Genomic DNA, 121,896 nt, shown 5'->3' with positions numbered 1-121,896 from the left:
GATATTATAATACTGCTACATATTTTAATATTCGAACTCCACTGCTATTTATTAATTTGGCCTATATTTTCTAACATGAAATTATGGTAAGCGTTGCGGTATAAAAATTTGCAGCTAAAATTAAACCTTCATACCGATACAGACTGCAGACATACACTATTAAAAAAGCTCTAGTATGTATTTTAAATTTAATAAAATATTAAGCATTGTACCTACCATTTCCATAAAATGTAATACAAAATAAAATACCTTCTATACAATAATTATTAAGTAACGAAAAATCCGTAGTTACGCGTATTTCTAAAATACTTGTTTAACGAACTATGGCATACTGGAGCTATTAATTAGCATTAGGTACTTGTAGCAGTTATACAGACGTTGTATTGAGTAACATAGATTACTCTAAAAATAATTAATTAGTTAGAAGTCCGAATCGACTTACAAATTGAAGATTTGTACCTAGGCGTGTCTCATACGCCCCCACTCGAAATCTTTGCGTCTTTTTTATATGATTTAAAAATTATATTTTTTATTATTGTAAATTATTTCAGCAGTCGATATTTAGACAGTAGGTGTTTGTTTTTCCATAAGATGGTAACTGTAACAGAATATTGTGTTGGTAGTGTAAGTACTGTTTGTATAAATTGGTTGCTATTATGACTTTCATCTGTACTATTATGTTATATCTTCTCCTTTTCATCCCTGCGTTGCTTCAATCTTGTGTAAGTTTTCTGTATCCTTTTCATGCTTGTATAATAATTTACCACATAGTCGAACAAAAACTCAGTAATATGTAACACAATTTATACCAAACAGTCATAAGAGAGTAATTAAAAATTATTGTATTTTAATTTTAAACTTATATTCTTGTCAAAACTTGTAATCGGAGGTGCTTTTTTATGTGAAGTATTTGATGGTAATGACATGGTGCGTTATTTTTATGTTTTTTTTTTTGTTTGTACGCGTAGATTACGTAGTACGTATGTATATGTAGGCAAATTCAGGCAGTGATAATTTCATTTAATTTTACATAATTATAAATATTCGGTGTAATTTAATGTAGGGTTTAGTGTGTGTATCTAGTATAAAACCTAAGCTGTAAGCACTTTATTTATACAACGATTATAAAGCTAACGCACATTTTCATTAATGTACCTATTTGTATATAATTTTGCTAGTTTTTGGTGCCGTGTATGGCATAGATCAGTGCTATCTCGTTTTTTAAGTTTTTGCCGAAATATTTAATCGGAATCCGAAGTTATTCTGAGTGCTTTTATTGCAAAGCTATTGAACAATATTGTTCAAGGAATTGTACATTTTGAAAAGAGAAGTCAGTTGACAAACTGAAGAAGCTTAGTCCGGAATGTATACGGAACGTGCACTATGTAGGTATAAATGATAGATAAGCTAACTGTCGTACAGCCTAATTAACTTTTTTTTTAAGTACAAGCTCATATTTAATCAGAATTGGAGCCGGTGCCTAGGCCCTTAAGTTTTGCTTTATGAACTCAATGAATAAAGTACCTACCTAGGTACCAGACATTGTAAATTAACTGCAGCACAAAACTAAAAAATATTATTATCTATTATAAAAATTAAACAATGAAATGTTAAAAATTAAATAAGTCTTATATCGATGTTTTAGTGTACCTAGTACGCGAATTACAAATATTTTATTCACTCTCTAACAGGGCTTAATAACTATGTAATTAGCAAATTATCACTGCTTGTATTAATCAGAGCTATTATATGTTGTTGGCATTTTATTTAAACTATTATTCCAATTTGTAAAACAGAGCTAAAGTAATCGCATGAAGGTAGAGGAAAAGGTTTTATCGTCCGATAAAAAATATATGTTGTGTTTTATTGTATATTATCAATAAAATGTGATACCGACTGTGTAATCGTTTTTATCTTTGCCAATTCAAGTTTGCTGAGTTCAACGTTAGACCCCAAAAACCACTCTCCAAATGACTACAGTTTGAAAAAAAGCCCAGTGTTATTAACAATGCAACTACTAGGAAGGTTCAATTCCTGATAATTAAGTATTTGTAGCTTGCGATAAAGTTGGTAAACCAGTAGGAAAACTTGGACCGAGTTAAAATTAACGATCGCAGCTCATTAAAGGGCGGTTCATTTCCTGTTGTTCATTGTTCCAAATATGTACTACTAGTGTACCTATTATGTCTGGTATACATTTTACTTTTCCAAGAGCTCATAACGCCTTGAATTTTTTTTTAAATCCAACTGCTTGACTTCTCCTTTGAAAAATAATAAATTAAATTCTTGACCGTTATTTGAAGCTTACTAGTTTGAGATAGGCACCTACGTGTTTTCCGCTTTTATCTCCGTCCTTTTCTACCCCACATCTTGCATCTCTCTCGCACATCGACCAGTTTCACTCCCCACCAGGCAGGAGGCGACGAGTGTTCTCGGCGGCCACAGTTCGTCATTGGCGTCTTGTTTTCCGCCCGAGAAGGTTGGTCTAACCAACCGCTGTAGTATTTCGTTGAAAAATAAACTCAGTGCTCTCGCAGAACACAGGTGAGTTTATAATATTTTATACAATTTGTTAACGGTTTTACCGTTCGATATTCGATTTTGCGAAATCAAGTGTTAATATTTTGTACATCTACCCCTTTTTTGTCACGAGTTTCTTCCGTGTACTTTTTTTTTCAGTAATTTGATTTCAGAATGAGTGACGTATAAAGCAAATACAGATGCGGTAAATAATAAAGCTACCACAGCCCGTGCACGTGACTATGGAAAAGAAAGCAAGCCCGAAGTTCCTAAGGCACCTGTGGCCCTAGTTCAATCCTGCAAGGCGTTCAACGGTTTGACAAAAAAGAATGGTGTGAGGTGCGGTCCAACCAGCATCTCCTTAGTTCGGACTGATCACTACCGCACTTGAAGAGGGCTGATGGTGTCAAGAAAGCTTTTCGGCCTTGAAAGACTTGGTACGCTCCCCTCGGACTACCAGTAAGTCTGTTAGCCACCCCCCATGGGGGTCGGCTCATTATCACGGCGTGTGATGGTTTTCGGCCTTGAAAGACTTGGTACGCTCCCCTCGGACTGCCAGTAAGTCTGTTAGCCACCCCCCGTAGGGGTCGGCTCATTATCTCGGCGTGTGATGCTTTTCGGCCTTGAAAGACTTGGTACGCTCCGCCTAGGACTGCCAGTAAGTATGTTAGCCACCCCCCGCAGGGGTTGGCTCATTTTCACGGACCCGCGCAGGGTACCAATCTTGCATGTTGCGAGACGCAGCATCATTACAAAGCAGGGACCAGTAAGTATACTAGCCACCCCCCGCAGGGGTCGGCTCATTATCACGGACCCTCGCAGGGTACCAATCATGCATGTTGCGGGTCGTACCATCATTGCAATCTACCCTCGCAGGGTGGCTATTTGGATCGACTTTCGAAGAGTCGCCATTATAACCTTCCCTCGAAGGGAAATGGTAATCACACTCACGCTGAATGGCGTGTGACGCAAAACTCTAAAGGCTCCCTTGGGACATCGTAAAGTAAATTACAATAGGAACCATGTCCAACAGACGAAACAAAGCGTCCAGGACCGCAGGCGGACTTTGATGCGTCCAACAAGGCACGTAAGTTATGACTTTCGAGGCGGGTTGCCTAACATTATATCAAGACCAATGGAAAGAAATGGGAGCTCCGCCTTTCTTGTCAAAAACAATAACTGGGTATCGGATACCATTGGCCAAAAGCCACCTTTGATAGATAATGCCAGATTTGACCAGAGAGTCCAAAGAGATGGATGTCGTCATATCCCAAATGATAAAACAAAAAGTTCTATTGATAGCTGCAAATTCTGCCAGCTTTCTTTCCAATATGTTTCTTGTGCCCGAAAGGCGACGGAAAGAACCGTCCAATACTCAATCGCAAGGTTCTCAACAAGTTCATAATTACGGAACCCTTCAGTTTAATAAATGTTTTTCGGGTGCTAGAGTTTCTTCAGAAAGACGAATGGCTGTGCAAGTGGATCTCGCCCAGGCTTACTTCTACCTTCCGTTAGCCGAAGGTCACAGACATGTTCTTCGACTAGTATACAGAAGAAGACTGCTTCAGATTACGTGCCTACCATTTGGCTTAAGCACGGCACCCAAGACCTTCGCCACAGTGACCAATTGGGTGGCTCAAACTTTGAAAACTCAAGGGTTACTTATAATTGTGTATCTCGATTTTCTGGTGGCTCACCAAGATATATTCACCTACTTTGGGATCATTTGCACCACGTTTTGGATGGCAAGTGAATAAATCGCAAGCATTATCAACAAGATAATGACAAAACGCACTACGTGACAAACAGCACGACAAACTTAGAAGACCTGAATAGCTTGATAGGACTTTTAAGCTTCGCAAGTTTTCGTTGTCCCATACGGCAGTCTGCATTACCGGGCTCTCCTCACTTTCCTCAATGCAGTATTGAACAGCAATCTATACCTACCCTATTCATGGAACCGTGAGCCAAACGGTGAACAAACCATAAAAAGGGTTCTTATAAGTCACGATTGAAGTAATGATCATATTTTATAAAAATAACTACGAAAGTAATATACTGACAACATTAGAAATTATATTTTAGAACGATGTCTGTGGAACTTATGCAATCTTTTCAAACTTATTTGAAATCAAATATAATAAATGCCGTAAATTGTTTTCTTAATTTTAATTAAATATGTAGTAAATCGTTTACATGTAAAAGGAACCTAGAAGTCTTGACTGTCATACATAGAACCCAACTTAATTGAAGACCACAGATACTAAGAACATTTTACATAAAAATGTGACGTTTTTGTCATCGGTCGGGTTATACCCACCATTTTGAAAAGTGTCATTCTTTGGTTACATTGTGGGCTCACGGCTCGGTGAATGGAGTATAGCAATGTTGAACCTACCAGCAGATGCCTTAGCAGATCTAAAGTGGTGGCTGGTCAGCTGCCATCAAACCTTGGATATTCATACGCCACTTCCCTGTCACCTTATAACCACGGACGCCTCCGATGTAGGATGGGGGCACAACTGAACGGAACGCCCGTAATGGGTTCATGGAACAAGAGAGAAAAAGGCTTTCACTGCGATCTGAAAGAGATGCTTGCAGTATTAACTGGATAATCACGGCGAGTTGCTAAGGAGATCAACAGCCATTTTTCAATGCAAAAATGGGACTGTAGTGTCATATCTAAGAAATCAAGGTGGCACCCGATCAAGGAGCCTACGGAACTTGACGTACAAAGTATTCAGTTATCTCGAGCTGTATCAAATCTATCACGTCGTGAATCATATACCAGCCCTATTCAACAGTCATGCAGACCATCTCTCCCGACACAAACCTCCACCGGAGGGGCATCTTGTATCAGCAGTGGACTTATTTGCCTCGAAGCGAGCCCAGGGATACATAGTTGTGTACTACGTGCCCCTAGATCTGAAGGACCCGAAAGCGGGGTTCCACGATGCCCTTTTTCTCAAGTTTGGACTTACCCGCTAGCATGGGTATTACCGCCACCTTACCTTATACCGTAGGTCCTCAGTCATCTCAATTCAGGAACGGGAGTTAATCTCATAGTAGTTCATTCGGTGGCACCAGGTATTTTGGCGAGCAGATTTGAAGTCCCGATCATTAGCAGTACCCTACACACTGATGAACCTCGAGCAGAAACCGATAGACACAGCAACGGGGATACCCCCTGCCAAGGTCAAGGAAACGGGGAGGGGGGGGGAGGGACAAGGAGTCTCTCCGACTGAAGTCTTCTTCAATCCACACGCAAGACTTATCAATCAGCTTGGAGTCGATGGTTAAATTGGGGCGAAAAGTATGAAATTGGATCCTATGAATCCTTGAATCCCTATTTGGACCTATACTTACCCAATTTTTTTTGCGGACTTACACATAGTAAATAAACTAGCATACAATACTATTTTATTACACAAGTCAGTTATAGCTACACTATGCAATGCAGAAACCACTGGAGAGCTAGGTTCACACGTTCTAGTCGGACACATTTTAAAATCAATAGCGCTGAGCAAACCTGTTCCCGGGAAGCCGTCCATCTGGAATATTGACCAATTGGTAACCTACTTAAGTGCAGTAAACGTAGACAAGAATAATCCTTTTGCAACTTCCAGGCACACTGCTGCTCTTTCTTTGCTAGCTTGTTTCGGAAAGGCGAGTCCATGATCTTTCCTTGCTTGCAATAGACCCAGAACATTTCAAAACAACAAAGATAATTTAATCTTATGGCCAGTCTTTGGCTCTAAGACCGACAGTTCTAGTCATAGGCAGTCGGGTTGTTGTTTGATGGATAATCAGGAAAATATAAATCTAAGTCCAGTGTATTGGGTCAGAAAGACTAAAGCCTTGTTAGAAGATAGACGGACATCGGCTAATTCCTTAAATTTATTTATATCCGTTAGAGGCCAACCAAAGGCAGGCACCCGAACGATGATTGCGGGTGGATTAAGACATTGTTAAAAGAGGCAGGAATAACTACAACCCCAGGAAGCTTCCACTCGGCGGTAGCGTCAAAATCTGTGTTCACAATATACCTTTGGACGATATATTAGCCAAGGGTAATTGGCGATCAGGCAATACATTTGCCCATTTTTACAGAAGAGAAAGATACCCACTAAATAGAAGTAGCAAGTTATCTCGATTATTTAATTAATCCAGCTGATTAATGTCTATATTTTTGTTACTATTGTTATTAAGAAGTATCGCAATATTTTTGTTAATTACTATTAGAAAATGAAATCAATTTTGCTTCTCTCTTTTAATTTTTATTACTCATCCTCCGAGCCCCTTTCCCAACTATGTTGGGGTCGGCTTCCAGTCTAACAGGATGTAGCTGAGTACCAGTACCAGTTAACTTTTATTACATTAGTATTCCAGGACGCAATACACATACTTACATGTGATTACTCGTGTACCTAAGTACCTATTTACATACACAATTTCATTGTGCTTTTGCTCACATTGGCGTCCACTTCCACCAGGCGATAACAAACACGTCTCAAACTAGTAAGCTTCAAATAACGGTCAAGAATTTAATAGCAGCGTTTTACCTGAAATAAAACGCATATTAAATACTTACCTTATTTGAAGCTTACACTTGAATTTCTGCCTGGTGTTTTCGACTCAATGACGAACTGTGGCCGCCGAGAACACTCGTCGCCTCCTGCCTGGTGGGGAGTGAAACTGGTCGATGTGCGAGAGAGATGCAAGATGTGGGGTAGAAAAGGACGGAGATAAAAGCGGAAAACACGTAGGTGCCTATCTCAAACTAGTAAGCTTCAAATAAGGTAAGTATTTAATATGCGTTTTATTTCAGGTAAAACGCTGCTATTATTGAAGACGCGACTGTGACACGCCATCTAGTTCAGGCTACTTTAAGGCATTATAAAAAAAAATCTTAAAATGATAGCTCTGGATTCAAGCCCGAGACCGGAAACAGTCGCATGCGAATAGCAACCACTGCATCAGTCTCCTTCATTGATACAGGGTTACAATAAGATGGAATTAATAAATATAGAAATTGTAGTGGGATCCTAAACCTATGATACAAAATGTACACTACCATGCTCTTTCGGTAACGAAACATTGAAAGATGATAACTGGCTTGAACACATCTACATCACTCAAGATACTCCACAATATTCATATATTCAGTAATATTTTATGCATGCGAGCATTGAGTGGAGACATGACGTTAAAGAACTGCGCCGTTCAGATGTAAACGTTTGACCCTTGAAACGGAAATGTCGGACACAAATAAACCCTCTAAAACCTCATATCTGCGCCTAGGCATTCTACAAAGCTGCTCTTTGATATCTAAACTATTCAATGTATTTTTTTCTAATGAGCAGTTATGTTAAGTGAGTAACACAAGTTTTTTTGAGTTCTAGTTAGTTTTATTCTTATTTTTCCCTATAGTAACTATGCTATCAAACAATATTTTTCTTCTTTTATCATAATGTTGTGTGTGAAAAGTAATTTACTGCATTTTGTAATGATTAGTTTCACCAAACTATCCTAAAAAAGGGTATTGTCTTTTTGTGTCGTGATTTTTCTTAGATACTTAGGTCAGGTAATTAAAAATCAATTATATTTTGGTTAGCTTTTATTAGTCTTAATTAAAACAAGAGAAGAAAGCGTGAGAGATAAAAAAATATGATTTAAGATTTACTTTCTATCTTGAGTAATAATTTATAAATAAAAATACAGTTTTCTTGCAAACACTTCTACAATAAACTGTTAGATTTGGTATTTAAAGTCATAAATTAAATTAAGGAGTTAAGTGAAACTAGTCATCGTTGTTAACTTGGATTTCTTCAATGCCATCACTCTCAGTCACAAGAGCCCTTTCAAGAATTACACGCCCCTCCTTATATCTGGAAAATAAAACAGCCATGAAAAAAGTAAGTAAGAGTCAACTATAACAGCACTGTATAGCAAAGCAGCAAGGTTTACTTCAACTGCCAAATAAATATCAACCATATAGGCATTCAAATAAGGTTTAAAATTAGTTCATACCTCTGGTTCTCCTCAGTAGCAAATTCATATACCCAGCCAAGTTTAGTGCCACAGTTCTTACAAGATACGTCGCGCACCATGTGACGCCCTGTCAACATGACACGGTCCTGCACCTCGGAGTACACTAGGTTCACTACTTTGTGGAATAAAAATGCTCGACCTGAAATAAGTAGATATAATATTTCATTATTTTCACTTTAAAATAGTAATTTTACTTATTTTTATCTAAAATTGCGTATGTTGGGTATACAGTATTGTTAAGTACGTGGAAGGTAACTGCTTTCACCTAAATCTTACTCTTAGTAGGTCTTGTTTGTGCAGACCACAATTGCACATTCACCGTTCATATAAAAAATAACAAACACATTCCGTATTTGTAAATATCATCGCACAAATAATAATGATTGCGTAAATAAACAACACAAAGACGACTTTTGAAAGTCACAGATTGAAGACCAGAACTTACCTGTGGCTCCAGTAAACCGTGTGCTAATCAATTCCGATCGATTCGTCAAATTCACGTCGCAAGATGCACATGAGAATAAGCGAGTGCCACCAATGTGGTCAAGAAATATTTTCCCCATTTTTCCAATAATACAATCACGCAAGAAGTTCTTTGTTGTCAAAACAATCAATAAACGTCACGTCAGCTAGCAAGACAGCTGACTGCTGACAAATGTTTTGATAGCTGACAACTCGTTCAGAAACTGTGCAAAACAGAATTTTCATTATTTTACACCAGAACGACATTACATCCAGGCATTTCACGTACTTTTCATATTATTCTGAATCTAAAACATATGATGGAGTATGTACAGATAAGCTGAATAATAAATTCAACTATATTATTCATTTTTCTACTTCTAAACGTATTTACTATCCCGTCGTCTAGTGTTCAGTGGCTTGCACCCGACGCGGGAAAGTTTAATTTTGAAAAAATCAATAAATGTTTATCTATTATATAAAAATAAGTCGGGTTTTCCTCCCTGACGTTATAACCTTAGAATGCACGAACCGATTTCCACGGTTTTGCATTCGTTGGAAAGGTCTTGGGCTCCGTGAGGTTTATAGCAAAAAAAATTCTGGAAACTCGATGTCCGAACTCTACGCGTGCGAAGCCGCGGGCGGAAGCTAGTTTGATATAAAAAAATATATAAATCCTGCTCTGGAATATTGATGAAAAATAGTTTTTCCTATTCCCCACAGCTTCTGACACATTAGGTACTATTATTTGCCAGTTGCCACGGTAACAGTGTCTTTATATTTTAATATGAACTATGAATTTTATAAAAAAAAGTAAACACAGTTACGTCTGTTATTTTATTTTTACAAATTTAAAATAGATATAATTCATGAATAGTAATTATGGAAGGTATAAAAGAAGAAGCCATACACCACACAGCATTAAAACTAGCCGAAGAAATAAAAAATCTCTCAATATACAAATCATTTTATAGTGATGTACAGGTATTTAATAGAACAGCCTTATTTAAGTATTTATCTCGAAATCGTACTTTGATAATTTTTCTGCTTAATAGGCCTTCCGACCGCTGCAAATTTTTCGTGTCCATATAAATGTTACGTTAATCATGCCTCTGCTTAGGTTAGCGATCCCTAATTAGCAATGAACAAACAATTCCTCAGATTGAATGTCCATTATCATATTTTTAAAGTACGTAGGTACAGAAATTATTTTTATATCGTGCGTCAGTAATCGTAACGAGTGCTCGTGAATCTTACACATTAGGGGCTTGGTACTTAATCACGAGCACTCGTTACGATTACTGACGCACGATATAAAAATAATTTCTTTTCATCACGCAACTTTCATAGGCTGTAACGATGCATAATTTTTTATTGTTATTTTTTTTCAGAAATTAGTATCGTCACCAAATGTTAAAAAAGAAGATTTTAAACAAACATTGCAGCAAGCTATGAAAGAGAAGGGTTTGGACACTAAACTTAGGAATACAGTTTTTCATTGGGTCAGAACACAAAGTAAACAAAATGTAAGCTCACTCTGTCTATTATATCACAATATCACTACACATTACATAGCAGTGGAAAATCCTTGGTCCTCAGAAAAGGTTGTGGGTACATTAAAATTAGGTACCTACATGATGGCAGCCCATAAAGAAGTAAATAGGCTTTGATAAGGGAGTACATGAGGGTAGTACATAAGGAAGTAAATAAGGGCTTTGATTAGGGATTACATGGGGGTAGTTCATTAGGCAGTACTTAGGGGTATGGTATCACATTAGGAGGAGTACATAAACGGACGAAATAAGTTTGTCAAAAGTAAATTTTTGGTGTGGGCATGCAAGTCCAAGGCAAGTTGTTTTTTTTTTCAGAAATTGGATCCACTTACATCACTATTAAAAGCAAGTGCTCAATGGGAGAAGAGAATACACAAATCGTTAAATTCAATGTGCACAGATCTGGAGACGTCACTAGCTAAAATTAGACCTCAAAGTGAACAAGAGGAGTTATCTGAAAAATGGAATGAACTTAGTACTTATACTTTAGGTAATCTATCCATTTAAATACTAATCGGCCTATCATACTTTAAACTTTTGGATTGCTTTTGATAGAAGTCTACATAATCCTCTGTAAGCCGGCCTATAAAAAGGGAAATAATGCTATGACCTATGGTAATACCTTTCAGATCTTTCGAAATACCGACCAGTTTATGCGCCAAAAGACTTCTTGGAAGTACTAATAACTTTATCCGGTTACGTTCCTTACACAAGAGAGTGAGTAATTTGAGATTGAACGAGACAAATCTAGCGTGTGTAAAAGTAAAATTCATACTGATGTTTTCTTACAGAGATGAACCAAAATGGGAGTTTGCTCATTTACCTATTCAAGTGAAAACACTAGACCAATTAGTAAGTAAAATAATTCTGATTTACCTAGCTCCGAGACATTTTTACACATCGCCTTAGCCAAAATTCCAATCCAAGTTACGGAGTTCCACAGGGTCACATACTTGGGCCGATGCCAATTTTGTCTGAAATCTATCAAATCAATTCATCATCATCTCAGCCATAGGACGTCCACTGCTGAACATAGGCCTCCCCCTTTGATCTCCACAGTTACCTGTCAAATCAATTAATCGTGTTCAAATGAGACTTGATGTGCTTTAGAGACTACGTCTTTAGCCAGATTCTCAACCTAACCTTTCTTTGCAGCGAAAAGTTTTCCCCGAATGGTCAAACGGGGAGCCTCTTCTAGGCGTCAACCCTAACATGCCAAGTACAGTACCAGGGTTTGCAACACTAGAAGCTGAACGCATCAGTTTGGGGGAAAGAGTAGCAGCCCTCGGTTACGCGCCAGTAGTACAAGAGTATTTGAAAAAAGGAAGTCCTCAATGCCTAAGGGCGAAGTTGTGGTCCCAAGTTTTGGGGTCCGATGTTAAGATTCCGGTAATCGATATATCTTAATTACTGACATAATTTTTTCGTACAGAAGATAGATGTGTGTTATTGTGTCACGCAGATGTATTCTGGGTCTGGGTCTGTAACCGACTTCTAAAAAATAAAGTAAATAAGCTATTTTATGATTTGCAGCAAATGACATACTTCGCCCAACTAAAGAAGAATGTTCTGGAAGTAGATTTGATGATAGACAAGCTTATTTTCAAAGATGTGCAGTTGACAGCATCTAACGATGACCAGTATTTTGTATTTGAAGATTTGCTGTATCAGGTGAGAACATTTTATATTATTTGGGCAGATATTATTCATAAGCATATAGGAGCGATTTATTTCGGTGGGAGGTGCTGCGCTTTAATTATTGCTTTCAACAGTTTCGGGTACTTTATCTTCAACAACTCGTCATAGGTATATAAGTTTGTTTTTTAATGTTGGGTGATATTTTACCCTACCATACCAATATTGAGTCGTCTATATATACTTTCGTTACAGGTGATGTTATGTTTCTCCCGTGACATCGAAGTGATGCAGCACTTGAAGGGCAGTATCGGCAACCCGCCCACCGTCACTATCAAAGGCAAACAGACTTCGCTCGAAAGCGTCACTGTATTTCCACCGAGCGGGATTATTCCCTTCCATGGGTTCACTATGTATGGTAAGATTTTCTGTTAGTTGTTTCACCCACGTCTCAAGGGATAAATGGGCTCTCAAACACTGTAAAAGTGATTTCAAATCAATCCAGATTTTCTGAGATTAAAAAAACTCTTGAGATCTTTGGTAACAAGAATACCAGGTCATTTGGATGTGTAAAAGTACATACTCGTATATTATGAGGTGTTTATTTTCCAAGCGAATAAACATCTCTATTGGTTATTCTTCATTCTTATTGTATTTTCCAGCAACACCTTTCTGCTATCTGTACGACGATCCAGTTCAGTTGTACTACACGTTTCGTGCATTCTACATACGATATTGGCATCGGCTGCACTATATTTCAACTCATCCACAGGTTAATTGCAATCTTATTTTTGGCTCATATAAGTAAAAAATAAGGGTTCTTTTGTACAAAATATCTTTTTCACATTACAGGGTATAGTATCATTGTGCCTTTTATACGAGAGGCTTTTAGAAGCGAACGAACCATTATTATGGATACATTTTAGAAATATTAATATTAATCCGTAAGTACCAAGTTTTTTTTTTTATCTTAGGTAACAACAATCAACAGATTTTTTTTTACTTACTTTTTTGTTTCTTTTTTAGAATCAGAGTGGTGTTCAAATGGTTGATGCGAGCATTCAGCGGTCATCTACCACCGGATCAATTACTTCTACTCTGGGATGCCATACTCGGCTACGATTGTTTAGAAATCCTACCATTATTGGCGCTGGCAATACTTAGTTTTAGAAAAGAGAATATATTCCAAGTGAATACTTTGCAGAACGTTGATGCCGTGTTGGCGGACTTGTCTACCATATCTGTTATACCGTTGTTGCAATTAGCGTTAATGAAGGCCTGATGCGATGTTCTGCGCATATGTGATAGAGAAATCTTGGGCTAGGTTTAGAGAGCATCTATTTGCGAGGCAAAAGCTGAGTAAATTGGTACTTACGTATTTAATAATGAGGTATTTTTTTATTCGAGTCATTTACGTGATTCTATGGTTAAAACTTAATGTTAGTGATATTGTTGAAAGAACACAAAGTTCTTGTACTCTGATTGAGTGGGAACTCGTCATAACTATAGAAGCTTGGGAGAATCATATTCAGCCATTATAATATCTATTCGAATTGTCTAGTTAAAAAAAATGATAATTTTGTAAAGATTTTGTGTATTTTAAAAAGAAGAATTCCAAATTATGTTGTGTATTAACAAAAGCTATTGTTGTCATTTAGTTTTATATAAAACAAAAAAGAGACGAAAATAGATCCGAGTTGTCAAGTAAGGTTACTTATCTAAAAGCTGAAGTTTAGCTTTCATAATTGTTTCGGTCTATTTGTAAGAAAGACTGCAATATTAATAATGAAGTTTGAATTGAGAACAAAATAATCTGATCCAATTATGATATGCTCAAATGAAAATATTTTTTATGTTTTAATAATTTTCAGAGCAGTAATTAAATAAACGGCGGTTATAAATTTTGCTTTGACTTCAGTTTTTCATATGCGCAGGACACACATTGTTGTTAAACTTTGTTTTATATAGTGTTTTTATTAGTCGTTTTTTTTTGTAATTTTGTAGACGGATAATTTTTTAAATTAAAAAAAGAAAGTACAAAGTGTTACCTCAGTAAATTTATTTTTTCTTACATACAACACACCAGTTACCCTCTTCATAAAAACTTTTTTCGATTGTGAAATCGGCCTCTTTGCATAGTTCATCTAGTTCATTTTCTTCGAAGACATGGTAATATCTCAGTAAGGTGTTCGCTGGTGTATTTTCTAGTTTATTTTCAGTGACTTTTCTTAGTTTCCAAGGCACTAATAAGTCTTGATGTTTGAATTGTGTTCTGTTTTCATGTACTGGGAGGTTCACTCCTCCTACCGTTACTTGCGTTTCGGCCATATTATTATCAAGTTGTTCTTGTTTGTTTTTGCAGAGGTAGTTAGACTTAGTTTGGTCTTTAGCCCAAACAGTGATTAGGGCGCGGCCATCTTTGCGCAGAAGACGGTGTATTGTTGATATAGCTTGGAGTCTTCTAGCCTGTGGATATATTAGTACTTGTTTACTCTACCTATTTTAAGCCAGTGCTGCGGTGTTGCCATATCGAAGGTTAATACTGAGACAATTTTAATGTGCCAATGTGAAATAGAATAAAAACTGGTTTTACAATAAGGTGAATAAGAACAAAACACGTCTTATATATTAGAAAATATGTACTTTTTCTCACCTTGCTGCTAAAATGATGAATAACAGCAATACAGATAACAATATCAGCTGTGCCTTCCCTCAGCATAGGGTTCAATAGATCCAAACGTACGCAATCAGCTTTATGGATATCACGTAAATGCTCCTTGCATTCTGATAGCAAGCCTGAACTGCGCTCACCGGCAATCTGCAATGTGGAACATTTTATTAAGAGGCTACGAAAAACAGTTGATGATGCTATAAAAAAAGATATTAAGCAGGTATGACGGTAATTTGTTTGGACAGTATGATAACATACTGCTTAATTCAGCTGCAATAGATAAGGAATCAATATAATCGTCTTGTCACATGGACAGCCTGAATAAAAAAGAGTTTGTTATAATGGAACATTGCACGAGTTGTTGCACAGACACCATTTTTAAGTATCAGCAGGTGACAGGGGTGAAATTATTATTTTTCTGACACGAAACTTTTGTATAGCTCATATTTCAAACTTGTAATCAATCTGGAAGATATGTAATTAACTAACAAACCTGCATAATATCATCTCGCCTCAGTATATTCTTGCCGTTACCACAACCTAGATCCATGACTACACTGCCCGTAGGAACATCTTCCATGAACTGAACTACTTTCGGCCACGGCTTGTGCCGCGTCGTACTGAAGTGACCCGCTATTTGTTCGTAAACCTGAAAATAAACATACATAGGCTATTTTGTCCGGATGCGGGCCGTGGTTTCCACGGGACGCGCGTGAAACCGCGAGGAAACAGCTAATAACAAATATGGGAGAAGATAACTAGGATTTCAATTAATAAATAAAAGAAGAACAAATGTAGCCATAAAGACGCCATTATACAAACCTGATGCACATGCAAATCTTCCAAATTCGAAGCCAGGTCATCTTTCAAGTTATCTGGAGACACCTTCTCTGCACTATCACAAAGAGTCATGTACCTACACTCACATGGACCGTTCCTAGTCCAACGGAAGGTAAGAGAAATTCTCGTATTCCTTTGTACAGTGTCACTAGTAATTACTTTGATGTTCTGTCCGTTTTCTACGCGATTTTCGATGACGGGATCCCACGTTCGGGGTTGTATGCCATGCTGCCAGTCATATCTGATGATTGAATTACACATAATTGAGCGGATGTTTTTGTTTTGCAAAAATTAGAGCAATAATTTAGTAAAAATGTACATAGTATGAATGATATAGTCAGTGTTTTGAATCAATAAAATTAGTTGAAATAAGATGGAAGACTATAAAAGCATGACGCGGATGATGGGTAACATGAGTGTTAAAGGCAAGTTCCTCAAATGAATAGTTCTGAAATGGAACTAGCATTTAGAAAAATTGACATGGTAAATAAGTTCATAAATAGACAAAACATTCAAAGTGTGAAAGTCTCTTTTCTTTACCACTACAAATACAATATTCTTTTAAATGAATTCCTCAAAATCATTTGGCAAAGCCACAAACATTGTTTAACAAGATTGTCACCTCAATGGATGGAGAGCTTGAGGCTCAGGTAATTTAATATGGTAGCTAAAATTTCATATAAACAAACGAAATTTTTTTATTAAGTAAACATTTATGAAAGTATGAAAGCTATCCAAATGATATGAAACTGAAAATGGCCATAGCTTTATATCATCTATTCACTCACCTGGCCTCATCTTGCATAACAAGTAGAGATCTTGCCTGAACTAGAGTCGGCACATATTTTCCACTGTGATGCTTCCAATCCATTACTACACCTGAACCAAGAGAGAGAGACAGGATTGTGTCTCCAAATGGACTGTGTTTGTCCACATGAGATGGTATTCCTGGGAATGGGAAATTGGGAGAAGTTAATTTCAGTGGTAAATATACATATTAACCCTCATTTACTTGTTATGTTACACTTATCTATTATTTTTATGTACTCCCCTATATACTCATTTGTACACTTCCCTTATATACTCCTTTGTACAGTTCCCCTATGTGTTCATTTATATACTACCTTTATACACTCCCCTATACATACACTGTAACCCCCATCTTTACACTTATCTATTTTATTTTTTACTACCCATATAAACTCTTTTATTCATTACCCTATGTGCTCTCTTTTTTCTACCTTATTTTAAGAAACAAAAAAAAAGTTTTATCGCAATAAATTGGAGATACAACAATGGAATCAAAATGAATCATACATTACCTTGTCCAGGACTGTATTTATTAACCGTCAGCTGATCCGGTACACCTAAGTCAAATCCTTGTTCCTTCAATCTCTCCCACAATACATCACATTCTTCAGGTATTTTCTCAATCAAAGGATTATTTAAATCCACATCATTACTACCATACCTAAACTCATACCCATAATGTCTTACTTGACGGTTTTTCAAATTAGACTCAGAGTTCCAATCAAATAATTTTATGAATAGTTTTTCTTCATCTTTACTGATAAAATTGTTCAGTAAAGACAATCCTTTAGGATTTTCATGTGGACATATTATTTCTGTATTGGGCACTGGAAAAATAAATAATATTAAGTTTACCCTAAGATGATTCACTGACCAAAGATTGTCTTCAAGAAAAAAACTGGTCATGTTTTCTGGTTATATTTACCTTTTTCTACATAATTCATATAGAGTGGGGTTCCATTTTCGTCAGCTTTAGCTTTACCATTATTTTTGTCATAAAACAATTGAGCATCAACAGTCGTTGCGAAAACCAGAAAGGAATAAGTTTCCCCTTTCTCAGCTATAAACTTATGTTTACTCAGTCCACACTCTTTAACTAATAGATTTACAGCTTCTTTCTCCAAACCAGTTGCTTGACCAGCATTGCATATAACTATATTCTGAAATGGGAAGGTTTGTATGATAAATACATAAAGATGTTAACAATTCATCGTGATAATAGCAATCACGACTTACCGGTCCAGGCACATCGGTACAGGTTATTCCTTTAGAACTTTTCAACCGAGCGGCAAATCTTTTAGTCTTACGATCAGTTTTTTTGTTCTCGTCCATTTTTTCATTCAAACGTCTCTTAGGAGGTTTACTTTTTAATTAAAATAGCGAAATAAACAAAACACACAACGATACGCGTACATAATAGTACATATGAATTTGACATTGACAATTGAATTCAACTGGTAAACCATAGATAGAATAAAATAGCAGCTGATGACCAATAACACAACTTACTAAACTTTTTATTAATGAAAGAAGACAATGAAAGAAACTCACGAAAAGTTCAGTACACACCATGGGCTCATGAGCGTTTTTACAACATGCTGTGTCAATCACATGCATGGGAAAAAGTTTTCCGCAATTTTTACGTGGGTCTTTGACTTTCTCCGATAATTTACATTTTTTATACTGTCCAAACGTCATACATTTTTGTGTCATTTTCATGACAATGTTACTGTCAACTCTGATAAACTCTGATTATTATTTAATTAGCGATGGGCTGAGTGATGATTTTTCTGTATCAATGACTGCGTGACAATGACAAAAAAATATCGATGACAGGAACAATGACAAAATCATCAATGATTTTTGTTTGAGCACATCACGGGCCACGGCACTTCAATTATGAGTAATGATTTAATGAATGAGTAGATGAAATGAAATGATCGCGGAACGGTGTAAAGGCTTAGTGACTTTATCATTTGTTATTTAGTAGTAGGCGTAAAAACTTGGTTGCGTAAATACCAACGCACCTTTCCTACAAGTAATATTCCAATCTTACCTTCATGCTTTGTCCAGGCTTAGGACTGGCAAAGACTAGCAAAATAATACTGGTACCTAATAAAAATATAATATCATTTTGCTTTTCTTTGGCGCATTTAAAAGATTGGTATATTTACAATGATTAAATTGAGGTACTTACTTCTTGGTACCTATTTGTTTTTTTTTTGCTTTTTGTTTTTTTTTTGTTTTTTTTTTTTTTTTATGTGTATATCTACAAATATTTACATTTTCTTGCCTGTTGTGCCTATTCATTGGCTACAATTGACGTTTAAAAACATAAGCTGTTTTACTTTTGAAACTCCTAGGCGAGTGCGTCTTTCGGATACCATGGTACCAGCTCGTGAAAATACCCTTTCACAAGGCACTGATGTTGCCAGCACACAGCACTTAGTAAAAACTAATTTCGTCAAATTTGGGTAAACATGTTCGTGGTTTTTCCACCACTGAAGTGGAGTGTCGTGTTCCGATCCCATTAGAAGGATGTCATCGTCTAGGTACCTTTGAACTTCCGCTATCGCTCTTGATAACGGGGTTCCTTTAGGCTCTATTTTCGCAATTGCTGTCCTATATAAATTCCATATGGATGGTTCAGTATTACTTCCCGAGTTTTGTGTCGTAGCTAGGGTTGGAGTAGTTAATTGTTTAGTTTTTGCAATTGACGCAGCTACCAATTCGATGACAACTTTTTTCGTTTCTTCAGCCAGATGTTGTGGAAACATGAAAATTTTAAACCTCGGATCTAAAAAAGTTGATAGTGCAAGTGTTCTGCTAAATTCCAAATTGCGAAACCTTTCCGAAGTTTCCTTTTTTAGCTTTTTTAAAACCAATTTCACAACATCATGCAACTCTCTCAACTCTAGAGTTTCTAATGTTTGCAAAAGACACTGTGTGATTGGAATCACTTCTCCACCCGTCAAATATTTTTCTCCACTCATACGCGTAGACACTTCATCGAAGGGTTTAAGCACGCACTGCAAATCTTGAATAATTTTCCAATCATTGTCTTCAAGATATGTACCTTTGAAGTTGCTGAGTGGAAGTGTTGCAGTTACAGCCTCTCTAAGTTCAAGAAACCTTTGCAGCATATGAAAGTCAGAGTTCCATCGAGTTTCCACAGACTGAGTGAGTTTTTGCTGTTTTGCCTCCGATTGTTGGACCTGATATTTTACAAACTTTTCTGTGGCCAAAGGGCTACGTTTGTAAAAAGATACAATGTTCTTCACTTTGGTGATTGTCTGTTGCAAATTTTCAACGCTTAATCCACTCTTGACAATTAAATTTAAACTGTGTGCATAACACCCAAAATGGCGCCAATTCAGCTCAGTCGTGATAGCGGAGACTATGTTACTCGCGTTGTCAGACACAACTATGGTAATTTTGTCTGTAATGTTCCAAGTCGATGCACATTTTCTTAATTGAGCTGCTAAGTTTATGGCGGTATGATGTCCAGGGAGGACTTCACACTGCAGGAGAAGCGACTTCAAAATATAGTTTTGATCGATGTAATGAGCTGTTATGGCCATATATGACTCATTTGCTTTTGATGTCCAGCAGTCTGTGGTAAGGCATACACTTTTTGCTTCTTCAGTCATTTTTGTTTTTGTTTCATTAAAAACTTGCTGGTACATTGATGGCAGTAAAGTGTTTGAAAGGTACTTACGACTAGGTAGTTGGTAAATGGGATTTAGACCATGAACAAATGCAACAAAGCCCTCGTCTTCCACAATACTGAATGGTTGAAAATCTAACATGAACAATTTCATAAGTAGTCTATTCAACCTTTCCTGTTCAGATGGTGTAATTTTTTTTCTCTGTGTAAATTGAGCTATTGTAGGTTGTCGAACTAAAGACTGCTGGATAATGTGTGGTTGTGGCAACGGATTACCCTCGGCTGAGTGACTAGCAGAAGAAGCAACAACAGACTGTTGAGTCAGATTTTGGGATCCTGCTTGATTAGAAGGGCCAGCTTCCTGTTCCAAACGTTGTTCTGAACTGTTTTGGTGCATACCCATGTTCCTACGTTCATCTTGAATTTCAACCGTAGGATGTTTTCTTAAAATATGTTTTTTTAAATTTGTTGAGGAAGTTTTATAGGATAATTTTACCCTGCACAGTTTACACACTGCTGTCTTTTCACCAACGGATTCAATGTCAAAATGTACCCAGACGTTGGATGTTTTTCTTAAAGTTGATGCCATTTTTTATTAATAGGTATTTAGGTAAACTGTAACCACTCATTAAATAAGAACGTTAAGTACCTACCATACGTTTTTAATATTTTAGGCACAAACTGCAAATACTAACTTGGTTTTAAAATTTGTAATACACTTCAATATTTACTACGGCATAAGTCAATTAACAAATTACACTACGTACTTCGTAAGTTCGTACGCGTAAAATAAAATTAGGTAAGGATGCTCGTCCTTTCCTAATCAAAAGTTCAATCCAAAACAATGATTCACAAAAAAACAACCTTTCGAGTCAAGTTCGCGCGCAAACTTAAACAACGAAGTGAAAGAATTGTTGCCGTTCCGTGCGCCCAGTCATACGATCGGGCAAGCCTCGCAACAGTCACACATAAGTGTCGCAACGTTGCGATTCGAACCGCCCGCCGCCGGGCCGCCGCTGCGCATTGCGATTGCGACCGAGCACACCCGAGCGGGGCCGAGCGAAACGGCCGAAAATCACCGAAGTTGGCATTCAATTCATTCATTGTCATTCGATTCGAGTAATGATTTAAAAGCATTGATGATTTTGTCGTTGTCATTGCATGATGAAATGATTTTAAAATATCGATGATTTTAACATGTGACATGATATCGGACTCATCTCTATATTTAATGTTGTGAAAGGATTTGCCTGATGAGGAGCGATTTTTGAATTAAAAGTAATAAATTGAGTGTCACTATCTTATATTGTACACCAGTATCTTTTTACAATGGCGCTGCAAAGAAAGGTACTTTAGTTTTATTGCACTTATGCCGTAAATGTGAATATACGTCTATTCATTATCATGAATTATCATATTTTTACGATAACCTATTTTTTGCAGGAAATCCGTAAAAGGAACAAGAAGCATATTATCTGCATGGCTTCAGACTTCTTCTATCCTAATACGGGTGGAGTGGAAGAGCATATTTATAATTTATCTCAATGTTTAATAAAGCGAGGGCATAAGGTAGTTATAATAACACATTCGTACGGTCAGCGAGTTGGAATTCGTTATTTAACGTGTGGACTCAAAGTATATTACTTACCTGTCAGGGTATTTTACGCACAGTGTGTCTTACCAACTATGATAAGCAATATAGCACTAATAAGATACATATTGATAAGAGAAAGAATAGAAATTGTTCATGGGCATTCTGCATTCAGTGTCCTATGCCATGAAGTGTCAATTATAGGTAAATTAATGGGACTTAAAACAGTTTTTACTGATCACAGCCTATTTGGTTTTGCTGACACATCTGCTGTCCTCACTAACAAGTATCTGCAGATGTGTCTGTGTGAGTGTGATCATTGTATATGTGTATCACACACTGGAAAAGAAAATACAGTGCTCAGAGCAAAAGTGAAGGCATATAAGGTTTCGGTAATTCCGAATGCTGTTGATGCTTACAGTTTTACTCCAGACCCAAGCAAGAGAGAGCCAAATGTGATAACTATAGTGATTGTATCCCGCCTGGTCTACAGAAAAGGTGTTGATCTGATGGCTGCCGTAATAGCTGACATGTGCCCCAGATATCCAAACATAAGATTTATAGTTGGTGGAGATGGTCCCAAAATGTGGCTCTTACAAGAAGTGAGGGAACAAAAGGGCTTCCAGCATTGTGTGACCCTCTTAGGAAGTCTCAAACATTCAGAAGTCAGGAATGTTTTAGTGAAAGGGGATATATTTTTAAATACTTCTCTAACAGAAGCTTATTGTATGGCAATAGTTGAAGCTGCGTCTTGTGGGTTAAAAGTGGTTTCCACTAGAGTTGGTGGCATCCCTGAAGTATTACCTGAAAGTATGATTTACCTAACAGAACCAAATATTAGTAGTCTAGTTGAAGGAATTGAAAAGGCAATGGATGACATAGACAAAGGGAATATATTATGTCCATTTGAATGCAATAAGAGAATAAGGAAAATGTACAATTGGATGGACATAACAAAGAGGACAGAAATAGTTTACAATAAAATATCATTGAATAAAGAACGGCCTTTAGGATTACAATTACGAAACTACCTCACATGTGGTGTATGGCCATTTCTTTTAGTCATAAGTTTAATGTATTTGTTATTAAAATTGACTGAAAAAATATATAAAAAGAAACACATTGATATTGCGAAGGATTATAAGTTATAGCCATGGATATTGTGTTCAAATAATTTATTTGGGATTGTGATTACATCTCTTTGTTTACTCTTATTTTACATGTTTAGTCACAAATATTGTTATACTTTGTCCAGCCATTTATATTGCTTTTTGCATATTTAAAAGCAATATTTTTTTTAAATACTCTGAAATAATGTTAATTGACTGTATACTTAATGTGTAAGAGTATCTGTTTTTACTTAACTAGCAAGATTTATTATAATGTTCAAGATGCAGTTTATCTGTTTGTTAGAGAAAGTCATGAGTATCAGTGCAAGAGTCTGACTCTCACTCAACTTATTTCAATGATCAATCTGCTAAAAGTAAAATAATGGTTGGATGATATAGGTATTTAAAACTTTAATATGCAAACTTTTATGTACAAAAATTGTGACTTATTTTAGATGAATTGGGATAGGATAATGATACCAAAGAAATTGAAACAATTATAATTTTATTTTGGAATGATATTTATTAACATTATGAAAAAAAAGTGGCTTAACTAGTCCTAATAATAGTTCGCCTTTATGATTTATACATCATTTAATACAATATAAAATGAAATAAATAACACTATTATGGTTGTTATTACATTCCAGTATTATTAAACAGCAGTGGAACAACTTTTATATTAGTAAATTTCTCCTAAATTATTATAATTAAGTGTGATTTTTATATAGGTACCGAGACTGATGATTAGGTACAATTTTTGCAATAATGTAACTTTTACATTTTGCTGACACTTCAGGCTCTGTGAACAAAAACATTTTATTATAATTGTGTATTATTTTATGGTATTACAAATAGAATATATTTTTTAGACAGTTACCTTTAATTCTTATAAAATAATTACAAACTATTCAGGTATTTATCTCTATTTTCATTAAAAAAATACTCATAAATCAGTATGACTTTTATTCTGTGATGCACAAATGCAACAAATGTTGGTCATTGTAAGGAAACTTACACTTTAGTAGTGCGCGGTGGGTGCTTAGGTCTGACTCCAGACTGTTTCAACTGGAGCACGATGGACCTGAGCCGAGCGACGTCACGGCCGCGCCTCGGCCCAAAGTCACACAGCTCGGCAACGCGCTCCCACTCATTACCATCCTCCACGGTACCTTCCGATCCACGTGCCAAGGCCTTTTCGGCATTCCTATTTCAAAAATACAAAATTTAATTTAAGAACACATATTTTTTTATTAGTGAATTCCCACCTGTGAAGTTTATTTATGGCATGTAAAGTTGTATGTTAGACCTTTTTTTTATTATAATGAAATGTATTTAAATGGTATGTTTACAAAAATGTTCTATAGGTCATCTTTGTTGATGTGTATAAAGACAATGAAGTGCTCATTTTATTTTTAAACAAATATAAATGAAATTGAAATACATTTTATTACAACATCATCCCTGTATTAGTACCAGCACCTATCACTGATCACACATTCATGGAATGTCCAAAGTCTTTGGACATTTAAACAAGAATTTTATCACCTGGAACCATCACCCAGGAATACCAGATTAGTTCCTCTTTTAGTTTATATCTCAGTTATACTTACTTAGCCGACTCCCTGGTTGCATTGAAAAGAAAAGGTTCCTATTAGTTTATGGTTTATCTATCATGCAGAGGAACAAAAATTTTTAATAGATATGCAGTCAAATATTAAAACAGGTCCATACTGGCTAACAACATTTCTGTTAATTAGGTAAGCCTCAATATTTAATTTTAGTAAAACCCAATAAAATATGCAATAAATCAAAGCTGGCCAAATATACAGCTGTTTATAGATATAACAAGAATATAGCTGCAGTAAAATACATAAAAATATGAAAAGCTCTAGAAGATACCAACTGTGATCCAAACTTGTTTTGAATTAGTCCAATTTCACATTTGTGATTTTTTATAAATCCATTACTGTACCTGCTTAAAATGCTCAGTCATTAGTGAGATAAATTATAAAATTGGTCAATATTTACCTGTTAGCTGCCTTAGTTTTGGCGATCTGCTCCTCATGAGTTTTGTACCAATCCTCCAACTCCTTTTTGGCTATTTTCAGCATCTCTTCTTTCTTGTTTTCTTCCTCAGCATCTGTATTTAAAATGAAAGTCATCAATGTAGGTGGACTATTTCACACATCATATGACACTTTAGTAAAAGAGTACATGTACTTTGCTTTTGTACTCCACCCCCTATAAAACGAGTATTTGTGTGCCAAGTGATCAATAACCACTAAGAGAGGGTAGTTATATAACGTATGAAGATTCACATTATTCATTTGAGGGGTGGTACAACAATTAATTAATGTTTTTCATACCACATAAAATATTGGTACATACTACTGTTTTTATAGTGTTTATAATTTGACAAGATGTTTCATATTAATATTAGTCAAACTTGGTCAGTGTAAGACAATTAATGGGATTCTCGCCACAGAGTGTTTTTGGTTAGCACGTGTGTCTAGAATTTTTGTTTATTTTCAGTGAATTACTGGCTTTTTGTGACTTGTTTTTGGTGTGGTGTGTTGTCCTTGTGTGTGTTCTCGTGTGTGTACGTTTTTTCGTCTAGCTAAGTAAGTTTTAATAACAATTATGGATCGAAACAAACCACCGGACCCAGATCCGCCCGATATCTCTTATGCACCATTATCCCCTAACTTCCCTCTTTCCCAATTCGCTGAGGTTGCTTGCAGCGTCGCGGAGTCCCAAAATCCATCTCATCCCGAATCCCAGAACCCTCCCAATCCGAACGGTAGGAAGCGTACTGCAGATGCTGAAAATAGTCGGATACCACCAAAACAGCAGAGAAACCAAGTAGGTCGCAGCAGATACTCTGCAACAGATAAAGCTCCCTTTATAGTACATGTGTCGCGTTTGGAGCCTCAACCTAATACTGGTACTACACTGCACCCGGTAACCTTTGGCATGTTTTTGCTCAAAAACAACATTGCAAACGTTGTTCGTGATGGTGTAAAGAAAGTTGGCCGCAATAGAGTTTCTGTCGAGTTTTCATCCCCTCAGGATGCAAACTCATTTATAATCAATGGAATTCTATCCAAAAACAGTTATATTGCAGCAATCCCTACCTTTAATGTAACTCGCATGGGCGTTGTCACTGGCGTCCCCAGCGATTTAAGTGAAGAGGAAGCAAAGACATACCTCACAGTGCCCTCAGGATGTGGGCAGATTCTTAAAGTTCGTCGCATCAGTAGAAAAGTCTTCAACGATGGTATCACAGAATTCAAACCAACAGAGACCTGTGTTATCACCTTTGATGGCCAGGTTTTACCAAATAGAGTCTATTGTTGTTACACCTCCCTACCTGTTGTGCAATATGTATACCCCACCATCCAGTGACGCAAGTGCTGCAGGTTCGGGCATGTGGAGTCCGTATGTAGGTCAAAACCACGCTGTTGTAAATGTGGCCACGATCACCCCGGTGATGGTTGCAACATTTCAGAAGATGAGGCCTTTTGTGTGTTATGCTCTGGTAATCACTTTGCCAACAGCAGGTCATGCCCGGAGCATGGCAGACAGAAAGCCATTAAAACCATTATGGCTGAGAAGTCCTTATCTTATGCTGAGGTCAGCAAAACAGTTCCACCTGCTTCCCGCAGTTATGCGAATGCTGTTACATCAACTCCAAATCAATCTCAGTCATATCGCAAAACAGTATTTTTAAAGCCAAAGACCCATGCTCCCCTCCCGTCTTCTTATGACAAAGCTGCTCATCAGCGTATTGTTAACTCTCCCGCACTTTCACAGCCTGATGGCTGCGCTCTTAATAACCCTTACGCTTCTAACAATACATCCTCTTTAATAGAAATCCTTATTAAAGTTCTGACAACAATAATGTCTAACAATTCTCAAATACCGTCCAACGTCGCCCATAAACTTGTAACTATGTTGCTTAATATTAAAAATGGCGCCTCGCCAGGTGTTCCTACAATGGAATGTGAGGAGCGTGTTTCATAAGAAGCACGACCTCATATTCCTACTCAACAAATACAAGCCCTTGGCTTGTTCTATTGCTGAGACTTGGCTTACCCCAAGTCTTAGTTTTCGCATGCCACATTTTAATATTTTAAGATGTGATAGGTCTGATGGATATGGAGGGTCGGCTCTTCTTCTTAATAATAGAGTCCCATTCTCGACCCTGTCTCTTCCTGCTCTGGATGGTGATATTAATATAGTTGCTGCAAAATTCGAAGGTATTACCGTATTATCTGTTTATATATCTCACCCACATCAAAACTTTTTAGGTCCTCTTAGAAACGTTTTTACTAACATAGATGGGCCTATGTTAGTTATGGGTGATTTTAATTGTCACCATTTTAGATGGGGCTCCAACCGTTGTGATGCGTTTGGGGAAGGTTTAGTAGCAATCCTCGATGACCTCAACCTTTGCATCTTAAATGATGGTTGTCCTACTCGTAGATCCCTCCCAGGACAGCAGAAGAGTTGTGTAGATCTCACATTTTGTTCTGTAGAGTTGGCGGCATCATTTCATTGGCAATGTACTCCTCTGACCCATGGCAGTGATCATTATCCTATTGTTGTTACCTTATTAAATAAAACATATTTAGAGAAAACTTCTCCTCCACTTCGGAAGTATAACTTGTCGAAACCGGATTGGTCAAGATTTGCTTCATTATTGGAGGAGAAAATTAGTATTCTTCCAAATTTAACTTCTACTTTTCCGCCCACTTCTGATCATTGCCATGCCAAAAGTTGTTATGACGGCTTTGTCTCAGCCATTACTCTTAGCGCTGATTCCTCATTTCCTCTGCGCAATTGTGCTAAGAATAAAATCCCCTCACCTCCTTGGTGGGACCAAGATTGCACGTCAGTGGTACGGGATAGAAAGGAAGCCGAAAGACAGTATAATGAAGCGATGAACAACGACAACCTACTACAGTACAGACGAGTGTTCGCCCAATCCCAACGGCTTCTTCGCAAGAAGAAACGTCGTGGTTGGGTAAAGTTCTGCACCTCTCTCTCTCCCTCAACCCCAGTTTCAGCAGTATGGAAGAGTATAAACCGCTTCAGACGTGGGTGCTCTCCATCTGTCTCGTCCCCTATAACTAGAGAGACGGCTGAAATATTCTTTGACAAAATTGCTCCAGCCTATGTTCCTTCACTTTCAGAATTCGTTCACTCGCCTGTGGGTTCAACGGGCGACCCTTTGGATGATCCATTTACTATGGAAGAACTGAATGCGGTATTACGTCATGTTCGGGACTCTGCCCCGGGCATTGATGGCATACCGTATTCATTTATTACTCATGCCAGCAGTAACGCGAAGAGCTACTTCCTTAGTATTGTTAATTATTGTTATTCCTTTGGTTGGGTTCCTGATCAATGGAAACTTCAGATTATTATCCCTCTATTGAAACCAGGCAAAAATGCTGATGATCCGAATGGCCTTAGACCAATTGCCCTGTCCTCCGTTTTGGCTAAACTAATAGAACACCTCATTAAAAATAGGCTTGACTGGTTGGTCGAATCTAAGGGCTTGCTGCCGAGCCATCAATTTGGGTTCAGAAAGGGTCTTGGCACTATGGATAGTGTGGCAACATTGGTAACTGATGTTCGCACAGCCTTTTCTAAAAATGAATCTGCTGTAGCCGCCTTCCTAGATGTTTCCTCCGCATATGACAGCGTCCTCCTTCCCATTCTCAGGCAGAAACTGCAACAGCTGAGTCTCCCGGTAAGGATGATTCAGTTCATATGTGGATTACTTACGTCTCGATCCTTGGTGCTGAGAGTGCAGGGTGAGGTATTTGAGGAAAGAACTACATGGAAGGGCCTTCCCCAAGGCTCTGTTCTTAGCCCGTTGCTCTACAACTTATACACTTTCGACATTGGTTCCTGCTTAAATAACGACTGCCGCATTCTGCAATATGCCGACGATCTGGCACTTTATGTAACCAATGCCTCGATTGTTGATGCATCTAAATCCCTCTGCCTTTCTCTGGACTCTCTGCACCAGTGGCTTCTTGACCACGGCCTTTCTCTGTCTGCTCCTAAAAGCTCGGTAGTAATTTTTTCGCGGAAATGTTCAATCCCTCAGGTAGCTATTAAAATTCAGGGCCAAGGGATACCTGTTGTTAAAAAGGCAAAATTTTTAGGGGTCTATCTGGACGCAAAATTAACTGGAGTTGAGCATTTTTGCTATTTAGTCAAAAGGTGCGAAAGAGTGATTTCGATCCTAAAAGTCCTTTCTGGTGTATGGTGGGGGGCTCATCCTTACACCATGAAACTGGTTTACAACGCCCTCGTTCGTAGCATATTAGATTATGGTTCATTTGTTTTGATTCCTTGCAACAGGGGTGCCTTGGCAGAATTAGATAGGCTTCAGTCTCAATGCCTTCGGATCATCTCAGGTTGCATGAAGTCCTCTCCCATCAACGCTTTACAGGTTGAATGTGCCGAACCTCCTTTGGCCTTGAGGAGGCAGTATCTAGCTTCCCGCTTCATTTCAAGGGTTATTCCTAAGACTTCTCACCCCCTCATTCCTAAACTTGTTGATTTAGACGCTTTATGTAGAACCACAAAGTACTGGGAACATAAAGAAATCCCTCTCATCCTAAAAGCTTACCGTTTTATCCTAAATTTAAATTGTCCTATTGCCCAGTATCCTAGATTACCTCTTTACAACTTTCCTTATGAAGTTCTATGCTTTATTCCACAAATATTTTATGATATTGGTATCTCCAAGAAGTCCCCCTCGGCAAATTCGGCCTTTAATGCGGTGGTGGGAGAACGATGGAATGGATTTCATAGATTTTTCACGGATGCTTCCAAATTTTCCTCAAGCAGTAACACTGGTGCTGCTGTATATTACCAGAACTCGAAAATTATTTTAAAATTAAAATGTCCAAGGGAGTCCTCCGTATTTACAGGCGAGTGTGTGGCATTATTGGAAGCTTGTCTTTTCATAGAGTCCCATGAAATCAGTCTTAGTGTCATCTTTACAGATTCCTTAAGCTGTCTCCAAGCCCTATCCCAAAATCCCTTTAAAAGCAAACTCCACAGTCCTATAATTCTAAATATCAAAAAGTCCCTTTTATCTTGTGCACAGAAGCAAAAAGTAGTTCATCTCGTGTGGATACCTAGTCATTGCGGTATCAAGGGGAATGAATGCGCGGACGCAAATGCCAAAGATGCTTGCACGTCAGCCTCAGCCGATCCTGCCCACTTCTCCCTTCAAGGGTATGATCTGCTAAACCTTCCAAAAGCGCATCTAGAGACTTCATGGCAGGAATGTTGGAATTTGTCCAGTAAGAAAAAGGGTAGTTCCTATTATTCTATCCAACCCCTCATACAAACTAAACCCTGGTTTTTCCGTTACAAAAAGTTTCCAAAATTTGTAATATCAGTCCTTTGCAGAATTCGTTTAGGCCACTGCTGTACTCCTGTTTTTCTGCGTAAAATTCATGTACAGGACTCATCCCTCTGTGAGTGCGGATTGGATGAAGGTAGCCTGGAGCACATATTTTTCAACTGCCCCATCAACACCTCATCCTACGACCTTTATAGCCGTCTCCCAAAATTAAAGATTCCTGTACCAATTAACTTTCCTGCCCTCTTAACATATCCCTGTCCAGAACTACTCCAAGCCCTCATGATATCTATCCTTCGAAATAATATTAAATTATAGACTGTGGCCTACTGTTGGCCACCGTTTAGGTGAATGTGGTGTTTTAATGTTTTACTTTTTTTTTAATCTATATATTACATATTATATATCAATGTTCTAACCTTCTTGTATTTATTATTTATATATGTATATTTTTGTTTCAGTGCCGTCCTACTAACCCAACAAGCTCTACAATCAGTTATGTAAAACCCTTGTTCTTCTTCCAAAGTTGCTTGTTTGGCAACACTACGTGCTTCTCTTTTCACTCGTCAGTGGCAGAATCGTCGACATAGGCATCGACAATTTGCCATAAAGAAAAATAGAATAGAATAGACAATTAATGGATAGCACAATAAATATAATGCTTGTGACTAGACTAGATTACAAGATAACAAATGAGTAATATACAAAGGAGTTTCCTTACCTTTCTCCTCCAATCTCTGTTTCTGTTCCTCGCGCCAGGCTTTGATCTTCTCAGGCTCTTCTCTCTCCTGTTTGAACACGGATGTCTGGATGGGCTCGTCATCTAGAAGCCCGTTCGAGTCGAATGCTGACGCACTTGGCACTTCTATAGGAAAACAGAATCACTGGTGAATACTACAAGAACTTTTTATCCATAGTTAATTTAAATTTTCTCCAGTCTTACTAGCTATAGTATAAAATGTTCTGGCTAGACTAATGACTAGGCATGTACTGCATAAGGTTTCTGAAATTTGATTCTGATGTGATCAGAAACCAAACAGTTGTTTGGTAACATTATTGATTTTTATCATAACTTTTCCTTATGTAAGCATTTTCAGTGCTGAACTATCAGATATCTAACTGGGAAATAACATGTTTCTTACCCACGAAATCGTCCACCAGGCCGTTTGAGGAGGAAATAATGGGGGGCGGAGCACTGGTCTCCAACTCATCTTCTAGCCCTGCCAACTGGTTCTGTTCGCGAGCTAAGAACTCCGCCGCGGGGTCTACTTCGGGTTGAACAAAATTATCACCGAAATCATCCATTATTTTAAGATTTACAGGACACTAAATAAAATAACAAACCAAGAAATGAGAGCTTCAATTAAATTATCAGGCACAGACAAGACAAAGCAAAGAGAGCGAGATAGTAGGGAAATACTATTTCATTCTTCATTCATTGACACGATGACAATTCTGAAAATTTTAATGTAATTTAGATATTTACTACTCTGAGTTAAAGTCTAAAATGCAATGCTTACAAGATTCCAATTGGTGACTCATTCACATTCTAATGGCAACCCTGTTTTAATTCTTTTGTCAATGATCAACCAGTGACAATATAGAGGTTATAAATCCGTGAAGAATCTGTGGTGAAGAATGCAAATGTCAAAAATCAAAAACATAACCTAACTTTTGAGACAGTAAAGGAAATTAACCAAAACTTGAAAAACAAGAACATAATTTAAAATGAGTCTGTGTATACGATCTAAGTTGTTACGGCCGAACTTTATCGGCTCTCTGTTTCGTTACTCCACTTCGCCAGTGGAAGCTCTAGAACAGAGTGAGGCAGTCGTAGACGTCGATGAAGATGCATTGGCGAGGGAAGCCGAAATAGAACGCAAGAGGAACATTTCTAGGCTGAACCCACCTCATCAAAACCTCATAAATGGAACTAGACCTTATGAGGAACCGAAATCTTTGGCACATCTGACTGTTAAATATAATAGAAAGATGTATGGAAAATACGGCAGTGCCAGTGGTGTTAATCCCAGTAAGTTCCTGAGTTATGCACTTATTTGGTTACACTGTATATAAATAGATGTTATAGTGATCCAGTCATATTGAGCTCCAAAGATCATATAAAATGTTTGATTCTTAACTAATATCACTTCCTATTTTCTTATACCAATTTCTAATTCATATCACCTTCACCATCTCCAGGCATATGCTTTCCATCAAGACAAGACATAGAGGAGAAAATTGAATATGAATCGGTGGCATATCCATATACCATAAAGCAGATGATGGAGACCGCTGCACGGAACAGGAAGGAGCAACAAGAGAAAATAGAGCAAAGAGATAGAGAGGTTGCAGCCAGGTTTGCCAAGTTAGGTCAATGGACCAAAGAACTTAATGATAAGATTGCTAAGAAAACTGCTGAGGCTAATGCTGCCAAGGTAAACAATTATTAGTTTTGTTCTTTATCATTTGAAAGAAAGTCTGTGTACTCTAAGTTAGAGGGATGTTGTTTTGAATAGTTTAACTCCTTGTATTCTCTGGTGCGCAGATATACGCGAGACAATGGATTTGCTATTGTTCTCTAATTAGCGGCAAACAAGAGGTTAATCTCTGAGACCAGGCAAAGGAATAAATTATTTTGGGTAGATTTCACCATAATTTTCCAAGCAACTCTGTTATAAAAAATAATTACTAATACATAAATATTTATTATTTTACAGCAAAAGAAGGAGAGGTTAGTGGAAGAAGTAAGAAGACACTTCGGCTTCAAACTAGATCCTCGTGATGAGAGATTCCAAGAGATGCTGGCTAAACGAGAAAAGGAACAGAAGAAATTAGAGAAGCAAGCCAGGAAGGAAGCTAAGGAGAAAGTCATGATCGCCAAACTTCAGCAGCAGAACGCGAAAATAAGTGATGCTAAGAAGTGAATAGGTTAGATATTGTAGTTATTTTATAATTAGAGTAATAAAATCGTTATTGTAAATTGAAACGTTGTTTCTATTAGACATTTTGAAAATGCATGAAGTATTTTAGTTTATGTAAAGTAGTTACTGCATGCTTATAGGATGTCTTTCTTGAGGATAACAATTTATTTCTGTGTAGTGTCCAAGATGTAGGGATCCATTGGGATCTTAAGATACTGCATTATGAAATAGCTGTTATAAATTATTTTACAACTACTGGTTCTAAGGATAACCCCTAAAATGAAGCGCGGTTTGCAGCGTGGAATACATAGCAAAACTGAGCGTATACGCGCGCTAAATCCACCAGTGTGAAACCGCTCTTTTTTCTGACAATCTTTATGAAACCTCGCTGAAGAAACGACAGGCAAAACCTATCATGGGGATAAATGAAACCAAACATAAACCAACCAATTTTTTAATCGTAGGTACATAAAACATGATATTCATAAATTGATAAATATATAAAAAACGTCGTCACGAGCTGTCCTCGTCCGAGGACGAATAGAGTGCCTCCCGTGGGTTGATGACGATCGCCGGTTGTATGGAACGTTGCGTCATCTGCGGCGAACAGATCAGCGTGTCCGAGTCGCTCACTACACTACTGCAGGGGCTACTCTGCCCGAAGTTCTGAAAATACAAAAATATATTTAAATACATGCGTATAGAGTTTAGTAAGATTTATGGACTGAATTTGAACATTAGACAGAGCTGCGTTGGTTTCTTTACCATAAAATCTACGGCAAAAAGCTAACTTCAGTCTCTCAAAAAATTGTACTTTATATTGATTTTGTGTGCTTTCACAGCCCGCCAAGAGACTCTAAAAACCAGCACAAAATTACTCAACAGACTTACTTTCTTGTTAGGCTTCGCTTGCACCGATATCATATCCTCCAACATATTTGTTTCCTCGCAGTGCGCGTTTCTCGAGTCACCCATTTGTCTTTCAATCATCTCTGGCTTCTGTAAAGAAATGAACATAAAAAGACATTAATATCTCCCCTAACTCATTGCCTTTGATATGCTAAACAGGGTCCTTTAAATAAAATAGAATTATAAAATATCCTTTCTTCACAATTCTGACGCTTATGTGAATTGTCCCCGCAAGATTGCCACTTTCTACAAACTTGTTTTTTTTTTTATATATTTCTTCATAAGTCTGATTAGTAAAAACCACTTCTTACCATTTCGACGCCTTCTCTTCTCTGCGAGTCTCCCAAAAGATGCGCGGATTTAGTGGTCTTGTTGACCTTCATTTTATCTTTGATCTTTTGGTGTGAGCTCTGCGCCCTCTTCGGCACCATGTTGACGCGTAACTCTCCGTTGTATTGAGATTCTTCTACTTCTGCCACTTCTTCAATCGGCTGTGGTTCTGGTGGATTTTCTTTCGATACTTCGTGAACACATTGGCTGTGGATTCATTTGGAATTATCAATAAGAAAATGGATGCTTTCTAGGATCATGACGGTCGATGCAATACCGAATGGATAAATTTATCGAACAGCAATGGCTTTAGAAGATAGGAGCTACCAAAAAGAGAATGGGACTTTTTATTCAGTCTAGTAGCAACAAAAATCCCTAATATCTTTAAAGTTTCAAATACATAACACCCATCAAAAATCTTCCTTTTTTGCCTTTCCATAAGGAGACTATACCCGTCATAGTAGTCACTGAACTGTGAGAATCCTCTTTGCAGACCAGAAAAAAACTCACCAGTTTGGCACTTACCCGTAACATTGGTTGTTTTTGATGAAAGCGTATATATCCTTGAAGGCCTGCTGTATGTAGGAGAGCGTTGTCTGGTCGATGGGCACAGAACTCGACGACCCAGAACTGCTGGACAGATCGCCCGATCTCGCACTAGCCTCGAACGAATGTTCTGAACCTGGAAAATATAATAAGAAAATAGTCAAGTAGATCCTTAGTTTTGGGTTCTAAATATTCTTGATCTTGGTAAAATAACGTGGTACCTAAGAAATAATTCAGGAGAAGCTAAACACTTCGTGCTAATTATGTTGGAGCAGACGCTTTGTCCAGAATGGCAATATACAAAGAGAGTAATTGCTTGGTCCCTATGTCATAGTGAAACCGCCAAATGTTTGTCAGATTAACTTAAAAACAAATAATCTAGGCAGTTCTACCTGAAGATGCAGTACAATTGGCCCATAGTCGTATCTGCTGCTGTTTCAACTGCTTCATCTGATCGATCAACTGTAGATTCAGCTCTTCAAGTTGCTGTCTGTGCGAGATCTCCTCTTGTAGCTGTTCCTCTAATACTTCTGCGTAGTCTCTGCAAAGTGGACAACGATATTTTAATTTAGAGAAGGTAGAAGTCAACCCAAGTTTATAGGTTCCCGAATCTTTGGGCTGCTAAGGCAAATGGGGGAAAAAAGTGTATCCTGGAATATGAACTCTGGTGACTGGTAAAAGCATATTTGTAACGATGTCATAGAAATAGCTTTTAGCAATATGTAGATGTTGCCTCATATCTGTACAAATTACGGACTTACTTGTCTTTCTTCACTGCACTAGTTTTGCTAACATATTTCGTGGGCGTGCTTCTTACGTTAGATACTGCCCGATCTCTTGTTATTCCATTTCTATGAACACATAAGATCAATTATTTCCATTACAATTAGGATATCAATAAACATAAAAATAATATAATCATCATCACATCATACTCACTTGGATGGATTTGATCTCAGTCTCTCACTCGAAGTCCCACTAACGCTAGCCAGCCATGAAAACTGGAACAAACAAAATTATGTTCCGACCGATATTGACCATGGTATTTGCAACTAGTAGAAGGAACAATTCCAAGGGCCGTTGGAAAGGACGATACTTAATGTCCAAAAGTAACCATTTTATCAAACAATCGCTTAAGATCTACTTTTACCTAACTCGAATTCATAAGAATCAGTGGATATACATTGTACCTTTCCTTCCATTCCTCTTTCATTATCCCTGAGCGCGGACCGCACTTTGGACAGCGACTCGCTGGTTATATCAATGTTGTTCCTTATGTCTAGTATTACGAGAGTCTTGTTCGATAGCATCATCTGATGGATCATCATCGATGTGTCCTCCGTTATACCACAATTCTGGATGTCCAGGGCTGAGGACAATGGAGAAATTTATGTAAGAAGTAATTAAATAAATATAAAATAATCTGAAGATAACAGATCATTATTGTATTGAACAATAGGTAGCTAATTAGCTATCAATCTGGTTAAACCTCAGATCACCTTTAAAGATAAGAGAGCGTATGTATCAATGATAGTACATATCAAACAGGATCTACACCGTTGAGGGGACTACGTTGTATTTTACCTACTTGATAAAGCCGAAGTATCGTCATACTCCTAATATAGGTTTCTTTCTCCAGGATGTACAATCTGAATCAGGATATAGGCACACTAAACGTTGTCGTACCCTTTTGCTCAACACAGCTATAGTTTTCTTAAAAGAACTTGGAGAACTTGCCTTATTAATCAGCCTTTCGCTCAACTCAGCTATAGTTTCTATAGTCTTTTGCTGAGCCCCGCTAAAGCTTTCTCCGCTTTTTGCCCAACTCAGTTATAGCTTTTAGCCAGAAGCCAGCCAGCATGAGTTTCTGAGCTTTTCGCACAAACTAACATCCTTTGAACTGACCTTTGATCCACAAATCATCAGAGAGCACATCGAGAAGCTTGGCGACTCCTGCGTCCCCTAACTGTGGGTTGGCACACAACGTGATGCGGCGCAGACCGGCCATCGCGTCTAGCTCGGGCAATCGGTACCGAAGTGTATGTGTCCAGTTCTCGCTGTATCTGTGTATCTTCTGGTACTAGAATATAGATTTATGTCAGACTTTATAGCATGAGAACTCTGTGGAGTGAACTCTGCAGTTCCAAATTTGCGATTAACGGCCAGTTTCTTCATCTAAAGTTAAAGTAATGTCTAAAGTAAAAGTAACGGTCAAATTCGTTTTTTCAAGGCTAAAGTGACAGCAAAACTAATAGAAAAATTGAATTTGACCGTTACTTTAACTTTAGACATTACTTTGACTTTTACTTTGGCTTTAACTTTTGATGAAGAAACTGGCTGTAAGTGTACTAAATATGGTACCTACTGGACGATTGTATTGTATATATGCATCGCAGAGTAAAACATAATATACGCTGCTATCATGTAAGAGAAATGTCATGTACTATGGACATACCTACCTTTTACAAAGTCTAACTCCCGAAAAAATACTGGAGATACCAAAATTTGCTAAATAGGTAGGTAATGCGTCGTCAGCGTAATTGGGCACACAAGCAAACAACGAAGCAAAGAAATAGTACTCCGAAAGACCATTACCTTGACCAATTCAGCGATATACCCAGCTCCTACCGGCGTCAGCTCGCATCCTGACAGGTCCAGTGTCAGGATATTGGGCAGACACCTGATAGACTTGCAGATGGCCAAGCAGCCCGCGTCCCCGATCAGACATCGTGGCAAGTGTAAGTGTTGTAGAGAACTGTTCGCTAATAAAGCCTACAATACAAGGAAATCTAGAAAGAGTTTTGGAAATGTGATTCGGAGGTCTTTAGTAGAGAAAGAGCTTGGTGGTTTTAATTAAGAGACTATAAGAGCGCAAAAGGTGCCGGTTAGACTGGAAGCCCACTACACCAACACCAACTATGTTGGGGTCAACATAGTTGGGGAAAAGGCTCGGAGGATGGATGAAGAGCGCAAAAGGTGCAACTCGCGCTGCGTGCAGGAGCATAATGAGTAAAGATCTCGTTAATAAGGCACAAAAGTGGAAGGGATAGAGTATATTCCGACTTTCTCATACCTCGCACAAAGGATTTAAATACGGTATCCTCAAGGGTAGTCCTTCTAACAGTAAGCTCGTCAACAGCGTTGTATTAGAGAGTAACTGTGCCGTCGCCTCCACTAAGTTACTCAGCATGAAGTTCGTCAGTATCACACATCGCTTGTTCACCGTTTTGGCCAGTCTCTCGCAGTCTATGTGTTCTAATACTGAAGTTAGAAGAATTCAACAATCGTTAGGCGGTTTGAGATACACTTCAAAAGTTGCGAAGACCTTTTTTTTATTTCTAGAAGACCACAGGCTCTCATAGCACTGATCAATAATCTAGAGACTTTGAAAAGTATGAAGAAAGCCACATCATCACAGAATTAAAGGAGTTTTCCGTAGTCGCTGATAAAAATGCAGTAAATAGCATTGACCTTCAGTTCAAGTCATGCGATGCCACGTAATTACAAGGAACCATGTGTATGGTTCCAATATAGCTCTAAACGTGATTCGATGATCTAATGAACAAAGTCCGGTAGCAGTACAAAGATTATTCTAGACCCTATCAGTGATTATTAAAGTCTATAAATAAGATTAGCTGGGTTATCGACACATTGACCTATGGATAGCTGATACTAAGTTAGTGATCCGAGCTGGTCACTTGAGGATCTGGTTTCGAGCATCAAAACAGTAATACGGCTGGGTTCTGGGTACTGGGTTGGGGAGATCAGATAGGGCAGTCGCTCCTTGTAAAGCACTAATACTCAGCTACATCCGGTTAGATTGGAAGCCGACCCCAACATAGTTGGGAAAAAGGCTCCGAGGATGATGGATGGCTGCGTTCAGAATAAAGGGATGTTGAGTTTTTCGAATTTAGGCACCTGACTAAACTACCAGTCACATAATTTTGAAGACTTAATTGTAAATTCACTCTTTCTGTCAATAAAGTCACGAAAGCCAGCTTGTAATCTGAGTTGTATCAACATTACCCGTTTTGACTTGCTGTCGACACTTTATAGAAACTGAATGCAGGCTCAAATCACAGCTGAGTGCATTTAAAATAGGTGGCCAGTCCGCATATTTGATCCTATCCACGCAGAAATCCAACACCTTGCCGTTGCCTGAAGGTATGACATTGGTCAGAGGCGTGAGGTTCTGCAACTTGCAACACTTCAAATAACATTGATGAAATATTCGGCTACTTTTCGACTCGCCCCCTTTGCCGACCATATTCAAAAAACAAGTAAAAAAAACATTCAAATCACAAATAATACCGTGCAAAACAGCGCGGTTGTTTGCTCGTAATATCGTTAAAATTTTTCTGCAAATAAATATGTTTTTTGGTGAATAATTGCTAAAAAATATAGTAAGAGGACAGTTTGAAATTAGAATATGAGTGACATTGACAAGAGTTTATTTTTTTCCATATCATAGTTTGGCTGCGACCGGTACGTTCAAACGTCACGTGTAAAATGTTTATTTACAAAATCACCTCCATATCACCTCATTCAAATGTTGGAGACTGGTGTGTTTCATATCATTGCCAAGTTGATGCGTGTATTGAGCGTATGCTCTCTGCATGGGGTGGCCAATTACATACAAATATTTCTAATGTTTCGATCAGGGATCATGCATTACTACAGTATACCTCCAACACAAACACCCACTCGATTCCGCAATTATGTCAAATCGCCCTTATTTGTGGCTTCAAACTTTATCAGATCTGTTTATAAAACAAGGCAGTTTTATCAAATACCAGAAGTCTAGAAATGAAACAAAGAAAATTTAATTTTATAGTTTTATTAAAAATATTTGTGACAGTCGTTTACAAACTTTACTCTGACAACACAATCACCAAGAACCAAGTATCTGATTTTAACAATTTTCAAAAATTAATACTATTCAGACAAAATTTAAAGGACCTTCTCACAATTGACCTTAGGTATTCCCAATATTTAGGCGCGAAAGTTATACAAAAAGCCTGAGATCGCCTGTGAGAGTTGATATTAAACCAGATATTTGATCAATGGTGAGACCACCTAGAAACGTCTAACCAAACTATTTTATGCCTCGTTTTTCTTAATCGTCATATAGAAAAAAATATATATGTAGGTATATATTGGCACATCACGCGATTGAAATTTAAAAAAAAGAACAGATATACTTACAAAGTAATTTAGACAGTGACTATTTAAATGTAGTATATTAATTTACTAGGGAAGATTGAATGCTTTATATATAACGATTAAGAAAAACTGAGTACAAGTATGTATAAAATCTAATTAGGTACTAGGCGATAACATGTATGTATAATAACAATCAATACTTATAAAACCTCTTTTCCACATCAGGGTTGAAGTATGGAATTTATTTCAGTTTGATTTAAGCGTTTGTCGTTTTTAAGTTTTTACATTTTCTATAAATGAAACATCGTAAGTACACCCCTGATATGAAAGTACACAAGAGACAATATTTTAGGGTAACACGTGGTAACATTAAGGCACTCTTAGGGTCGTACCATATCTTATCGAAGCTACTTCTTTGCATTCGCGTACTATACTCGGTCAGATGTCAATGTACTAATCCGACCGGTCCAAAGTCGATCTAATATGGCAACGACCCTTATTCTAAACTACACTTATCAACAAAAAAGTTTTAACAAAGGTCAATGAGGGTTTTCTCTAATTTTTCTGCCACAGGGTGGCGCCACGTATGCGTCTGGTCCAAACAGCTGTCAAATAGTATGGAATTGTAGGGTCCGAACTAATTGTTTATTGAAATTCTGTTATATTGGAAGTGTTATTGATTTTATTATGGACTACGGTTGGAATAAGTTTTCCGAACTAAAAATTGAGCTTAGAAAGAGGGGTGCAAAAGTCACTGGTACTAAGGAAAAGCTCGTTGAACGGCAGATAACGCAACGTACTAGAATTTGTTTACACAATATGATTTAGTTTTTTTATCTACTCAACTGTAATTGTAAAACACTAATGCAGTGCTTTAATCCTACTTATAATATAAACGTGAAAGTTTGTGAGAATGTATGGATGTATGTTTGTTATTCTTTCACGCTAAAACGGCTGGACCGATTTGGTTGAAATTTGATATGTAGATCGGTGATACCCTGGATTAACACATAGGCTACTTTTTATCAACACACCACGCGGGCGAAGCTGCGAGCGGAAGCTAGTTATACAATAAAAATCACTAAAATCGTAAGCACTTTGACGGGTACTTGGACCTGACGCCTCGGTGCTGCCACCTCGTGGACGCCATTTTAGAAAACCCTCATTACCCAACTACCTATCTTTAAGGATCATTATGTCAACTTTATTAAGTTTTAAGAGAGCGCGAACATTGTGTAGTGAGGACCCTATAACTTATTCCGCAGTTATCGACTAATAACAATTTATATTTAACATATTAAACTAGTTCTTATAAGAAGATAATAACTTTCAATAATAATGATATCACATTAGAGTTACATACGATGTGATGAATTGAAAATTATAACGATAGTCACACTTGGTACCGAAGCACTGACTAAATATTAATTAAGAAGTTGCAAAATTGTATTTACTCGGATTTTATCAAAGAAAAATACTACTGGAGTTTAACGCTTATATTGGTGATCGAAGGCGTTAGCTTAATTTAGGCTGGGCGGAATATTTTCTCAGTTCACCACATCAAATATTGTATAATAAATTAAACTAAAATAATTGCACTGTCACCGATAATGCGATAATATCCTTTGTAGTCATACAAACTGAATTGTACATGTTACTTACATATTTACATAAAAAGAAATAAATCAGAACGCGTTCTAATTGTACTGGGAGAAGAATAAATATGAGTAAACAACAAATGGTTTTATATAGTATACCAACTCAAGTTTCAAAGAAAGAAAATTAAAATTTGTAACTAATTTCGAAAAAAATTTGACTCCTTACATACAAATGCTACTCTATGAAGACTCGATTTCATATGAGCTAAATAAATATTTGTTAAATGCATTTAAATCGAGAAAAATGTATGACCATTTTGAGATAATATCTCTGTAGTATTTCATAGCCTTTTTGACATAATACCTAGAGTATAGTAAATACCTTTTAAATATGTACATATTTTTTGTATTTTTTTTCTTTTTTGCATTGTAACGAGATCAATACTGTTTTCAGCATATACGCCACTATGATTTAAATTTTGATATGATGAAGCCTTGGGATTTTAATATTATACACACGTGTCTGTAATGATAGACTAGTAGGGTAAGTTAGAAGATTTTAGAAATATTGTTAGTAAATCATGTGACCCAAATTATAAGGTTAGTGTAAGGTAACAGTTAGTAAGGATAAAACAGTTACATTACAAATAATTTGAAGTAAAAAATTGTGTCTTGGATTGGGAAAATGGATAGGAGAAGTAGAAAAGTAAATATTGTTTTAGTAGAGAAAGATGTTTTAGTAACAGAATTAGTACACATGTAAATAAGATCCAAGACACGCGCAAAAATATTAAATCCTGGTTTTTTGGTAAATTGTTTTCGATGGTATGTTTAAATCATCACTAGCATTTGCTACGACAGTATGTAGAAACGTGATCATACACAATTACCACGACGCATTCTAAAGAAAAAAGGACTTTATCTGTTAGAATTTGGACTTTTAGTTTATCTACTTTTGGGACATACCTGTCTGTTTGATTTAGTAAGTAAGTATACGATATATGTAAATTAAAATTATCAAAATAATAATAAATGAATGACCGAGAACACGAACAATAACCGTGGATCTAATAACTTTTTATCTTATACAGATAAACAGAAAGTTACATGTCTGATTATTTTATTATCGTGTCGTCAAGAGAAAGAAAGACCAAAATTATTTATTTGTTTGTTACAAATCAATACAATTTGCATATTATCTACCTTTAGTCGCGAAGCGGATTATGATCACGTTTCTTTTACAATTACTTAGTTCTAATGAATTTAATGAATAATCTGTATATCAGTATATTACATCTAACAGTTAGCTAAATATAGAATTAATTGATTAACCTTTTGATCTCCAGACCTGCGTGTAAGTACCTACCTCACTTTTCTGTACCTATTCGAAACATCAACAATTTTTAAAAAATCTTCCAACATTTTTCATTTTTTTTGTTCTAGCAACACTGATCTGAAAGTCAAAAGGTTACGCAAGTAACTAAGCTAGCTCGATGTAAGGCCCTCTCCGGTCAGATTCGGGTTGGTCGCCGTCGCTATCGGACGCGGATATTGACCGTCGCATGTTCCATTCGCTTTCCGGGTCAGAGAATATGTTCCTGTCGGCTAGAGCGTCGTCGTCCATTGCTTCCATGTCTAGGTCGTCTGTGGACAAAAAACATTACTTTCAAATTTTTGTTACCAAGGCTTACTTGACACACACGAGTGTGAGAATTGAGGAATATGAAATGGATATCACCTATCCGAATGCCATCATTTGTACCAGCGTTCTATCTATTTCTAAACCTTTCATATTCTACTTAAATAGAAAATAGATAAAGTACTTCACTAGACCAGTTTTAAATGTAATAACTAGATCAAAGGGTCAGCGAAAATAGGCAATAAATTAATGGTTAAATGGAATTAAAAACCAATTAGTAGTACATCATACGATTCACACCGATAATGCTGATTATTTTACATACCGGCTAATGATTTTATGATGGCCAACACTTTAGAAAAGTTTTCGGAAAAAAATCTGTCGTTCAGCTCTTATTCAGCAGTTTTCAAGATACAACCAAACACACATGCGGAAACTAACTTCTGAGAAGTGATGAAATGGCGAATGCTATGAGGATCTGAGGATGAAAGATGTATGGGTGATGAATGAGGCGTTAGACAATGATGACGAGAAAGTTGTAGGTACACGGCTCACGAACTGAAGTTATTTAACCGTCTTTACAGGTATTCAGAAGCCCAAAATTTCAATAGCCAGTTTTCTAAAGTGGTAAATGCTAAATGGTTTGGATGAATTATTAGTATGTAGACATTGTAGACCGTGCATCTATAACACTGATCCTCAGCAGCCGCAAGCGATCCTACATTAGACCGTATACAGACAGAAAGCTGGTAGCCAGCGTCCATCTAGCCGCTAGATTCGATCCGATAAGCGCTAGATTCTAGCGCTTATCACCGCTGGTCCATCCACAAGTTCACATTGCTTCAATATGCTTGCTTTATAAACTTTTTTTCCTGTATACGGCCTTATGTGAAAAATTTGTGTTTCCAATATAACTAACCGTTGTCAGCAATGAATTCAGCGCTCCAGTCGTTGTCGAACTCGAGCTGTTTGTTGACGTCGCGCTCCATGGGCGACTGTACCGCGTCAGTGTCTGCGTCCGTCACGTCGTATATTTCCGTCATTTTCATCTGAAATTATATTGTTTTTGTAGAAAAGCTTGATATTAAAATTAGGGGCTTTGAGCTAAGCCGTGGGTAGATGCATAGACATGTCAAAAGTTTAGGGGTTCTCTTTTTGCCGAATTGTTCGAAAGAGTTACCTACAGCATCCTCGAACATGAAGAGCTTCAGAAAAACACTTCCTTCTGCTCCTCTAAAAGTGGGTACCTACTTTGAATAGGTACCCATATACTTCTTGAGGACGAAAACGAAAATAATAATGAGATGATTTTAATGGACCATATGTTCAGCTCAACATAACTATGGCTACTATGGGGTAGTAAAATAAAAGATGTAGCTTAGAAAATCTATGAACTTGTTTAAGTATTTAAATTGTTTACAAAACAGAACACAAACTGAAATCAATCAACAATAGAATGTGAACTAATTGTAGTACAATTGAGGCCAATCTAGGACGTACAAACAATTCTTACGTACATTGCGATAAAATGTCAATTTATTATGTACTTATAATATGTTATGTACCAACTACACTTCGTCCGGCGTGATAATGACACATCTACATCAAATTGTTTGTTCGCATTTATATACCTACATTTAAAAAATACCAAGATTGAGTATCTCGGCTAGGGTATCCAACAAAAAGGAAAAGTTTTTGGGACTATTTTATTTCATTTTACAGTTCAAAGACTTATTTTCAACTTTCAATATATAGGTAAAGCTAAGCTATCAGGCAAGGATTTAACATGATCGGTTATAATTCGTAAGCTATAAGATCATCAACATAGATATGAATTTATAAAAAAATAGCGGCCAAAGTTATCATATCCGATCGAACTTATCAGTAAGTTATTCCACGCGGGGCTAAAAGGTATATTAAAATTGTCCCAATAAAACCGTGCATGTGGTCACTATCACAGCATCGCAAATAAACAAAGAAGCCGCTTGCTATCGTATTTACAGTCGAAGTAAATTATACCAACTTATTACTCTCATGGATGGGTCGAAGTTCGGTGTGTTTCTGTAAGTAAACATTAGGTACCTATGATATACCTAGTCTAATAACTATTTGTATGTTTATCTAGAAAACTACATTTTCCTATTTTATTTTTTTCGCTTTCGTTAGGCTTACAGGCTCCTGAAATATGCTATATTTTTCGGAAAATAGGATAATGGGTCCTTAGAGCTTCCTTCTGAAGTGTCTAATCTTTTTGAAGTTAATACTGCAAGCAACAAGATTAGAAAATACTTGACCGGGAAGTTACTCGAGCGTACAATCCAATGCACCTAAGTCATAATAACCCAGTGCGAATACATTAGTAATATTTTTTCTCGATCGTGATAACGCAAAACAGTGAGAGATAACCCTATGCGTGCGGTCTCCTTATGTCGTACGATGCTCGCGTCATTCAGTCAGGCCGCGCTCGCCATTGGCCGTTGATAGCGGGGGTCAAGTATGCTAATTAGAATCACTCGGGATATTTGCGAGAGGAAATATGGTAGCACGTTTTGCTAGGGGATGGAATACGTAATAAGTAATGTGACGATGATGGTAAATACGGAAGTTTCGACTGTTTGAATATGCATTCGCGTATGCATTATATTCGCGTATATTATTCCTGGCAGCCTTGACAGCAGATTTCCTTTTCTTTTGTTTAAATTATTTTGTACAAAAAAAGTAAATACTTCCCTAAAATATCATACACTCTTTAAAGCTTGTTTGTCTTCTCGACAAGCCTCCATCGGTCATTTCGATCGCAACCAAACCTTTGCGATTATTATACCGCGCACAATGAGGGCTCACGCACGTCTTGGACTTTTGGTATTTTCCATTTTATTTTAACCAAAAAATCAAAATAATTACCTTATTTTCGCCATCGAGGTAGTAATAAGCGAGCAGTGCTTCATTATGTGACGTCACGTTCAGAATGTGCTCGAACGTGTCCACATCATCGTGTGTCGTTCGCATGTCGCCGTATGTGATGCGGAACTCGCTTGCACGCCTGGCAACACAAAGAAAACACGCGTTTTAGTCATTTAGAAGACCTTTGTTTGCTGCCTAAGTGGATAAGTGATGAAAAAAAAAAACAAATGAATAAGTTTAGTCTAGCAGCAGATATGCAGGATGTAGGAAAGAAACTCCGACAAAACTTAATGACCAATACGTATAATTCCACTTGAAAACATCACGATACAAATAATAAATTTAGAACAACCGTTCGTCTCATGGTTCGTATCCGAAAAAAAAAATTGCCACGCTCCGATGACATCTGTCAAAGACAATGCCTTAAATCTAAACATAACAAAATAGTTTGACAATAGTAAATATTTTTAGAAACACATTTAAAAAATATCTCTAAATAATAAATACATACTGGCTTGCAATAACAACTCTGCTTGCTTTTGATAATTAACTTTCTATTTTAATTAGTACAATGTCATAGACAATTTACAATAGTTTATGTAGGTAGGCTGTACAATAATTGTTAAAATGACAACTAAGCTTACAGCTCGGCCTTCCTGCTAGCGCGAGTCCCTTCGCGAATTGTTTTAACATATTGTAAATGATCAGATTACCTACCTAATAAGTTTAAAGTTAAATTATGAATGAAATGAAATAAATGTAAGATTTCCTTAGATCCGAAATAAAATGTAGCAACAATATAATTCCTTCAAACGTAAAATAAAGTAAGTATTAAATACAATAAGTGTTAATTAATCTTATCATAATGTACACGCCATACAATTCTCGAATTCGCTAAGTCTAACGTTATTTTCACAAACCAGCACATTGTATCGGTTTATAATACGATATAATACTACATAATTGTTAAGTGACAATAAATTATCTAAATAACTGTTTTGTGACTCACTGAACATTACCTAGTTTCTAGTTAATCATTTTCTGAATTGTCTTCTTCACCACTGCTAAAATCTCTATTAAAATTTAACCAAGGCTGCATTTTATCGACCGCTACTACAGCTTCGAAACGACGATTATTTTTGCGTGAAAGTGGAGTGTCTTCAATGATGTACCTGTCATTGGGCAGTACTTTTAATACTCTGTAGGGACCCTGGTACTTGACTACTAACTTTTTGCCTGATTGCCCATCGCTGGGTACCTGCCTCTCAACCCTTAGGTACTAAATCACCTTCGGAATAACTTTTTGCGGTTTTCCTACGGCTATTAAATCTGTCCCGATCGTCGTTTTGCTTTTCTTTGATTTTATCACACGCGTCCTGTCTCACATCGACTAATGCCTCCGGAGAGGTTATGTTAACCGTTTCTTCTAAGGGTGCGTCCACATCTGGCGAATGTGCCGCGAATGTGCAGCACGCGAGCCGATTGCGAGCTGTCTGCGAGCTGCGCGCGTGCAGTCACTGCAATAGTTTGGTGTGCCTCTTTAGCGCAACTCATGCAAGGCTCGTATAGAGCGCGCGAGCGGCGCGCGATCTGCGCGCAATCAGTTCTCGCCCTTACAGTTCCGTATATTGGCTCAGTACTATCTAAAGGCGCGTACGCACGTACGAACACGAACAAAGCGAACACAAACACCAGACCCGAACATTTGGTTCGTACGTATGGACGGCATATTCGAACACGAACGGAAACATAGTTCGAGTCGAGTTCGCGAACAACAGTCGTGAACTCTATCTTAGTAGCCATGACGGCGCCGTTGGAAGTGGTCGATTGTGAAGTTATTAAAGCGCTTCGAACACCGTCCATACAGAACACACTACAAGGATCGCCGCGAACATGTTTGACGAACAGAGTGTTCGATGTTCGATAGTGGTACGCACGTGCGAACCAAGTTGTTGCATATCATGTAACGCAACAAATTTGTTCGTACGTGCGTACGCGGCTTAAGATGTCAGACGTCGCGCGCCGCCTGCGCGCCGCTCGCGTGCGGCGCTTAGGTCGCGCGCGAACTGCGCGCGGGCGGCGCAGAAGCGGCGCACGAACAAAAATGCACGCGCGCAGCTCGCGGGCAGGTCGCAAACGGCTCGCGAGCTGCACATTCGCGGCACATTCGCCAGATGTGGACGCACCCTAAGACCTCGCTCAAAATACCTTCGCTCCTGCATTTAATGTTAAACCCAAACAGGAGTTCCGATGGTGATTTTTGAGTAGTTTTGTGTGTCGTTGTATTTAAACCTAATTGAATGTCTGGGATTTGTTCGTCCCAAGTTTTATCGTCTTTACCGTACGTGGACGTTGAAAGCGCATCTAAGATTGTCCTATTAAATCGTTCGACCTGGCCGTTTGCCCTAGGTGTTGATACCGCATTCATAATGTGTTTTATCCCGGTCTGCACAACAAATTCTTTAAAAGTTGAGCTAGAGAAACTTGTGCCTCTGTCAGTAACGAGATGCGTAGGTACTCCGAAGTAACTAATGTGATCCTTCAATACCTTTAATGTAGTTGCCGTTTTTGTATCCCTAACTGGCCTAGGACATATTTTGTGAAACCGTCTACCAACACAAGTAAATAACAGTTACCCTTTTTACTTTTTATGAAAGGACCTAAGTGGTCTGCATGAATCGTATGGAACGGTACGCTAGGTTTATCAATAGGGTGTAATTCTCCCTCGCGTCTACCACCAGGGGTTTTGTGATGCAAACATTCGAGACACGAAGCTACGTATTTTTTTTACGAATTTTCGCATCTTATTAAACCAGTAATTTTTACGGATACGTTGCAGAGTTTTATCATAGCCACAATGACCTACGTCGTCGTGGTTCATTTTTAAAATCTGCCAACGAACGCCTTTAGGTACGAGCCATTTAATTTCATCGCCCACTATCCTATATACCCTGTTATTTTTCAATTTATAATTACGATGAATGTCTAAGAGTTGTTCAGAGTTAGGGTCTGATAGTATTTCTTTAATTTTCTTGATTTCCTCATCGGCAGACTGCACAGTGGAAATCCAGTCCTGTTCGCCCTTTTCGACAGCAAGAACGTCTAAGCGTGTCGAACAATCGCTTTCTACTGTATCTACGGGATTGGGACTCAATGCGTCGACATGCGACATCCGTAACCCAGGTCGATATTCAATGGTACAATCATACTCTTGTAATTGCACCCACCAACGGGCGATGCGTGGGATTAAATTACGCTTCACTAATGTCGATCGCAATGCGTTGCAGTCCGTAAATATTTTAAAAGGAATACCTATTAGATAAACGCGGAAACGGTTCAGTGATGCTATTACCGCCAATGTCTCGAGGTCATACGAGTGAAATTTCTGCTCTTCTGCATTTGTCTTTCGACTAAAATACGAAACAGATACCAGCTAACCCATCTTTGCTAGCATCCGTGTGTAGTTGGGTTTCCGCAGTATAATTATAAAGTGCCAAAAACCGGTCTATCGACCAACAAAGATTTGATTTTTCCGAAAGCTCTCTCTTGGTTTTCGCCCCATGACCATTTTACATCCTTTTTAAGTAAGTCTGTCAGTGGAGCTGCTGTTAACGCGTTGTTTGCGATAAACCTTCTAAAGTACCCTGAAAGGCCTAGAAATTGTCTCAATTCATGTAGGCTCCTAGGTTTTGGAAATCTTGACACCGCATCAGTTTTCCGTTGTCCAGGTCTAATACCGTCAGAGCTAACCTCAAATCCCAGAAAATCTATAGAGTCAAGGAAAAAATGTCATTTACTTAATTTGAGTGTAAGGCCACCCTTTTTTAGGAGGACTAGGACCTCTTCTAATCGCTGCAAACCCTCGTTAATATCTTTAGCCGGTATAAGGCCTCGTCCATATACACTATAGCGTACTTGATTTTAGCCTCGAGAAGTACCTTATTGATAGTGCGCTGGAACACAGAAGGTGCATTGACCAGCCCAAACGGCATCCTATTATACACGTACTGGCCATCTGGTGTCACGAAAGAAGTTCTATGTCGCGACTCTTCTGCAACCGGTATCTGATAATACCCAGAAGCTACGTCAAGCGATGTAAAAACTTTATTCCCAGTCAGTTGGTCTAATTGATCCTCAATTCGAGGAAGAGGATAATGCTCCTTTTTGGTTTTGCGATGTAGAGCACGGTAGTCTACGCATAACCGCTTTTCGCCAGTCTTTTTCTGTACTAAAACTATTGGGCTTGCAAATGTCGAGGTTGATTCCCTAATTATACCATGATCGGCCATTTCTTGTATCATATTCCTCACAAGTACACGATCTGCATAAGACATACGGTAGGGACGATAAACAATAGGTACTTCATCTTCGAGTTCAATTGTCATCTCCGTCAGATTAGTGAAACCTAAATCGTGAAGCCCGGTTGAAAAAAAAGTGAAAAAAAAATTTCTATCAATTCTCGTAGACTTGACCGTTCTTCCGGGATTAGTTTATCACTACAGTTTAAAATATCTTTACTTTGCGACTCAGAGGTTGTGACATTGTATGAATCTAAGGTATATTCAGAATCAATTACACCTTTACATTGTACTCGCGTCAGAAGTGTACCCTTCTGTAAAGTGATTGAATTAGGGGAAACATTATGTATTAAAAGTGCGCTAAAACCGCCTTTCACTTCGTACTCGCCAGGAAGAAGGTAATATTCTTACCCTGGCGAATCTCTCACGGACCCGTTTACATAAACACGTGTATCCATATACGGGTTTGCGGAAACTCGAACTGCTCGTAAATTATTTGAGGGAATCTCAATATCCTTAGTTGTAACAAGGAGCATTTTTACACTAGGAATTCTACGGAAAAAATCTGCGGTTGGTGTTTTAGTGATTACAATGTCTGGTTTCTCAGTGAATGATTGTCCTAAGAGAACTGATTGCTTTATTACATAATCCTCTACCACGTACAAATTTATGCTGTCCTCTAAGCCTTGGACCTCAATGGAAACAATAGTCATACCTACTGGTGAAATCAAATTAGCGCCTATGCCCCTGAGTACAGATAAGTCCTCCGGCGTGACTATGTCTAAATTTAATTCTTTGGCTTTGGATAACTTGATAAGGGAACATTGGCTTCCTAAATCTAAGTGGCAGTCTACTACGTGGCTGTTCACTTTAATATCAATCATATATTTAGCAGTAAGCTCCTCGACTAAATTCAACTGAGCCACTTGCTGTTCATTTTTGCTTGTACTTTGATTGCTATCCTTCTGATCTTTATTTGGGCGCTTATTTCTAAAACAGTGAATGGCTAGGTGACCTGATCTTTCACAATTCGTACACTTAGCGGCCGGTTTTTCGCATTTGTAACTAGGATGACCAACTTGGTCACAATTATAGCACGTAATTTTTAATGGGAACAAATATAATGACCACCATAAAATGCTTTGATACCCTAAGTTTTGCAACCAGAAATATCTACTGAACACCAGAAAAATAAAGTCTAAAAATGTAATAGTACCAGCTATTTTAGTCACGACTTCACTTTAAATTGTATTCGACCACCAAATTTAGTAAATGATCACCAACTCTTGACGACCAAATTAATGTATTATTTTTGCCTAAATAAGTCACTGTGATTGCCATAAAATGTAGGCTTAGGTATTACCAAATAAAGTATTATGATGCCATATTAAGTTATGTGTCCGGCTTGCAATGCATGCGTGAGTGTCAGTATGACGAGTGACAGGGGAAAATGGAAGAAAATGACATATTGCGCCGACGCCAAGTAAAATTGGGAACAGGGCAGGAGCAAGAAGAAGAAGAATGTGTTTCTCAATACACTCTTATCGCACTGTTTAGAGGCATGCAATAGACAATTTTCCACGCTAGTGCAGGAAAAGGGTCCCCATAATGTTATTACATTTATTTTATCAGGCCGAACTTATTTTTTTGGAGTCAGTTTACTTAAACGGGATAGCAAGATGTAAAAACTTTTTTGATGATCATTTACTACTTTTGGGATAACAATGATTTTTTTGGACTCATTTTGCTTAAATAGGATAGCAGAATTTAAAAACTTTGGTCTATCGTACTTTAAAATGGTGGTTTAATTTTGGTGATCATTTACTATTTTTGGCTTACGCATGATTTATTTTGGAGTAATTTCACTTAAATAGGATAGCAAAGTGTTAAAACTTTGGTGATAGTTTTACATTAAAATGCGAGTTTCATTTTGGTGATCATTTACTATTTTTGTCTGCTGTTTGTTACTATATCTGGTGATCAGTTAAACATAAGCCATTTTTAATGATTTTGATGTAGAAGCCAGATTTTTACGATCAGTTCGAAAACTCGAATTTAAATCACGATTTTCTCGACTATTACCTACCTTGACAGTTCTAAAATATTTAAGCACCTGCTCTGGTTCTGAGAACTGTGCAGCTTGTGCACCCACTTTAATAGCCCTGTCTTCAACTCCATACAAAATAAAATCAACAGCTTGACGTCCATAAATCCTGCACCTATTCAGCAAGTTTATTTTCGCGTAATAGTAATGTTCAAGTGATTCACCGTATTTGACTCTTTTAGCTAGCATTTCACTCAAAAGCTCAGCGTAATCTTCGCGTACCGGGAAAGATTCAATAAATTTCTTTTTCCACTCCGTCCATTTAAACATCATAGTTGGCAGATTCTGGTACCAAGACTTTGCTACCCCAGTTAACTTTGGCAAAGCGTAATGGATGATATCCCTATCATCCCACCCATATATTTCAGCACACTCCTCTACTTTTGTCAACCAAGTTAAAACGGTTTGCTCTTTAGACATCGGGTCGAATTCCGGTACAATGTTGGTGTTAAAAGATAATTTTGGTTTATCTGAGCTTTTGATTGATTTCAAAACTGACAAAAAATTATTTAAAATATTATCTGTTGGATCTGAACGCTTAAATCTCTTAGAATTAGGAAATGGTGATCGCTCACCATCTCTTCTCGTTGAACTCCGACTTCTTTTCCTTCCACGCCTAGGAGTCGGACGCGAATGTGCTTGGCCTTTCTCGAAGATCCTCATGGGCATCTGACTCAGCACTCTGAGACCGATGACGTATTGACCTCGCAGGTGTATGAAGAGCTCTCTCTTCTGTCCTTTGAACCATTCTTCGATCTCGGCGCTCTCCGCCAAGATCCTCACGATATGCAACCTCAGTATCACGCACCCGTGATACCCCTGGTTGCTCTGAACATTGTCTCCAAGCACGCCTCTCGCGTGAGGAGCCTCTCGGCCAAGTCTCGTGACTGGACTCTCGGTGTCTCGATTCCAGTGCTCCTCGACCCTTGTCCTGAACTCTGGACATCCCTGGGTCTGAACCAGAATCATCATGACCTTTGTTTCTCATCTCCTCACTATCCATTTTACTGAAACTGACAGATTAAAGCTTAGTTTTGGCTTTGAGGAAAATATCTCACATAACATACACAACACATCAACTCACATAACATACAACTTTTAACCCTGTTTTTTAAACTCATAACTCTCTCAACATTTTAATAATTCTACATTCAGTTAAATAATTTTACATGTTATCTGCAACATGTTTATTTTCATTCACCTGAATATGCTATGGGTTAAAATTGTAGTTCATTCAACAATGTAAAAACAGTGTATTCGAGCTATTTATAATGTGGATAATTTGACTTCATGCAAACCGCTTTTCAAAAAGCTACAAATCCTAACACTTGCTTGCATTTATATAGAGGAAGTTTGCAAATTTACTAAATCATATGAAGATATTATGTTTAAGAAACTTGGTGATGAATGCACATTTAACTGTAGATTCCCAAATAAATTAAATTTACCATTTATGAGAACCGAATTGTACCGTAGAAATTGTTACCCAATGTGCATTCGAATATACAATAAGATAACATCGCACATTACAGAACTACCTATGAGTAAATTTAAGAAGTCCCTCAGAAATTGGCTTATTGACAAATGTTTTTATACAGTTAAAGAATACCTAGAGGAGAAACAGAATTATAATAGAAATTTAGCTATTAGATTATAGGAAAACTTAAATATTTGCATGACTAATTTACCATTATTTGTTATTGTATTTACCATCATAATGTACCTATATTCTAGCAAATAAATAAATTTCATTTCATTTCATAAAAAAAACTTAAATTAACTTGTAAAATCTCGTCAATCCTGTAACTTTTTTTTTTTTAATTCTACCTTCAAACTAAATCTCAGTAACAGTACATTTCTCAATTTCCATCATATTTTCGCTGAATGACGTAGTAATTATGAGAGTAGATCATTTTAAAATAAACAAAATCAAATAAAAAGTTGTTTACTTTCACGGGTCTCAGTAACCGCGTATTATGGCAATCCAACCTTATTTCACAAAATACGGTCCTCAGTTTTTCGTATTTTCATTACAGCAAAAAAAATATCACGACATTTTTATCAACTAAATCGCATTAAATCTCGCTAAGTGTCTCCGCCCCTAAGACGACCCACTGACCGTGTATTACTAAATTGAAATATTATTTGATGAACCGGTCACTATTGCTACATAGTACATAATACCCGGCCGCAGGCTTACTTTCAAATGGAATCTGTACTTACGTTTATTTTTGTCTTCCACGGGCGTAGATGGAGAAGAATAAATCTTCTCGTCGATACCACTTCTTAGTCTAGCAGCAGATATGCAGGATGTAGGAAAGAAACTCCGACAAAACTTAATGACCAATACGTATAATTCCACTTGAAAACATCACGATACAAATAATAAATTTAGAACAACCGTTCGTCTCATGGTTCGTATCCAAAAAAAAAAAAAAATTGCCACGCTCCGATGACATCTGTCAAAGACAATGCCTTAAGGCCGGCTCCACACGTTGGTACCAACGCTCGTTCCAACGTTGGACCACAAACTCGGTGAGGCGTACACACGTTGGCCAATAAACTAGTTCTGTCCCGTCAGGGCCAATGTGAAGATGTCCGATACAGAAATCGAAACTGCTCTGAGAAACTCGGAATTATTATAAAAAATATATTTTATGATCCTTTCGAGTTGCGTCCCATATTATGGGGTGTCTGGATGAGGAGCCATTTTTACTCGACATACGCACTCGCTGCGTGTTGTAGCAGAACTGAGCAAAGCGCCAACGTGTGGACAGATCGCCAACGTTGGCGCGCAGATTCCTTTGATAAAACCGACACGAGACGGCCAACTACCAACGCTCGCCCCAACGTTGGGACCAATGCCATTTTCTAGATCCACACGTTGGACGAATAGCGTTGGAACGAGCGTTGGGGCCAACGTGTGGAGCCGGCGTAAATCTAAACATAACAAAATAGTTTGACAATAGTAAATATTTTTAGAAACACATTTAAAAAATATCTCTAAATAATAAATACATACTGGCTTGCAATAACAACTCTGCTTGCTTTTTATAATTAACTTTCTATTTTAATTAGTACAATGTCATAGACAATTTACAATAGTTTATGTAGGTAGGCTGTACAATAATTGTTAAAATGACAACTAAGCTTACATAAGAGAAATTGGATTATAAATATAGCGTGGTGGGGTAAAGGGCTTTTGTTCTACATCTTTAGGTTAATATTCATCAGATCGGGTCAGCATGAATATTATATTCTTCAAGTTACCAAAGGTTACTAGAGCTTCATACATTTTCTTTCAGTACCTACCTATATTAGGGCAATTAATCCGAGTAGATTAATAAAATGCATTTAAATTATTGATAGGGATAAAACAATCAACTGATATAATATCTATGTATAATTCTTTCTGCGCAATATCGACAGCGACGAAAAGGTTTCAAAAGCCTAACTAAAGGAAATTGCACTGCGAATTTTTCAGGATGATTGCAATTATAACTTTCGTAACCCATCGAGGTCAGTTACCAACCGCGGAATCATTCAGTGTGGCATGATAGAAATATTATTTTCTATATTATTTTTCCTTTTATCGAAAGAGGTTGTAGTTGACTTCATGATTTTTTGTTATTGTTGATCCACATCGACTCCAGAATGCTTATCTTGGGAAATTATACTGGGTAGGTAATTTGTTTAGTTTGTATTCCGAATAAACGAAGCACATAATATGTGTGAATAATATTATGATGATTTGGGATAAACCAGGCAATTACAATGTACAGTATCAACATAGAATTCTCTGGGGTTTGATAAGTTTTTCCAGACGATTTCTATAAATAGAAAGCACTAGTGCGACTTATGTCATGGACCTATAAAATGGTTATCATTATGAATGTTTTCTTATTGTCAGCACGGTTCATCGATAACTAAAGATAACGTTGAAAGTTAATCCAGCAGATTAAACTGAAACACGTCATCACATTGACCTTCGAGGCCCTAAATGACGTTTTGAAGACGTAAGTAATTACATAAAGAAATGGTTGAACGAATTTTATGTTATTACCATCTGATAAAACATTTATCTAGCAAAACCTAATAATAAAATAATGATGTGAATTTAATTTCCCGTTTCATAAACAAAGATACTGTTATGTAAAATCCCAAAATAAATTATTAAACATAAGTTCTGTTCCCGGACATGTCCGAAATTTCTCAGGACATTTTGGTCATCCTACTAAAAAATTATCGTTTAAAAACGGTTATTGTTGAAAGGTAAGGCAAGAAGCGATTTTTTATGGACTTACGTCGGTAGGTATGAACTGATTATATACAGTTAGTTACAAATCGTTTTTTTAAAGAAAGATCAAAGTATAATTGTCTGAAAAACAGTACAAAGTACATCAGTTATTGTACTTTTGTTCTCAGATAAAGATAATATGCGAAATTATCTGAATACAATGCTCGTTTTTACAGCAATTACGGTATACTGGATTTAAAAAATAATTTGGTGGACGAAAAACGTTTATTTCTTAATGAAAAGAAATAGCCTATATCATCCTCCGAGCCTTTTACCCAACTATGTTGGGGTCGGTTTCCACCAACCGTATGTAAGTAGCTGAGTACCAGCGCTTTACAAGGAGCGACAATCTGAAAGACAAATGCCCAATCTTACCTCCTCAACCCAGTTACCCGGGCAACCCAGCAACCCCGGTGGTTAGACTGGTGTCAGACTTACTGAAATAGCCTATATGTAGATATTTTATAAGTAGGTACATATACCGAACATGTAAAAACATGAAAATGGAAAAATAACCACGTCATGTTTTTTATCCATTTATTTATTGCAATAGGCTTATTTTCTTTAATCTATTCTAATCAGTTTGCAGATCACCCCCCAAGGCTACGGATTACGTTATCAGATCTAAGTTGGATTAGTGACACACATTCCAAAAACATAGTCAAATTAATGCAAACTGCGCAAAAATTTATCTAACTTGATAAAGAATATGCGTAGAACTAGATTGCAGATTATTGCATAATTTCTAAATTGGTCATTTATTTTTTAACCTACCATTATCATCTCCCGAGCCTTTTCTCAACTATGTTGGGATTGGCTTCCAGTCTAACCGGATGCGGCTTAGTACCAGTGTTTTACAAGGAGCGACTGCCTATCTGACCACCTCAACACAGTTACCCGGGCAACCCAATATCCAAAGGGATACCTACATATTTTTAATGTTAAGTAGTTAGTTAATAAATAATATAAGTTTTAAAATATATTTTTCCCGCATGCGATAAATGCAATACTTAGCAGAAGGTGCAAATTCATTCATATTTATTTTTTTATACTAATGGTCCCATTAACTAATCATGGCAAGACATATCGATATCCAAACATCACTAGACAAATTGTACCGTGGGAAATGAAACCCGCAACTCTACCCACAATCAATTATTTCACATTTTACACAAATATGCAAACAACAATTTTGTGTAACCAACTTATCAGCAGTAGGTACAGTAATGTCCTATGGTACAGTAGACTGCACATCAGTGGTAACTGTCATGCACCTTAACTCAATAGTAATAAGTATGATTTTCATATAAAACTGTTACCACTGACCTGTAGTTGACTGTACATCTGCAAAGTCGAGAAATGGGCCAGTCGGATAACAGTCTTTGTCATTTTATCGACATTGTCAATCAAACAGCTGTGTTCCCTTTGTTAGTAATAATGTTTGATGAATTATTGGCTCGTTAATAATGGTAACATTAGCGTGAACTCGGAGAGTTTGCTTTGAACTTTATAGGGGGCTATTACGATTTATTGTTTGGTTATAAATTTGTTTTAGAATTTAGATTAAACAATAGTTTAGTATTTTAGAGTATCATACCGTTGGTATATTGACAGATGATTGTAATTATAGACCTAAATAAATATTATATTTAACCAGTTTTTTTTAAATAATGTAGCCTTTTTTTTTGCTAACGCTACAAACAAAGAATAAGATATAAGATATTCCAACTTAACATGTGCTTGAAAGCTTTCACCCCAGTTCTAAATATACGCCAAGATAGTGTCCGTAAATAACTGGAATGCACTAAAGGTTATATCAGTACAAGGCGTTAAATTACATAGACCTCATAAGAATTACTGCGTAGATATCCCACTTGAGGTATCAGAAAGGGCCAGTGCCCCAAAATAGGTGCAACAATGACTACCTATAATTCTAATTAGTTTTATATTTAGAGGGCAGACAACAAAGACCAACATTTGGGGTGACTAATTAATTTATCTTTAGGTAAAGTACCTTCTCAAGTAGTAAGCGCCATTTTTAATTCTTAAGTTAGCCATCCTCATACTCTGATCCACAGATTAGATAACGTTCAAGTTCATTATCAAAAATCATGCCATTTTATCAAAATGCACTCGTAATAAATCCATGAAATGTGGACAGATTTTCATCATTAATTGCAATATGAAATCCGGCTTTATAGATGCCAAAATGTTTACTATAATTAGAGCATTACACGTGTCCATTACGTATCATGGAGGATAAGACGCTGAAGTAATCATCTCCGCAATTAAACATAATTAGCATTCGTCACCTGGACCATATAAGACTGAATCATTGCTGAAAATTATAAACAAATATTATGGAACAAAAACATAGATAATGCAGCTGTTTGGCAAGAACAACAAACTCGGATGATATAAATATTTACGTGCAACCTACTACGCAGTATGTACTAAATGGGTCCATTATCTCATGTTACTTTAGTGAACTCATTGCGATATAAATACAGATGTGGTCTTATGTGTCAATACTTTATCTACTTAAAATCATAATTGTTCGAATATTTTTCGTTGCAATAGCATGATAATTTCAAAAAGTTGGCGGAAAAACGCACTTTTCAAACGTCAAAATTATATGAGACCCAGCCCCAATCTCTTCAACACTTCCTATGTATTTTTGCTGGGAATTTTATTTTATTTTTATTTTTCTTTATTGGCTCGCCAACAATTGTGTACACTCATAATATTACAAAATTAATTATTCTATAAATAAACTAAGTGTAACAATTTCTTACAGGTAAGCACAGCATGCGATGTATTACAATAATTTATTTTGCCACATGCACTAAATTGTGGTCCTTAATGTGGGCTAAAAATGGATCAAATGCCAAATAATTATAAATATTTGCATGTTTTAAAGTTAGTAATTTAACACTAAAGAAATGAAGAAAAAAGAAAGACAATTGAAAAATTTATACAGTGTTGAAGGTTATTTTATGGAACTTGCCAAGTGAGTCAGAATGCACATCAACAAGATCACTGTATCTATTCAATAGCTTACACAGCCGGGGAATGATGGAGCTTGCGCCAAGAACTGTTCTACGGAGTGGGGGATGCAAGGGAGTGATAGGAGCACGAGGGTATCTAGCGGGAACTCTGAATTTAAACTTGCTAAGTAACTGTGGACAGTCTATTTTGCACCGGAGTAGTTTGTATAAGAAAACTGCATCTGTGATTTTCCTACGTCTCTCCAATGAAATCATCTTAAAATGAGCAAGTCTGGCTTCATATGAGCGTTTCTTTTTTGCAACTCCGGATGAAAACGCCAGATGCCAAAGGAATCTTTTTTGTATTCGTTCCAGCCTTAGGTTATGTGTGGCATAGTGAGGTCTCCAGACTGTGCTGCAGTATTCTAGAACGTTACGTACAATGCAATTGTATAGCAGAATCTTTGTGCTACTGCGCCTGAATCCAGCAACGTTCCTAATAACAAATCCCAACATCCTTGAAGCTTTTTTTATGATATTCTCAATATGAGGTACAAATGTGAGTTCTTTATCAAAGGTGACTCCTAAGTCTCTAATTTGGTTAACTTCCTGGACAACAACAGGACCCACGCGATACTCCGATGGCACGAATTTCTTTTTCCTAGTGTATTTCATATGGTAGCACTTTTTTACGTTTAATTCCATGTCATTATCCGTACACCATTGAGCTAACGAGTCGATATCTCTCTGAAGTAATGCAGTATCATCATTTGATTCGATTAATCTGCAAAATTTTAGATCGTCTGCATACATGTAACATTCAGAGAACTGAAGGTAGTTAGGGATATCGTTAACGAACATATTAAATAGAACCGGACCGATGTGAGAGCCTTGTGGAACCCCTGAGGTGGTCTTGTAAGTCTCAGATTGGTAACCATTAACAGCGACAAAGAAAAGACGGTTTTCCAGATAAGATTTTAACCAATTATAAAGGGTACCGGTAATTCCATATGCCGATAACTTGTACAAAAGTATGCTGTGGGGTACACGATCGAAAGCTTTACTAAAATCTGTGTATATTACGTCAAATTGTTTGCCGCTGTCAACGGCATCCACTAACATTTCCGTAAAAGTAACCAAATTTGTACAAGTTGATCTTGAACCTACAAACCCATGTTGAGAAGCGTTTAAATAAAGTTTAAAGTGAGACTGGATGTAGGGACAAATCATGGATTCAAAAACCTTTGCGAGAGTAGATAAGATAGAGATGGGTCTATAGTTAACTATGTTATCATTATCATCACTTTTATAGATCGGCACGACCTTTGCTCTTTTCCAAGAGTCTGGAAAAACGCCAGTGGAGAGAGATTTGTTAAAAATTAATAGTAATGGGGGTACTAAGGCGGACGCGCATGTGGAAATAAATATAGGGGGTATGCCATCAGGACCAACGCCTTTTCGAATATCCAGTGACTTCAGCTTATTTAAAAGGCTCTCTTGATCAATCACGGGTGCCGTCAGAGGTAGACTGTTGTTCTTCATATTATGTAGATACTCTGAGACAGGAGTGCAATTGGTCGTTTTTGCATCGCTAAAAACCGATGAAAAATAAGAGGCAAACATTTCGCAAATTTTAAAACCATCTGATGACACTGTAGTACCGTTAGTCATTGTGACGGGGAATGAACTAGAACCACCTCTTTTATCCTTAATGTATGCCCAGAAGCGATTCGGATTCCTAGAGATTTCATTTTCGATATTTTTTATATAATTATTATAACAACAAGTTGCCATATTAGCGCACCTCTTGCTCAACAAATTGAATTCAATTTTGTCCATTGGATTTTTATATATTTTGTGACGATTTCTTATCTTTTCTTTTTCTCTTAAGGCTCTTATCAGATTTTTATCAAACCAGGGGGGATATTTTTTACGTCTAGATGAAGGCTTAGAAGGTCCATGCAATTGTATAACATTCATAATTTTATCATAAAAAATACGAAGCATTTCATTTACATCAGAAACGCCCTCAAATATTTTATTCCAGTTTACTTCGTTAAGGACTTTGCAAATGTTCTCGTAATCTAGTTTAAAAAAATTAGGTTTCGTATTTTGAGGATTGTAGGGTAGTCTTTGATCTATATTTGCTTTTAATAGAATTTCGATTGGGGGGTGCAGAGAATCAACAATGCTAAGGGGGTTTGGAGCAGCAGTGCAACTCACAGAAGGTAGGTTGGTTAATACAAGATCCAATATCCGCCCGGACACATTTGTGATGCTATTGAGTTGCGCAAATTTGTGCATGTGAGTAAAGTCCAACAATATATGACTGATACCAGGCGGAGTATAAGTGTTCGCTGAGTCACTTACCAAGTTCCAATTAATGATGCTTAAATTAAAATCACCAATAATGCAGGCATCTAGGCCTGTCCGCTCAAGGATGGCATTACAAGAATCTAAGAAATTTTCTAAATTTGTTCGCAGCACAGGCGGTGGTAGATAGACTGCGCACAGAGCCATTTGACGATTAGATTTCATAAAAGGTAGCTCAATAGTTATCCAGAGATCCTCGCATTGACTCTCCCAGTGAACCATACGTTTCGATTTTATTGTCTTTAATACAGCGATCAATACTCCTCCCCCATCCTTTTTCCTACCGTCTCTATCTCTTCTGTACACTATGTATCTGTTATCAAATAGCTCTGTGCTTAAGACAGAACTATTCAACCATGTCTCAGTTAAAATTACAATGTCGTAGTTTTCTAAAGATAGTTGATGACAAAAATTGTGAGTTTTTGTTCGCAAACCTCTTGTGTTCTGGTAATATATATTAATTTCTGCGAATTTTAATTGATAATCAAAATGCCAATACTTCGGAATAGGTAACGATAAAATCTAAATCAAGCTAATTTATCCAAGGTGTCCTTGTTTCTAATTAGGATGTGCTCGGATTCTTGAACTTTACGCATGAATACGCGACCTCCTCTGACCCAGACATATTTATAGCCAAGTTCCTTAGCCTTAATCCTCGCAGCAGCATGCAGAGACTTGTTCGTAGAGGAGAGGTGTTCCATAATATAAATTGCAGTCTTTGGTCCTGAGTAGCCGAGATGTGTAGTATTCAGCTTATTTTCTGAGTTATTTTTATTGAAACTAATAGAAGATGCAAGGAGTTGGTCGCGAATCCTAGGAGATGCGAGCTGTACTACTATTGAACGTGGGCGGGTATTGTTGGGATTGAGTTTAGCAACTCTGGTGCAATGCAAGATATCTCTATCCTCCATAGTACATCCAACCACCTTAGACAATGCTGCCACAATATGAAACAAATTTTCCTGCTTCTTCTCTGGTAAGCACTGAATTTCGATATTATTGGATCTTGTTTGTTGTTCCAGCTGATTTATACGTTCTTTTAAGTCGCCAATATTATTTTTCATATCCATATTTACCCTTTGCAAGTCTTTTATAATCTCTTTAGATGCGGCGTGCTCCTTTAGTAGATCCTCATACTGACTATTCATAAATGTCATAGAGTCAGTCATGACTGCAATTTTCTCATGAATAGGCTGTAACTCTCTGTTTAGGATGTTATTAGTACTTTCATTAATTTTTAACAGCATTTGCGACAGTTCAGTTTTCATTACTTCCTGAATTATTTGACGAACATTATCTCGCGAAAGCTTTTCTTCAGTAGCCACCTGAGGTGGAGAGCTAAGAGCTTGTCTTTTGTTCCCTCTGGTGGTCGAAACATTACGCAGAGTTGTGGTATCGGTCTTGTTTGTGGGAGAAACATCAGTCATATCTAAAGTTTGTTGTATCCTGTTGTTGTATTACAATAGGCAATATACAAAATTTGTTCATATATTATAATAAAATATATGCATGAATAATGGAAATATTTAAAAAAGCTTCCAAAAAAGAGGTCAAGCAGTATATAAAAGTTGCAAAAAGAGGAATTATATATCAGATTCGAAGCCACGCCTCTGTGTACGCGGATCCAAGTAATGCTCCACTAGGCCAAATATTCTTGCAGGACGGTAGCGAATTAGGCGATCTGTTCCGTACTTGCGTCTTAGTAAGCGAAGCTTGTGGTTAGATTTATGACCATATTAGCACAGTCTAAAAATCATACAGTCGTCCGACGAAGACGTCTAGACAGGGCAATCGTGCGGGGTGTGAGGGGCGAGACGCGGGTAGGCCGCTCCCAAACTACGAACAAAATAATATTAGCAGTTTGGGATCTATCATTCAGGGCTAACGCGTGTTTCTTTTATATAATAATTTTTTTTTGTTAATTTAAAATGGTGAATGCGACGTGTGCTGTGAGTGATTGCAAGTCATGTTAAAAAAATATTTTATATTAGATATCGCACAGGGCATCTGTTTGGAAATCCTGTAAATATTATAAATGTGAAAGTGTTTGTATGTTTCGTATCTGTGTCAAGATGGTGAACTTTTTATTTTTATTATTTACTAAGGGTGAATTTCGAGATGCTGGACGTAATTTTTATAATAAGAAATGGATGTCAGTTTTGAGTTTAATTGAAGTGCTTGTTACGAAAAAGTCAGCCTTTTTGAAATCCAAGATGGCGGACGTAATTTTCTTATAATTTGATATGGGTGTCAATTTTGAGTAAAATTGGGGTGCTGGTTACGAAAAAGCCATCCTTTTTGAAATCCAAGATGGCGGACGTAATTTTCTTACAATTTGATATGGGTGTCAATTTTGAGTTAAATTGGGGTGCTGATTACGAAAAAGCCATCCTTTTTGAAATCCAAGATGGCGGACGTCATTTTCTTACAATTTGATATGGGTGTCAATTTTGAGTTAAATTGGGGTGCTGATTACGAAAAAGCCATCCTTTTTGAAATCCAAGATGGCGGACGTCATTTTCTTACAATTTGATATGGGTGTCAATTTTGAATTAAATTGGGGTGCTGGTTACGAAAAAGCCATCCTTTTTGAAATCCAAGATGGCGGACGTCATTTTCTTATAATTTGATATGGATGTCAATTATGTGTCTAGGGATATTACATGTTAGGGGAAATACTGATTATTAATTCCTTTTTTTGTTATTTTATGACTTTAAATTTCATAATTTAATACATAAAATCCATTATGTACAAAGTAACAATTACACCCAAAAATAAAATCACAAAAAAAAATAATTAAAATTTTTTGATGCTTCTCTTTTTATGTACCGGTATTGCAAGTATAAACCATAATATAAACTTCCATTTCATATATAATTGTTTTAACAAAATATTTACAGAATTTCATATAATAAGATAAAAATGAAATATCCCCAGGCAATGTTGATTTGTGTTTATTTGAATTGTTCCTCAGCAAGCAGCAAGTTACACCGTCAATAATGATTAAGTTTTGTAACTTGGTAATTTTATCACTTCAAATAAAAATGTAGGGTATAATATACACACATTAGTGAAAATGACGTCATTTATAATGTATTTATTTATAATACTGCTATCGATGTTGGTCTGCACTAAATAAATAATTTCACAAATATTGTTTACTTGTGACAACCCTGACCTATGCGTTACTGTCTAGACGATGTCGGCATTTTACACAAGATCAAAGGCGTCGTCCTACTGTATGTTCTTTATACTGTGATATTAGGTAGCGCATCGGGCCACTTCGTGCGTTCTGACTCACCACCAATCGACGAATAGGAGCTGCTCGCGCGGCCGTGACTCACTGTCTTTTACACTTGTAATGTTTGTATTCAATATAATTTGCTTCTTTCTTCGTAGGTATTAGTTTAAATTTTCGAAGATATTTTATCACTAACACTATTATTAACTCTTGCGCCAACGCTTAAGTGTAATATTTATTCGTATAGCTCTTGTAACACCAAGAAAAAAATATTTATAGCGGAGTGACTTGCAATACGTCTATTGCTAGCGCGTGCGGCGTGCGGCGTCGTGGGAAGAAGAAATGGCGCAACAAATATTACTTCAATTTCAGCATTAATTGTATGTTTATTATATTTCAGTCAATAATGTATTTGGGTCATTTAATTAAAATTCATGACACATAGTAGCTTACAAAAGGAATGATGGAACGGAAAATAAACCCTGTCTGATTGTCATCGAAATACCTGACACAAAGTCAAGTTTAACTAGCTATCGAAAGTCGCCGAGATTAGATTAAAGTTATAAAACTAATACCGTTATGGCATTTGCTTTATTGGCTTCCACAAATCAATACGGACAACGTGATAGGAAATACTTATTGTGTTTGTCATTACATTATTTTATTAACAGGAATCCTAGTGTTTCGTTTTTCTAACGCGTCAATGTACTGAAACTGGCCTTTGCTTTTTTTTAAGTTCTTAATCACACTATGGTCCCTAGTAGTTAGGACTGAAAAAGACATCATGGTTTTCAGGCCGAAACGAGCCACAGAAGAGTTAAAAACGCTGAACGAAGTGTATCCCTAAATGATATTTATAGATTGATGTAGAAAATCATAAATCTATTAGAAATCAATTAACTCACCTCCTATCCAACTGCCTGCCATCAGTAGCATCCATCTTGTTGTCCATGGTCAGTTTGTAGTATATCCTGGCGGCTGCTTCTGAACGATCGTGAGCGGTATACATGAACCCGTGTAACTGTTGTAGCATGTTGAGGCTTAACTTCCAGAGGGACTTGCTCATTTTCGGGGTACATGTTACGAATCTGAGGGAAAGAAGAAATTTTGAAGAGTTAAAAAACTAATTAATGGGCAAAGCTGGGATAAAAAGGGGCGTCGTTTAGAGCAATGTCAATTGCTGAACATTGGCCTTTCCCAGGGTTTGCCATTTGGATCGATCTTCAACATCCCGCATCCACTGTTTTCCGGTGACCTTGGCCAGATCGCCAGATAAAAAAGAGCATGTTTTTCTACCTCTAATTTGGAAAAATGAAAAAATGTGAGTTCTAAAAGCAAAAACACATCTTAATATCCATTGACAAAGGGGCAGAAGCTCCCCAACATAGCTATTCCCTCATATATTGGCATAAAGACCGGTCCAAACTCTAACTAAGCTATCAACTTTTTTGCTACCCACGTATTCATAAACAAAACTGCATCAAGTAGGTAATGCGGTAAGCATTGGACCGGATCTAAATTTGCCCACACGTTGTTCCAACATATGTCAATTTCATTTTATCATGCCATCAGATTAAAGGATTCGATTATAAACAGCAGCGCAAAAACGTGACGTATTTATCAATGTAGGTAGTAATTTGCACAAGTTTATGTGTTCCTACTTACTAATTACGTGTTTACATAACAACATATGTTCGGGGTTTTGACTTTACAATATAAATAGAGGTCGTATATTCGTATTAATCGTATCATTGAAAGCAGACAATGAATCGATTATCCATTTGGTAATTTAAATTCCGTATCGTGATTCTGATTAGGTAAAACATATTCTAGAATCTTCTAAGAGCTGATAGAGTGTTAAGAGCAATAATATAACGAACAACCATTGATATATGGAAGTTAAAACATTTAAACTATATATAAAACAGGATGTTATTGTAGGTCAATAGAAGAATCTAGTAGGAATTAGCTTTTACACAACAACAGGAAATAATCACCATTGCGGACGAACAAAGCATTTTATCAGTTCATACTAATTTTCAGTATAATAAGCTGATAAGCTTGGTCCGAGGACATAATGTACATACGTTTTCTGTTATTGCTGATTAGGATAAAAAGGCCTTATGTTATCTAATGCCGGACAAATTAAAACAAATGGGAGAACTTTATCGGTAAAGTTCAAGACTGCAAATATGAGAAACAAAATTATAAAGCTAAGGCATTTTTGGATTTGTTCAAAAGCATCAATTCTATACGTACCTAATTAAGCCCTTCCCTAAAACTCTGTTTTACTTAATTTTTATATGTACCTAAAACTTAAGTCCTTCGCTAAAACTCCAAAGATACTATGTAACTTTATAATATTAAGACTATCGCACTCCGAGCCACAAGACACAAGCTGCGCTTAGTTTGTGGCTCAACGACAACGTAAACCATGTAAAGTTACTTTCTGTGAATAAACATTATTTTATTTTATTTTATCAATGAAATGCCAGATAATACTGAATACAGAAATACTCATAAATCAAAAATCAGAGATCATAGATCAAAAAGATGAGTACTCGAGACCACTAGGGTCAATTAGCCAAAATCCAGGCTAGCGAAAAATTTACCGAAGGCATCATTCAACTAATTGAAAAGCATAATAAAGTAAAAAGAAGTTACATCCTCGTACATAGAAAACAATACTATCTCTCAATGTTTATAATTCACAACGTTTCTTATCTAAGGCAAAGAAAGCTAAGCAAATACTTAGCTTACAGAAATAGCGTTATCACAACGTTGGCAACATTGCATGGTCCGATTAGTTATCATTTAGTCTTAATGCAATCTTAAACTGGGCGTGACATAATATGTTAGGAGATTATGAGATGATTTTATGACATAACAAACCATCGACAGAGGTCAGGAGAAAGAGCCAAATCGCTGACGAACATATTACAACAGCAAATCAAGAAAATGTACAATCAGATAATAGAACATTAAGTTATCTCTCTAGCTCAAACAGCCATACCAGCTTCGAGAAACATAATTATAAGATAGATCATATAGAGGCAATTGGATTTTATTTAAGGATCGCAAGAGGACTATACTTGAAATAATGTCTGATGAAGCTGACGAGAACGGCAAAAAATAAACGTAATACGCAAATGTTTAAGAAAGAAAATGCTCGAACCCCGGAACAATAAGACAGTTCAATAACGAAAACATTGAAGCATACCAACCCGAGTTTAATACTCTCCAAACAATAACAATTTACAAAGTAAGCATATTATTTACATAACACATACATATATTAATGTTTTGTCAACGACGTCGGAATACGTGCTTACATAATTGATACAATACATTTGTTATGATAAAGTTATGCCTATACCTATTAATATCAAAAACCAGAAGCGTAACAGAAAGAAATAAGGCCTTTTGGCATTGACCTAATAAGAATAAAATCGCAAGATAGGGAAAAACTACTGAAGATAATACTAATGTTATTGTTGTAACTTAAAACAGTAGAACTGTTTATGTAAAAAAATTGCTTTGCGTCAGAGATGGGTTAAAGTTAATGTCAAGTTGATTGTTATGACGCTAGCTAGTGAGATGCAATGGTCTTATCTCGAAAAGCCCCCTGAAGAGGAAATAAACGTTGACCATGATGATGATGTAGATTCAGATCCAACAGAGCAAAATTATGTTTAGGAGCGACAATCTCATAGGACAAGAAAATGGCTCTAAGGAAAGACATGATGTGTTGTCTAGTCACTTAATAAATCATCCACGTATCAGAGGGTAAATTGTAGAAAAAGGAGAGCACATGTAATGGAAACTCAGCATTTTGGGACTTCTACAAATCTCATTACATTCATGAAAATCAGTAATTAAACAAAACTGATATTGGACAACACATACAAGTAAAGCTAGCATCTAAACCAGTCCCATCAAGACTCATCCAATTTACTAGCTACATCAAACCCTTCACCACACAACGGACAACGGACAACAAAGTACTAAAGACAGAAACCCTTCCACCTTCTACAAAAACTTATAAAGACTGACCTAGTCATATAGTTGTTGTGACGGATACACCTCTTTCTACGCACGAGCACATTCCCAGCCACTTTGTACTGAACCGCATGCGTCTCTACTTTATCGCCCACATAGCTAAAAAGCGTTTGATGCGTTAGTGAACAAGCTGAGAAATGATTGATAGTGCATAACAGATTTTGGTCATAATTTTGTAGATGAAAATTGTTAGTCAATATGCATTTTAATCCAATCAACTATATGAAATTGTCTCCTTGACCAAAATCTGCGCTATTGACATTAAAGTATGTACCTAATATTTACAGTGTCTTCTATATTAATTAAAGTAGCTTCTGGATTCTGTATATTGAAGACAGTATCAGATATTTTTTTCTGTCTGTATTTAGTCTTTAATGTATCGTTCGTGTAATGAAAATCTAGTTGTAGCCCAGATACTAATCTAGCTACATCATTTCCTAATATAGTTACGTTCGCGATTACAAGAGCTTTATGAATTAAATATCAGCAGTGTCTAATTATATCAGAATTATCTAATTTCATATATCATATTTATGTCCCTGACATGGATGTGTTAACAATGACATATTAAAATAGAATAATATGGAAAACTGTTATTGTATGATAACTTTGGTCAGAAAGATCATGTAATATTATTTTTCTCAGTTTCATAGCGTGACTAACAATTGAAACTTTTTTCTTGTAGAAATAATTTTAATGTTACGCGAGTGATTAAAATGAATTTAATTATATGACATGGTCTGTTGCAATTGTGGTAGGTATCTACGTAATTGCGCATGAATTTACTAAACATTTTTATCAAACTAATACAAATTATTGCGCCATTGACCCACGCAAACAATAATTTAACTACATTCGGAAATATATAAATACACATACCTACTGTTTACTTCATGTTTCATTACACCGTTTTATACAGTTAGATAATAATTTAAATAATAATTTTAGAGCCCTTTGCGTGCTGCATTCGTTCCAAACTACAGTGACATTTTCTGTCATGGACCAATACCTTAAGTTACGTGGGAAGAACATATAAAACTTGCTCAAGTACCTTATTACGTTCTTATAAGGGCAGCCAACTAAAGCGTGGATGTCGCGAACGGAAAGCAACTCTCTCTTTTACCACACGGGATGATTAATGTTATAAATCATTACGCGCGAGATTATGATTACCATAAAATACCACTTGATATGGGAAAGTATAATAAAACATGTTTCTCGCCGTCATAATATCTCCATAACTTATAAGCTTGGTAATAACAAAAATTAAGACCAGAAAATATGAATCGGCGAAAATTTTTCCCACAACGACCGAAATTAAAAAATCTTCTCACCAAAAAAGTTTACTTCTAAACAGACTACAATAACATCCATATTTCAGAACAAAGTCATGGCCAAAGACCTGAAGTTTTTTTATTTTTCTAAACTCATTTTCAGCGGTTTTAACACAGGTTCATAGGTAACACAGGTAGGGAAATAGGTCCTAAAGACATAGGAAGATAAAAATAATACTCACTTGGTAAATGAAGCATACATGATGTCGATAGGCACTCTGTAGGGCAGCGTGAGGAGTGTGAGATACCTCATCGCTCGTTGCCTCATCACCCAGTTGACGATGCCACTGTTTGCAGAGTCTATTGCGTTCTGGAATATCGTCATCACGGTGTCCGGTAGGTCGTCTACTAACGCATCCTAAAAATGAGTGTAATTTTAGTTCACAGCCAGAATTTTGTGTAAAAATTACGACTTCATTTGAAATATAACGGGCACGTTGAGTTCCTTGTGGAAATCTTTGATCCTGTGCATATTACTCAAAATATATGCTAGGTAAGTCATTTTTGGTAAAAATATCCTTAAAACCACTTTTGGCGCCACTTCCACGAATGAAGTCATCAATATGAAAATATTGATAAGTGGATTATCCAACTTGATAACACAAGCTTATCTCAATATTTTTCTGATAGACGAGTGCAATAAAAGGATACCTAATCCTGTTTTATTTTGCCTACTGATAATTACCTACTTGTTTCTCTTACCTGTCTATGAGTCTTGCATTCTTCGCAATCTGGATCATATTCATACGTCGTGTCATCTAACACATCTTGCAATTGGAAGGTCGACTGAACTGCGAGACACCTTGTACAAGATATCATGTTGTTTCTATGCAAGAATCGGAGAGCGTCGTCGAAGCCTTGTTTGCACATATTGCTTAGAACCTCAGGTTTTGGCGGGAAGAGAATGCGCGCGAATCTGTTCATGTTCTGTTTTGATAGTTCTATGCTTGTGTTTGCCAGATTTACCTGTTGAAAGAAAATTACTTACTCATTGGATATCCTGTATAGCTTTGACAACGTATTTTCTAGGGCTAGGAATTATTGCATGCTTGTTAGTCAAGTGGCTAGTGATAAGACACGTATAAGAATTTCTACTGCCTAACGTTAGTAACTAACTGAGAGTTCATTAATTTAGGTTTCTGTAAATATAATCTATTGACACGTTCCATTATTTGTCTACTTAGTAATTCATTTATTTGTAAAGATATAATTTTAATTGTGAATGACCTACAGTATGTATAGCATTGAATATCTTTTGTCGACGACTATTGTCTCATTGTTACCGCCCGTTCAACTCATGTACCAAATACCTAAATTGGTAAATTGCTTAAAAGCATGCATAATTAATAACAGTCTACGATCTTATTTCCAGCAACATACTGGAACATCTAAAACAGTCTTCAAATACATGTTTTTTGGTGAAATTCCGAAGCAAGGATATTTTTTTTTTGTCGACGTCATAAATCATCAAATGACCCCTCACGCTGTGGGTTAGCAGCGGTGAGGGAGTGTCAGACTCTTACTGACTAAAAACCGTCGTGTTCCGTCAGGCTTTTTATGTACCAGGGCCGCGGTATCTCTTTCGAACAACCCGCAGCTCCGAAGCAAGGACTAGATTACTGGTCCCTGATAGGTCACATATAATTACACTAGGTAATGTTATGTGCTCAAGGACACCGATATAAAAAAAAAACAATACGCCGTTACATCATCGAATGACCGCTATTCTATTTATAAAGAAGACTCATAAATAAATAGGTACTTACATGGAACAACTGTGAGCTCAAATCCCTGGGACAAATATCGCTTTCGCCACAGAATGGGCTAACAGTGATGGTGTTCTCATCTAATACAGGTAGGTTGTCGCTGAAGCCACCGTCCATGTACCTTATGCCATGGAACCGTGGGGGCAGCAGCCCGGAGAATACTGGCACGAAACATGACGCTAGCAGCGCCTAAAACAAAATTGGGCAGTTCAAAAATGGAACGTTAAAGGATGGGGGCTAAAAAGGATGAAGTTGAAATTGCAATCAACTTTGGCCAAGTTGATAAGAAGTGTTATAAGATGAGGGGAATCGTGTAAGGGATTTTGGAATTTCTTAGGATTTTTTGGTAATTTTGGACAAAGGGAGCAAATCTGAATGGATTATGTCATTGCGCTCCAAAATAAAATACGTACGTCGAAAGTCGGAAATCAAGTTACATTATACTCCAAAGTTATTTAAGTGGTTGCGAAAATTATGCAAGTCGTGTGTCCAAGAGTATCTTGACACACATTGAGCTAAACGCAGATTACCCTAGTATGTAGAAATTGCGCGTCATATAATAATGTTATTATAATAACGAGCGGTTGTTGCCAGTTTGATGTTAGATGACATCACAGCTCAGATACTGCATGATGCAAAAACAAATCTTACGCGCGATTCATTTTGACGGAAATAGGATAGGGGACTGGGGACTGGAGAGCTATTTAAAAGTATCTAATCTTGAGTAATCAATAAAGGTAAGCATATTGTTAGATAACAAGTAGGACTAGCAAGGATGGGCAAATGGTTATCTGTAGAGAAAAAAAATGTCATAAGGGGAAAACGGATTTGTCGAACGGAATGCTCACCTGTAATAAGTCCTCCCTCGTGGGGAACTCGGAGACAATAACATTCTTCCCATCGTAGACTCTCGTAAGAGAGATGTGGAGCTTGCCACTGACGATCTTGTGAACATCATGGGGCAGATACTTCTGCATGCCCTCGAGGAGGACATTTTGTATGTTGAAGGAGGGACTGAAGGGCCCGAGGGAGCCTGCCCTCGCCTCGCTTACTACCCTCAAGACATCTGTTGTGATTTCACCTAGTAAAGAGATTATCTTATCAGCAACATGAATTATTTAAGAGGTTTGTGCTTCTATTGACCTAACAAACTAAGTAACTGATATTGTTATTAAATTTTATAAAGGAATCTGACGAAATTATCAGTTAATGTCAATAATGTATGAATGTAGGGCATCAGCTGTTGAGATTGTATTTTGAGAATAATAAGACCATCGAAGTTTTGTGTAATAAACATATATGATCAATTAGTCTTCAACTACCATTGAATTGTTATGATTAATAATATTATTATGCTTTAATACATTTTTTTTTCAATAATTCATAATTTTGAAAATAAGAAATAATCATTTTGACTTGGTTTGTTCTTAAGTAATTCTGATTTTTATTTGTATCTATGGTTAACTAGTTGATGTTATATTTAGATATTTTTGCAACAAAACACAGAAAAAATAATTATTGTTGTTGTATATGTATAAAAACAAATCTTTGGCTTAAGATGAACTAAGAAAGTTACATAATATTCTGGCTCAATTCCAGTGGCAATATGTGTTTTTAAATAATGTAATGAATATCAAAATTCCTTGAACTATTTTTAATATTTCAACCAAGGATGTCCTTGAACTATTTTTAATATTATACTGAAGGGATTATGGTGATATCGAAAATAAATTCAATACAATAAAGAGTTGCCAATATGCCATAGTTGCATTACTCATTAAATGATAACAAAAATATTTCATACTAATTGCCCAACAGTAAACATTAATACTGCTTTATAAAATCTAACATTCCTGACCCAACTATGTCATACAACAAGGCATGTATTTGTAAATATTAATTCAATTTAAATAAATGCACCATTGAATAAAGAACTTAACTCCCAAAGCTCACAGTTCAATTTCCTTCTTCAGGAAAATAATGACATATACAAATGAATTGTACAAGTTTTTCAAAAATGAACTCAGTTGACATTTGCATAAAGCTGGAACTTCCGTGTATGAGTTTATTGTCTATTGTCCAGTAGCATTAGGTGCATAATATAAACAAGTTCTGATTACAAGCTTACATTGTGGCCTTGTCAGATCATCTTCATTTACAATAATATTATATTATGATGACTAATAATTGCAGTTTACTGTTGTCACTACAATTAATAGATTTGTTTTATGTTTAATTTTATAAAGAAAAAATATTTATGCATTTAACTATTCATTTATTAAGTGGTTTGTTTTGAGAAATGTTATTAAATTGGATAGCCAAGTTTTCATGTCCATATTAATCCCTCTCCTATCGCCTTTTCTTGCATAATTAATTAAAAGGATAATAAATTGTTTTAATACCACATGAATATTTTTCTTTATTAAAAAAACAGTACATTTATTTTCTAAATTTACATTTGAGATTATATTAAATATTCTTTTTTTTTATTTTTTCCTAATCATTCATTTTAAATATATTTTTTATTGTTTAAAAATTGGTGGGTCATCTCAGCGGAATTATTTTAGAGAGCAATCCTATGAATATAATGACATAATTACCTATGGGCAGGTCACACAGCAGGCAGCAAGCTGATAGTGCGCCAAAAGAGGCGCCAGATATTTTGCCTAACAACAAATGAGGCGCATACTTTTTAAAACACACTGCAACACCAACATGGTAAATACCAAGGAAACCACAACCAGCGAACGATAAGTTCATTATTCACTTAAAATAATCGCCACGAAACTAAAAACACAACTATTTTACAACACACCAAACGATGTATCCTATAACTTAACACGAATTAGGTCGACACACTCACGAGCTTTATCACTGCAAGTGAATTATAATTAAATCTAAAAGATTAAATTACTGTAATCACTGATAAGTGTAATCGTACGATTCTTGAGATATCGAACTGCCCTCAAAAAGACACCTATCACGAAAGAGAAACTCGTGAAACTACGGAAATAAAATGTAAACAAGATAGTGACGTTTACTGCGGTGACGTTTGTTTTTATCTGTTTTATTTTCCTTTTTACGCAGTTTCGTTAGTTTGAAGACTGTGTATTAGTTAGGGATCGTAGAGTTACAAAATGCAAAAACCAAAGTACCAACTAGAACATTGTTTAAAAAATATTTTTTTGTAATGTACTAGTCTCCCTCTCAGGCAGATATGTATTGTGATTTTTATATTATTATTATGCAAAAAAATCTTCAGTTTTGTTTGACGGAATGTGTTGCACAAAATGACATGACAACTGACTGACAAATAAATGATTGACAATATTTTGCATGGTGTTGGGTTATTTTGTTTATTATTTTCATTGAAATATACACTGTAAATAAGCTATGACTCGTCACGCAAGAAATTGTACAGCTGGTGCTGTGTACACCTACCATGAGAAGAAGAAAGACGCTGCAGCCTCTGGTTATGGCACCCAAAGCGAAAGACTTGGGAAGGATTCTGTAAAAAACTTTGATTGCTGTAGTCTCACATTACAGCCTTGTAGGAACCCAGTGATCACAAAAGAAGGCTACTTGTTCGATAAAGAAGCTATACTCGAATATATCATCACCAAAAAGAACGAATACACGCGACAGCTGAAAAAATATGAGAAACAGTTGAAGAAAGAGGAGTCTGAAAAAGCAGAGTTAGCTGCAGCTGAGAAAGAAGCTAACTTGATCAAATTCATGAATAGAGAGAAGAACATCTCTAGCAACAAGCAGCAGGGTGATGGTCCTTCCACATCATCTTCAGTATCGAATCTTGCCAATGGTAAAGCAAAGGAGTTGCCAAGCTTTTGGGTGCCTTCTCAGCTGCCTGATGCAAAAATTTCAAAAATGGAAAAGCCGGATCCTACAGTGTACTGCCCAATTAGTGGCAAGCCGTTGAAAATGAAGGATTTAATAGAAGTGAAATGGACATTAGTCAATGATCCAGATGATAAGAAGTCCTTGATAGCTAAAGAGAACAGATACATGTGTCCGGTGACACATGATATATTGAGCAATGCTGTACCTTGTGCTGTTATAAGGTCACATAAGTTTAATTATTCCAAATAATCTTTAATTTAATATGCTTTATTATCCACTGATTTATATTTTGCATTTTTAAAGTTGTCGGTATTTTTTTTATTTATCTCTATTATTTATTTTCTCAAATTACCCCATCTTTTACAGGACAACTGGCCATGTAGTCACCATGGAATGTGTTGAAAAGATTATCAAAAAAGACTGGATGCATCCCCTCACTGGTGACAAGTTGAAGGAGAAAGATATCATCATGGTGCAAAGAGGTGGAACAGGGTATGCTTCCACCAACCAGAACTTAGAAGGGAAAAATGAGAGACCAGTCCTTCAAGCTTAGGTTAACTTGTGGGTAATTGATTATAAGTTTAGTTATAATGTTCAGTTAAATTCTATGAATGAAAGCTGTGTTAATTGTGTACCCATTCTTCAGGATAATCTGGGACCCTGGAATTATTTTAAACAAGGTTAACACACTTGGAACTAAAAATACATTTTTCTTTCATAATCAATTTATTTATACAAAAAAAAAAAACTAATTGTACCAGTATGACTTCATTTTTTATGTGAAAAATTTACAGTTTCAAGTGAAGTACAAATGTATAGATTTATTTAATAGTTGGTTTGTGAGAACAAGTTTGATGATGTAACACCAAATTACGTTTCCATTTAGCATAATTGCATTTTCACCTAATCTCATGTTAATGTATAAATAAGATAAATAAAAGAATATGACTGTAAGTACAAATCTATTATTTTTCTAAAAATATACTTAAAATATTTTTTCTAATAAGTCCTTAATACTAATATTGTTCTTATATCTAATATACTATGAATGATTGAATGTGAACAGGTCCAATTGGAAGTCCACACCATTATTTCTAATCTCAGTCTCTGGGTATAAGTCATTGCCTAATGTATCTAAGAAGTTTAATACTGATTCACCTTGACTTGATAGAAGGCGATTGTCAGATGAGTCCAATGACGGCATATCATCGCAAGGGTTAACATTTTTATGTGAATCTAATGATTTATCCTCACTATCTCTGACATGCAACAATGCTGGCTCAATCAGACCACTAGACTTTGAAAAACCATCCTCTGATTTCTCACTTGTACTTATAATCCAATCTTTTAGAACAGGGTCTATCACATCTGTATCTTTACATGATAAATCAACATCGTCTTTGAAGAGATCATGTAAACTATCTGTGTTTGATATATTCACATCACAACTGTCATTGGAAGTTGGTATGGTCAAGCGTAAATTCTCATCTGAACTTGGTAATGTCAAATGTAAACCATTAGAACTAGGCATTGGTACATGCAAACCATTTTCGCTATTTGGCATACTGACATGTAAACTGGTATGAGCATCAGGCAAACTCATATGTAAACCGTTAGAATTTGAAGTTGTAACATGTAATCTGTTGTTAGCCATGTCGTCGTGCAAATCGTTTATAGAATTAGCTTTTGTACCATGCAAATCATTATTCGAATTTAACATGTTGACATGAAGTCTGGTATCAGGATTAGGCATCGAAACAACTAGCCGATTATTTGATTTTGTGAGAGATTTATGTAACAGTAAGCCATTAGTTGAGCATGGTATAGTAACATGCTGTCCACTATCTGTATGTGTTAACGTATCTAGTAAACTGCTCGCCATTGTAACATGTAAATCATTGTTCGAATTCGGAATAACGGATTGATTATCTGTCTCCTGAAGATTTAAATTGCTTTCAGAGTTTTGCATAGCAACATTGAGATCTCTATCAGGGCTTGCTAAAGTAACGCTTTTGTTGCCCTTGTTAACCATCTCCAAAGAACGAATAACTTGTGAATCATAATTGGCCATTTTGCTGGGATTGATCTGAAATTTGCGAAAAACTGTGGATGTTGGTTTTATTGGGGATGATCGTATATCAAAGTGTGCACTGTGGAATTGCACGTAGTTTGTTTTCGGTTTATTAAGTTCGCCAATGATTATATTATCAGTTTGCGGCTCAGTTACAGGTTGACAGTTTATATCGCCGTCTTGTGTATCTTCCAGCAATTTTGCAACATTATTTTCAACAATCATGTTTGCTGTGTTCGCGTTATTTTCGGGAATAACACTTACAACACTTGGTACTTGTATAACATTGTTCTCGGTTTCTTTAGGAAATATAAAGTCTTCTGTTCCCAGTTCGATGAGGGTGTCTCCCTCAGATTTCAGTCTCATTTTTTTTGCACTTTGTTCATGTGTTTTTTGTTTGAGCTTCCAAATCCTTTTGCTAACAGTTGGCCATTTAGCAACAGAATTGATTCTGGCACAGTTTTCTGTTTCATTATCAATGATTTGTGAATCTGCATGTTTCAGTAAATATTGGATGGGCTTACTTTGATCTTTGTTAAATGCATTGATTTTTGGGGGATTGTGGATACAGAACCCATCTTTGTCTTTGACACAGTTTAAAGCTTCCACATCAATGTTGTATTTTCCGGGATTCATGCCAAATAATCTGAAAATTAAAGTAAAATGTTAGGAATCCGCGAAAAGATACCTCTGGGGAAAGATAGGGAAGACTTATTTACCTGCCAATATCTTCATTAATGGTACATGGTTTCCCATCTGTCCCATCTACCTTCTTCAATAAACAAGGCAGCAATGATTTCAGTTTCACAATTAATTGCTCCAACTGCTGAATGAAAATATTGGTTTTGTCGCCTTCTGACCCGCTCTTGATAATCGCCAGTAGACAGTGGAATAAATTGGAATGAATTTTTGCAGGTATGTGTGTTGGATGATTTTCGTAATGTTTTTGGAGGCGGTATAAACTGCCGAAATCCTGAAAAAGGTGTTATGATTAAGAATAAAATAAAATCTAACTGAAGCACTGGGTAAATTAGATACCAAAGGTTAATAAATAATATTCTTACAGCAGAACACTGGAAACAAGAGACAATAGTTCCACTTTTCTTCTTAGTTTTTTGTGGTGATCCTTCAGGTAATATCTGTTTGGGTAATTTCACTTTTCGGCCACTCCTTGTGACTTTTGCCTGAAATTAATGAAATTTATATTTTAATTAGTTATTTTGGCCATATTATTTAGTGAAGATGGTTTAATTTGTAGGTATAGCAGAATTCTATTTCCTCTAAACACTCTTGTTGAACCATTTACTTAGGAGTAGCAGAAACAGAACAATGTTTTATATCTATATAAATTGGCCCTCAGTATTTGTATAGATTTTGCTGCCAATGCACACTGGGCGAGTTGCAGTGTATGCTCATGTGTGTATACTTCATACAAAATTCTGAGCATATAGTTGCAGAACAATATCAAGTTCTGTTATCAATGCATTATTTACCTCAGCGGGTGGTTCAACCTCTTCTTCGATAACTTCTTTTTTAAGAGGAACTTCTTTATGGATCACTGGCTTCACGATTTTTTCTTCTATTTTCTTAGGGATTTTAGTGTGATTCTTCTTATCTTTTAATATGATTTTCTTTTTAGCAACAACTGTCAAATCTTTTGGTGATACAACCCTGAAATATAAATTGCATCATGAAGTAATGGTTCTTCAAACCAAACAGAGAGACATAATTATGTTGCTGAAGAGTTTGTTGCGCCACTTTTTCTTCCTAGCATTATCACATAGGAGCTGGGCATTTTGGGGGCAGTCTTAGTGTATTTTTTTTTACTTTCAAAAAGTGTTGTTTATTTGTGTTTTTTGTAGTTTGAATACAATATTCAATAGTAGAATTTCAAGTTCAGAAAGAGAACTTACTTGTAAATATATTTAGTGTTGGTTACAGGATCGTAAGTAGGTTCCGGTACTGATTTATCAGGATCATTGAACATTTTCAATGCCTGGTTCACCATCTTTATCTGTTCATCGCTCAAGTGGTTTAAGCTGAAATATTCAATGACAGTGCATTAATACAGTATCTTATCTTATATAGTTGTAAGATGGGATGACACAGCAGTTTCATGTAAATGGTCAATTATGTTTTTGTTGGTATACGTAGGATGTTAGTAAATGTTTTAAAATTGTGAGAAAACCATATATTACAAAACTCCTCCTGCCTTTTTTTGGTAGAAGCAATGTGAGGATATAAGTCTATTTCATATAGTTAGTTATACATACTCATACTCACCTGTTTCAACACATACTACAAAAGACATGCCTCATCGCAATGAATTCTGCAGTTCACATTTAATGTGTGAGAGATGATAAAAAATGAACAATAACTATTATATTTATTTACCTATGATAAGTTTCTCCTAATTTTATTAATTGCACTGATGTGTGTTTGGATTGTGTGGGGCTGGGTGTACTGAAAATAAAACATAGCATACATTAATTAAATAGGTATCACTTTACTTGGAAAGGATGTTTTTCTCTTTCTGTAGATAACACTGTGACTGTATACATAATTTAGTACTAGCACAAATTTAAAAAAATATGAAGGGTAGACCACATATTTTTCAAATGCAATGTCCAATTAAGTACTTATAAATAAACAAATATTTAATTCATAATTCACTTACTTATCTTTTGGTTTAATCTTTGGCAAAACTTTCTCAGGCCGATGTCTATTGATGATCGGGACCTCTTTGAGTTTCACTATCTTTCTATCAATATCTATTTTTGGTACTGTGTTCACTGGATGATGGTTTACTGGTACTGGGTTGCTTGGGGTAGTGGTAGTGGTGATGGTAGGTTTCAAAACAATGTTATCTACTACATATTTATTTACATTATTTTCGGTTTTCGGCAACAAAAAACTAGCCAGTTTTAAATTGTTCCTGATCAATACGCTCTCTTTCTTTTTGATCGCATTGGGCCTTACGCCGGTCTCTGTGTTTATTATTCCATTCTCGATATTTCCACTGTTTTCGTAGAATGTTTTCAGGTTATTACTAACAGGTTTGGGTGGTTCTACATTACTTGAAGTTAGGACATAAGTATTCCCCTGTGAACATAAACATATATATTATTTATCATTCAACCATATAACTGTAAATTTAATAACAATGATAAAAGTTATTACCTGAGTGGCGCCAGGATCTTGTATCAAGTAAATCGGGGCGTATTGACAATTGTTTACGATAATTCCTTCTACAGAGGTATTCATATTTTAAGGTAAAACACTTATATAAAAGAAAACATTACATTTAACATATATTTTGTTTTAATTTCTATACAATCCCGTAAATAATAAAATACCACCGCGACGTTGACAATGTTGAAATGTTGACATAAATCTTATTTGGGGGATGTCACATCTAAAAATGCGGTTTGAGACCTTCTTTAATTCAAACTAGTCTATGGCCTTACCGATGTTGGAAACCTACAAGGTGCCACCTAGACGTTCGTTATTTACCCATACGCCTCCATGTCTACGCACTTCCGTGAAAGGGTTTTCACGATCAAGTTTGGTTTCGTTAGTTATCACAGAGCTCCCAAAAGAGCAAACAAAAAGACTGGGTCGCTATCGCCGAACACGGTGAAGAGGACTGTATACGTTATTCACCCATTGTAAAAACTACTGACCAATCCTCTCAAGTCTGCTCACCTTTCTGCATCTAAGAACCAGAACAGCTTAACGATGTCTAGCGAAGCGTTTAATGATGTCAAATCTAGCGGCATTGTTCTTCCTAGCGTTGATTTCTATTGATCGATGATTTAGTTATTTCCGCCAATTCTTAGTTGAAGCGGTGTATAATGAATGACTTACGTATATTTGACGTATCTTTCACATTTATCTAGAAAATGAGCAACCTGCCAAATCGACATTTACCTACTGTAATCATCACAAAAAATGTAGAAATAAATGATTATTCTTTCTCGTTATATAGGGCAACAGCCTAGTTGACCTCGTCAAACATCGTTCTCCGGGATCCTAGAGATAGAAAACCTGACATTATGGCTGTGGGACTACCTTGGGGGACTACCCTATCAAACAAAAAATAATTTAATTCTTTAATGAACGAATTTTGATGGCAGCACCTGAAGTTATTTTAAAGCTATTTTTCCCTCTGAAGGAGTAAAAAAATAAAGTTAGAGAGTATGCCATATTTTTTTAACATTATTATCTTTTTTTTTATTAGATTTTTTTATACGGTGGACGTGGGACAATTTTGTATGGATTTTGATCATTCTTCTTTAACATGTCTTCCGAAATCTGGAGGAACTCGCCGTGACAAGATGGTAACCCCAGCCATGGACCGGCCGCGCCAAGCGTTGCTTAACCTTATGATCTATCAATCTCCACGGATATTAATTAGTCACGGGCTCCTCACAACTCTAAAATAAAACGTGCCGAGTTAATATTTGTAGTGGCTACAGCTGTGTAATAAATAAATGTAGGTTAGATGAATAATAAAAATGTTTGCCAACTGGGGTACTGTATCGCCTGTGGAAAATCGGTACTACATAAATACGCAATATGTATATATAACGAAAAAAGTAACTTCAGATTGTCAGGCTATGCCAGCGATTATGCCAGTGGCCAGTGATTATAATATGCCCAAATATTATAATCACTTCAAAGATATTTCAAAAATCCGTAAAATGTACTTAACTAGACTGTCTTGTGATTTACTAATTTGGGCTCATTTTGTTAGAAATATTGGGAGTACGAGTCTTCTCGTCCTGCAAAGCCGACTAGCACTTGACCGATTTTATTTTAATAATTAGCGGTTTATTTTCACAGATGTTATGACTTGCATTTTTTTTATATATATAAATGTAGTCTTCATTTTAGCAGTCATATTTAGAAAAGTGAAAAAATGAAAATTTTCATTGATCAATATTTTTCATTCATAGTAATAGTCATGTGAGTATATTACGTATAATTTATACTAATATTGTAAAGATTAAAACTTTGTTTGTTTGGTTGTAATGAATAGGCTCAAAAACGACTGGACCGTTTTTAAAAATTCTTTCACCATTGGAAAGCTACATTATTCACGAGTGACATAGGCTATATTTTATTCCGGTACGGGCAGTAGTTCCAACGGGACGCGGGTAAAACCGCGGGAAAACGGCTAGCATATTATAAGTTCCTAATGAAAATATCTCCTCATTGACAGTATTTCTTTATGTCGTCATCCGGCTTTACCTCTTGGTACTTATTTGTTACTTTTTGTTTTGCAGAGTGATAAATATTGTATCTGGTGATGGAGTTCGAGTATGGGTGGAGCAGGGATGGTTGGAAGGTGAACTATTGGACCTAGTTACTGGAGACGGAACATTTAATAGCTTTAAAGGCATTCCATATGCTCAACCTCCTATTGGAACTCTCAGATTTAAGGTACCTTTCATATGCAACGCAAAGTAGGTTTCCGGCTTTCTTATTTTAAATCTTTTTTGATAAAAAAAAGTCGTAGTATTTGTGCATGGAGGAGGCTTCAAAAGTGGATCTGGCAATGTTGAACATTACAGCCCTGATTTTCTTCTTAGAAAAAATATGGTGGTAGTCACATTTAATTATAGATTGGACGCACTCGGCTTTTTGAGTCTCGGTACAGAAGAGGTTCCAGGGAATGCGGGAATGAAGGATCAAGTTGAAGCTCTGTAGCCTTATTCGCTAACTCCACTGACAGCTCGCAGATATCATCAATTGGTAAAGTGTACATTAGTAAATTGTCAAACAGCTATTTTCTTATTCGCTAACGCCAGTTACCAAATGAGATGACGTCATCAGGCTGATATCCACCATGACTCATTTTGACAGCTGTTTCTGTATCGATAAACGTTATATTGCGATTCCGTAAGCCCAGTGGACATAATGGATAATGGATAAAAAAATAGATCTGTCAAATTGTCATCGTAGTTTTGGCGTCAGCAACCGTGTAACGATATCCACAGATATCCACTTCATGCTATACAGAATACCAATGTTTTGAACTTATCGGTTGACATCAAAGTTCCGATGACAACTGAGGCCAGTTGACATCTGAGAATTCGAAAGTTAGCGAATAAGCCAGCTGAAGTGGGTACAAAAGAACATAAAATATTTTGGAGGAGATGCGAACAAAGTAACCCTTATGGGTCAAAGCGCCGGCAGTGCTTCAGTAGCGTTACACATAATTTCTCCTATGTCAAAAGGACTTTTCCATAGGGCCATCGCATTGAGTGGTTCGCCATATAATGATTGGGCCTTATCTTTTCACCCTGTACGACGAGCTTTTGTTCTGGGTAAGGATCTTGGTTTTGAGACTGAGGATCCACAGCAGCTTCTCGAATTTCTTCAATCTGTCTCTGCAGACAAATTAGTAGACACTAGTCCCAATATTTTGTCCTTCGAAAATTATACTTCAAATACGTTAAAAATGAGTCCATTTGTCCCTGTCATCGAAACTTTCTATGGAAATAATAGTTTTCTGACAAATAATATTTTTAAAGAATTTACTCATATAAACAAAGCCGACATTTTGTTTGGCCACACAGACCAAGAGGCAGTTACTCTAATTGAAGCTATTACGTCAACACTTATAGAACGCTATAACAAATACCCTGAATTATTTGTCCCGTTGAAAGTTTTAAATGAGTTTCAGCCAACACCGATTTTGAAACTTTCGGATAGAATTTATAAACATTTTTTTGGAAAGAAGAGGATTGATTTAAACTCTACAAAGGAATTCATAAATTACGCTACTTACAGTACAATTACGTATGACGCCATCAACTTTTTTTTGAGATTGCCTATTGTTGAAAACACTGTAAGATTTATGTATAAGTTTTCTATGGTATCAAGTAGAAACGTATATGGTGAAAAAGGAATACCATATGGGATCAATGGCGCTGCCCATTTGGATGATTTGGCATATTTATTTGATCCAAAAACTTTCAACTTGACTTTAGATGCTGTAGAATTCAGTCTTATAGACCAAGTTACTACAATCTTTGCTGACTTTGCAAAAACAGGGTAAGATAAACTTTAGATGGTCAATATTTTTATTAAAATAGCAGGAATTAATCTATTCATAATGACGGTATTTTTCAGAAATCCAATGAATAGTTCAGCTTTCAACGTCACATGGCCGTTGTTTAACAATAATACCAAGCAATATATGAACTTAGGAAACAATGGATCACAAGTCATAACTACTGTCTCAAGTGTTGATGAAGATGATGAATTAAACTTTTGGGAAGAGTTCTATGCTTCCATTGGATACTATCCGTAATTGCTATTATTGTCCAAAATAAAAGAATTAAACGATAACCCGTATTTTATTGTCACTAAAATATTCTTATGCATATTCGATCTAATTGTTAATAACGAACATAAGCATGAACTCACGCACTCTGTACCAGCTCATGAGTATGCGCGGCACTCTGCCTTCCCATTAATTAAATTGTGTAAAACATATTACAAATTGCGCAAAATCGACAATATTTAGAGTTAGAGAGCGAAATTAGAGTTTCACGCAAGAAGTAGTAGCTCTGTACAATTAATCTTATATTTCTAGTAAACACTATAGATAGGTGACAAATCCGCCGAGGTAGCAGCGATCTATTATATTGCGCAGTATCAAAAATTCTGCAAACTTATTGACTATATAGATAGAGTAATATAGTATTGTCTTGGTAGAGCATTTGATTAGTGCTTTCAAGCAAAGTTTTATAATATTCGTATAAATTCAGAATCACTACGAAAACTGTAGCAGCTCTGTAGTATTCTAATCAACTGTAATTTTATGCTCAAGGGCGCGGAAATCACTTTTTGTATACTCTCTGCATGTCGTGCAGACCACTTGATAGCGTAGTGCGTGTGCCTTTATGTCTCACAGACATTGGTTACAGAAATTGAAAATAATTTTAACAAATACCTCGATATTTCCTTAATTATATTAATAAGGTGATTTTATTGTATGGATTTTTCATTTTCAACGCCAAGAATCTTCGCATCTTTCTTTGACTCTGATTGTCTGAGGTAGACTTTATACCATAGAATCCATCCATAGACATACTACCATAGACTAACATAACCTCTTTCTTTATCCGTCAAGCTTTGTAACACAAGGTGAATATCGAGGAAATTATTTCTAAATATTACAAAATTAGATTAATAGTTAACTTTTTGTACTCGAATGCATTTTCTAAAATTTATTTAGTGATACATGTAAAAGTTTTTATCAATACTCGTTTACAAAAGTATTTTTCGGTACTCCACGTGTTGTGCGCTACGGGCGGTTATAGAAGTGTGATTGGTTTCAGGCCCAAAAATGACGAACTCCAAGGGTTATCGTCGCGGAACCAGGGATTTGTTCGCCCGCAGATTCCGCACTCATGGAACCATCCCGCTGTCCACGTACATGAAAGTGTACAAAGTCGGCGACATCGTTGACATCAGGGTAAGTTTCTCATCCAATCTTTGCTTGAAGATCGAAGAATTTACGTCCTAGTTGACACATTGTTTGAATAGTGCAAAAGACATCTACAACTTATATAAATATTAGTTACTTGTTTCTGAAGATGTCACTGAATACAAAATAAGCTGTTGAACATTTGTTGTTATTGGATTACAAATTGTATGATCTTGGTATTTGATGGGTTTTTACATAGTATATATTCCCTAAACTTATCTTGCCTGGTCTTCATAGAATGTTTTAATTACATGTTTCTGACTGTTAATTCATATTGTTTTAGGGTAATGGTGCAGTCCAGAAGGGTATGCCCCACAAAGTCTACCACGGAAAGACTGGCCGTGTATACAATGTCACACAGCACGCTCTTGGAGTGATTGTGAACAAGCGTGTCCGCGGAAGGATCCTACCCAAGCGCATCAACGTCCGCATTGAGCACATCAAGCACTCCAAGTGCAGACAAGACTTCCTTAAGAGGGTGAAGGAGAACGAGAGGCTCCTGGCTGAGGCCAAGGCTGCTGGCAAGATCGCTAACCTTAAGAGACAACCTGCCGGACCTAAGCCCGCTCACATTGTCAGTGGTACTGAGAAACCAGTGCTATTGGCTCCCATCCCCTATGAGTTTGTAGCTTAAAGGAAATAAAAAATATTTTTAAGGATGTTTGTTTTTTTTTTATTATTTTCTAAACTTCTAATCCCTGGAGCAAATTGGCTATCCATAAGACCAAATGAAGGCCTGTACCTATTAATAGACTTGAAAATCTAGTCTGATTTGGTCTTTACCAGTTTCATGAAAATACAACTCCAACAGCTGTCTATAAGTACACAATTTGAGAAGAGCACCAGTTGCAAAGTCCACTTTTTGAACATGGTGTACAAGTTGAGAAGTGCACCAAATGCGTCAAACCCCTGGAATCGAACCTTACCAGGAACCCTGTATAGTTTATTCTGATCTAACTATGGTCTAGCGCTAGTACCTCTTCTAAAAAAGTACCTATAACTGAGTGGGAGATTTTTGAATAACGAAATTTTATATTGGTTCTTACTGCCCTTTTCCCAAACCCTTTTATTTTGACGTCGGCGCAGCAGTATTCTTATCCAAGCGGAGAGTATATTATGCAGCATACTTTCCGCTTCCATTCCTCTTTGTCACTCGACATTCATTCCCTTCCTATTTATGTCTCCTCCAGGCAATCCATCTTTTATATTTTGGTCTTCCTCTACTTCCCTATCCATGTATATTCATACGTTACTTACTCTTTGTAACATGGAATGTAAAAAGTAATATATCAAATTATACTACATACTTTCAGGTAATAATAAAAAGAAAAACAATTCACGCGGAGAAGATCACAACGTTTTATTTTGAAATGAAATATATTTACAACTGTATGACCATTAAAAAGATGAATAATATATATAATCAATGATTGGAATTAAACGACTTTTTCAATAATTATATGCCTTTTCAACTTTAACAAATGTGGCATGATAACATGATTTATTATAATCACTATCTTAAATAATTTAAATTACTAAAATTAATTGAATAAACTTAACAACTAGCATCTCTAGATTGATAAAATAATATATAACCTGTCTCTGAAGATTTCTGTATATCAGAAGTTAGGCCGTAGAAGTCTTCTATAGCAGAGGCATCAATTTTCTGAAAAAGATAAAATAAAAATTGGCATTCTTCCATACAGCTTTACACAACAATTAAACACAACTTCTTGAGGAATCCCAGTAGCCCTGGCTGAGTTTGATCATAAAGTCATGATAAGTTCTTCCGTGTTTCGGAAGGCACGATAAACTGGTGCGTTAGTGTGGAGGTCAGATAGGCAATCGCTTCTTGTAAAACACCAGTACTCAGCTGCATGTAGTTAGACTGGAAGCTGACCCCAACATAGTTCGGAAATGGCTAGGCAGATTTAGAATATAAAAGATGAAATGATGATAAATATTCATACTCACATCTACCATATCGTCGTCGAAGAGAAGCCAGAACCCGTGGCTCTTCACAATACTGATGTAGTGTCCCCGATTGGGGCCGGAGCCACAGTGTACTACCACGGCCACCAAGTCGTATAACCTGTCTGGATTTACCGCGTCGTCCGACTGTAAGGGAAAATGCTATAATATATGTATTCAGTTGTACTCAATTGCTTTGTTCACTTAAATTACTTTTTAAAGTACGATGCATGGATTGTGTGAAAGTCGATATGGCTAGAAAGAATGTTACTTGTGAGATGACGGCAGATAGAAGAGTATGGAAGAATACATGCTGCGCCGACCACAAATAAAATTGGGATAATGGCAGGAGGATGATGATGAAGTACGGTAAATGAACAGAAGGAAAACAAAGGCAATGAACCTTTAAATTGCCGTATTTTAATATCATTTAAATTAAGTTTCCTGTAAAAAGTCCCCTAAAAAGTTATTTTATTCTTTGCTATTCCTTGTTTAGCCTTTCGAAAGAAATACACCTTCTATGAAAATTTTATATAGTGTTATAAGAGCTTGGTTTATGAGATAAAACCTGGACAGTGACGTATTATTAATAGGGGCCCCATAATACTAAGACCTTTGGGTATATCAAAAATTCAATTAAACTTACCGTATTAAACAACCTGAGCTCCAAAGGGAATACGACTCGATGGGACACCTTGATATGCCTATTATACTGTTCCATATACTTAAATCTTTTAAGGTGTAACGCTAATATGAGTGGTAGTTTCTTCACTCGCATACGTTTCTGGGCTTCTTGGTAGCTGCTACAGTTGTCACATTTAAATTTGTTGTCGTTGCATAGCGTTTCTGTGTCGCTAAAGCATTTTAGACAGTGTGTTATGCTCGTGTTTTGGCCGACGTCCACCTGTAAAGCGCAAAGAATTACATAGGTACTTTAGCTGCATTATTATATAGTTATGAGTGATGTATATGACTTGTGTGGTGGTGGAAGAGGCACAAATGACGTATTATATCTACGGTGCGAAAAAAAATATTTTGTTTGGGATCACGGTTGTTGTGCGTATGCGCGAATATCCAAATTGGGTCCAGGCTTTCGAGCCATGTATGTTTAACACAATTAGCAAAATGGTTGGGTCGAGCCATCGTTGGCTGTGCATGCCTCGCAAAGCCTGGATACAGGCCGCATTGCGCTTATTAGTTGTAACTAAATCGAGCGAAGAATCCGCTAGTTTGAAAGCGCTCTTAGTTACTAACACAAAGAATATTTGCAACATACAAAATTGCTTTTCCTCGACTCTATAGAGGTAGCCAATCAGCGGATTATTAATGCAGAAGATCCAGGAAATAAATTAGCGTTATCATTGTAACACTAGGGAAAATATTTTTATGACTAAGTGCAGCAATTGGCTAAATTATGGCCAATTATATTTATTTTTACCGCGAGGTTTAATCTAACACGTTACATTATTTTTATCACGCAATGTGATACAGCAATTACTGATTTGTGCATTATTATGATTACGATCGGATTAAGAAGCATGCTATTAGAAAGGATTATTTTAGACAACATTGCCACAGTTCGAGATAATACGAAATTCTAATTTTTACTTGGAGTATGAACTTAAAAAAGAACGAAAAGTATTGCAAAATTTTTGATTCTAGAAGAATCTAACAAGAAATGTGTGATTGTCTTTTATTCTGAGTTGGCAAATCATCGCTCCAAATTGCCAGGCTTACATTGACGAAAGCACAACTAATTCCTTCTGACGACCATGGTGGGCCGCGAAAATCTTTCGAACAATCCCGCAGATATATGTTCATCTTGGTTTTTGCCAATTTGAATACCATAATCTCTTTCAGTAGATTAGCAAGAAGCAGCAGTAGATGAAACATCAAAAAAGTATCACGCTGTAAGAAATTTTTATCAAAAGCAAAAATAAAAATTACAAACCTGTAAATCAAAGAAATGCTCGTCCTTGCTGCTAACAGTTTCACAGTTGAGGCACCGAGTCTCACTGGTGAGGGTTCCCTGGAATATCTCGTGCACCCACGTGGGTTCAGCACTTTGTGGCGCGGTCCCGTTACACGTGACACTCTCGCCAGACGCATTCTTTTGTACTTTCAGGGTGCTTTGATTGCGTTCAGCTGAAATTAAGGTATATTCTGGTATTGTCTAATGTTGGAATTAGCATCACTATGAATGATTGTGTTTCTTAGATAGTCAGAAGAATACATGCAGGTCTTTAGTGGATCAAAGTACCAAATCTAGAGTCAAAAAAGATTGGCATAGTACCCATGAAAAATACAGCATACTACAGTTACCGGCACGGATAGTGAGCTCTCGGCGGAAGAGTGGGGATCGCTTTGCGCACCCGTACGTATAAGCCAATAAGGCAGTAAATCGCTTCTAGGTGAAGGTGAAGGTCAGGGCTCAATATCCGTGCCGATAACTGTACATATTATGGTCTTAGGGTGGGTTGAAAACATTATTTCTGTTGCTCAGAAAATTATTACTTGAGTATGACTTACCTAAAATAATTTCATTTATATGATTGATCAGAAAGTTGAGAAATTCATGGGCATCCTGTTGCATATAATTATCAAATTCCTCTGTAAGAAAACATAACATTCATATTAAAACACAATAAATAAATATGTTTAAAAATATTTCTAATTAATATAACAAATAATTTCCAAGGACCTAAAATAATAAGTCTCTTACCTTTTTCTTTCCTCAATCTAGCAATAAACTTTTTAGGCGCTATGGAACCTACTTTCTTCTTTTGAGTGGCAATACTATAAAATAGGTCTGCGAGGCATGTTAAAAGGGTCTCTTTTGTTCTCTTATTCTTGGCCTTATACTCTAATACCTTCTCTCTGAATGGTCGGCAGAAATACAATGCTTGCAACACTGAGTTACTATAACATGTATTGCCAAACTGAAAAAAGAGTATAAAAGGTTTGTAAATGAGTCACATTCAAAATTTCTCATTTGTTTTCCTTATCTAACTTAAGAGAGTTGTCATGTAGTTTATTTCACATTTTCCATACTGGATATGTTTAGTACTTTGGCAGGGATTTCAGTTTACATGCTCAAAATATAAGAGGAAAAACCTTCCTTTTATCAGATAGCTACTAGTCATCTGCTTCTGAAATTTAATCAGGAAAGTGATAATGATGATAAGAATAGTTCTTATCTCAATCAAATTCATCACAGTTCTTGTTACTGGTCGAGGACATATTAAAATATGCCTACAGGAAATGTAAAAGTATTAAACTCAATCCCATTGAAGGCTATCTGATGATAACTGCTAATACTGCTATTACAGGAACTTAAATAATTAGAAATTTGACATGATCCTTAGGCATTTCCTGTCTTATAGGAATATAAACTTAAATATTTAAACAACTTACATTAACTAAACCAAAATAATGTTCATTCGGTGGGAACTGCTCTGACCCAATATCTCTTTCTAGTTGTGATATATTTGCGCCCTGAAATGAAAACGAAATGAATTGATATCGCCAATCCATTAAAAATGCCGACATTTATCAGATGCTGAAAACCAATGTATACTTTCGACGTAGTACGTATTTCAAGATCATGCCTTCAAAACCGATACCTTAACCCATTCCTTAACCTGCGATCGCAATTAAGTGATTAATTAACATATAATTAAACATGCATTTCTCTCACCATTCTATGTTGGAAATTAAGGCCGAGATCCTGACATATTGACATTTGCAATTCTGTTTTAGCAACTTATACACTGAATATACGGTTGTCTCGGCCAATTATATACAATTCACAAATACTCTGCACTTAATTCTGGAAACATAATTGGAATTTCTTTTGGAAATGGGCAAAATAAGCACAACAGTTACGATTATGACATAACCACAGACAAGCGAAAACGTAGAGTTCATCTCTTTTTCGAGCAGAGACAATGCTAGACTTGAAAAGCTCGAAGAATAATGTAAAAAAAAAAGAAAAAATCGAAAGGCCTTTTAGTACTGTCCATTTTTAAATTTATATAAGTCTTGGATTTATTTAACCCAATACAATAATATGGATATTTAAGTTTTCAATACGTTCATTGTTTTTGGAAACCAAGAACTTTGGATTAAATGAATTTTGGGCCAATTGGAATAGTTCGGGTAGAATAGAGTCGTGTTTTCTCTGACTGGCAATACTCTTAGCTAAATTTGACAGGTCCGTTCTGAAACTTTGTACAAACACGAATTATTTAATTTTATTTTAAAATCATTGTTATTTATTGGTGGTGTAATGGTTGAATTTAATCGAGCATAGATAAAAATATCAATTTAAATACATGGTAATTGTTCTTTCACTTGTATTTTTTTATGGGAACGTATTCTAACAATTATTTAGTTAACAACTATGTAATTTAGCACTGTAAAGGTTTTCGAACGCTCACAGCATCCTTGCATTTTGTGATTTCGTGCCCTCCTCCCGCCCGGCCGGCCTCTGTCCCGCGATTCAGTTCCGATTCGATATTTCATCCCGATTGTGTTATCTTCCCGGGAACGAGGAAGTTTACGTGGTCGTGTTGACGTGGCGGTATCCAACGGGTACGTATTTTCATGCCGCATTCAGTAGGATTTATAGATTGAATTACTCAATTCTTTTTTTATAGACAGACTATTAGATTTCTGTTTGATCATGAGCGTTTTATTGCGTGGACGTGAGTTTTATGTTAATAGTTGTATTGTTTTAACAGATTAGGATGCTGAGGTCATTGTTCGTGGCTTTGGCCGTTTCGGCCGTATTTGCCGGGGTGCCGACTCCTGAAGAAACGAAGAGGATAATGGATCGACTGTCGGAGGCTGAACATTTTAAGAATGAACACCATAACAAGCAGTTTGATCACGATGCCTTTTTAGGTGAAGATCAGGCGAAGACATTCGATCAGCTCCCCCCTGAGGAAAGCAAAAGGAGACTAGGGTGAGTTAATTGTTTTTAGATTGAAATTGTGCTATTTATTTTACACTAACAAGTGTTTTAGTTATAAGGTTGAACAGTTTCATTTTTTTTTCACTTCTGTTTTTTTTGCAGTTATTATGTATGTTTTTCTATTCTTTTTCTGTCCTTTTAATTAAGAATCCTTATAATCAAGAAGCAGCACTTCATCAAACTATTAGGATTTAATTAAATGATTTTATATGTTTATCTGAATTTCTATTGACATTGATTCTTTATTTATTATAATTAAATTATTATTTATATGTATTATAATTTCTTGCTTTCACAAAAAAGACAATTTACATCCAGACAATATTCTAGCAAGTTCCAGACAAAAATAATTATTAACTTCCTGCAACTTGAGATTATCTCAGTGTGTCAATGATCTCACCCACACACATGATGTGGGTTAGTTAACTAAGAGATAACAATTTAAGCACATCTGTGTTAACTGTCCGTTATTTTTAACCTATGTATCTATACTAATATTATAAAGCTGAAGAGTTTGTTTGTTTGCTTGAACGCACTAATCTCAGGAACTACTGGTCCGATTTGGAAAATTCTTTCAGTGTTAGATAGCCCATTTATCGAGGAAGGCTAATATACTTTATATCCGGGTTTGTGCAGAGGTAAGCTAAGAAAACAGTCTAACCCAGACGGCAACTAGAAATGAATCAAATCTGCTTAGTACAAGCTGTTACGGTTAAATAAAAACTACTCGTTTTTTATTCAAGTTTTGATTTTTTAGTTTGCTGCAAGTTATATCTTTTATTGTATTATTATTACTGGAGGTACAACATGATATAAAATATGTCTAGTGTCATGTTTCTTTGCAAGCTATGTAAATCATAATAATGTGTCTTGTTCAGCGTCAAGTTACACTTCTTATAAATCCATGCTCAATTCTTTATCAGCTTTCCATAATATGTTATTCAGGTAATACATTTTATAAGATAGGAATAATATAGTTCAATGTACATATGACTATGTGCATATACTATAGGTACAGTTAAAGAAGTTAACATTAAACATAGCTTTTATTTAATATTATTTCTATTGAGTATAAATAAGTTCATCCAACAATCCTACTATAATATTATAAACGCGAAAGTTTGTATGTATGGATGTATGGATGTTTGTTACTCTTTCACTCAAAAACTACTGAATGGATTTTAATGAAACTTTACAATAATATAGCTTATACATCAGAATAACACATAGGCTACAATTTGTAAACATATTGTTCGAAATACTAAACCTGCGCAGACGAAGTCGCGGGCACCAGCTAGTACATACATAAAACATTCATATTCATTTTAATTACAGAAATCTCAAGAACGTTTAAAAGAAAAGTTAATCAAACAGTCTTGATTAGTTTGTAATGTGTGTATAATTGCACCATGTAATTCAATTAAAATTCATAATTGTAAAGATTTTGTTATCAGGTGATTTCAATTTGCGATTTTTAATAACTAAAATTGCAATTATTAGAAACAATAATACCAAGTTTTTTACAGAAAGGAAAAAAATACTATTGTTTATTCATTAAAATTAAATACTTTTCAACTACGATATTGATTTATATTATTTTTATTGAATTGAATTAGAAATTAACATAATTATTACAACTTTATCCTTATGTTGTATAGAGCTAATAATAAATTATATTGTCATATTGCATTCAATTCAATGAGATCAGATAGACATAATAATAATCAAAGAGTATGCATTGCATGTCTTCTATTGGCTAATTAAATATTTATGACACAGTATACATTCTAGTCAGCCAGTTAATAAAGTAACGTAATGCTTCCTCTTTAGAAGAAACTACACCACAAAAACAAATAGCAATACAGATATTGCAAAAAAAACTGCAACTATTCTTAATAACTGAATATATTTAAATTGAGTAAACATCTCAAGAATGTGATTAATTATTTCCTAAATGATAAAACTTTAACCTACTAAGAATATCAGCCGTTGCCATATAGTACATAAAAAGTTCATCAATCATAGTTCAGTGACCCCATTATCAGGCGCGTTTGTGAATAATTTGATTATGTTTGTTCTAGAATCATCGTTGACAAGATTGACGGTGACAAAGATGGGTTTGTGACGCTAGTGGAACTGAAGGATTGGATCAGGTACACTCAGAAACGGTACATCAATGAGGATGTCGACAGGCACTGGAAGCAGCACAACCCTACCAATGATGATGTCATTCCTTGGGAGGTGAGAAGTAATACAAATAGGTTTATTAGATTTCAAATACTTTGTATAGAGTACAAATTGTGTTCTCTATCTGAGTGACTGAAAACCGTCATATTAAGAGTAGATACCCAGCCTCAATCAATGCATGATTGCATTTGCATCAAGCAGATTTTATACACGATTCATTCTGTGATAGCATATACTGTTAGACTAGGCAAAATATCTATTATTTCACCCCCATGATGATGACAGTTTCTGTGATAACAAGAGCATTATCACTCGTAGCTTTTATCACGTCGCATTTTTTTGACCATGCGGTCAGCTTATCTGACCACAAACTGGCCTCTGAGTCATTATCACTGAACTTCGCCGATTATAATGATTTTAAAATTGAATATGGAACAATCCGTCATATATTTTTTAAAGTTGTTTGTCATTTGTTTACATTCTCAAACCATTGAAATGAATGGACGCATTGTTATCAATGAAACAATTGCTGAATCGTATGAGAAAGTTCTAGAACACAATTTGTACCAAATCGCGACATCGTTGTACTGTCATTAATACTTTTCTTATTTTGTAATACAGGCATACAGGAAAAATGTCTATGGCTTTATGGATGAGATGGACCCTAAAGAACTCAAGCTGCCCAACAGTGAAGGATTTACTTACACCAACTTGTTGAAGAGAGACCGAAGAAGGTGGACTTACGCTGGTAAGAAATATTTGACCTTCAACGTAAACTCTAGAAAGATTTTATAAAAGTCTATTTTCCGCGGTTAGTTTCACCCGCGTCCCGTGCTAAATTACATCGATCGAGCACAAGAGAAAAGAGAAGCTTATAGTTTTCCTCGATAAATAAGTTATCACATATACTGAGATTGTTTCAAATCAGATCAGTAGTTCCTAAGGTTTACGCGTTCAAGCCAACAAACAAACTCTTCATTTGTATACCGTCATATTAGTATAGATTGGCCAGCCTTTCTAGCCAGTACTTATTTGCTAGGTTATTGAACGGTAGAACCTACATAACACTGCTTGCTATTACCTACTTCTTGTTACGTAAAGAGGTGAGCATAGCTATTATATGACCCACTTATTGTTCTATTGGAAGTTGTAAGTCAATTGAAGGAAATGGGTCATTGTTGTGCTTGTAGGCGGGGAAATGAGAATCGTAGATTGTGTGAACGTATAAAAGCATCTAGTGATATCTGAAGTTTATTTTTTTTACTAAAATTCGTTTAAAATTGAAATACTATGGAGATACGAAAGTGTGACATGAAATAAAAAATTGTCGTTCTGACATTTCGTCATGCAGTAATAATAGACAGAGAACTGAACTTGGACTATAAAATAAAAATATAGATTTACCCATCCGTCCATTTCTATATTGTTTCTATGGTTACCTTTTCGAAGCTTGAAACTAGAATCGAAGGCGCGTTTTAAAAACGCGATTCGCATATCTCATGAGAGAACAAAAGATCAATACTTTATTGACCTAAATAAACTAATGCCCCTAATTTTTTTACAGAAATATCAAGTACACAAACTTGATACCACCAATAACATCAATACATTATATAAATTCCAGATGCTGACGAAAACGACGCGTTGAACCGCACGGAGTTCGCGGCGTTCCTTCACCCCGAAGACCACTCGGAAATGAGGGATGTCGTCGTGCTCGAAACTATGGAAGACATCGATAAAGATCATGTTAGTATTAAAAGTATTTACTGTCCAAAATACTAAATAATATGTCTCAGCAGAAGCGCGTTGCCACCTATGGTTGTATTGCTATAATTCGTTCAATGTGGCACTCTTTTCACTTTTAAATAGATCACCAACAATACAATGTAATCTTAAACAAAACCTACAATCTTGCGCTTCATCATCATTATAATCATACCAACATAATAGTCAGAAGATACCTTTTTCTTCCTAAATCAATCCTGGACCTAGGTAAGCAAGTGGGCTATTCAAATATAGTGTACTTGGTACATTTCTGCAACGCGTAGTATTCGAGCGAAGACGATGTGTTAGTAAACTGGCACGCATCAAAGGATTCGTCTCGGTAATATTCGCGCAGGTAGCTAAGGCACGGGCTGCACTACTTCCTGGCTATACAAAAGTAGGAAGACAAGAACTTCGGCTTATGCACACGATTATTTTAGCGAGGCAACGCTACAGCAATGTTCACACAGTACCTAAAATACATTTTCAATCATTCAGTATAACGATTCAGGATAAATTATTAATATTATGAGTAGACGTAAGATAGGAATAACTTCCTATGCTGACCCCAAATAATAAATTGGGACTTAAGGTGATGATGTTTAACATTACAGGACGGCAAGGTGTCCTTAGACGAGTACATCGGCGACATGTACAAGCCAGAAGATGGAGAGGATGAAGAGGAACCTGACTGGGTCAAGCAGGAGAGAGAACAGTTCCATGGATACAGGTCAGTTGAAACATACGTTTTTGAATATAGAACGCTAGAATAACACAGCGATTTTTAAGCGACGTTCCAAGAAGAAGGTCGATTTTGATGTTTGTATTTTTTTAATGCTAGTTTTAAGTAGGTATAGAACCGACTTCCCAAAAAGAGGTCCTCAATTTGGATGTTTAATTGGTTTCATAAAAGGCTCAGTTGTGGTATATTGTGAATCAGAAAAATTGTATTAAAAAAAATCTAGTGCTCACTTCTGGGCAAAGTAACAAAAGAATTCCGTAACGGCAAGGTTTAATACAATTTTGGGCCAATATGTAATACATTCCTACATTCAGGTCATTGTACTTTCGCAACAATTCAGTCACTTTGATTCACAAATCATTTCAATTACTAGGCGAGAGATACCACAATAATACCAATTTAGCTCCATTGAATGTATTGACACGAAACGATTGGACCGGTTAGGCAATCTCTATTTAAAAGGACTTTGAAGAGATCTATGGTTTGGGCTCATAAATGGAGTATTGACATTTAAACGCGAATTTTTGGAGCATCAATCTAAGCATATATGTTGCGGCCCGTGGCTTCAGTTGGTGTAGCCTCATAAGGTTAAACTTAGTTGTATTCCCTTATCTATGGTGAGAATCTAGGTGCAGCCGCTCACCCGTGGTTAAAGTTAGGTGTAACCTAATTTAAGGATTTTTTATTTGCTTTGAGATTCTTACCTTGCAAGGATTTAATGGAGTAAATAAGCGAGAACATAGTGTAAGTACATAAGGAAATAACGAGTAGTGATGAAGCGAGAAGCTATGATAAAGGCTACACCTAGTACTAATCGAAGATAAGAGGATACCACTATCTTTAGTCGCATGAGTTGTGTTGTGTACTGTCCCTGCTTGATAAGAATTAAGAACGCTGGATTTTATTCTGTTGCAATTTGCAGTAAATCTGTGATATAAGGTGTGTAATCAATCATTGCATATGATGATGATGAGGCATGTAATTGCAATAAAACTCAGGACTTTACTCAATTCAAATACATTACTTCACGAACAGGATATCACCAAAAATAAAATATTATTCATCTATTTCAATGCTTTATAACTAATTTATTATTAACAAAACTACTCATTAATTACAGAGACACAGACAAAGACGGCTTCATGGATGAACACGAAGTCAAGGACTGGATCGCCCCTCCTGAATTCGACCACGCCGAGGCCGAAGCAAGGCATCTAGTCTTCGAGGCAGACACTGATGCTGACGAAAAACTCACCAAGACAGAGATCTTAGACAAATACGACCTCTTTGTTGGCTCCCAAGCCACAGACTTCGGCGAAGCACTGGCACGTCATGATGAATTTTAAATTTAGAAGTCAATAAAAAAAAAGTTTTAAATAAGAAGATTCTATTGAAACAATCTCAACCTAGTTTTAGGATACGTCTTCCATTCATGTTGTCCGTCATTCATTTCATACATTGCGATCTTAATTTTTATGAAGATAAATATTTTGTAAATTGGCAAAGTAGCAATAAGCAGCTAAAGATGGCCAGTAAATGTTTCTGAGTAAATTAAAACGTGATAAATGTATTTTGAAGCTGGTAACACAGATTTAAATTGAAGGAGAATTTTATCTAAATAATATGTTGCATATGCAAGTGAAACGCCTACTCTGTAATTTGAATGAACTTTCAGCCATATAATTCTAGAATCTCTGTGTGGCATTAAACTTTATGTAATAACTTAGATTTTAAGTATTAGTTTCTAACAACAAAGCCAAAGTTATGTTCCAGTGATGATTGATACAATATTTTCGAAATTGAAATAATATGTCTTTCTCTTAATTTACGTATATGTGCATTTATTAAACGTCGAGTTTTATTATAAGTATTTATGGGAGAAATGTAGTATGTTTTGAAGGCTGCTTTGATTTTCATATTATTTAATAATATTTAAATTATCTAACATTCCTTTTTAACATTTCCGAATACTACATTTCTTCTTACTTTATTATAAGTGATTGGTACTTACTAAACTTTAAAAAGAGTTTTAGCTAGGCATAAAAGCAATAAATTCTATATTATGTATTTTAATAACGTTGTGTTCATAATTTGTAAAAATGGATCTGCCAAGTACAATAATGTATTAACTATGTAACGACAGCTTACCCCTATATTCATATGAAATAAATATTTTTTTCGACTACACTTTATTTTTATTTTAAACTACAAACGCTACTTAATGTTTTGTTAAGTTTTAACTAAACCTTGGCGCTGTTAAAACTAGCTAAAGCACTTATCTGGCGACAATACCTTCAACTTTAAGTAGTTTTACGGATTTTTTTTTTAAGTCAGTAGGTAGTGTGCGTTCGCGCAGCGGAATGTTGTTGAATTTAAAGATTTTAATTATGCAGATAATTAGTGTAAGACGTCCTATAATTGTGTATGATAAATAAAAATTTGTGTATGCAGCCATTGTGGAGAAATTCACCAAAAACAGATTCCGCTGGGCGAACGTTGGCGAACGTTGTCCTGGCGGAACTTTTTTTAATCCATAGACTTTACAAGAAAAGAGATGTGTCCGAAAATTAGTGCGTATTTGTGTATAATTGATTATGTATGAATGAAATCAGTGCATGCATAAACTTCGGAGAAATTCAAGTTTCCGCTACGCGAACGTTTGGCCATTAGCTAGTTTTCATATAAAGCGCTTACATAGAGAGCTGTAGATTTTTACATACGTTGTTTTGAATTTGTTTATATTTGTTTAAAAAACAGATTTAGAAAAAGTCGTAGGGTTTAAAAGATAAAAATATAAACGTAAAATACACTTATTAGGTCTTAGTTCTTAAAATATGCAGTTTGGGGTCTAGATTTTCACGTTTACACAAACCTTGTATGTGTCTCCAACATGTTGCCAAGTATCAATGATGTTCCGTTAGTAATTAAAAAGTTATAGGATATTTTACCATGAACAGATCACTGTTTACAAAGCAGTCGAATATCACGACGTTCTAAAGGAATTGCATGGTAAAATGTATGCCAATAATTAGTTTAATCATTCAACTATTCACTTGCAAAATTTCATGTAATTAAATTCAGTAATTAAAGAAAGACAATTATAATACTGACGAAGCATCGAAACCCTACATAATCCGACCAAGTTCGGATAGCTACAAAAAAGCGGCCGTGCCATATGTCTAAGCAACGTTCTTAACTTGGAAGGTTAGTATATTTATTAATATGGTACAGTTGCGTACACAAGCGTTAGGAAAAAATAAAACAATTGCATTTCTTGAATGAAAAATATTTTTTTAATAATAATGCCACTATCTACGACATTTTAGTTAAAATACGTAACGTTTATTAACGTTATTTTTAATCACGTAGTCAAGTAATTTATGTAAGTAGTAATAATAAAAATGGTATGGCCACGTAAAGAGAAGACCACCTGATTACGTGGGAAATTTGGCTCTGCAACTTTCCATCCCCGGTCGAAGATCGAGAGGGCGCCCCAAGACCAGATGGCGGGACGTAGTGTCGAAAGACATGAAAGAGTGCCAGGTGTCCGAGAGCGACGTCATGGATAGAGCGAAGTGGAAAAGAAAAATAAGGAAAGCTGACCCCACCACCATGTGGGATACATAGCAGGGAAGAGAGAGAGAGTAATAATAAAAATATTTTTGTACACGGATATTTAAATAGAGAAGTACTTGTTAATTGAAAATTTATTTTTATCGTAGATAGTGGCATTATTATTAAAAAAAAATTCAATCAAGAAATACAATTGTTTTATTTTTTCCTAACGCTTGTGTACGCAACTGTACCATTTTAATAAATACTAACCTACCAAGTTAAGAACGTTGCTTAGACATATGGCAGGGCCGCTTTTTTGTAGCTATCCGAACTTGGTCGGATTATGTAGGGTTTCGATGCTCCGTCAGTATTATAATTGTCTTTCTTTAATTACTGAATTTAATGACATGAAATTTTGCAAGTGAATAGTTGAATGATTAAACTAATTATTGGCATACATTTTACCATGCAATTCCTTTAGAACGTCGTGATATTCGACTGCTTTGTAAACAGTGATCTGTTCATGGTAAAATATCCTATAACTTTTTAATTACTAACGGAACATCATTGATACTTGGCAACATGTTGGAGACACTTACAAGGTTTGTGTAAACGTGAAAATCTAGACCCCAAACTGCATATTTTAAGAACTAAGACCTAATAAGTGTATTTTACGTTTATATTTTTATCTTTTAAACCCTACGACTTTTTCTAAATCTGTTTTTTAAACAAATATAAACAAATTCAAAACAACGTATGTAAAAATCTACAGCTCTCTATGTAAGCGCTTTATATGAAAACTAGCTAATGGCCAAACGTTCGCGTAGCGGAAACTTGAATTTCTCCGAAGTTTATGCATGCACTGATTTCATTCATACATAATCAATTATACACAAATACGCACTAATTTTCGGACACATCTCTTTTCTTGTAAAGTCTATGGATTAAAAAAAGTTCCGCCAGGACAACGTTCGCCAACGTTCGCCCAGCGGAATCTGTTTTTGGTGAATTTCTCCACAATGGCTGCATACACAAATTTTTATTTATCATACACAATTATAGAACGTCTTACACTAATTATCTGCATAATTAAAATCTTTAAATTCAACAACATTCCGCTGCGCGAACGCACACCAGTAGGTACATAAAAATACGTGCGCCGGGATCCCGGATACCTTGATATGCGTAAAATCGTAGGGCACAATAAAGTAAAATCAATTTTGCTGCTTAACGAAAAGAAAAACAATTTATGATGACAGTCTTTTATCGTGAGCGTAGCCCAGCCTAAGAAGTGCTTTTTAAGCCGAAGGGAAAACTATTAGGTTACCGTAAAAGCATAAATAAATTAAACTTTAATAATCATCATTTTTAATACATTTTTGATGGTATCTGTAACAAGGAATTTTATAGTACACAACAAAAAAATTCATACATTACCTAGGTCCTAGGTACTTAAAATACGCAGGCTCCGTAGGTACCTACTTGCGTATTCGGTACTTACCTGAATTCAGTTTAAAGTCGTTGAGTATTTTATCAAGCGTGCGTGGTGCCGTGAGCTAATTAATTGATCAGGAATTCATCATGGCGGAAGCTCCCATGCGCATAGTCGATGTTATTTTAAATTTAGTGCGAAACTCACGTGCTCGCGGTCCTGATTACTTTAGTAGGGGATTGAGTAGTTTTTCGAGTACGAAAACCACGAATTTCTAAGTAGGCACTTAGGTATTGCAGTTAATGAAGAATAAGTTGATAAGCCTAAGACTAATGAGACTTCAAAATTACCTTTTTCTCTTAGGCTTATCTTGAGCCCCACAACAGAAACATCAGTTTTTTATCCAAATCCAAACTAATATTATAAATGCGAAAGTAACTCTGTCTGTCTGTCTGTCTGTCTTTCTGTCTGTCTGTCTGTCTTTTCTTCACGCCTAAACTACTGAACCGATTTGTGTGAAATTTGGTACAGACATAGTTTGAAACTTGAGAAAGGACATAGGATAGTTTTTATTACAAAAAATAAAAATAAAAAATAAAATTTATTACGGACATACAGTGCCATCTATTGGTCAAATCTATTGGTCAAATGTCGAGCTGTTCCTATGCCCCGTAGATAGATGGCGTTAATCGCGCAATGGTGTCATTACACGTGTTCGGTTCATGTTATTGTTTTAATTCATCGGAAAATCCATCAGAAAAATGTAAATAAACAGTAAAAAGGTGTAAAAAAATTAATATTAATACGAGATCGGGAACTATGTGGGTAAAACCAAAAATCTGCCGGAAGTCACTATTCCACGCGAACGAAGTCGCGGGCAAAAGCTAGTCATTTATAATTTTAAGTGTGTATATGCGTCTTTTGTTGCGCAATATATTTTCTTTCTTTCTTTTTTTCTTATAAACAACTGTTTAGTAAGAATTTACACGTTCAATTTTCAAATTAGACACAGGATGTGGTTATCCAAAATCTGACTAAGGTACAGCTAAGTTTAATGATAATAACTTATAATCGAAAAGTCTTAATCATCAAATCTCGTGTCAATATATAGGCGCTATAAACAGATCAGAATAAAATTAAAGTTACAGATTTCTAAATAATTACTAGGTGATCTAGATAGGTAGATCTAGCAAGCAATTTCGCTACAAATATTCACCCTTTCTAGGAAAGACTTCCGTTCCATCTACTGTTGTTTAATTTACCATTTTGCTTCATAACAAACCTTGTCACTTGTAACGTTTGCCGTGCTCATTGGGCCGGCAGCTATCGATGTTTTCTGCTCATTTCCCTCACTCCTCGTCAAGTCGACTGCGCCACCTCACTCGACCTCATCGCTTATTCGATGCACAGTTGCATACTCCTGCAAACTTTGCTTATTAGAATAAGGATAAGGGTACTTTAGCTTCATTAACTTTTAGGGCCCATTTATATTTTGTTGGAGAGTATTTTTTTGAAGAGCTTTGTGAATATTATCGAAATTGCTGCCATTTTGCCGATAGAGTTGTTCTATGCGCAGCCGATAAGCTGTTGAGATTTTTTTCATCTCGTTAACTACATTAATAACACTAGGTACAGAGTTGCTGGTTCAGTAGGTGCTCACCCATAATTTTCCCTTAGGTTTCTGACTGGGTAAGTATATATCAAAATATCTTATTGCATTTAAATCTTATTAGGTACAGCCTACCAAATCTACAACGCGAAAAGAAATCAGTATTTATATTATCAACGCTTTGCCTACTTAAGGAGACAGTATTCAAATCCCTTCGAACAAACTCGACGCCTGTAAAGACACAAAAAAACGTAATGCCCAATTTCCATACATCAGTGCTCGCTTCGCGACAAACGTCACAAAGCCCAAGAGACATCGGAGTCGCAACAACGACGCTCCACAATTATTTATTTTACAGATGCAAATTACAAGTGCTGAAAATTTACGCGCACGAATACGTAGCCAATATTCAGTCGCGTATTTTCGCCGCACCGTAAAAGCAACCGCGTTCTCCTTACATATTTTTGCATACTTATATTGTGACAGTAATACCTCGGTTCATATAAGATGGCGAATTTGTATGATAATTTTCATTTTGCATTCACTCCGGTTATTCTTCTTCGCGGTATGTTGTGGATAGCGCTCCTGGGAAATTCAGCGGTTTTGTCGTGTCCCACAGATATATGGCTGCTGGAAAGGTCTGCTATTAATGTCGTTTACTTTATTTAATAGCCGATGCGGTTAGCTAAACTGCTATTTTCGCACGCAAATTAGTGTTTGGTTCAAACCTCTAAATAACTTTTTCGCACCCAAAACCGTTTCGCGCCAACGCGGGTGATTTAAACTCGACCGACTTTTAATCTACCATCTAGTTTAGTGTGTTAGTTTAACAGAATCTACAAAATACTAATCTTTTTTTACGTACTAGGTAAATACTTAATGAAACTTCATATACGACCGTATATTTACTTACTAGGAAAATAGGTAGGTACCTAAATAGGGAAACCAAGTACCTATTCATTATGTTCAGACATATTCTAAGTTGAAAAACACAGAATTTAGATTTTGTCTTTGAGATAAAAAAATGCATTTCCTAAAGTAGAAACCTACCTATTTAAAGGTAAAAAGCACTCAGTTTAAGTAACCATAGACTATTATCATTGTTTATTGGTCACATCCAGTAAGATTCGACAGTTCTATCCAGCGAAGTAATTGTCGTCTTGGCGGGTAGTTCCCAGTATCAATATCAGTAAATATGCGAGGCTTAACTAGACAAGCCTGTCGAAGATGCGCTGTGGGGTACGGGCGGATACGTTCTCGTAAAGTATTATTTGTGCTGGGATCTACGGCATTTCGGGACAATATCTCGTCGCCGTACGAAACAACGCTATTCGTATATTGTTTGCTCAGTTCAGTAACATCATTCGTTTCGTTCACCTTCCCCTCGTGAACGCTGATCGCATCGTAAAAAACGAACGAGCCAAATAAGGGTTTATCTAGACGTTTTATGGCCCTACTGCTTTATTAAGAACCTCAGAACTTCAAGTTGGGTGCGGTTTTTCATTAAAATTGATTGATTAACGGAGTTCAACAACTTCATTAGGAAGTTAGTTTGTATTTTCCCAAGTTTACTACTTAATAATCATATACGGAGCCCCGTTTACACTTATTAGAAAGGATAATTTGCCGCAAATTCGCATGTTTCATCTACATGATAACTAGCGGCTATATAATTTGTACAACCAGCCACATTTAAGCTTTGCCGCCGAATTTCAGCCACAATACTGCTCTTTAATTAGTACCAGCTTAATGAAATTTCCCAGTAACGTTAAATATTTTCCTCGCTTGAAGGATTTTAAAACATTCTGTTGTAATTTTGTTAATCTGAATTCTGATTTATATTAAAACAAAGCTTGTTGCTCGATGTATTTTGCCTCCTGTTTAATTAAGTAAACATCGACTTCGCAGTTGTCATCTGCAGAGCATGTTTCAATATTTATTTGCGGCAGCGGCAGTGCTATTAATTTTGCCAGTTTAAACGCATTTTCCAAGATATTGTCAAAACAAAATACTGAGCACAGCCAGCGCATTTTCAGTTCAGTGAGTTAGTCGTAGACAAGCTACTGTACCTATAAGATACGTACAGCATATAGCATATTTTTACGAAAATATTTTGAAACGTAACAATTTTTTTTAAAGAATAAACAAAATATATCTGTAATAGGATCGAACAAATTACCAAAAAGTAGTTAAAACTTTATAGGAAACAAAGCAGAGTGGCTCTATCTATAAATTAAAAAAAAAAGCGTTCGTTGCGTGAGTTAACGAAATCACTCCAGTAAAACAACTTTCTTCTAAGTTTTAATTCCGCCGAGCATACTTAAGTAAACAGCTGTAGGAAGTACGTAAAACTTGTCGGGGGCAGGCAAGGCCGGCCAGATATTATGTATGTCAAACAACATCCGCCATGGGACCGAGGACGCTCAAGTTTTTCACAATTTTGGGCTTAATCTCACAAAGAGGGAAAGTTGGGAACTCATTAGAGCGAGAGGAGGCGGAACACCTCGCGCGACAAATTAAATTTAATTTAGCCGTAATCAAGACGTTTTTCCATGATCCCCTAACCCTGATTTAGATTCTGCAAGCGCTTCAGTTGTTTGTCTTGATGGTCAAGTGCTGCCAATTAGATTCCGTGTTCGTTAACAACTTCGTCAAAATTAATGATTCAATTACTTTCACTCGATTTTAAAGTTTTGCTATAGGTACTTATTTCTGGTTTATTTATTTGTTTGCATGCTCATCATTCCTACTCGCTTGAAAACATTGCAGTTCGACATTTCCATTCATATTATATTCGCGTTTCGAATGTGTTGTAATTTTCCAAATTATGATGAGGAAATATGAAATGACTTTGCACATTTATTGAACACTGATATTAAAGTTATGACTAATTAAACTGTGAATGTTCATTAAGGATCCTTTTTGACACGGTGCGTGGTTGTAATTTACTGTATATTTACTTATTTTCCACAATCAAAAGTTCGTGGTATTTACGGCCACTACTTTATTATTTTTGATCGATTTTATAATGATTGATGAAAAATCCTTAGATTCCGCTTCTACCTATGACCTACAAATGCTTTACAGAGCCTTCACGTTGAATTCAAAACCAGAAAACTTAATCGAAAATATTAGAACCCCCCATAAATGGTTATCTTCAACAGTTTTTTTTATATAAAACAAAGTTTACCAATCAATCCATGATTGTTGAAGTTTCCCAATCAGATATCTATGAGGGCAGGGCAAGCGTTGTATTGTGTTGAAAAACAAATGGTGGCTGGTGGCCATGTTATACGCTCGTTACTATATTGTGCCGGCGCATGTACAATTCAGTGAATGCATGCAGTTACACGGTGCGTGCTTTTGACTGCTGTCAAATGGAAAAGTTTGTGCAGAAGTACAAGAAGATTTTTTAAGGATATAGGTAATAGGAGGATCTATATTTGTGAAAGGAAATATGCAGGTAACAGAAGATACTATAGTCATCTTGAAAAGGACTTAATATCAATAGTATATTATTTTCTACATGGTTGCAATTGGAGCATAGTCTTCGACAATGACAAAAGAGATTACGGACTTATAAAAATCTTAGATATAGCCAATGAAGTTCGAATATAAGGTCACTGAATTAAGAAAGTAAGGAAGTTTCTAGTAGCAGAATTTTATATAGATATGCTCTACTATATTGGCACCTATGACCTACATACTACCCTTGGTAAATTGGGAGTCCATCTCGCGATGATCAGAACTATCGGAGCGGATTACCTGAGACGGCCGGGGTGAGCCAGCAGTTACGTAGGTACCTAATTGGTCATTCATTTAATTAGTAGACGGCTCAGCTAGCCGCGTTAATTGAACGATCTCTACGTTTGGGAACTCTAGTTCATGATTCTGTTTCTGGTTTCTGGGTGTGGAAAATCAACTGGAGTTGATTCTAGATGTTGATAATCTAAAGTTTGTTCCGAGGATTATTGTAATGTTTTTTTTTTATGTAAACTTTATAATTGTGATTGATTTTTCACGACCCTTTCTGAAAAGCTGAATGATAAATCAACGAATGAATGCAAAGTACGCAAAATAACATAACGGGAGTTATTCAAATGTAGAATTGAAGTCCCACTTGAAAGTCTCCATTGCAGCAATTTAGTAACAGAAATAGAATGATGTTTGAGTGTTTCATTATTCTGCCATCCATCGTATCCAGAATTTTAGATACATAAAACGAACTGAACTTACTGTCCCGTACTCACCCAATGGCTCATTCGCGGATGCAATATTTTTTCGCTTGTGAGTTTTGAAAACGCACGCGTAAGTTAATTATTCAATCTATTGGAGCGTGTTTGTGCCTCGCTGTGCAGTGCGCAGTCACCTGAGGGCGTTTGGCACAAACACATGCCGCGGCTTGCGGAACAATCACCGTCTTTTGACCATTTTGGTTCAATGAAACAATTGGTAGCTGGTATTTTTGGAAAAAGTTGTTTTTGTGGTGGAGTTGGTAGTTTTATATTAAGGATTAATTAGCCTTTATATACGATTTATAAGGTATCTATGAGGTTAAAATATTCTATGAAATTTTACATCCATAATAGTTGTTTTTTACTGATGCTTAAAACAAGCTTGTGCTTTATTTTAAGTTAATTATTCAATCTATTGGAGCGTGTTTGTGCCTCGCTGTGCAGTGCGCAGTCACCTGAGGGCGTTTGGCACAAACACATGCCGCGGCTTGCGGAACAATCACCGTCTTTTGACCATTTTGGTTCAATGAAACAATTGGTAGCTGGTATTTTTGGAAAAAGTTGTTTTTGTGGTGGAGTTGGTAGTTTTATATTAAGGATTAATTAGCCTTTATATACGATTTATAAGGTATCTATGAGGTTAAAATATTCTATGAAATTTTACATCCATAATAGTTGTTTTTTACTGATGCTTAAAACAAGCTTGTGCTTTATTTTAAGTTAATTATTCAATCTATTGAGCGTGTTTGTGCCTCGCTGTGCAGTGCGCAGTCACCTGAGGGCGTTTGGCACAAACACATGCCGCGGCTTGCGGAACAATCACCGTCTTTTGACCATTTTGGTTCAATGAAACAATTGGTAGCTGGTATTTTGGAAAAGTTGTTTTGTGGTGGAGTTGGTAGTTTTATATTAAGGATTAATTAGCCTTTATATACGATTTATAAGGTATCTATGAGGTTAAAATATTCTATGAAATTTTACATCCATAATAGTTGTTTTTTACTGATGCTTAAAACAAGCTTGTGCTTTATTTTAAGTTAATTATTCAATCTATTGGAGCGTGTTTGTGCCTCGCTGTGCAGTGCGCAGTCACCTGAGGGCGTTTGGCACAAACACATGCCGCGGCTTGCGGAACAATCACCGTCTTTTGACCACTTTTGGTTCAATGAAACAATTGGTGGCTTTTTTGGAAAAGGTTTTTTTTGTGGTGGGCTTGGTAGTATTGATTAAGTTAAGACGTATTGGTCTTGATATAAAAATAAGGTACCTATTTATTAGAGTTACAATATGTGATTAAAATTATTCTGATAGGAATTGTTACCACATTTTTTTCAACCGTATTACTTACCGTGCTATTTTGGCTGGTTCTGAGAAGCCAGTCAGATACCTACTTAAACAATTGAGAATTCTTTAATGTATTTCTTAGAAGTTTATGATTTTAAGCCACATGGAAACTCAACTTTGCCAAATCAGATCAATATCCTCAAGATTCATTGAAGTAACCACCACTTTTAGACTGTTTATTTTGAAAGAAAAAAAATCTCATAGTAACAATAAGTAGGTTACTCTCCTTCAACACAGCTCAACATAACATCTATGAAACGTGTTCATTGAAGTGCGCAAACATTTCCTAGAAGCTGTGCTTTTCATCCACTTAAGCAGATTCCTCTGCTCGAGTTTAACACAGGAGTTACAAAACTAAACAGGTTGTTCCAAACGACACCCTAAGTAGGTGTTGTAGTACTTTGCAGGTACTTGTACTAAGACATCTTAATTTAGTCTAAGTTGCTTTGCTGAGTTAAACTGTCAATGAATTAAGTGTTTAGGATGAATTCTGTTTTAAATACTTACTTAGTATTTTTTGTTTCCAGTTCATCAAAATTTCGAAACATTATCAAAATAAAATCTTATAAGCTCATTTTTTTTAAAAATTACCTATGTATTAAGTTTCACATAAGTCTTGTTATATAATCGTAAGTATATAACTGTCTGCTTAGTATATATAGTATACTATGCCTATAGCGTTAGGTAACAGGGTTATACACCGCAACCCTTAAATAGTTTCTCGGAAAACCATCCCTTAATCCTTTCTAAGATTTTATTAGTTCGTCTTAAAAGGAGTATCGTAATCCGGCCTTTGCCCAATTTCTTTAAAGTGTTCCCGGTTATTCGTGTGGAATAAATTCTTCTCCAGCATAATGTAGGCAATAGGCGGCCATGAGGGTGGGCAATTTCTTCCCACAGTACAAAGGGCGGGCTCGATGGAATTTAGATTAAAAATGATCCTAACACAAGTGCAATGTTTCGTGAAATGTTACGTGGATCGATTTAATTTATTCGGACAGCTTGTGAAATTTTAATGGATTTTTGGATGTGTGGTGTGAACGTTTCCTTATATATTTTCTGTACGCAAAACATTCAGAGGCCTTTTATTTGATATTTGATGATTTTTTTCCTTTAATCTATAGAAGTCGAAAGATCAAAGTCAAAACGCAATTGCAGCATAAGGTTCTAAAAAAGCAATATTACTTAACCAATTAAACTAATAAACTCCAAAAACATTCTGATTAAAACTCTTAAAAGAATTCACCTTCCAAAAAGTATTTATCTCAAATCTCCAAACTCCTTTCGCATCAAAGCGCTTTTCCCGGAATTTTCTCAAAAAAAGAACGTTTCACCAAAACTGATACGTTGAAAGCTACCGGGTGCGGTGTTGTAATTTGTTAATCATTTATATTAATTAGTGGGGATATCGTTAAGTGGTCGAAGCAATCGTGTAATGGAGTTTCGGTGTAACTGCGTCTGGGTGTCGGAGATAAATACATGGCCGGTCTCACCGGCGAGTGTGACGTCGACGCATTGTTCACGCCAAATATATTACTGGCTGAATAGATTTTAGCTAATTTAGATGGGAAATTGATGATAGCATTTTTGAATTGTGATAAAGTTGGACTTGGAATCGAAATAAGTAATATTTTACTTCAAAATCAGTGTGATAAACAGTTTCTTTTTAATAGTGTATTGCATTTCTGCAGTTGTCATTTAGATAATTCTGGGTCTCTAAATTAATTTTGAATGTAGGTATACGATCTGTGAGAAATTACTGATGAAACACCTAAATTAACATCTAACTTGATCATAGAAGTAATTCTAGATGGAATAAATATAGGTATTTCCAAATATCTGCAACGAAATTTTAAATTTTCACGTCAAGATCCAAACCAAGACCTCACAGTATGGCAACACCTTCACTTTATTTTCATAAATTGAGAGAAAAATAACGGTTCACACCTGCCGCGTGGCTGCAAATATTTTCGGCGGTGTAGAGCGACCCTTAAAAATATTTTCTCACTTTATTTACAGTTGATATAGACTGCCTTGAGGGTACGGCTTTTTTCTATTATTTCGAGATATGCAAAAAGGTGTGTTAAATTGTCGTGGGGATATGGGAAGTCGGATAACCTTTGGTAGTGATAGCCGCGATTGTTTCTGCTTGAAAAATATCTCAAGGTAAATAATGTTTTCAGAGCATGAATACCAACAAAAAAAGTTGTGAACGTCTTTTGATAGGAAATGAGCGCACTTTTAAATTGGAAATCAAACAGCAATTATATTAACGATATCTATAAACGGTAATTGTTTCCTTCCCTATATTTGGTAGCTGAAATTCCCATTAATACTCATGACAAGTCTATTACTAAACAACTTAGTTTATATCTTAACTAAACAAAATAACAATAATCACAGATCTTATCTCTAACAAACATAAGGTAAACCTACTTAATCGTAATATTCGTAATCAACAAAACATTTACGAACATCACCAAGTCCTCATTCGGGAGATATGCCAACGAACATACAACATTATGCTGTAATGGCGGACAACTATCGCTAGTAATATGCCTCAAGTATGTCCTTAATACGTATTAATAGGGCCAATGATTATTATGAAGCTATTTAAGCAATAGAGTGCTGAAAGTTAGCAATCCAATCTACTCAATGATCTTTGTACTTGGTCGGATTTATTGGGCTGCGGGATTGTTCGAAAGAGTTACCGCGGTCCTGGTACGTAAAGAGCTTAAGAAGGAACATGATGGGTTTAGTCAGTTAGAGTCTGACACTCCCTCACGCTGCCCCCATACGGCACGGGTCATTTTCGGGATTTCCCATAAAAAAAATGCTCAGAGTTATTAGTAGCTACTCTTCTATGTTCTAAATAATATGCCCCACAGTACTTATCTAATCTAAGAATGCATCTTTTGTTTCTTATAAGTTCAACAGCTGTGGGCTTAAACCTTGGCTTAAAAAGTTATTCAACTGTTTCTAGAACATTTTTAAACTAGACCTTTGATATGTAAAATTATATTGGGCAATATCAATATTTATAGAAGGCTTTTAGTAATAATTTCCAAATGATTGCTTTTAGTAATAAAAGTTCGTAAAAATAAAAAGGCTTCATCTTAGAGACGCAAGATCACGTATTTTTGAACTGAAGGTTTTTCAAATAAGCTCACTCAAAGGGACGCTGAATGTATCTATATTAAATGTGAAATCACCTGGCAAAATTACTAGTCTGTCTAGGTATAAAACGAATATTTTTATAAATAGCTAACCCGATGAATTAATTTTCTCATCTCAAATAAATAACCTACATACTAAGTTAAAGTCATAAAAACCGCTTTCAATGTTATAAAAATAGACAGAAGTAAATAAAAACCATAATCGGCTTTAAAAAACCTTTTGACATTATTATGATACCTACGCAAAAAGCCTTACACACTCATTTGATCAGTTGTTCTCGATTGATGATAGACCTTTGATTACATAAATAAATTCTATTTTTGTTTTTTTATACGTTACTTACGTCACCAAAATCTACGTCAGTTACGTCATGAAAATCACAAAGCTTATATACGGAACCATTTTATAATGTAGGTCGTGGGTGCACATTCACATAAATTCCTAAAACTGCTGTTTCGTCATCTGTGACTGACATAACATGGAGAATACGTATATTTTTGTCCAAAATATTCAATTTATGTACTGTCACATGTTTTTTACGACTTTTTGTATGTAAAGTTGTAAAATAATGCTCTGCCTGCTGAAATCCTAATATCTATGCTAAATATCTATCTCTGCGGGTACAAAAACAAATAATATCACAGAAATTTTAATGGAAATACTTTGAATTTCACTTTTACATTGGCTATACGAATTCGTGACCTTACGTTGGGAAGCAATCAAATACTAATTTCGCTCAAACAATGACGGAAAATTAGAAATGTATTCGTGCGTTAAATGTCAACCATTTTGAATGAGTTTCGGGAACGATCGATGGTAATAAAACTAAATGGTTTGATAATCGCTTGCGGGGCCAAGGGGAAAGATTTTTCGCGACGTTTTATCTCTTCGATTTGGCTTTTGATATAAAATCGACATTGCTGAGTTTCAGGAAAGCTATTTCGACTTGTGATTGGGTATTGCCGCGATTGGGTTTTGCCGTAACAAGAAACGAGTATCGAGCCGAAAAATGTGTAGGTAAATCAAATTACGTATTGGTGGTTTTGGTCAATCTATTTATTGGCATTTTTTTTTCGCACGCCATTTTATTGCAGATTCAATCCTCATAACAGGACCGTTAAGCATGTCTAAAACATACGACTTTTTTAGACAGTTAAGTTCCACTTAATGCATAAATGCGGGGCATCCAGTGTTTTAATTAGCGATAAAATATTTTGTTCAGTAAATCTTTATAATTTTTAAGTATTTATAGGTACACCGAATTGTAGCTTGTAAAATAACAGGGCAAACCGAAGATATGTTTGTCATGTAAGGAAAACAAGGTTATTCTAATATAATGTTTACATACGTACGACAGTAAGGATTGAGTACACCAAGCTCAGGACATTCATTGGATGTCTGATGATGTTTGTCATGCCTATCGACCGAGCTGGGCTTTTGTTGAGCAGGCGAACGTCCTATGTCTTTGTGAATGGCTAATATGTTAGGTGTAGTTTGTGTTCCTACTGCCTACACTTCGCTATTGTTTTTGGTATAAGTTTCGAAGAGAATCCTAGTGAGACTGGTATCACTAGATCGTGAAGCGAGATGAAAGTTGTGTGGTACGCGATATTTGCAAATTTTTCCATATTAGAAATAGTTCTGCGGAAGGAAAACAATTAAGAGAATGACCTTCACTGAAATATGAGTTTCCTTCTACGAAAGCACGTCACACGTTTCCTTCACGACTATTTATACTCATCATTAGTTAGTCACTTTGAAGGCGCAACGTGATATTGTTACGAACCAAAATATACGTTCATATCACAACTACGTATTGAATAATTTCTGCCTACAGTTATGTTTCCCTAATAAGTTCCTGTGTAATATAATGAACCCTACACATAGATTCTCTGCCAAATTTAGAATATTAGCGCCCATAATAGCATTTCCAGGGAATTATGCAGGCTCGTTACGCCAAAGGAACATAAATGTATTTACTTACGTCACTAACAATGAAGGTGTAAGGTTGAACGTAAGTTACATTTGCTTGTCGAGCCTGATTAAACTTTATTGAGCAACGTTCTACCGGTGACAACCCTTTGTTCTAATTCCGGATATCAGCACCAACTTTACATTTACAATCACAACCACCTTTATTTCCAGGACATAGTGGTGTAAATCCTTTGTCGGAGGTGTACCTATCCGTGGGTAACAAGCGTACGTTCGCTTCAAACAATTACGGGGCACGCTCTAATTTTACTATCTGTCGCCCCTGCCGAGTCCAATCTAAAAAATTTGCTCTTGGAAAAAACTGTAATTCGATTTGGAGAAATGACCCTTTTCGAATTTGGCTTTGTTACTTATGTCACTCGGTGTCAGCGTGTGACGCGGATTTTGAAACGTATACTTCGGGTGCAGGATTCATCCCTCTGCGAGTGTGGACTGGATGAGGGTACCCTGGACCATATATTTTTTGACTGTCCTAGCAACTCATCCTTTGATTTATATGGTCGTATTGGTCGTCTCCAAAAACTTAAAATTCCTCTCCCTACTAATTTCCGTTCCCTCTTATCCCACTCCTGTCCAGAACTGCTCCAGATGCTGTTGATGTTTATACATCAAAACAATATTAAATTATAAACTGTGGCCTATATTTAGGCCTCAGTTTGTATGGTTGTGGTATATACAGTCATGGACACATAATTAAAGACACTGTTGGAATCTTAAATTGCTGCCGCATTTCATCTGTATTTCTTTTTTCTGATTGCTACTGGAACTTTATTTTCGATTTTAAAATATTTAAGAGGGCATTGTGAAATATTAAAACTAAAGACTATCTTCAGTGATCCTTCGCGACAAGTTTTTTTTCGCTTTATCCGAATCTCGAGCGGTATGAACCATAACGTGGCCTGGCCATATAATTAAAGCCACTCCATTTGCCCAGAGGAAGAAATGCAAATTATTAATATTATTGATGGTACTTTTCTATAAAAACATTCCCTACACTGTAACTAAGCATACTAATGAGTACTAATATTTGGTTTATTTCCTTTTACCTCAATGACAGCACGACAAACCTAAGCGTGCAAGCGGTCAGTTTTGTTTTAAGTCGCTACGGGAATTTTCTTCCATGCTTCATAAAAATCTATGTAAAATTGATCAATATTTCATGTGTGACTTATCGCCATTGTGTTTTCTGGCCGATTACCAGTTTTTTTTCTATTAAATTTGCGATGGGCCAAACCAAAACCGTCATAAGTTGCTCGATCAAAGAGTCCTTTTTACTACTCTTACAGTGTTTTTCAGAACTTTTCTAATTTGGAAAGCGCTGAGGACCGGTAAATTATGCTTAGCATATAACAAAATGCTATTTCTAAAATATTATAGTACTTGAATTCGCCTATTTTTAATAATATCTTTCTAAAAGATCACCACACCAAGTAGTGGAGAGAAGCCCCACACTATTACTTTTTCGCCTCCTATGTTTGAGAACTTTCTTAGTGTATTTTGGTTCCATCTCATGTTTTGGAGGCGACTAATTTCGATACATTATTTTAGAATTATTCGTATCCCTTTGTTTAATGAGAAAAAAAAAATACATTTTTGAACACTTGTTAACTGCACCTTTCACATTTGATAGAAATAGCCAACTACAGTATGGACACGCGGTGCTTTTCCAAAAGTAACATCTTCCGATACCCATGCCTTACAGCTTTTCCCGACCCGGTTGTAGTCTAAAAGTTCTGCAGACACAATTGTCGTCTTTTTAGCATCAGATGACTCCCGAAAAAACCAGCAGCGAATCATGTAAATGGTTCACTATTTGCCGGTAGCACCGCCTTAAAGTCTGTTTGTGGACAAGTTTTCCTTGGGGTCGGTTTTGAGTTGTTCTCAAACCATGCCTTTTTTAGTGCCATTGATAAGAAATCTTTAATAATAAATTTGTTACCATGTCCTTACTATAGATCAAGTGGTATGAATAAATCCGTATGTCAAAATATAATATTAAAAAGCCTAAAACATTTTATTTACCAGAAGTTTTGTTCTAGTCTTATTGATAGGACTAAAATGAAAATTTTTAATGAAATAAATCTAAATTATTACCTAATTCGAGTTTTCATAAGTATTTTACTCACCTCTAAAAAAAAGTATGGCAACTATTTGTATCTTTCGTTTTTTTTTCTTAACTGGGCTTTAACTGTCTTTAATTAGCTGACCAGCCAAGTATCAGCTACAAAAGTTAGTGTTCATTTCCCATAGAGCTTTATATCTAAAGTATTAAAGAAAGAAAATATTTTTTGTCCTTAATTTAAAGAACACAATGTAATGTTTGTTTTAATAATTATTACACTACAGTTTATACCGTGCTTAAGCTCATGTCAGTACCATAACTATTTATTTCACTTCGAGTCGAGGGGTGTCTTTAATTATGTGTCCATGACTGTATATGTTATGTGTTACTAACATTTTGTTATTATTTTTATATATGTAAATGTATTTCTGTTTGTTTCAGTGCCGTCCTACTAACACATTTAGTTACACAAGATCGGCCACAGCTCCGTCTTAAATTAATATATATGTATATATTTTTTTTTTAATTTTTTTTTTTTATTAAAAGCACTACTTGCTTGTCATCCCACTTGTCATTGGCAGAATCGTCGAATTGACATCGACACGGATTGCCATATTCAAAAATAGAATAGAATAGAATAGTTTGATACTGCAGTTTTGGCTGTTACGTCCTTGTTTGTATTCGCGTTGTTCGCTTTGAATGAAGTAAATTGCTGTAAACGCCGTAACAATGAAAGGTAACGAAACAATTATGCATACGTTTGCTGAAACGGTGAAAATGTGCTTTCTATTTTTGTGCGGTATGTGATTTTGGAACTCGTTTATTACTTAACTATTCCTACCTTGTAAGAGTTGACTTCTATTTTCCTTCTACATATCTTCATTGGGTAAAACTAAGTAGCAGATAAGCCTTGTGTAGTTCATAAAAAATCTTGAGACCCTATGATTACATTGTAAGTTTTTCCAGTTTCAAGAGCCTTCTTAAAACATACAAGTACATAAAGGAAACAATACAAAATACAAGTAAGTAGGTAAGCTTTTATCTTATATTTTATGTTAGCTGAAACAAGTGTAGTGCCGTGCTACTGTAACTACTTATGCACCATTTCTTTTTAGTCCAAAAGTTTAGTTGTTCCAAGTTTTAAGCGGCACTTTACATCTTAGCTTACAAACCCATTTCGAAAATGTCTTTTCTATTTTAAACAAGTTGTGAATTTTTAGAACACGTTACTTTATGTTGGTGTAATATTAAAGATGTTATCTTTATCTTAAATGTAAATAACTACGCGTGGAAAGTAGTTCGCACGTAACTGTAGGGAGTAATTTGGTCGTTGTTTAGTTAGACCCTTAGAGTAAAAGGGTGAGAAGGACCACTTTATACATTCACTGGTCTACAGCATGAAAGATGAAATATTTAATTTCTTGTAGAATATTTGCTACGCAATCCAAGTCCAGAACATAAATTTGCATTAGCAGCTCGGGATTTAGAGATATATCCAGCTTAAAGTACCAATTCTTAAACCCATCATGTAGTTTTCGTGTAGTTGGTAGTAAAATTGGAAATGATAGAGCGTAGTTTTTCTATTTACGGTTTATAAGTAAAAGCCAAATAAGAGTAAGTTTATAAGTAAGAAACAAATAAGTGGTCTGTATTTCATAAAAATCTTTTTACAAAATAACACTACCAACTTAATGAATCTGAACTGTAACCATATTTATGGCGGACGTAGATTTACAGTCAATAAAATTTTCAATTAGGCCTTTCCATAATAAACCTTCTGTCTTGTATTTTCTTTGTAACGATCCCGGTTTCCCCAGATGGCGAGTTTCATCTTACCCCGTCACATAAGTATGGCGTAATAGGCTGTATCTTAACTCCCTAGATAAAAACGTTCTCTCCAAAGTCTTCGTGTAATCTGTTCCCTTATTATATGCGAACTTTGTGTGTGCCCCTTTATTTTGCTTGCAAGTGTAATAAGGAAGTGTACGTGATTGTTATTTGGTCAACAAATGCAGTACTTTAATTATGATTAAATAAGATCGTGTGTTTTGGAAAATTATGCAAAAGTAGCCTACTTTAGATTAATTTAGTGTTTCAGAAGTTTAAGTAAATATTAATAATATTTTTCCAAGATTAAGTATTTAAAAATTAAGTGACATCTCAACTAATTGAAATTCATTTTTATTTGACAAGTTATTTAATTTAAATGTCAGAGTTATAAAAAAATGCTGTGGCGCGGTACATTTTTATTTTCGCTCATTATGTTGAATTTGAAAAATATCAGATATCTGTAGGAGTAAGAACTTTATAAGTCGTGTAAGGTTTCTGTCTGAAGAGTTTATTAATTTGAGGAATATTGCCCTCTGGCGGGTTTTATTTCGTAGTAATTTTCATGAAGAAAAATAAAAATAAAGTGGTTTAGTCTGTTGAACTTTGACCGTTGGATGTAGGTCGATTGTAGGGTTAATTTTCAGCTACGTCTGTCACTGAAACTTGAAAACAGTTGTGGTATCAGTTTTCACATCTAAGTATTGAAATTCGGTAGTACTTACCAGGAATTATAAAATGACATTGGAGCTACTTATGTCCTCCTAGCAAAACATTAACTTTTTAATAAGTTTGGAGTATATTTTACTGAAGAACTTGACAAACACAAAGCCTTACCTTACTTCAGTGGTTGGAACATTGGCTTCAAAGAAAAACAACAAACAACCAATAAATTGCCAATAGCAATTACAGCACTACAATCGCGAAAAAGACACTTTGATAGTCCAAAGCTCATAATACAAAGTTTTCCCATACTTTAATAACAGCTTCACAATTTGTTCAATTAGTTCCACGGGACGATAGGACATTCCGGATAAAGTTCTCACGATTCCCCATTATAAAGTCCTTTAGAATCGGGACGCGATAAAATTAAATTTCAATATCTTATCTGACATTATAGAGATTTACTTGAATCGCGATGTGAGATCTCTGATGCAAATCGTGGATTAATACGAGCCATCAATCTTTTTTTTGGTAGGTATGTTTTGAGTAGGTGGGAAAGAATTTTGATACGAAGTATTTGCTTGCGTTATATTCTGTCGTATTTTTTTTTATGTAAGTAAGAATTATTTTGCACTGTAAAATGGCGTGATTTATTTCATTTATTAGAAAGAGTCATACTCTTAGCTTTTGCTGTTTTTATATCACCAATTTGAAAACTTTAAACTAATACATAATTTTACATTTTCTTAAAGATTGTACTGTTTTACAGGAGAAGTAGGAAGCATCCATCAATCATACCCCATTAAAAACTTAGCAAAAAACATCAACAAGAAACTGAAAAGAATAAACAAGCCGCGATGCAAGACGCCAGGGATTGAAATTATCAAGTAATTTAATAAAACTGGGCGATAAGTCGAGGCGGGCCCACGTCGGCCACTCGCAGATAAAAGGGAGTAAGTTTAAACGAGAAAAGTTGGTAAGATAGCGTTGTGGACAGCCGGGCCCTTGGCGCCCAGGCCGCCCGCCATTGCAATATCATTCTGACAATTGCCGCGGTTTTTACTGACGGCCCGATCATTGTTCTGTTTGTAAGTTTGGTCTTTTTGCTTGATGGTATTGTGGAATTGCGTGCGTTTGTTTGGCTAATGAAG

General features: G+C 36.1%; 13 protein-coding genes across 15 annotated transcripts; 7 read left to right on the top strand and 6 right to left on the bottom strand.

Annotated features, from left to right (window-relative positions):
* Positions 1–8,119: 8,119 nt before the first annotated feature.
* On the bottom strand, positions 8,120–9,209 carry Ype (Yippee). The gene is made up of 3 exons (XM_021332114.3): positions 9,017–9,209; positions 8,551–8,710; positions 8,120–8,408 (listed from the first exon to the last, which is right to left on the bottom strand). Exons 1-3 carry the CDS (start codon positions 9,132–9,134, stop codon positions 8,321–8,323), a joined length of 366 nt encoding a protein of 121 aa, XP_021187789.1. The 5' UTR covers positions 9,135–9,209; the 3' UTR covers positions 8,120–8,320.
* Positions 9,210–9,805: 596 nt separating this feature from the next.
* Positions 9,806–14,122, top strand: LOC110374415 (TBC1 domain family member 19). Its single transcript, XM_021332111.3, has 11 exons — positions 9,806–10,017; positions 10,425–10,559; positions 10,902–11,076; positions 11,216–11,303; positions 11,378–11,438; positions 11,742–11,975; positions 12,120–12,257; positions 12,477–12,639; positions 12,884–12,993; positions 13,074–13,165; positions 13,248–14,122. The coding sequence occupies exons 1-11, from the start codon at positions 9,916–9,918 to the stop codon at positions 13,501–13,503; spliced, it is 1,554 nt and encodes a 517-aa protein (XP_021187786.2). The 5' UTR covers positions 9,806–9,915; the 3' UTR covers positions 13,504–14,122.
* A 134-nt stretch (positions 14,123–14,256) lies between these two features.
* Positions 14,257–17,990, bottom strand: LOC110374414 (alkylated DNA repair protein alkB homolog 8). The gene is made up of 8 exons (XM_064036616.1): positions 17,779–17,990; positions 17,468–17,702; positions 17,055–17,369; positions 16,521–16,680; positions 15,715–15,973; positions 15,386–15,541; positions 14,875–15,039; positions 14,257–14,687 (listed from the first exon to the last, which is right to left on the bottom strand). Exons 1-8 carry the CDS (start codon positions 17,872–17,874, stop codon positions 14,280–14,282), a joined length of 1,794 nt encoding a protein of 597 aa, XP_063892686.1. The 5' UTR covers positions 17,875–17,990; the 3' UTR covers positions 14,257–14,279.
* A 1,758-nt stretch (positions 17,991–19,748) lies between these two features.
* LOC110374427 (phosphatidylinositol N-acetylglucosaminyltransferase subunit A) lies at positions 19,749–23,613 on the top strand. Its single transcript, XM_021332129.3, has 2 exons — positions 19,749–21,556; positions 21,653–23,613. Exons 1-2 carry the CDS (start codon positions 21,539–21,541, stop codon positions 22,949–22,951), a joined length of 1,317 nt encoding a protein of 438 aa, XP_021187804.3. The 5' UTR covers positions 19,749–21,538; the 3' UTR covers positions 22,952–23,613.
* Positions 23,398–31,725, bottom strand: LOC110374408 (clathrin light chain). Of its 2 annotated transcripts, XM_064036617.1 has the most exons (6): positions 31,448–31,725; positions 31,027–31,170; positions 24,941–25,052; positions 24,523–24,534; positions 23,928–24,116; positions 23,398–23,711 (listed from the first exon to the last, which is right to left on the bottom strand). In XM_064036617.1, the coding sequence occupies exons 1-6, from the start codon at positions 31,608–31,610 to the stop codon at positions 23,705–23,707; spliced, it is 627 nt and encodes a 208-aa protein (XP_063892687.1). In that variant the 5' UTR covers positions 31,611–31,725; the 3' UTR covers positions 23,398–23,704. The 2 variants fall into 2 exon arrangements, with proteins under 2 accessions (XP_063892687.1, XP_021187770.1); XM_021332095.3 differs by lacking the exon at positions 24,523–24,534 and having other exon boundaries at positions 31,448–31,721.
* Positions 31,726–31,886: 161 nt separating this feature from the next.
* LOC110374407 (large ribosomal subunit protein mL64) lies at positions 31,887–33,294 on the top strand. Its single transcript, XM_021332093.3, has 3 exons — positions 31,887–32,337; positions 32,508–32,743; positions 33,026–33,294. Exons 1-3 carry the CDS (start codon positions 32,034–32,036, stop codon positions 33,230–33,232), a joined length of 747 nt encoding a protein of 248 aa, XP_021187768.3. The 5' UTR covers positions 31,887–32,033; the 3' UTR covers positions 33,233–33,294.
* Positions 33,295–33,669: 375 nt separating this feature from the next.
* Positions 33,670–75,823, bottom strand: LOC110374396 (uncharacterized). Its single transcript, XM_049841013.2, has 20 exons — positions 75,379–75,823; positions 73,627–73,859; positions 72,779–72,967; positions 71,715–71,978; positions 71,195–71,370; positions 66,525–66,707; positions 46,319–46,457; positions 44,334–44,463; positions 43,281–43,419; positions 38,088–38,277; positions 37,610–37,786; positions 36,920–37,094; positions 36,205–36,383; positions 35,954–36,015; positions 35,776–35,865; positions 35,407–35,555; positions 34,994–35,150; positions 34,450–34,675; positions 34,121–34,228; positions 33,670–33,895 (listed from the first exon to the last, which is right to left on the bottom strand). Exons 1-20 carry the CDS (start codon positions 75,536–75,538, stop codon positions 33,743–33,745), a joined length of 3,279 nt encoding a protein of 1,092 aa, XP_049696970.2. The 5' UTR covers positions 75,539–75,823; the 3' UTR covers positions 33,670–33,742.
* Positions 75,824–76,078: 255 nt separating this feature from the next.
* LOC110374400 (nitric oxide synthase-interacting protein homolog) lies at positions 76,079–77,590 on the top strand. Its single transcript, XM_021332086.3, has 2 exons — positions 76,079–76,857; positions 77,003–77,590. The coding sequence occupies exons 1-2, from the start codon at positions 76,172–76,174 to the stop codon at positions 77,187–77,189; spliced, it is 873 nt and encodes a 290-aa protein (XP_021187761.3). The 5' UTR covers positions 76,079–76,171; the 3' UTR covers positions 77,190–77,590.
* LOC110374399 (uncharacterized) lies at positions 77,584–82,123 on the bottom strand. The gene is made up of 8 exons (XM_021332085.3): positions 81,888–82,123; positions 81,385–81,809; positions 81,102–81,170; positions 80,621–80,746; positions 80,201–80,378; positions 79,772–79,891; positions 79,427–79,680; positions 77,584–79,353 (listed from the first exon to the last, which is right to left on the bottom strand). The coding sequence occupies exons 1-8, from the start codon at positions 81,969–81,971 to the stop codon at positions 77,679–77,681; spliced, it is 2,931 nt and encodes a 976-aa protein (XP_021187760.3). The 5' UTR covers positions 81,972–82,123; the 3' UTR covers positions 77,584–77,678.
* A 1,438-nt stretch (positions 82,124–83,561) lies between these two features.
* On the top strand, positions 83,562–86,066 carry LOC110374429 (uncharacterized). Its single transcript, XM_064036713.1, has 4 exons — positions 83,562–83,675; positions 83,996–84,152; positions 85,399–85,769; positions 85,848–86,066. Exons 1-4 carry the CDS (start codon positions 83,629–83,631, stop codon positions 86,026–86,028), a joined length of 756 nt encoding a protein of 251 aa, XP_063892783.1. The 5' UTR covers positions 83,562–83,628; the 3' UTR covers positions 86,029–86,066.
* Positions 86,067–86,728: 662 nt separating this feature from the next.
* Positions 86,729–87,869, top strand: LOC110374424 (large ribosomal subunit protein eL21). The gene is made up of 3 exons (XM_021332125.3): positions 86,729–86,867; positions 87,062–87,198; positions 87,494–87,869. The coding sequence occupies exons 2-3, from the start codon at positions 87,070–87,072 to the stop codon at positions 87,842–87,844; spliced, it is 480 nt and encodes a 159-aa protein (XP_021187800.1). The 5' UTR covers positions 86,729–86,867; positions 87,062–87,069; the 3' UTR covers positions 87,845–87,869.
* A 676-nt stretch (positions 87,870–88,545) lies between these two features.
* LOC110374423 (ubiquitin carboxyl-terminal hydrolase 46) lies at positions 88,546–93,083 on the bottom strand. 2 transcript variants are annotated; one of them, XM_021332123.3, is made up of 8 exons: positions 92,879–93,083; positions 92,596–92,676; positions 91,904–92,120; positions 91,711–91,791; positions 91,133–91,326; positions 89,828–90,085; positions 89,185–89,343; positions 88,546–88,876 (listed from the first exon to the last, which is right to left on the bottom strand). In XM_021332123.3, exons 1-8 carry the CDS (start codon positions 92,921–92,923, stop codon positions 88,766–88,768), a joined length of 1,146 nt encoding a protein of 381 aa, XP_021187798.1. In that variant the 5' UTR covers positions 92,924–93,083; the 3' UTR covers positions 88,546–88,765. The 2 variants fall into 2 exon arrangements, with proteins under 2 accessions (XP_021187798.1, XP_021187799.1); XM_021332124.3 differs by having other exon boundaries at positions 89,185–89,328.
* A 550-nt stretch (positions 93,084–93,633) lies between these two features.
* On the top strand, positions 93,634–101,034 carry LOC110374411 (calumenin-B). The gene is made up of 7 exons (XM_021332105.3): positions 93,634–93,774; positions 93,924–94,147; positions 96,238–96,397; positions 96,965–97,091; positions 97,968–98,089; positions 98,722–98,837; positions 99,970–101,034. The coding sequence occupies exons 2-7, from the start codon at positions 93,930–93,932 to the stop codon at positions 100,193–100,195; spliced, it is 969 nt and encodes a 322-aa protein (XP_021187780.2). The 5' UTR covers positions 93,634–93,774; positions 93,924–93,929; the 3' UTR covers positions 100,196–101,034.
* The last annotated feature ends 20,862 nt before the right edge of the window (positions 101,035–121,896 follow it).

The sequence above is a fragment of the Helicoverpa armigera genome, chromosome 10, assembly GCF_030705265.1.
Source record: "Helicoverpa armigera isolate CAAS_96S chromosome 10, ASM3070526v1, whole genome shotgun sequence".
Lineage (NCBI taxonomy): Eukaryota > Metazoa > Arthropoda > Insecta > Lepidoptera > Noctuidae > Helicoverpa > Helicoverpa armigera.
The sequence above is the reverse complement of the archived record's forward strand: the minus strand, read 5'-3'. Positions and strand labels throughout refer to the sequence as shown.

What these genes read in the sequence shown, in the direction of transcription:
- Ype (XM_021332114.3), bottom strand. Translation starts at nt 9,134, where the DNA reads ATGGGGAAAATATTTCTTGACCACATTGGTGGCACTCGCTTATTCTCA. An exon ending in ACGGTTTACTGGAGCCACAG is followed by an intron (nt 8,711 to 9,016) that starts GTAAGTTCTGGT and finishes TACTTATTTCAG; the next exon opens with GTCGAGCATTTTTATTCCAC. An exon ending in GCTACTGAGGAGAACCAGAG is followed by an intron (nt 8,409 to 8,550) that starts GTATGAACTAAT and finishes TTTATTTTCCAG; the next exon opens with ATATAAGGAGGGGCGTGTAA.
- LOC110374415 (XM_021332111.3), top strand. Translation starts at nt 9,916, where the DNA reads ATGGAAGGTATAAAAGAAGAAGCCATACACCACACAGCATTAAAACTA. An exon ending in GAACACAAAGTAAACAAAAT is followed by an intron (nt 10,560 to 10,901) that starts GTAAGCTCACTC and finishes TTTTTTTTTCAG; the next exon opens with AAATTGGATCCACTTACATC. An exon ending in TTGAAGATTTGCTGTATCAG is followed by an intron (nt 12,258 to 12,476) that starts GTGAGAACATTT and finishes CTTTCGTTACAG; the next exon opens with GTGATGTTATGTTTCTCCCG.
- LOC110374414 (XM_064036616.1), bottom strand. Translation starts at nt 17,874, where the DNA reads ATGGACGAGAACAAAAAAACTGATCGTAAGACTAAAAGATTTGCCGCT. An exon ending in GGCGAGATGATATTATGCAG is followed by an intron (nt 15,040 to 15,385) that starts GTTTGTTAGTTA and finishes TCCACATTGCAG; the next exon opens with ATTGCCGGTGAGCGCAGTTC. An exon ending in TTCATCATTTTAGCAGCAAG is followed by an intron (nt 14,688 to 14,874) that starts GTGAGAAAAAGT and finishes ATATATCCACAG; the next exon opens with GCTAGAAGACTCCAAGCTAT.
- LOC110374408 (XM_064036617.1), bottom strand. Translation starts at nt 31,610, where the DNA reads ATGGATGATTTCGGTGATAATTTTGTTCAACCCGAAGTAGACCCCGCG. An exon ending in CCTGGTGGACGATTTCGTGG is followed by an intron (nt 31,171 to 31,447) that starts GTAAGAAACATG and finishes GTTTTCCTATAG; the next exon opens with AAGTGCCAAGTGCGTCAGCA. An exon ending in ACAGAGATTGGAGGAGAAAG is followed by an intron (nt 25,053 to 31,026) that starts GTAAGGAAACTC and finishes TTTTAAATACAG; the next exon opens with ATGCTGAGGAAGAAAACAAG.
- LOC110374407 (XM_021332093.3), top strand. Translation starts at nt 32,034, where the DNA reads ATGAGTCTGTGTATACGATCTAAGTTGTTACGGCCGAACTTTATCGGC. An exon ending in TGCCAGTGGTGTTAATCCCA is followed by an intron (nt 32,338 to 32,507) that starts GTAAGTTCCTGA and finishes CACCATCTCCAG; the next exon opens with GCATATGCTTTCCATCAAGA. An exon ending in CTGAGGCTAATGCTGCCAAG is followed by an intron (nt 32,744 to 33,025) that starts GTAAACAATTAT and finishes ATTATTTTACAG; the next exon opens with CAAAAGAAGGAGAGGTTAGT.
- LOC110374396 (XM_049841013.2), bottom strand. Translation starts at nt 75,538, where the DNA reads ATGAACTTATCGTTCGCTGGTTGTGGTTTCCTTGGTATTTACCATGTT. An exon ending in TGAGCTCACAGTTGTTCCAT is followed by an intron (nt 71,979 to 72,778) that starts GTAAGTACCTAT and finishes TTCTTTCAACAG; the next exon opens with GTAAATCTGGCAAACACAAG. An exon ending in AATGCAAGACTCATAGACAG is followed by an intron (nt 71,371 to 71,714) that starts GTAAGAGAAACA and finishes ACTCATTTTTAG; the next exon opens with GATGCGTTAGTAGACGACCT.
- LOC110374400 (XM_021332086.3), top strand. Translation starts at nt 76,172, where the DNA reads ATGACTCGTCACGCAAGAAATTGTACAGCTGGTGCTGTGTACACCTAC. An exon ending in GTACCTTGTGCTGTTATAAG is followed by an intron (nt 76,858 to 77,002) that starts GTCACATAAGTT and finishes CATCTTTTACAG; the next exon opens with GACAACTGGCCATGTAGTCA.
- LOC110374399 (XM_021332085.3), bottom strand. Translation starts at nt 81,971, where the DNA reads ATGAATACCTCTGTAGAAGGAATTATCGTAAACAATTGTCAATACGCC. An exon ending in AACACTAAATATATTTACAA is followed by an intron (nt 80,379 to 80,620) that starts GTAAGTTCTCTT and finishes TTTATATTTCAG; the next exon opens with GGTTGTATCACCAAAAGATT. An exon ending in AGGTTGAACCACCCGCTGAG is followed by an intron (nt 79,892 to 80,200) that starts GTAAATAATGCA and finishes CATTAATTTCAG; the next exon opens with GCAAAAGTCACAAGGAGTGG.
- LOC110374429 (XM_064036713.1), top strand. Translation starts at nt 83,629, where the DNA reads ATGAAAATTTTCATTGATCAATATTTTTCATTCATAGTAATAGTCAT. An exon ending in TCATTCATAGTAATAGTCAT is followed by an intron (nt 83,676 to 83,995) that starts GTGAGTATATTA and finishes TTTGTTTTGCAG; the next exon opens with AGTGATAAATATTGTATCTG. An exon ending in TTGGAACTCTCAGATTTAAG is followed by an intron (nt 84,153 to 85,398) that starts GTACCTTTCATA and finishes AATGAGTTTCAG; the next exon opens with CCAACACCGATTTTGAAACT.
- LOC110374424 (XM_021332125.3), top strand. Translation starts at nt 87,070, where the DNA reads ATGACGAACTCCAAGGGTTATCGTCGCGGAACCAGGGATTTGTTCGCC. An exon ending in GCGACATCGTTGACATCAGG is followed by an intron (nt 87,199 to 87,493) that starts GTAAGTTTCTCA and finishes ATATTGTTTTAG; the next exon opens with GGTAATGGTGCAGTCCAGAA.
- LOC110374423 (XM_021332123.3), bottom strand. Translation starts at nt 92,923, where the DNA reads ATGTCAATATGTCAGGATCTCGGCCTTAATTTCCAACATAGAATG. An exon ending in TTAATTTCCAACATAGAATG is followed by an intron (nt 92,677 to 92,878) that starts GTGAGAGAAATG and finishes TTTTCATTTCAG; the next exon opens with GGCGCAAATATATCACAACT. An exon ending in TAGATTGAGGAAAGAAAAAG is followed by an intron (nt 91,792 to 91,903) that starts GTAAGAGACTTA and finishes GTTTTCTTACAG; the next exon opens with AGGAATTTGATAATTATATG.
- LOC110374411 (XM_021332105.3), top strand. Translation starts at nt 93,930, where the DNA reads ATGCTGAGGTCATTGTTCGTGGCTTTGGCCGTTTCGGCCGTATTTGCC. An exon ending in ATGATGTCATTCCTTGGGAG is followed by an intron (nt 96,398 to 96,964) that starts GTGAGAAGTAAT and finishes TTTGTAATACAG; the next exon opens with GCATACAGGAAAAATGTCTA. An exon ending in AAGACATCGATAAAGATCAT is followed by an intron (nt 98,090 to 98,721) that starts GTTAGTATTAAA and finishes TTAACATTACAG; the next exon opens with GACGGCAAGGTGTCCTTAGA.